A 121,896-nucleotide genomic window follows, 5' to 3' on the forward strand; every position below is an offset into this window, starting at 1 on the left:
CAGAGAGGGTTGTAAGTAATCCGGTAGTGTACATATGAAATATTGAATAAACATCAACATAAAAACCCATCTAACCATCTTCTATGCTGCTTTATCCAATGCAGGGTGGAACAATGGGGAAGGCATTGAACAAGTCAGACATTCAGTCAGAAAAAACACAGAGAGATAACTCACAGCTGTGGGAAATATATTTTTGCCAATTAACCTCCGATGCACGTTTTTGGACTGTGGAAGAAATCCGGAGCACCGGGAGGAAAACTGTTCACACAAGATAAGGACAATCAAACACTGTACAGAAAGGCCTGGACACCCTGAGTCAAACCAATGATGTCCTTGCTATGTGTATCCACTGTGCGGCCACTCATCAAATAACATGGAGAGTCCAATATAACACAATACCTGCATTTCCACTGCTGCATTATTTCACTGGTTGTTTTGATACAGTTTTTGTATTTGTGATGTCTGCATAACGGGACCTTGTACTGCCTTGCTGTTTTCGGTAGGTTCTACACAGTGTGTAGGATGGAAGCGGTGTCTGCCATGTTGATGTTTGTCTGCCTGATGGTTGCTAGTTGAAAGATGGCTTGAGATTGTAAAAGGGCCTTGATCGCAAACATTCATAATCTCCAGAGGTTAAACCCCATTATTTTTCACCACTTCCCCCAAAAGAGGAGATTAGCGTTTGTTGCTCCGTTCTGTCAGACTTTCCATGTCCAGCCACTGTGAAGTCAAAAACTTCAAGTCACCCGAAGCAAACGTAATGACATTTCCACCAGACTCAGGTGGTTTGATGTTTACTGCAAACATGTGACTGTCAGTTTCACGCTTCATACTCCCAGCTTCAAACTCCCGAATTACCACTTTCTTCAGTGCCTCCTTGATCACATACACATTTTTCTCTGAATCGCTTCACTGGATTTGTCTTCACTTGTTCTTCTAATTGTTAACTGAGCTCCGACAGCACACCTCCAGAGTTTGAACTGAAGCTGAAAAACAAAAACTTCATTCGTTAAACAAGACTATTTACGGGCTATGCGGGGCAGTTTGCACAGCAACTGGAGGAGCAGGCGGAGTGGTAAAATGTGGTGAGAGAGGGGCGAGAGTCGCATGTGAAGCGTGAGTAACAGCCGTGGCAGATGAGGTGACCTGAGGCCTCCTCCGCTGAGCAACAGCAGCTTCAAATTACGCCGTGGAGCCGCATGAATGAAGGAAGTGACACCTGCACAGAGGGTCAAAGCTAAAGCTGCAGGACTTAAATGGGCAGAGTGGGTTTACTTCATCCTGTTATCTTCTGGTAAAATTTGAGATATGACCACCGTCTCTCGTGTTATTGTTGTAATGAAATACAGAATCCAAAGAGACTCACTTTAATATCGCATATATCTTTTGTGATATGTACCTGATTTATATGAATCCCTGCCGGAGAATAAGTGTTTTGCATTTGCAGTTTTCCATTCTTGTAAAGGATCCAAACGGAGACTCCACAAAGCTTAGTTTAATAGAAGTTAATTCAAGACTAAATATAAGTATATTTGTGGAATGAAAGCAAAAGGCAGCCTTCAAAACGTGTAGCACAGCAGACGTTGCCCTAAAAAAAAAAAAATATATATATATATATATATTATTGAGGATACAACCCCATAGTGATCGATGCTATTTCACCAGTAGAGCAGACAAAACAGAGACTATTAGAGCATTGTTTTCCACTTCCCACACAAGCAGAATGAAATCCACACCCATACAAAGTAGAATGCAGGACTTTCCTGACTTTTCACAGAAAAACATTTTGTTGTCAAAAGATGATCCATAGACAATAAATGGCATTTTCTCATGTGGGCTTGTGAAAACCACAGTAAATATCTGTTTACAGCCTGGAAGCGGTGCGTCTGCAACATTCATTATGGTCTGGTCCTGCATTTTATTTGTCCACATTACATTTATTACACACATTTTCACTAAATTATTAAGTCTAGAATGATGTGTTTTAATAAAAATGATATTGTTTTTGCCTTCCACTTATTGCTTTTGTATCAGACAGCCTAAGCTGCCATTGGGTTTCCACCCAACAGCTGTTTGGTTAAGTAAACACTACAAAGTCCTGATAGTAACAGCCGCAGTGCTCAATATGATGCAACGTTTTGATTATATGGTACATGGCCTTCACTTATATAATGCTTTTCCACTGATTTTACAGCTTCCAAAAGTCACATTCACCCATACATTCACACACATAAGGTGCTCAGTCATCCATTGGCAGCAATTTCGGCTTCAGTGCCTTGCTCACGGTCATTTCAATGTATGGACTGATGGGAGATTGAACCTGCAACCTACCGATTAAACTGAGATCAGAATAGTCCTAACAGTTCACAAAACACGAATGGAAACCTCAATAGAAATGTATTCAAACAAGATCTTAGGACAAATAAGCTAGACCTTGTTTTGTTCCATTATTTTCGTTCTTTTGGCACAACTGCTCAATCCCTTCCTGCCCTCAGAGCTTCCACAGAGACCTGGGGTCAGATGTGTGAGATGACGTTATTTTTCATCAACACGGTTCCCCTTAATAAAACTATTCGAAGAAAAAAAAAAAATCCCATTTGCCTTTTTGAATTCACATTTGTGACCTTGAGTGGGTTCGTATCCAGTGGGCTCATTATCTGACGCTCCCACTTTCCTGATGGGATTGTGACCCTATTGCTTTTAAAACTGTGGCAAGCGAGTGGGCTCGTGAAAGTGTCATCGTTCTGCTGCATTGCATATGTGTAGGAAGAGGGAGCGAAACCTGCAGTGACTGATTATAATGCTGCAGATAGCTCCAAATGATCCGTTCTGTGGCTGTATTACATTATGATCTATGGAGGCTTCTGACAGCGGAACAATTACTTCCTCTGCCTCGGAGGATTCCTCACCCCGACTTATGAGAAAACTTTAAACAGTGAAGAAAAATGAGCCTGAAATTGAAATAAAGTCCTTCTCTTTGCACATGGTACCAAGAGCCGAAAGCCTGAGGGGAACCGCTTAAGTTTCTTGTTTTTTGTGATCAAGACTTATCATAGCTCCACTGTCTCTATTTAGTCTGTCAACCATAAGAGGCAAAACTCCCAAAGAAATATATTTTTTCTGACAAGCACAGAACTGTTTGTATTAGTAATAGTATTGTATTAGTGTTTTGTATATATCATGGGTTTTCAAATTATGGGAAGATGGTCCCGCTCACAGAGCTTGAAGCACATTGTGAACCACTCCAGGTCTGCACCAGAAGAAACCTCAAATAGCGTTAAAAGTAATTGTTATTGCTTCGTCCTTCAATTTCACAGCTATGTTTTTGTTTACTTTGACTGATTCAAAATCTCTTGGCGCTTCACAAATGTATGTACTTTGTATCAATGATTCCCGTCCTGCTGTTTTCACTCAGAGTTTGATGCAAGTGAATCCAGAAAGTCATGGCCACCATCATTTTGAAGCACCTCCGTGTCCAGATGCAGATTAAAAACATTGTAATAAATCAGTGCAGATGGAGAAGCTGGCGCTCTGCGAGACCTTCTGTAAACTAACTGATGATGAGCGAAGGTCAATGTCATGCACAAGAATTAATTGTGCTGCACTGTGGATAACAGATGAGTGTATCACTGTACATTAATAATCATTATTTTGATTAACATGAAATGAGCATGCAGTCATTAACATACAGAGCGAGGCTGTGAGTCAGCTGCCTGTGTCTGCAGCCTCCCACTCTGCCTGCAGGCCCCTGACCTCCTGCTACCTCTGATCAGCACTGCGAGGAAACCCTCCTCCGTCTGAAAAGCTCCGCACACCCCTGACCTCCGCGTCCACACACAAACAAATACAACATCTTACAGCAAAGGATCAACGTGAACATCCTCTCCAGCCCCTCTGAGTGATATTTGTTGTTGCATGTGTTGCTACATCAGCCTTCACCCCGTAGGACCCCGGTCCGTCCTGGCGGGGCGGTCAGTTTATTCTCTCGGTGTTTATGTTAAGTGACACAGTATTTATTCAGGTGGGCGACTATAGAAGAAACAGGGAAAGTCTGCTTTTGCTGAGAAGCCTCCAGCTGTCTCTGCTTGTATCCGTTATTGTGTTTAGAAATGTAACAGTAGTTTCAGCGCAAACGCTCAGATGACCCAAAGCTTGAATGTGAAACATGTGAATGTTAAGGGTTTAGCCACATTTGTTCTCAAGTTTGAATGATTTACATTGAATGGTGTGACCGCACGATAGTGTGGAGTAAAGAGACGCCGTGTCTTAAACCTCAATTTCTTTATAAATTTAAGGTTGGTGTGGGGATATGCACAAGTCGTGAAAGTGACTGCATGGCCGTTTTCAAATATATATGCAGTTAAATGGTGCCACTGTTATTCTCAGTAGTGAGTACACAATCTCTCACAAGAGACCAGTCAGACAATGATTGAATTTAGAGAGCTTCTTGATCTAGAAATAGTCCAAATTGTTTGACTTTAGTCAGTAGAATGGGCTTCAACACATTTTATTGCACTTGCCTTTAGCCTCATGAATGCTAAACTTGGAGTCAGAATGTCAAACTCACTCATTTGCATCCATCCAAGCTTGTCAGCTGACCATGAGTGAATGCAGGGTACACCCTGGACAACTCCCACGTGAAAGAACTGTTGGAGTAAAGTGTAGTACCTGGACTAGACCCACACATGCACAGGTAGAACATTCAAGTCCCACAGGAAGGCCCCCATGCCCAGAAACGAAGCGGCATCTTCTCGCTGTGAGAGAAAGTGCTAACCACTACACCAGAGGAGCCCTGTCATCACCGCTTTACAGACGTTTTATCAAAGTGGTTGAAAAGCCCCTGCAGGATTATATTCACTTAAAAACATCTGTCCCATTAACACTTGAGTCACCAATGCCTGTTATTGTACCTTTAAATGTCTTGCTGAACCAAGTCACAAAGGCTGTTACCCAGCATGTGCATAAATCTTCCCTCCGCCGTTCCCACTTCCCTTCTTCACCTGATCGCCATAATCACCTGAACACCTGCTCTGGTTCTCTCTCTGCTCCCTCAGCAGGCTTTACGTCTGTCTGCTCACATTCCCTTTTGTGCTTCGTAGCTATTGTGCCTGAACCTGCTTTCCCAAAGCCAGGTTTTAGATTTTTACCTCGCTGCTGATCTTCTTTGGTGCTGTCGTCTGCTTGCCTCTTGCTGACCTGCATCCTTCCTGTTGACAAAGCCTTTAAACCCTGCTTTTCATCCGCTCTGATTGTTGGTTTCAGTTGAAGGAGGTGAGTAAAGTCACAGCAGCTCCTGTTCGCAGAAGTTCAAGTGCGAGCTGCTGGCAATCATACATTATTGTGTTCGTCTATATATATCGTGTATAAATAAATCCACTGGGATCTGTATTGTCCCTGAAATGTTTTGTTTCTTTTCTTCTCTGTGTTGTATAGCAACAAAAGCATAATTCCTGCAGCTCAAAACACAGTATGGACAATCAATGGTTTGCTGAATCTGAGGATAAAAACCACACATTTCCAAGCCTCTGTTTACCACTCGCCATATGTTTTTAGTTTGTCTGCGTATTGCTGACATGCTGAGAGCCATATCTGAGACCACCCGGTGATGATGTAATTATCCAAGACAGGATGTGCAGTGGAGGAGATCGGAGCCCAGGGGACGCTCCCCCCGTGCAGTAATGTAATCACCTGACTGAAGCCATCAGCGTGAGCTATAACTACACTCACTGTCTCGGGATACATCGAAATACGTCCTCCAAATACATTCTGATCTATTTGCCTTGTGTTTCTTTGTGTTTTGTTTTTAACAAACTTCTAATTCTTCCTAAAACTGAGTAGTTTTTGCCAAAACTTACAAAACAAAGTGAAAACAGCCAACATATTAATAATAACATATAATTCTGGCATAATCATTTGCGAGGCTAGGACATGTTGATATTTCATTTTAATCAGTGTGATAGTCACACACTATCCAAGCACTGTGTGTGCAATGTTTGGTATGCTGCAGTGACCTTGAAAGGCTTTCATCCTGACTCACAACCTGTTTTTCAGGAGAAACTTGACAAGATGTGACTGGCACGAGGTGTAAATCTATCTTGTGTGGAGGAGCTGTGAAGACAGACTAAATAGTAGGTTTAAGAATAACTTAAAGGGGAAGGTTGTCAATTTTAAGTTATGCTTTGTTGTACATTGAATGGCAGTGCAAAGTCATTTCAGCATCCGTCCATCCTTTGCTGGGCTTTCAGAGTTTTGGCTCTTTGGTGATGTGGTCCGGATTTAGGTGAAAATGTTTACGTTTTTCAAGGCATCATGGTTCAAACTTGCCTCACCAAGCCAAACTCCAACACTGGTTTGAAGTGACTTCTGTGTTTTTGCCTCCCATTATTGTATCATTAAGAAGCAGACAAGTCAAATCGATTTTTAATGAAAGAAATGTTACACTATGTGAGAAGTCAGTAATGTTAGAATTCTTCTACGGTTGCACCACTGAAGCTTAACTGCTATAAAAACAAATATTGAGGTTAACAATATAACCAAATGGAGACTACAAAACAAACTAATTGAACAATTCATCAACCGTATTTTTTTTCTTTCTTTCTTTGCTTGGTACTCAGACCTCAGTGAACTCTTGAACTAAATATTAGATTGTAGAAAATATTATGACATTGATAACAATACTTTTAATTTGTCACTTCCACCCCTGACACAAATGCAGCAATGTGACGTTAGATATGAAAGAGGCTTGTTGTGAAGCAGTGACTTGACTCCTGCTCCATCCAGGGGGACGGGGTGCCTCCAGGGGCCCCTCTGGCTTTAACAGGCAGTCTGTTCCTTTTAGGTGACGGGGACTGTGTAACATGAGTCGGGATGAAAACGGCGCTCCGGATCCCGGCTCTCAGTCCAGATGCTGTTCGCCAAGGGGAGAGAGGAGGCGCACGATGGCTCCTGTCCCACTGCTGCTCATCCTGGTCGCGTCCCTGCCGTTCTCCCGGGCCGTGTACACGGGGCCCCTGCAGCCGGAGATCTCCAACGGCACCTTCCATCACTTCTTCGTCCCGGATGGAGATTACGACGCGACGGAGGACCCCGAGGAGTGTCAGATGCTGTTTAAGTTCTCGGACGTGTTTCCGTGCGGAGCCAACGAGGAGAGCGACTCGGTGGTGCGCGACGACTTCATCATCACGAAGCTGCAGGCGGAGGACGCCGCACGCCTGCTGGAGAGCATCGGCCGCACCGTGGCGCACGAGCTGGACGGAGAGGACAGCTACGGCAAGTTCCTCCAGCGGGAGGTAACCCAGATCGGCGAGGCCTTTTCCAGCGTGGACAAGTCGCTGCTGGAGCTGGAGGTGAAGTTTAAACAAAGTCAAGAGAGTGAGCAGAAAGAGGAGCAGCAGTTGAGCGGCTACGTGGTGAAACAAGTGAGCGACATCCGGGGCGCACTGAGGGAAACCACCGACATCTCCACGGGACTGAAGGATAAACACGAGCTGCTGTCTCTCATCATCCGCAGTCATGGCACCAGGCTGAGCCGCCTGAAGACTGAGTACCTTAATGCTGGCTCCTAGTGGATTTTGATGTCTACACAAAGATTGGGGAGCCTCCAGTTGACTGAACAACTGGGAAGTTTATTGTGGCTTATAAATATCTGTTTCAAGTACTTCAAATCCCTGAACCTTCACTTATCCCCCTTCCTTGGGAGCTCTAACAAAAACATCAACTCATTCCTCTCAGTCAGGAAGGAAAAGGGAAATGTGAGCATAAATTATGTCTTCAACGAACCCCCTGTGTCACCCCAGAGGAGGATTTAATTCAGAGGGGAGAGGAGTGTAAAAATAAAATCCCTCTAATTGTTTTCAAGATGAGCAATAAACTGTCAGTCAGCGTGATTCAAACGTTGTTTGCAGTTTCAGGTTATTCTAACGCAAATAAATATTTATGACATATCCGTAGTTACCTTTTTTCTTTCAAGTAAGTCAGTGTATTTCTCACTTCTGTCATCAATTCAATCAAACATTTCAGTTTGGTTATTTCTTTTTTTTGGGGGGGGGGGGGGGGGGGGGGGGTGTTGTTTTTGTTTTTGTTTTTGTTTTTTTGTTTTTTTTTATAAATTCATGACTTTTCTTGTCCTGGGGCACACAGCTAGGCCAATGCCATCCAGTGTTGCGTAGTTAAAAAAGAAAAAAAAAAGCACCCTTTGAAGTTTGAGACTTGCATAAACAGGAAAAACCTTAGAAATGTAAATTTTGGATTCCTGGCAGTGGTCCTCTATGTCTTTACGTCACATTGTTTTCTCCTGGCACTACAAGTGGCAGACTTGACCATTCCTTAAGTGATCCTGTTTAATGGGTGTCTGAAGTTTGTCAATGCCTCCCACTTCCATCTGGAAGTCATCTACTCATGTATGAAATACTCTTCGTTTGAAGGCTGCGACTGTTATTATCTACTCCTTTGTCTGTCACATATTCAGAGCTCTCATTTGAGATGTCTATGTGTACAACTCTGGAGGGGTTCCAGTTTAGGTCATTTTGCTTAAAATAGAATGGACGCCCAGCTTGGCCATGTCTATTAAAATGTTTCTGTGTTGCTCTTCAGCTGTGCTGAAAAGCAACATCTTATTCCTCAAGCACTGTTTATCGGTGGGAAGTTGCTTTGAATTCTTTATAGAAGCATTAACAGTGGCCCAGGGGTCTCACACACACAAAGCGATATGTCAGATTGTTTCAATTTGCAGAGCTTTGTGTTTTATATGTCTTTGGTAGTAATGAGTGTATTTTTATGTTTTAAATTGTCATGTAAAAGGCTATTGTTTTACCCAATGTTTGCAACTACCACGAAATAACAGCCATAAGCGTGCCCACTTTTTTTTTTTTAACAGAGATAGTGTCTGTGCAGATGTGAGGGAGCCAGATGGGCTGCCATGGGCGCAACTGGGTGTGATTTCCTCTGTCTGGTTTTCCTCACAGTCCAGCTTCCCCTGAGGGACCCCCTTTTAAAAACAGCTCTCACACAGCAGCTCAGCACAGTGCAGACCAACCCTGTCAAATCCCCGGCGCTCCGTGAGCACAGAAACCCTATACATGTCTATAAGGCTCCTAATTTCAGGGGGGGTGCACAGGACTTGCAAAATTTGATTAAAAGATCTGGTTGAAATTTCCACTGTGTGAGTAAAGGTGGAGCAGACCACCGCTACCCACCCTGCTCAATTAATTTGTCCTTTTTGGCTCAGCCTAATAATTCCACCTATAGAGAAATATTTTTCTTACGGATTAAATTCAAGCCACTGACATTTAAAAGCACGGAAAGCTGAGCCTTTAGCATGCAGCTCAAAGAATGTACTCTGCTCACTGACATATTTTAAGGACAAACAAAGAAAGGTCAGGAATGTAGACCAGTGGTGACCTAAGAAAACTCTGACTTCTTTGTGTGCTGAGCACCAAACAACATACCTTTGTAGTGTTATTATTGGAAAGAGGGCAGCTGTTAAATCGGCTGCTAGTCCTACTGTTATTATCACTGCAGTGAATGCTACCTCTACGACCAGCAAGGCTATTATTCAGCTTTACCTGACAGACTTCTTTGTTAGGTTGGGGGGGAAAGGGAGACTGGCAACCTTCAGCTCAATGACAGCTGGGATTTTTGAGGAGTTTCCAAACACATGACTCCATATAAAGTAAGAAAACTGCCTTCTGAGGCAGGCCCTGAGATGTGATCCACACCTGAAAAAAACATGTTGCGTGAGAAACGTGGCATTTGCCACATTTGTCATTTGTCAACGCGCTCGGCTGCAGGCCCAAAAACTATTATCACACTCAAGTGTCAGCAGTGCCATACGGCAAGATATCTAAAACAAAAACATGTTTCAGAACTGTACAGGTGAAAGCTCTGCATAATTCACAATATTGCTGAATTGTTGTAATTGATGTGAAAGTGTAAGTACAATAAACTTTACTACAACTACTTTATATATTGTTCAGTTCTTTATAAGATTTTTTTTGTTTTGTCCTGTTTTTCTTAATCTGCAGCATTAATTTGTTGAATATTTGTAAATCTGTTCAAAAAATTACAGTTGAGTAAAAAAAAATATATATAAATAATCGCCCCTTAAGTGTTGCAAAACTGTAAAACATCTTTAAATTGAATTGCTAGAAGAATAAAACAACAAGTTCCTGGAAACTGTACATTAAGTACAGTTTTATTAAGGGTGCCGTCTGCTTGCTTTCAGGGGTGTGCCCAAATGTATATACTATACTACATTTATTTAACTGAGAAGCAGGAAATTTATAGAATGAGGTTTTGCATTCAGACTATATTCTGAAGTCATCACATATAATTCACTTTTACAGCATGAACTGGGCGCTAGAATATCTACAATAATCAGACCACCTGCTATTCTCAATGGCTCTTTAACGACATGAGGCCATATGGAGATGTAGAACTTTGCTCTCATTAAACACACATGACATGTTTTGTATCATCGTTAGCAAACGCCGGGACGCAACAAGAGAAGTCTTTCTTTTACTGCAGCTTGGCTATACGTGAAACTATCTTCAAAAGAAATGCCATCATTTACTAACGCATTGTATTGATTGAAATGTCTGAAGTGTCATAAAGAAAGAAAACTTCTTATCACGAGCGAGTCATCAATGAATTACCAGTCCACTAAATGACAAACGTGATTCTTTTAGTTTTCCATCTCTGTGCTCATCAGAGCGTACTGATAATCTTACAACAGGATATGTCGCATAGCTGGTTAGTTTCTCTCTGCCAAGGGTGGCATCGTCCATCTATGAAGCTCAGCATCCCTGAAAGGTTTCTTTATGTTTCTTTTTGTTTTTTTGTCTGTTTAGTTTTTTTTAATGATTAGGGCTACCTCTCCAGTTTCCTCATGCAGATTGTACTAATCCTTTTATAACTTCAAAAAAATAGGATCGGGTTTATTTTTTGGGTCATTTATTATTTTTTTACACTTTCCTATCTCTGTTTCTCTTTCGTTTGAATTACTTTCACGCTGAGTATGAGTCTATCCCAGCTCACATTATGTGAAATGCAGGTGAAAGAACGATCCAGTCCATCACACAGAAAGAGAGAAAGACAGAGAGAGACACTGCAGTACTCCATATGAGGGTTTACACACATTTATACAATGCATTCCGAACAACCATTCAGAATTCCTACCCTTCATGTAACCTTGACTCAAGACCAGGGGTCCTCAATTCCAGGCCTCCAGCGCCGGTGTCCTGCAGGTTTCAGCTCCTCCCAGCTTCACCACACCTCAACTGGATGTTGATGTCATCATCAAGCTTGTAAAAAGCCAAGTAACCAACGCCTTATTGCATTCAGGTGTTTTGCAACTGGGAGAAACCTAAAACATGCAGGACACTGGCCCTGGGGGCCTGGAATCGAGGACCCCTGCTCTAAACGTTTCCCCTGAAAAATATGCAAACCTACCCAGGGCCTAAAAATTCTGTTCTCCACAATGTAGGCTGGACCCCACAAGTGCAGTGTGTTCTAAAGTTTCAGGCTTCATAAATAGAGAAACATACACACACACACACACATACACACACACACACACACACACACACACACACACACACACACACACACACACACACACACACACACACACACACACACACACACACACACACACACACACACACACACACAGTTTTCATGACTTACATTCGGCTTAAATTCAGCTCCTTGTCTAACTCTACTCTTCATTTATCCTTAAGTAAAATGTAAAAACTATCACCACTGTCCAATTTGTTTGGGACTTCTTTCTTGACCTCAGCTGGATATCGACTCAGCCGTAAGAATGGCATGCCATCAAGGAGGTGGGGGAACAATAAATAAGCCAGAATTTAAAAGCTTATCAAGATAATTGCTCTGGAAGGTTTTCATAACAGTTCACAGTTGTTAAATCCTTTTGATGCAAAAGTCAATTTGTCCCATTTTCACCATGTCTGGCTCTCGTTTCCTGTTTATGTTGTTGAACTTTATAAAAACACATTCTATGCATGAAAAAAAAGGCTTCTTTTGGGGTGTTTTCTTTTATTTGTACTGATTTATTTTTGTCAGCTTCGTCAGTCACTTTCGGTCATGGACTTGTATTTCGCCAATGAGGTTTGCATGTTTAAGTTTTCAGAAGTGGTTGCATAAAACAGTGAATAGCAAACAGTTCCTCGTAACACTTGAGGAAATATATTCAGCTGCTGTTTTAAAATAATGTTGTCATGGTTTCCACTCATTTAGCAGGCCTCATTGTCTGCTGACATATCCAGTGAACACACGTCATCAACATAAAAACACAACATAGGCGGTCATGTCTGCTCATCACGTTACGGGAGAAAATGGTTTTGCATGGCTGTTTTATTTTTCAAAAATATTTCGATGGGGAGTCAGACCTCAAGAACAACAAAATATTTCCCTCAAACACAGTTTGCTGTTAATGCTCATATTTTTCCTTGATAAACACAAATGCATCTGCATACATACAATTCAAAAAGTACATGTACATATCTTGTTTTGAATGAGTACATAATGATACACAGTTGCCCTTCGAAATGTGACGGTACACATCCATAGTTTGATCTTGAATACAGATTTCAGAGTTGTGCTGTTGATCTTCTTCCACAGTTTCTTTTTCTCTTTTTTTTATTTTCTTTCAGACGAGCAGATTTTACAGGAAGAAACTATTATATTCTCCTCTTAAAGAACAAGCAATGACACTGAACGGTTCATTCATGAAGAGGGACAGAAAAAAGCACCAGAGGAACTGAAATCGTCTTCAGTCAAATGTCACCTCTTCATCAGTTTCACATGAGCTAGAGCCAGTGTCCTGCGCTTTCTTTGTGCCAAGATGCGTGCAGGCTCTCTCTGCTCTGAGTCCCTGGGTAAAATTGTCTCTGGGACAGGGCTCGTCACTGTTTCAGGATGAGACAGGTGTCTGTTAGATGTGCACCGGCATGTCACACACAGCCGTTCTCCTGTCGGGGCTTGTGCACCACAGGGGTTTGTGGAGGGTAGAGAGAAGGAGCAAGTGTACACAGAAAGCCAGCCAGCAACGTCAGGCCCAGTCCTCCCCATGCACAAAACATGGACCAGCCATAACCGTGACTGATGTCCTCCGGTATTCCAAACATGTATCGTGGATAACGGGACAGTTCAAAGTTGATCCCAGCCACACACGTACAAAGGGAGATTATGCAGCATGTCCCTGGCAGGGAGCAAGAACAAAAACAAGTCAGACACGACAGCAGCCCATTTTCATCCCTTCTGATGCATCGTTACAGCACTCTCATTAACAACGACCACACTGCCCCTCTGTGGCGAGTCGGGGCAGTGCTCTTTATGTAAAGTGGATCTTACCTCCCATGAGGAAGAGAAGTCCAGCGACATACTGCATCAGATCATGCTCCTGACAGCAGCCCAGCACGCCTATGATCCAGCCGAACAGAATGATGGCTATGGCCATGCCTATGAAACTGGCAGTCATCCTTTTGAGGTCTGCAAAGCGCACAACAGATGTGACAGTGTTTGTTGAGCCCACGAGGAGCTTCGTCTCACATTAAATCACCAGAATTGGAAAAAAAAAGAAAGAAAGAAAGAAAAAAAGGGAAAAAAAATCTTTTTGGCAACTCACGAAGCGCGTGCCACTCATCCTGCCTTATAGTCTTGGTCAGGTTGATTGGCAGATTTCTGGGGAGGACTGATGATGAGTAGTAGTATTTTATTGATGTGCAGCGCGGAACCAATCCTGTGGATGTAAACAACACAAAGAGGATGTCTCACATGAAGAGGATATCACAAGGCTCTCTGCTGCCACCCACTCCCAAAAAAGAGCACCCCCCTCCCCCTCTCACCACCCACCCACCCACACCATCGGTGGTGCTTATTGTACACATCTCGAGGCTTCCGTTACTACAGCTCGCCCTTTCGTGCTGGATAAAGACACACACACACACACACACACACACACACACACACACACACACACACACACACACACACACACACACACACACACACACACACACACACACACACACACACGCAATGCACTGTACTCCGTGTTATACCGCGGAGGCCTCGAGGGTCTATGCGCAGCATCAGCACCTTGGATAACGCATCGCGCGCACAAGTATTTACCGACAGCGCCTCTCTCACGCGCCACAGAATAAATGTCCAAAGCGAGCACATTTCAATACAAAACCTCAAAGCCAAACCTTTAAAGATCAGATCCTCTGTCTCTAAGTCGAATCCCTCCCGGTGGCACTTTCTCCACAGTCCGGTGATGGTGGAGTTGAATTGCCGACTGCAGAGAGACTCCATGGCCGGGGCAGGAGGCAATAAGTGCCGCTTTGCGCGCAGCAGCATTTCTCCGCTGCTGATGCTGCCGGAGTCCTTCCTGATCACATTTCTCTCTTTTGGCAGCATGCGGAGCGGGAGGTTGTTGTTTGAGATGTATATGTAGCCAGGGTCGTTCCTTTTGTTGGAATAATTCTTGCAGCGTTCCCGGTGCCTCCTGGCATCAGTCTCGTACCAGTTGTTAGTGCTGATCGCCACCGCTATCAGTCCCAACGCGCAAAACGCCAAAAACAGTCCCGCCACGGTTAAAGTCCTCATAGCAGCCATGTTTCCATGCGTATCTCGCCTCGGTGCCGTGATAAATCCACGGGACAGCAGGACTCCGCTCCTGGCCGCCGCCGCCGCCGCCGCTGCTGCTGCTCCTGTCAGTGTCTAAGGTGTGGAGGCAATTCAGCAAGATGTGGAAATATGAAATGCTGATCAGTCACTGAAGCCCCCATTTTCTCGATGTGTCAGTCATCTCCTAAAAGAGTGAAATTATGGGGTTGAGGATTCATGAATTTGGGCCTCCATACGCTATTTTGATTGTCTCCTCTCTGCCTCTGAACTCAGTCTAGCCCAGATACTGGTCAAGCCAACACTTCTTTCCAGTAGATGGAGACAGAGCAAATATTTCCGAAAAGAAACCCCAGACCTGCACTTACAGTCCTGAAAAAAACAGTAATTTGTACAAGAAAACCCTCAGAGTCACATTGCAAGGACTCTGCCTTTATTATCATGAGCTGGAGCTTTTAGTTGTGCATCACCAAAAGACAGACCACCTCGTACAAAGAGCCCCATTTTCTCCATGTGGCTATATGTCAGGAAACAGTTGCATCACATCCAAAATGATTGCTTCAAGCATGATTGTGTAAAGTTAGTTTCTGTCCCAACAGTCCTGTAATCAGTTTCCTCGTGTCATCACAAGAACAAAAAGGCGAACGAGTTTATAACTGAAAAACAATGTCAAAAAGTAATTGCAATAATCTCTTCAAGTATGCATGTGTTTTTGAGAAGCATTAACACAGTGCCTCTGGACATTTCAGTCAGGTTTTCACTGGTTTCATGGTCAGTACTTCCTCAAATGAAGCCATAATGCCAAACAAAAGAGGAACAAGTCCTATTCCTAACTTCACTTTTGGTTTCGGCTCGGACTATTTAAAAAAAAAATAAAAAATCCTACATGAATAAATCATACTGTGAATGAGAGTGTGATATCGAAGCCAGTAAATCAGTTTGGCTTTTTTTTCCTGCAAAGAGATTTCAGAAAACTCACCAGAGTACAGAAAACCTACCTGTTTCCAACTCCAGTATGAAGTGCAACTTAAAATAACAGTAAATATGTACGTACTCTGTGTTAGTAAGGACTGAGTGCGACATTAAAGTCAATAACCACATCACCTCACCTGATACGAGCTCATTTTAAAACACAAAAAGCAAAGCTGTGTATGTTGAATAAAAACCACCAACAGAGACTCAAGTTTGATATTGCCACCATTTCCACAAATGTCTTTCGACATCTTATGTGCGTATTTTTGCACGGGAGACCTCAGAGAGTCATGGGAAATTAATGTGAATGCAACACTTGGCCATAAGGAACTGGCTGATTCGATAAGTGGATGACATGAATACAAACTGCATTCAGTCCAGCTCTTTTGTTTCACTTCCCATTAGTCTGTTGAAGTCAGTGCTGATGGGCAACACTGCGTGTTTGTGAAGCAATAAGAAAAAGTTCATTTTCATCACAACCTTCGACAAACAAAGAATCTCATGCTGGCTTGTTTACATGATGGATGGCTTTGTCATATCACCTGTAAGTGTTCTTATTTTATTAACTGTGTTTTTAATTAGGGGAACATGTCTTTTGACCTTGGTGGAAACTTTTTTATAGTTTCTTTGAGTTTTGTACACGTATGTGTAAGATAGATCAAATTGAGAACTTATCTTGATGACCAAAGTTTGGGAAATATTATCTATTTTTTTGTGCTGATCTAGTAAGTGAGGTTTTCAATATACTTTATTGATGCTATGATATTGATATTTATTCTCTTTTTAATAAGTTATTTTAATTGAACATGTCAGATTTCTAAAGAAATGTTTGAAGATCGTATTTGACTTCATGTTGGCAATGTGAAGAGAATCAAACATTTACTTTCTCAATTAAAATTTCTAACGTTTAACTCCTAAAGGCTTCAGAAGGAATTCCCAACGAGCCTGAGACTTTTAGACCACTAGCAGAGCTGTATCCATATTTGAGCAGTGTGGGGGAGATTTATGAAGGTGAGACTAATGCTTTTACTTTTAATTTGACACAAAGGTCAATATAACATGGTCAGGCACTTAAACTGATTTGATTTATCAGATCATAGATGGACCTTCCACACTGAGCAGGTTCAGCCATCAGACTTTGAGAATTCCCCCATGAATCGTCTCATAGACCTTCAGCCTATGTCCCCACAACAACTGGTCCCACCTTACCGATACGGTACGGAGTCCCTGCCCCTTCACCGGGACCCTACACTCCTTCCTCTCGCTGTCTCACCACAGGTAAGCTTATGCTGTCTCTGGAATGGAAGACTCTTTAGGAGAGGAGAAATAGACCCTCCAGTGATACTTTCTTACAAGCAAATGTGACTGTGAGCTCACACTGAGCATACAGCAGCGGAGGAACAAAAACATGCAAGTTGTTAACCACATAATGTGACTCACACCAGCCTGATTGCTCATTGTATTTCATTATTTGCGGAGAAATATAATCACTACACTTGAATTTACAAAAGTGTTACATTCTCAAGGACAACATCATATCAATAATTATGCAAATTCTCTTCAGACGAGCTTGGGAACAGTTTGACAAAGCTTTGTGTTGTTGAATATTATTGCAAATCATCTGAGTGAAGGGTAAATTCTTCATGATGGTTGATTTTGTCATTGATTAATGTTTCTTTTACTTTGCTTGTCAATTCTTAAAGCAGTATCGTGTCAAAAAGCTAAAAGGTGAAACCGGAGAAAATTGAAAAAAAATGTGTTGAAGGAAAATACATTTCTGTTGTTTAAACTGTTGACTCAGATGTAAACGTGTAAATCTGTGCATTTCAATTCTCCAGAATATGGTTTGGTTTGTTTCTTCTGTGATCATTTCAATCCTACCACTAGAATAAAAACACTCTCTTAAACCTTTACATTTATGTTGCCCAACAAAGCCATTCTCCAGCACAAATAAAACATTGCTATTTACTGTGTGTGTTTTTTCTCATGAAATGTCATCCACAATGCTTAGTAATGCTGAGCTCAGAATTTTATTACAGCAGAACAACTTCCCGTTTCAGCGCTGAGAAAACATTTAGATGAAAATGTCAAATTCGTGAATAATTGCAACACAAACAATTTTGGTCAGTTGAATGTACAAACCTCAAATGTTGACATGCTCTGAATGTTCCCTACAGATCCCATATTACACATCCTCACTGTGTTACCAGTACCCACAGCCAGCCTCACCTGGACATTACTACTCCGGTGAGGAGCAAAAAGAAATCAGTCCTCTGTTCGAGGTATCAGAGGGGGAGGATGAATTTGACGACTACAAACATTCTTCTTTCAGAAAAGATACGAGTACGTATTCCCATAACAAATCTTCCACCAGCATCAAAATCCTACAATCTTTTAAAAAAAAGTTAAATAAAAGGCTTTAAACTTCTCCCAGCAGATAACAAGAAGAAGATCCGCCTGTACCAGTTCCTCCTGGACTTGCTACGAAACGGTGACATGAGCGATAGCATCTGGTGGGTGGACCAGGACAAGGGCATCTTTCAGTTCTCCACAAAACACAAGGAAGCCTTGGCAAGCCACTGGGGTATCCAGAAAGGAAACCGCAAGAAAATGACCTACCAAAAAATGGCTCGAGCTCTGAGGAACTACGGCAAAACTGGAGAGATTAAAAAAGTAAAGAAGAAGCTAACCTACCAGTTCAGTGAGGAAGTGCTGAGAAACCTCTATTTGTGTCAGTATGCTCACTGATGAGGGAATAGAGGCTGTAAAATGTCTCTCAAATCACCAAACAAGCCAAAATGTCTTTTGCCTGTAGATGTGCAGTTTAACTTTTCTTTTCTTTGATTCTTTTGTTTTAATTTATTTGTAATGTTGATGTATTTGTCTTGTAGCATTGCCTCATTTCTATATTTGAACCTTCCTCTTAAATGAACTTGAGTGTTTAGTGTACATCACATGATTAGCTAAAGACAAGTATAGTTTTCTCTTCACAAGACCTTTCTGTGCCTATCTGAATATGTGTGAATACTATTCTGAATTACAGTGTTTCTGTTTAAAAAGTCTTTTGTTCTTTTTTTTGAGTGGCAAAGTTGGGGGACATACGATCAAAATATCCTACTGAGAGTAAAAGCAAAAGGCCAAGTACATACAGCTATACCATACACATAACCAGGGATTAAAAAAAAGAAGACCAGTATAATGAACTGAATTATAGTATTTCAAGAGGAGAAAAGTGATGAGAAAATGTGCTCACTTTGGGCATTTATTGTGTGTGTGTGTGTGTGTGTGTGTGTGTGTGTGTGTGTGTGTGTGTGTGTGTGTGTGTGTGTGTGCGTGTGTGTCATTGGATTATGACTGGAAGAATTATTACGAATTGATTAATCAGAATTTGAAAACCTGGTTCATCACATATGCCGCTGAGTCAGCGGACGGATGCTTCCACAATGTGTGCCATCGACTGTCAAACATGGATGAGGAAGTGTGACGGTCTGGGGCTTTTTTGCTGGATCCAGGGTTGGTGGCTTGTACAGAGTGAGAGGCGCCATGAACTAAAACGGCTACCACAGCATTTTGCAGCACCATGCAATACCGTCTGGTACACAGTTGGTCAGGGGCACATCCTACAGCAGACCCAAAATATAAGTCCAAGCTATGCCAGGATGTGATCAATGATCAGCACAGTCTCCAGAATTAAAACCCATCAACCTGGTTTGGGGTGAACTGGACAGAATAGTGAAAGCAGAGTAAACGACAAGGGCCACGCATTAATTAATTCTCGTTAAGAATAATGTGTTTTTAAGAATAAAAAAAGTGTGTTGTGTTCAGATCCTATATCTGCTAAAGGTGGCTACTTTGATGAGTCGCAAGTGGAGAATGAACTTTGGTTTATTAATTGATTTTGTGATGATTATCTTTGTTAACTGAAATTGTTTATGTGTTCTATGCTTTTATGTCAGAGTGCAATGAGACATTAAACTGAATAATTGTCAATAAAAACTGGGACGTTTTAAAACTTTTGACAATAGTGTGTATGTGCCTTTAAGTGACCTATTACCAGCAACCGTTTTCCTTTGTACTGTAATACATTTCTAAACCTGTACTTTTTCTTTTCACTTAAGCTTTTTTTCCACAAGTACAGTATATGTACTTCAACTTGAAAAATATAATATAATATGATATATGGGCGTGATCTGCCGCCCAGTCCCCGGAATATTCCCACAGTGACGTCAGTGAAACTGTCCAATCAGAGACCAGAATTTGTTTTTCAGCAGATTTGAAATACAGTCGACAAACTGAACCAGCCACCGGACGACGGCATCCGCGGCAGCACCCAGCCTGCTCCGTGTTTCTGTTTGGAAAATCCGCTTCACACGTTAGAGAAGATCGTTTTTAAAACACACCGGTTGTCTGCGACTGCGACATGAGAGTGAGGTTAGTGTGTACCAGACGTACTGTGTATAACTCGTATTTTCTTTCCCCTGATCCAACTGCTGATTTGAATTGAGGCTAGCTATTAGCTGTTACGTTTACAAGTGGTGTCGCGGGTGTAGGGTAGCCGCTTATCTTCGCTTAAACTGTTTTTTATTTGCTAAGCCAAACATTTGAAGTTACCAAACCGTCCGTCTGCAATTAGCAAATATTAGTTAATAGGTCGCAGGTGCGACGTTAGTGTTTCGGATTAACTGGTTTCCATGTTAACCGGTGACAGACTTCCTCTAGTGTCCAGTGTTGCCGCTAGTAAAAGCAGTTGTTTAAAAAAAAAAAAAAAAAAAGACAGGAATCCTTACCTCTCCTCACAGACGCCGATTAAATACATAAATAATAAAGTGTCGTACCTTTTTGTGACCCTCGTTCAAAAACCTGCTGTTATTATCAACAACGACGGTTGCTGAAAGAAGTCGGTCAACAGTTAACAAGGAAACTGTATTATCCGAAACACTGATTTTAAACCTGGCAGAATGGACGCCAACCAAATGTGATAAAGATATTAACCCACTCGTTCTTCCTCCAGCGAAGTCCACGCAGCAGAGTCTGTGGCCTACCTCAACAGAGCTCTGATCAGGCTGCAGGACATTTGGGAGGAAATTGGAATCCCTGAGGAGCAGCGTGTCCAGAGAACCAACGATGTTAACAAGCATATCAAAGTGAGGGCCACACTCATGTAAAAGACACCAGTTTTCTACAAAGCTATTCTAACCGCACCTTTATGTCTGTCTCACCTGCAGGGTCTGCTGGACCTGATGATTGCTGAAGAAGAGGAGCTCAAGAAGCGATTGTTGAAAAGCATTGAGTCTGGCCGCCAGGAACTGAATAATCTGTGCAGTGAACTTCAGTTGCCTCATTTCGAGGTATAGTCGTACCTTAATCAATATGTTGTCGTTTCCTTTTATAGGAATACAAAAATTCCTTCCTAATCACCTTGGGTTTCTTCACAGGAGGAGGCTGGGTGTACCATGCTGCAGATGGAGAAAAACAGCCGTACACGTCTGGAGGTGATGAAGCAGCACAAGAGGCAGAGGCTGCAGGAGCTTGAGAGTCTCTCTGTCAAAGACCACGAGCTGTGCAATATCATGTGCACCACGCCCTTCGACATTGACTTGACAACTGTCCCTTCACTGAAGCAACTAGAAGGCTACAAAAACTACCTTGATAATCTGACCAAAGAGAAGGTGAGACAAATGTTCTCTTGCGTCTTTTCTCCTCCATATTTCTGGATACATTTGTAACCTATCCTAACTCTCCAGGACCATCGTCACGATGAATTCGTGAGCATCAAAAAGGAGATTATCGTCTGCATGGATGACCTGGAGCAGCTCCCCGAGACCAGTTTTGAGACCAATGTGATGTATGAGGATGAGGAAGCATTTTGTTTGTCAAATGACAACATTTCTGCTCTCAAACTTCTGCTCAGTAAGGTTTGTGATCGTTGCAACAATTTCTCACATAAACCTCAAGAAGCAGCAAATTATTCCACCAGCATTTTCTGGATATTGATGTTGGGGGTGTCTTTTGTAACAACTTTCTAGTTACAAGAGCGCAAGACGGAGAGGGAACTACGTTGTTCGAGTTTCCGCGCAAAGATCCTGGAACTGTGGGATCGGCTCCAGACTCCACAAGAGGACAGGGAAGCATTCTCAGATCATATGGTTCAGTCCAAGAAGAAGAACTTTGAAGCAGTAAGAAATGGTCATTTTCTCTGTATGATACAGCAGTGTATTGTTTCACTAGTAAAAAGTTGTAATGGTGTTTTTGTTTCCAGCTCCAGGCAGAGGTCCAGCGTCTTGAGCTGTTGAAAATGCAGAGTCTGAAAAGCTTCACTGAGACCATCAGAGCGGAGATTGACGTTTTGTGGGGAAAGTGTTTTTACAGCCAAGAACAACGGAAAGCTTTTATTGCCTACCATGATGGTAATGATCTTTTCAGTAAACTGTCTTAAAAATACTGCAGACTGAAGGGAAAAACTCACTCTCTCCACATTTGGTTTTCTAAAGACGACTTTACAGAAGAGCTTCTTGCCCTCCACGAGTCTGAGGTTGGGATGCTGAAGAAATATTATGAGGACCACAAGGAGCTGTTCGAGGGAGTCACAAAGTGGCAGAGCAACTGGACCTTGTTTTTGGAACTTGACGTGAGTGCAGCACTACGTTAGTATAAGCTTTCAAAGCAAACTTGTTTTAGGATAGTTTGATGTGAACGTGTGTCCTCTCCTCCTCAGAGGAAGGCTAATGACCCGTCGAGGTTCAACAACCGAGGAGGGAACCTGCTGAAAGAAGAAAAGCAGAGAAGCGGCCTGCTGATAAGTTTGCCTAAGGTGAGAAAACATTTAGTTTGTATTCTGAGGTTATTGAAGGCCAATGTTGTTTAATTTGAATGAAGTTGGTGGTATGGCACAAAAGTCACATTCAGGTTTTGTTGTTGTTGACCATCACGATATGATTGTATTGTTTGCATACAAATTATTTAACGTGGCGACCAATCACCGCCTCTGCTGACTGCTTCTCTTTAGAGTCCATGTCAGGCAAACATAACACATTTGCCTCAAGAAGTATCCTCACCTATGGCCAAGTAGTTCTTGAGTATGAAATATTGCAGCACTATCATCAGATATTAAATTAGAATGTGTTCAGTTATCAAGTTCAGCCCTCATTCAAGCAGTTCGGACCACATCGTGCTGTAAGAAACTCCAGTGACTTCTCGCCACCACTCCACACGGAGCCGTGGCTCCGTCTAAGACTTACATAGTTCACCTTTTAATATTGCAGCTGGAGAAGACTCTGAAAGTGAAGATTGATGCCTGGGAGCAGGAACATGACAAATCGTTCCTGGTTAATGGACAGAAGTTTCTGGAGTATGTGCAGCAGCAGTGGGATCACCACCACGCTGAGAAGGAGAAAGAGAAGCTGGAAAGGGTTTGTTATATTTGCTGTGATTTGAAAGGTTTCACAAAAGTATTTCCAAAATTAATGACACTGTTTTGTTTGATGTTGAAAGCAATTAAAGAAAACTAAGCAGACCCAGGAAGAGATGCTTTATGGAACAGCAGTAAGGACGCCATCAAAGAGGCGGCTGGCGGGAACTCCTACACCCGGAAAACTGAGAAAGGTAAGACGCTGGGCCAGTTGTCTTTTTACTGATTGTACAGCGACGATTACATTGCAAAAATGACCCGTTCTATTTTATTCCCTCTCTCCTCTAAGTTGAATGGCACCTGCACGGTCTCCACTCCCAACAGCTTTCTTAGTTCTGGGTTGGGTGGAACCATGTGTTTGTCCTCCAATCAGAAACCACTGTCTGCCAGCAAGGTGTGCCCACTGCCGCCCTCCTCCGTCACGCCGTCACACTTTATCTGATAAACCGCGGTTACAATTCCGGTCCTGGGATCAGGCCAATGGATATTAGCTTCATTTGTTTTAACTTGCATGTTGGTGACTTGTCGGTTAAACGGTATTTTCTATGGACGGGTGCATCTAAAGCATGAGAACATGATTGAATTTTATTTCCCCACATAACTTAGTTCAAACAGTAACACTTTGGTATACTTAAGGTTTTATTTGCACAAGTAAAAGGTGTTCTTCTTTTTATAAATCATGAATAAAAATCTGGATTAGATGTGATCCTTTTCCTTCTCATATTTTCATCTATATCAAAATCAACATTTTGCTGCCCTTCGTTACACGTGTGGGATTAACTGACAAAACTATTGACTTTTCGACAATATTTAGATGTTTTATTTAGATGCACCGGCACATAGATGTGGTTATATTTTCTGTGCTGCACGTCTCAAACACGGGACGTTAAAACTACTTCACCAATGAGATTAAAAACAATCCCCAGAGATTTAATGTTTTAATCGGTAATATTACTAATTCTGACTGTCCAGTGTCTTGAAATCCAACCAATAAAGTGTTTTCTTTATTTTCTAAATCTCTTGTCAAAGGGTTTGGGTTTGCGGACACCCGGACATGGACGGACCCCGAGAGCACTAGACCGAAACAAGGAAAACCTCTCCCAGCTTAGAAATACTCCGAGTGGCGCATTAAGGTCTCAGGATACTCAAGATCACACCTTCACCTTTAATTCAATTGCTGCCACCTATTCGGAATTTGCGGTAAATTTGTTTTTGCATCTGTTTCATTACAAAGTTCAAACAGGATGGGCTCATTTAACTTTTATTTACAAAAAAAATCATGAGACATGAGAATATTAAAGGCGACACTCGTGTACAGGGGTACAACTCTGATTATTTCTGTCGTATATCTTGAAAACAGAATTTTACACGTTTGACATAAAATGTGCAAAAAAAATTTTTTTGATAAATCTGAAGAAGAAAAATCCAATTTGAAAATCTGCTGTTAAACAAAATAACATTTTAACTACATGATGTTGATCTTCAGTGTGTAACTGATCACTCTCCTCCACAGTAATGACCTTTTTAATCCTCTAACATCAGATCCTAATACAGTAAACCTTATTGATCACCTCATAGATGCACCGATATGGAAACATTTACAACACTTTGAAAAAAGTATGTACATGTTATATCAATCTTTAACATACCAATTCTTTTATCTGTAATCAGGAAATGCAATAAATAATTTAGCTTAAGTCTCGTCTACCTTGTTTTGAATTAATTTAAATGATTAAGTTTGATTAGTTATAGCATGTCTCTCCTCCAGGCTTTATTACAGCTACGGCTTTACCAGGAATCTCAACTTTAGAAAGAGTGCATGTCCTAGAAAAGTGTTAATTTTATTCAAACCATATTTTTGAAAACATCAGTATAAATAAAATGAAGCCAAATGAGTTAACTGATTAGAAATGGTTCTGTAGAGAAGGTGACGGGTCAACCTGAGGGGAGGAACTTCAGCTCAACTTAAAAACTGAATGAGTTTCTAACAGAAAACCTTCTTTGACTAAGTTGGTAATTGAATAAGAATTTTGAACATGAAGTATGAAATGTAAAGATGCAAAAAATAAATAAAAACTTTGATGCATGTCGTATCAACAAAGATGTAATTTACTGACAAATGTTTTAAAGTTTAGTCCTCCAAGTGTAATTGATTGAAAACATTGTTCTTTGCAGAGGGACCTCTCGAAATCTGCTAAGTCGACTGGAAAGCCTGGGATCCTGAACTCCACCGTCACTCACCAGTGATCAGAAGGATTTCCACCGAGAGTCGATCAGCTCATCCTGGGATGATTTTTCATTGTTGTGGACAAGAGGTGACTTCAGTGTGAACTCCTGACAAAAAAAATGTAAATATTTGAATCTGAGTCCTGTCTTGTGCCTTCGGGGGGGTCACTGCTGTTGGGGTTTGCTTTTATCGGTGCTGCTGTCTTTCATTTGCATTTTAAAATTTTGGGGGGGGGGGGGTTGGAACCTTTTAAATACTGTTTACCATATCTACAGTACTATCTTGTTTTATTACTCTAGCAGAAAGTCGGTGCACCGTGATTTTGTCTTTCCAGCTGGCATGACAGCTACATTTTATTTTTCTGCAGAAAACTGCTTTTTTAATTAAAGTTTTTTTCTTTTTAATGTCATTTGAGTCCATTTATTTTCCTGTTTTGCCTTGCATCACAAGCATCCACGTCAGAGTTGCATCCGAGTGTTGATTATAGATCCACTCGAGAAGATGAGCTGTTTCACGCCATGCGTGTCATGAGTTCTTCGAGGGCCTTCTCGCGGTGATTCTCATGAACAAGGAGCACTTCCTTGATGGCGCTCTGCTGGAAGCCCATCTCATTGAACTGAGTCAGAAGGTGCAGGAACTCTGCAGCCTGAAATGAAAGTGGTGTCGTTCAGATGTTTAAGATTTATCGCCGATTCCTTGTGTGGAGAAGCCGTGTTTACCTTGCTCTCACAGTTCTGAAACATCTCCAAGGCTTCCTCCACCTGTGCTTCATCATAACCAAGATCACACAGACGGTCACTGGCAACCAAGTATTTCAGGACCTGTTGGGAACGAGGGAATCATGAGAAGACTGACGAGCAGTTAAAGTGGTTGGCGCTCACATTGTCTCACATCAAGCAAGAATTTCTGCTTGGAAACTAGGATTCCTGCCTTGTTTGGTATTTTAGAAACGTTAAAAGTGGCCGTCACAACTTTAATCTGGTAAAACCTAAAATATAGTCTGTCGGCTCTTCAAACCGTTTTGGACTAAAGCTTGTTTTGATTTCATCTACAATAAATTCTGGCCTACAGTGTATGGTTTAGGAAAAGAAACCGTTCAATAATCAAGGTAAATCAAAATGATCAACAGTTTATAATTGTGGATTTTTTTTTTTTTTAATGGAAAATATCAGGGTTTGTTTCAATGCCCACCTTTTCTGGACTCCTGTAGCCGGTCTTCTGCAGAGCCAGAATGGCTGTGCGCAGCGGGTATCCCTTCTCTGTGATGGTCTCCAGAAGCTCCCTCTCCTCCTGGCTGAGTGCAGACAGAAGTTCAGCAGCAGAGTCAAAGAAAACCCCGCGGTTGGCAGCAGTTGTCAGGACCTGATGGGAAGGGGAGAAAAAAAAAAAAAGGATTTTCAACATGAAAAGTGCACGGTGTGAAATTTGAGTCATGCCGCTTTTGTTTCGTGAGAAAATTGAGTCATGCTGTTTGTTTTTAGTCCAGCTTTTTTGAAGTTCAGATTTTTACCAAGAAGCTTCATCCTCTGTTGTCTTCTCTGTTTGGTTTCTCCTTTTCCCATTGGGCTTAATAGATTTTAAGAGTGGACAAGTTGGGGCTTGGTCGCCTGCCAAATTCCATGTCCATGCCGAACAGCACAACACAGAAGTCAACTAAATGACATGATTTACTTATTTTCTTAATCACGATTTCTGCTCAGAAATCTCTCCTCGTCCCCAACATCCCCAGCAGGAGGGTCGGCTGACTCTACTTCCAGGTTTGATATCTGACGCTGTCGGAGAAACTGACCTTCCTGTGGTTTTTGACCACCGGGCCTGCAGATGAAGGTCGCTGCTGCACCCTGGACGGAGGAGGACCAGCAGGTGGTGTGTTCTGGGAGAACTTCCTGCTCACGAAGGCCGGCGAGCGCTGCCTCTTCTTCTGGCCTGGAAGCAGGGGGCTGACCTGCTGCTGCCGGTGCTGGTCCAGTGTTCGAAGAGGCTCTCTGCAGTCTGACAAAGAAGGAGACGGGTCTCTGTTGCCTCTGAGGGTCTGAGGCGAGCCGGCCTTACAGTGGTGAGTGGAAGGACCCAGGTGCTGGTCTTTCACTCTGAAGATGGGGGCTTTGGGTGCGGCGCTCCGGGGCCGCTCCCTGCTCTTGATGCGGCGGGGCGCATCTTCAGTGGAGGACCCCTCGTTGTCCTCAGAGTAACCGTCCTCCTCGCCAGAGTCCGATACGCGAAACGAGACGGTGCGATAATTCATCCAGCGAGTGTCTGCAGAGTTCAGGCTGTAGCTGCGAGGCCGAGGGTTCAGGGGCCACGGATCGCTGCTCCTGCGTCCCATCCTGCGGCTCTCCAGAGGGCTGCTGAACATCAGCTGGTAAGGAGGGCAGGACGGAGCCTGGCAGGCTGCTGGCTGGCCGCTTAAAATCCACCTCTCCAGGTTGAAATCATACTGAAGGAGCAGAAATACAGGCGACATTCACAAACAGTGATGAGTTAATGTAATGCTGCAGACAAAGGCGCCCCGAAACCACAGAAGCTCAATCTAATCCAGTCCTTCCTTCCCTTTTTGATCATTTATCAAACCTGTTTATTATCTTCTGGGCCCTCAGTGTTTCGGTCCAGGTTGTGATTGGGGGCGTGTTGCTCTTAGAAATGCTGCTGAAATGTCTGTTTCAACATCATGGAGTCGCATCGAAAACTTGTGGAACGTTGTTAAAACCTCCAGGACTTCATGCAACACAGATGTGAGGCAGTTCACAGGAACAGTAAATATAATTTTAAAGATTCTCGGGAATACTATATCCTAAAGGTTTTTATTTGTTTATACAGTAAATATTTGAGTTTGTAAGTTTGTGGACTTAGTGACGACTTAAAATTGTGTCAAACTTTGTTGTGCTTCAAAAAGAAACATTGAAATGTAAAATGTTTCATTTCATTAACCTTTATTTAGCCAGGAGAACCACATTGAGATTAATGATAATAATGTGTCCTGGACAAAAGATTTAATGGTTACAATGAAAAATGAAATCAGAACTAATTAAAAAGAATAACTTGGAGTAAGTTTTAGTTTTTATCTTCTTTTGTATTACTTCTGTTTCACTTTTTTCCACTGGTGTCCTGGGTAACTTTACGGATTTTTAAGGGATTGGCAAAAAATAAAAGCCTTGGCTTCAGACTATGAACATTTCGGCTACAGGAATTGGGCAAAAAAAAAAAAATGTGCGAGTGAACTTTTAAGCACTATAAATTGAATGCACAAAATACAATTTTGCACTGTAGCTGTAACCAAAATAAACTATTCATTCAGTTTTTCATTCATTAAGAAAAATGCAGACACTGCTAACATACATTTTTCTTAATTTTTTTTATTTATTTGTAGAATGTGCAGCGTGCCCAATGCATGGAGTTGAAAACTATTATGAGGATTTTGAGCTTTACTTGTGTTTTTAAACACACAGCCAGTCATTTGAACTCAACTGTAGAAACAGACACTCAGATCTGCTCACTCATTTACCAACACATTAAGTTTTTGTTTTTTTGCCCCTGACCTGTTATCAGAGTTGCTCTTATAATCTCGTCCCTCCTATTCCACTCCTAATCTTTCATAGTTTTTGTCTTGCGATTGTTGCTGTTTATTTTATGGATATCCACAACCATTTTTTTTTTTTTTTAAATCGTGGGCCTGTGGGGGCCACATCATCAGTTCCAGGACCCCTTGTTCTTCATTACACTGAAAGTAAGTCTCAGGCTGTGTGTTTTCCTCACCTCCAGAGTAAATTTAGAGCCAATAGACACCTTCCTGCCAGCATTACATAATGGAAAGTGCTATCATATTAAACCAGCATTAAAATTCTACACAGTACTTTATATAAATTAAAAACAAAAAAAAAAAACCAGCTGATTTCAAGAAAACACCCCCGTTTAGAAAAGTGCGTTTGTGTACACTTGTGTATGAGACCTTGGTGTCCTGCATTATCTGGTGGCAGTCTGGTACGGTGATGTTTGGAGCTTCCGGAGGATGCACCTCCTCCACCAACGGACCCAGCAGGGTCTGAAACAGGACGTCCTCCAGAACGTTCATCTACACCAAAGTGCCCTCACAAGCAATCTGCATTGAGACAATCCCCCCAGAAAATCCTGAACATAGATGTACAGGCCATATTTAGTATTTTTGTTGCATTTTCAAAAATAAGATCTTACCTTTCTTTTGTCTTTTCTTCCACGTCTTCAGTGCTCTGAATCAGTAGCAGGTGTTTACAGACATCAGTGTGTGATAAACCTCTTCATCACTAAGCCTCTGACATCAATAATACCGCAGACGCCTGCAATAATCCAGCCTGTGAAGGACTACTACAAGTGATGGGGGGGGGGGGGGGGGTTTACACACGTACACAAGTAATTTGATTACAAATAAAGCTACAACGCCAAGAGGGGAAAGCTCTTGATATGTTGAGAATTTTTCACTCTGACAATTTGCACACTCCCGCACACGACCACCGCACAATGATTGATTATGCATTTTATAATTGTTTTAAGGGGATTGTGGCCTTTTTTAGACTCTGTAATCAAAGACACATTAAAGACAGTTTAATTCCCTTTTGGAGTCGAAGAGATGAGATTAGAGAAATGCTGAGTTACCGGGAAACAAAAGAACGGCGCAATACTTTCCAGAGATTAGCCGATTACATAATGCTGACAGCTCAACACGGCAGTGTGGTATCTACTTTATTTGTCTGAGTGGTTTGTCACGTGTCGTGAATCATCTTATCGGAGCGATGAAGCACGCGCACACTCCAGCTGGGAGGCAAAGAACACTTTGGTTTTTGTACAGATATACGTTTTATTTTTGCATCTTGAATAATCACAATTTAGGTTTCACAAACTTTGGGGGGGGTTTTACAGGTTCTGTAACAGACCTCTGAAGAAAGAAAAGCAGCTCGAACACTTTGCTAAAAGAAAACAAAACAGAAAAGTGAAGGGAGATCAATTCTAGCTTCAAACGAGAGCACACAAAGTATGTGAAGTATTTTAGTACAGCAGCATGGTTCAGTCAGGGTGTTAAGGTGGAGACTTGAACTGAGTACCATTTAGTAACAGGTTACATCACTAAACAGCTGGGCACACACGAGGAAAATGTTTTTGCTTTGGAGAAAGCCGGCCAGTTGGGAGAGGGTTAATTTAGCTACTTTCAACTGTGATATTTAAGTAGTGGAATATCTGGTGTGATTCAGTCAGGAATATCGACAGGTCGCTAATACACAACAAACCTTCATCAACACTTCAAAGTTACCCGGCTGACCTGCTTCTCTTGTTACTGTAAAGCAGTGTTCTGATCCAGTCCTGCCACACGGACGTCAAGGAGTAAAGCACATATACGTCTCCTAAAGAGAGTTGGGCTCGATGAAAAGAAACGGAAGCAAAACACTGAAAAATAACCATTCTGGCTGTTTAAAGGTCTTCACTGTCTCCAACCTGTATTGATTAGTGTGCTGGTGCGGCCTACTTTACAATGTGCTCTCAGAGCGAGAGGTCAGGTCGTACAAACTGCTTACAAACGCTATCTAAGCGGTGCAGCGAAGCATTTACAGCCCGTTTCATTGTGAGCACCATTATTACAATGGTGGTAAAGAAGAAAAACATCAAAATACTGATGTGCTCATGGAATATCATGCCCTTATGAAGTAAGGCATTACTTGACATGGTTACGTCACATCTACACTTTCTCAACACCCCATGTTTTCAAGTGTACAGTATGATCCCGACATTTCCATTTGCTTCCCTTGCCATTAACAGCCCTTCACCACAAAGAGAAAACAAAAGAAACTAGCTACAAAAACTTTTGTGAATAAAATTGCATTATCTTTATATAGATAAAATGTTAACAATCCCTAGAGATTGAAGAATCTTATAAAGGTCGTCCCTGGGCGTGCACCACTACTGGATTAACATCTGATGCACAGGACCAAAGGTTGTTACACTCTCTTCAACATGTTCATCGTGAAAACCTCCCCAGCGATGTCCACAGTTTATTTGTCAGGGGCTATAATAAAAGAGGTGGTACCAAACGCGGTATCCAAAAAGTTCATAGTAATCTAATGATTTCAGACGGCACGGTCTTCAGTTGAAATGAGTCAGGCATGATTCAGTTGTTAGCGGCGTCAGCCTGCCGAGGCCAGTTCTCCTCCTCGATGCCGGAGTCGTACTCCTCTTCTGCTGAATCCTTGGCTGGAGCTCTGAAATACAAATGGAAGCCAAAGTTCAAGTTTCACACCGAGTTAGAGATTCGGCAAACGACGCTGCAGGAATCTGAGCTCCTCTGACCTGATGTATCTCGGCTGAGATTTTCCCAGAACAACCTCTTTGTCCATCTCCACAGCCATGATGTCAGAGTGCGGCACCTCAAACATCGGCTCCAGAAGGAGCTTTTCCTGGAGGGGGTAGAGATTTAATTTTACAACAGCAACACAAAAACTTTAAACATTGTTAACACAAGCTTTGGTGATAAAACTAGTCACACACCATGATGGATCGGAGTCCACGAGCACCAGTCTTCCTCTCCAAAGCCATCCTGGCGATGGCCCTCAGAGCATCGGGAGTCACATTGAGCTCACACTGGAACCAAAAGATGGAGATTATTCATTTTGGGGGGACTAAACATTTTGTACAAACATATAAAGCATGAAGTTAAAAAGCATCAAGTGATGAATGTGTTTGTACCCAGTCTGCTTATGCTTGTTTCCTGAGGTCAGTTTTACCTTTTAAGCTGCTTTTCTTTTGCCTCTTTTGTTCAGGTTGAAACAGTAAAGCACCGGCTCGCCTGGACCTTTTAACTACATCATTTTCACTTGTTAAATGAAACCAATGTGAAAATATATTTAAAACTAAATACTAAAGTGATAAAATAAGAAACGGTGCTGAATCGAGTGCAGACAATATACAGATTTTCCAGATATTCCAAGTCAAAACATCCGAGCACCACAAGAAAACCTTTTATTCTTAATACCTATGTATCCCAAAGTATTAGCGAGCCGAGGCGGAGCGAGTGAAGCTCAGTGAAAAGCGATATTTTCCTCCAGATATAGGAACACTAATGGTTTGCTCAGGTAAAAGTGAGTCGACGGTTCAGCTTATCATTTGTCACGTCTCTCCTGAGGGGAAGAGAAGCGACTCGGTCACAAACCTGACAGGAATGAAGACTTGCAGGTATTTTAGTAAATGAAGCTGCAGAGAATGCTCTGCCTTGTGATCCCTGCTTCATATAGAGGAGTCGACTGTTGACTGAACCAAAGTAAAACACGGCACTATTACAAGAGTTACACTTACTTTGTCCATGCTGAACAGAGCCTGGTACTGAGGCACCACAGCGTTACGAGGTTCAGTCAAGATCCGGACGAGTGTTTCTTCATCCAAGCTGTGAAGAGGAACGACAACGGGGAGGCGGCCAACGAACTCTGGGATCATGCCGAACTCGATCAGGTCCCTGGCTTCCACATGCTTCAGCAGCCGGTCCTTCTCCTCGATCTCTGCCACCGTGTCCGTCTCGCCGCTGGTGTTAGCCAAGTCGGCTGCGGCCGCCGCACGGCGCCCTTTACCCAAGTTAGAGGGAGTCCCAAAACCCAAGTACTGAAGAGACACACCAGACTCAAATTAGAGACTCGAGTGACAAGAGGCAGGAGCCGGAGCTGCAGAGACGCGTCACGGTCTGTTGAAGAGATACCTTTTCATTCTTTCTCCGGCTGATGATTCTGTCGAGTCCATTGAAGGCACCGGAAGCAACAAACAGGATGTTTGTGGTGTCGACCTGCACCGTCTCTCCTCTCAGCTTCCTGGAGTTCTTCTCAGGAACATTGACAATGGTGCCCTCCAGCAGTTTAAGCAAACCCTGACAGAAAGGAAGAGGCCACGAAATCAAGACAAGCAACACAAATAAACTCAGTAAAAAAAAACAAAAAAAACTCTTATGTCATCGTTAAAATGCGTTTTGAAGAATGAAACTATCAGAGTATCATTTTTAATGGTCATAAGAAGTCATTTGTTGTATTAAAAGACATTTTAGAATTTAAATTGAGGACTCAGTATGAAGACTTATATGACCATCAGTACATCGATACAGTAACTGTTAAGTACAGTAACTAAGTACTACCAGTGGTATGCAAAATCTTAGTGGACATGAATGGAAGCCAAATTTTTTTGTTGAAAAAAAAAATAGATAAAGCAGCAAAAGCTCCTGTCCTACATGTGCAGGTTGGAATCATCGCACTTGTAGGTCACAGAGGTATAATATGATTGCACTTCAGTGAGCACAGAAGTTTAGGACTATTATCTAATGTGTGGAAACATTCCAAACTAAAAGTAACAAAACAACAAAACCTGGTGACTGATGATCAAATTAGAAATGGACATCCTGACGCTGTGGCTGATTACTGACCTGCTGAACTCCTTCACCACCGACGTCTCGCAGCTGGTGGATTCCAGGTACGCTGCCGATCTTGTCGACCTCGTCCAAGAACACGATACCTGCAGGTGAAACATGAGACCAGTCAGTGTGGTGCAGGTTTAACTCCGTAGCAACGCTCTCTGAGACAAACAGGAACTGGTCACAAACACACTTTGTCTGCATGAATGTTCAGTGTTTACTTCAGTTTTTGACTTAAAGCAGCCACACAAAACTCCACAAGAATCAAACATGTAGAACAAATATTGTCTGTGCGACCAGGAAAACTCCAAATGATACTTCGAGTGCACATTTACGTCAAGTAAAGAGTTGATATGAACAGGCAGATTAAGCTACAAAGTAAAAGCCTCAAAAGTCTCAAATATTTCACTCTCCTTTGATAAAAACTACATTGATGAGGCCTGGATTCTTTTACATTTTCTGGCTGTAGAAATATCAAACAAGCCGATTGAGCGACAGTTTGACAGATGTTTAAGGTTATCTTGGAAGAAAAAAAAAAAAGCACAGCTTTTCAATACTGCAGTTTTTTCCGTACATGTTAAGTCGCAGCAATAAAAGCTACTGTACAAGCAAAAAAGTTCCTGCTGCACTTAAAATTTCCAAGGAATTAAAAATGCTCTGGGAGTTATTTTAATCCAGATATTGTGTCAGCAGTGAGAGGATGAGAAGAAGAGGGTTCCTTTGGTTTGATGGTGAGATTTGATCCCCGTTACAGACCGGGGCTTGTTTGTGAAACAGTCAGATATTTATTTAGAAAACACATGGAAAGGTTTCGACATCGACTCCGCACTGCTGTTACACAAAGAACCTCTGCCCACCTTGTTGCGCTTTCTCCACTGAGTAGTTGGCATCCTGCAGAAGTTTGGCGATGACGGACTCGATGTCTTCTCCCACGTATCCCGCTTGAGTCAGTGTGGTACAATCACAGATAGCGAAGGGAACATCCAGACAACGGGCCAGCGTCTGCGCCAACAATGTTTTGCCTGGAAGAGATGAACGAAGTCCATCAGGAAGTTACCCTTAGCGGGACGCATGCGGAGCAGCCCTAAACAACGCGGACGAAACACGAACCTGAACCAGTTGGGCCTAGAAGTATAATATTGCTCTTCTCCAGTTTAATGTCAGCGTGCGTGGAGTCCAGGACCTCGCCTCCCCTCCTCTCCTGAGGCGCCTGCTGGCTCGCCTGCTGCTGCATGGACGCCCCGAGAGCGTTTCCGTGAGGACTGATCCCTGCGATCTGCAGCAGCTCTGCAACAACAAGCCATACAAACCCGTTACCGCTGTGACTTTGAAGAAAAACCGACGTCTTCCACAGAAGCACTGCAAACGACGCAAATTAGCCCGTTCATATGAATCCCTGCTGTGCAAAAAGAAAATCAGTGCGTGCAGACGTTTGTGCAATTTTTTTCCACGACGGGCCAAAAATATATACGTGCTCTGATCGGTGACAGTGTGGAGTTACTACATGAGGAGGGCGACACTTAAAATAGCTGAAGTCTGAATGTAGGTCACAGGGCTATCTTATCATTGGTGGCGTCAGTCAGATGAACTGCATCGCTTCGGTTCTGCACAAGTTGCAAACTAGCGAGGAAACTGTTCTACAGTGGATCATAGGGTCTGCAATAAGCACATGGAAAAGCTTTAATAGGTCCAATAACAAGTTCTACTGTGGGAAATCACTCACCGCAAAAGGAGAAATAAATAAATCACTGTACGTTTTGGCATTTGTGCAACTCAAAACAGAAAACTGCTGATTAAGTGTCGTGACTTTAAATGTCAGATTGGATGAAGCATGACAGTAAGGTGGACCAGTCACTTACTTGTGAATCTGTATTCATCCTCTCGTCTTCTCATCTCTAGCTCTACAGGGAGAGGACGAAAGTACTTACAATCAATATTAGCACTTAACATTACCATTACGACATTAGCAGTACAGTCTATGAAAGACAGTTTGTGCGACTGTGCGGAGTAAACATTGAACAAATGCCAAATAATACAGATTTGGATCTAAGCTGGAGCTCAGCTGCAACCGCTTATCAGCTGCTTGTGTAAAGATTATGAAACTCTCAGTTTATAGTCTGTGGTAAACATTGTGTGCCTTATGGATGGATATAGTCAGGGGTGGGGGGTGGGGGGTGGGGGGTGGGGGGTGGGGGGGTGAGGGGTTCAATTAGCTTTAGACATGCGGTTACTTGATTCAGGTTAGGGTAACGACACCAGAGTAAATTGAAGGCGCTTTTGAAATTATTTTAATCTCACTGAAAAGAACACAACATGTAACATAAAAACACAATAAAAGAACAGAATGAAAAAATTCTTGAAATGTTTCATTTCATATTTAATGGATCTAAACTAACTGGAGGTTTTCACGATTTTAATTCAATTATAAGAAAAAAAGAGCATATCAACTGTATTTTTTTTTTTTAATCGACACCTGTACCTGTGTTGCAGCTTTGGTTTTTTACTCTAATAAGACAAACTAATACAGCTCAAATAAAGCAAGAAATCAGTAGTAACTGATACTGATAGAATAGAGAATAACTATTGTCTGTATTATTCTAACGCTTGTTGGCTTTAACAATGTTTCTTTGTTGATGGTGAAATAAATGCAATTGAATCAATAACAGACTTGTGTACTAATCGCTCTTTTCTTTAAATATCAGTTGTTGAGATGCACCAAGGCCGAGTTAAAGCTCAACACAGCATTCACTCATTCATTACGTGCTTCTGCTGTTCCATTGTTCTGTATAGTGAATGTATTTTCATTCACGATCTAGACTACAACAGAGAAAGAAAGAAATACTTTAAATTATATGTACAAAAGACTTGAGCCTAAATGAAAGTTATTTGTCATCTGATGCATCGTCTCTGTTGCTGCTGTAAAACTGAAACATTCAGCTCAGTTTGGTCAAAGTTTGGATGTGATTCAAATTGATTTGCACAATATGGACTTTGCTTTTTTTTCTGCACTGTACTATGGTACACATCAGAGTACAAAGGATATCTGGTGTGAATGCATGTTAAATTAAAAAGTTTTTAAATGCTGTAAACAGTGTCTCCCAGGTGCAGAACAGTAATACTGACCACGTGGTGTTAAAGATGGTTGTTTTTCCACCTCCACCTGCTGCCGGCTCCCAGCAGGAATGTTGTTGTAGATGCGCTTGTAGTGATTGTACACTGCGACGGCCAACACCTTCTTTGCATAAGACTGGCCAACGACATACTTGTCCAAATAAGCGTATATCTAAAAGACAAAAAACCCAAAGCCATTTAATCTCTACAGTTCACTTCATGATGGCAAACTTTCTTTTTTTCCTGATAAGTTAGTTAGTGGTTATGACCTTCTTCGGGGGAGGTGGAGGTTTCTGTGCGAACGCCAGTTTCACGGCCTCTGCCGCCGACTCTGGCTCCTTGTTCAGCCCTTTCTTGGAGTCCGTCTCAGAGAGGACCACAAAGAAGTGATGGCACTTCTCACATTTCACAAATCGTGTCGATGCTACAAAGGAACAATGTACAAAACAATCGGCACTAAATATGGAGGAAAACAACCTGTTATAGACACTTAGAACATAATCCTGCCAGGCTTCAGGTCCAGATGATGAAACCCAAAGTATAATCCAACACGTGTGATGTTACAGTGTGAAAACTGAATGGTTTTGTTTACCTTTAACTAAGGCAATAGAATTTTATTGATTACATTCAAATCTTAAATTCTAACAGTGTTTTAAAGCACTGTTGGTGGGCAGTACCATAAATAAGAATAAAAACTGCCTGAACGTGCTGTTCTGATCCGCCTCTGATGAGATGAATTTGCTTTTAAAATGTTCAAGTGGTTTACTCTCATTACCTTGCAGATATAGGCGAGACATTCTGCTCATCTAATAAACATGTTACAACCAAAACACATTAGGACCTTGTTGGCATCAGATAAAGAAAATTGGCTTTTTTTTGTTTGGAAAAGATCGGAAACCATTTGTAACTTGATAAAATACAAATTCCGCAGATTAAAGGAAATTGTACTTATAGTATTGATAACTGATAACATGCTGTGTAATCCTATCTCTATATATCTTCATTAGATTAAAGATTTGTAGCATTTACTGGGTCAATAAAAATTAACGCACTGTCAAAGTTTTATGTCCAAAACGAATAAAAACAGATGCGCCTTTGAAATTTCCTTTTCAAGGATTGTTAAAAAAAGAAAAAAGAAAGTCCACCAACTTTAATTCTCTCAATGTATTTTGTGACATTTTCAATTTGGAAAAATTTAATTGGTTCCATATATGGTGACTTGAACGATAAACATTTAAGTGACAAAGGGTTATAATAGATGAAACGGTACATGTCTGGTTCTTTAAAAGCTACGAGGAAAGCTTCTCCAAAACTTTGTAAATAGAATGCAGTAGATGAGAAAATGTCAGGGAGACGGCGGCGTCTTTTTTTAGTAACTGATTATATAAATGTCACCTCACAACACGAAGCTCACAAAACTAAATTATGCAGAAATCTGTTTGCCTAAGAGTTTTTTTATTTATTTTTTTACACTATCAATCTAAATAACTTTAATTAGATTATAAATGTGCAGCAGCCAAAGAATGATAAGTTCCAATACACAAGAGTAAATTTCTGCTCATTTGCACACATTGTTTTATGAACTGTCCCACAAAACTGCTAATGGATGCGGTTTGTGGCGAACCGTTTTGACACAACTGTCAATAGTTATTTCTGTTCGGGCTGGTGTAACATTTCAATCAAGGATAAACAAATCATTTGTCTCTTCGGCTTCACTCTTCGTCTCATGCAGAAGCCATCAGGATTTTTCCAGCAGTGATAATCAGGGCTGCACTTTATCAATCAAACACACAAAATGACCTGTGGTGAACTAAACACTTAAGATGTTGATGTCTTTTTCTTTGGGGATTTATTCTTCCACTTAGCAGTGCTCTCTCTTGTTTCTCTCTCTCTCTCTTTTTTTTTTGAATCGCATGAATTCAAGGCAAAAGTGAAAATAGTTGTTCACTGTCGTCTTTATTCTGTGGTTCTAACTCCTGGCTTGTTGGGGATGATAAAGTCACCTGAAACCTGTGAGTATCTTGTACTTACATACAAAGGTCTCTACATGTGTGCAGGGGTCTCCACATTTAGGGCAGCGTAATTGGCTTCCACCCTTGCCTGAACCTCCAGATCCTGACAGTCTCTTCCCCTCGCTGATGTTTTTCTGTGTAAATACGACGACATTAACATGTGTACAAAACACGGTTTTAACTTGCCATCCATTTACAAGTTGGTGTGAATTAATGAAATAAGGTATTTTATTTCAAAGTTTACCTTTCCAGTATCACTTCCGCCGTCTTTTGTTGTTCCATCTTTCGCGGCGTAACAGACAGCGGCCTCTGAAAACGACCTCACACGTACCCGGGAAGGTAAATGAGCTTCCCGAAAGCCCTGACGACTCAGAGAAAACAGCTGAATCCTGGAGCATGACAGTCCTGAAACAACAACAACACACAATAATGATTATGATCGGAGGTCTCAAAATAATAAAACTCTGAATCATTTTTTTGAGTGATTGTAACAATTCCTAGAATTATTTTTCTAATGTCTTGATTCATCTCTCACTCACCAACAACGTTAGGTAATTTGATATTTTACACTCACTTAATTTTCATTTAAAGAACTAATCATTTTGTGTAAATGTGCTAATAACTGTCAACAATTTGACTGATTGAGGTTCTTATTTAAAAAATCTAATCGGGTAAATATTCAGCAAACGGACTTAAAATTGCTCTTTTGGTGCCGCAGAATGCATCAGTGAAAAGAACTCAATTTCAAAACATAGTAAACCTTCAACATAATCTGTGCTTTCTGGACTTAATGGACAGGAGGTACACAGTGATCCACTTAAGTATAGGTACTATTATCGTTTCTAAATTTACTTACTCAGAAATACTTAATTCATTGATTTTAAGTTGAAAGTACAGGCTCAAAAACACAGGTCATCAACTTTTTGAAAGTGAGAACCTTTACAAGGGTACCGAGTCATACCAAGGGCTACTGGCTTCACTTTATTTGAATAATTGGTTAAACATTTCTTCTCACACTGTCCTGGCAGGTTACCGAGTGTCTGTGGACACATTGTTTGCGACTTTTGACGTAATCTCGTCAGGCCAGAAGTCACATATGTCATCCTTTGTCTTCCACTCATGTTGTGAGGACACCACTTCCATTTCCTACGATTTTCTTTTGTTGTACACATGTGCAGATTTTAAAAACAAATGTAATCAGATCGATTGTGTGTATATAAACAGGTTCAGTGCTATTTGGGTCAATTCAATTAAACTTTATTTATATAGCACCAAATAGAACACAGTAATTTCTAATTGCTTTTTACAGAGAGAAACAGACAAGTTCAGACAAGTTGCTCAAGTTTATCAGGTCACAACAATATTCAACAGGTTCTTTTTTTTCTGTGATCTCTTCTACATTCTTGTCTGTTACATGGTTTTTTACCCTCTTGTGACATTGTAATTTTATAGCTGTAAAAATTTTAAAAAATTGCATAATAATCGAGTGCCTCTGAACCTTTACACACTTTTCCAACTTTCATTATTTGTTAGTTAGTGAGCATTATTGTGGGGTTTCAATGGCACGTATTTATAAATGTAAATCTGAAATCGATACTGCAGATGTCCAGAGAGCTACTAACGATTAGATTTTAAAAAGTAAAATAAATGAACAGTTTAGAATATGAAGATTATGCATGTCAACATACATCAGCTTCAAAATGTTTGCTTTGAGTGTCAGAAAAAGAAAAAGTAATTCCATTGACAACTTCACTTAAATACAGTGACATTGTCAGGGGCTGCATCTTATAATCAGGGGCAACATGTATGAAAACATGTGCTGTAGTATTGTTTGTGCCTGAGCCTTGTTTTGTGAAGGGCTCCGGGTGGAAAGTTGTTGCAACGGGTTAGCTAAACTACATAATTCCTACTTGTGTCTTTATCTAACGGACTAAAGGACTTCTCCAACAGACCGCACAAACGCCACAGCGATACATTATGAAACGCTGATGTGATGCAACAGCCCCGAGCCTAACTATAGCTGCTGGTCTCAGCTATAACGCTGCAATGACTTCTCCACCTGCTGTTGACAATGTCTGCGTGTCTGTCATAACACACAGTAATCTGGGTTAGCTGGAGACCCAGTTCACAGTCACACCGAGCAATGTCACGCAGATTCACACCGCGAGCACTCGGCGTACTTTCCCTTTCATACCTCTGTGGGCAGTGTTCAGCAACACCCGGGCAGCAGAGGTGCACGGACAGGACATCGTTTCGTCTGTCTCTCGATTCTGAAAGCAAAACACAGAGTTTTAGCGTTGCGCTGAGTTGATGACATTATCGGCCGCAGTGGCTGTCAGCGGGCTGAATAACAGGAGAGGCCGGCCAGCGCTTCAACGTAACTGTTAGCATTAGCAGGTCACTACCTAATCAAGGTAGCGCGAACAACTCTGCGATTAACTCTTGAATAAATATAGACAAAACGACCCGTCACGGTTGCACAGTCCTTGTTACAGCTGTAATGACACAGGATAATCAGCCTGGCTGATTAGCGTTCATGTCCAGGTGGCTATTAGCCGCTTGAGCAAGGCCCGAGTCAGAGCCACCTAGCGTCTGTAGCAGGCTCCGAGCAATGCAGACAGACGGACAGCGTTACATATGGTTACGCAGAGGTTAAGCGGGCCGTCCTCACACTGCTGCATTAGTGGGGCAGCGGTGGATTCGGTTGTTTCCACTGCAACGACGCAACATGCGGCGGGCGGACAACGTGTGAGCAGGCTAATTCATACTCACGGTGCACGGTGAAAACAGTCGCTTCTTGACAGCTAAACCACGCAAACACAAATTCGCTAAGTCACTACAGCTCTGGCTCTCTCGTCGTAGCTTGACAGGTCAGTGTGTCATGCTAGAGGCACAGTGCCTGTTACATGAATCAGGAGGAGTTTACTGCTCCGGGTCGTTATTTCCCAGGTGGGACGCGACCCAAAGTGATGTAACGCCTGCTGTTATGAACTAGGTCGGATGTTCTGCGAGCTAACTAGCCTGAGCCTCCCCCCTTTGGGTAACCGTGGTTAGCAGAAAAGCTTTAGCAGGTGTGGAGTGTATTATTAACATGGCTGCCCCGTTCATGGTGACGCAGCGCAGTACCATCCAGATCGTTACAGATCTGTGGAGACTCAGGCTACTGCTGCTGCTGCATTCAAGCTACCCCGTAAAGTTCAATGCTAGAAAAAGAATTGTGAATTGTTGTGTTGCATTCAGGTGATCCTTGTAAATATTCGTAAGGGTTTTTCTTACAATATCGATACAAATCATCAGCAATGATTGCAAATGGTTGTATTATAGTTTGTAATACTATTGAAATACATAAGTGTACTTGGATACGACCCAGATTCCCCGACAGTTAGGACATTGTATAACATGTATATTTAAAAAAGAAACAAAAAAACAGCAGATTCAGTGTTTATTAAGTTTGAAAATGGTCATAATTTTTCCATTTCTCATTGTCGAATCATTTTGGAATTGGGATTTTAGTTGTATAATAGAAAATAATAGAACAGATTTCAACAGAATACAAAATACTTTGTGGATCCCAGGAGGAATACTTAGTTGTGTTGCTGCACAGAGAGTAATATTTCACAGTATTATACAATCTAAAAAAAATACAGTACATGGCCCTCAATATCAAATCTATTAAAGAAGATTGTGGAGGTCACAGTGACATGAGTTTAAGTCACCCAAGATAACAATTGAGACACTAGGATGTTGATTCTAGTGATCCCCAGGCTGTTGTGCAGAGAATGATGGTACAGACAAATGTGGAGTTCATGGTAAAAGATTGAGAAATGCATATAACATTTACATGTATTATTTGAACAACATAACCTGTATATTAAAAGTGTCTCATACCATTTTGTCTAAGTCATACTCTAAATATGTTCAACTGTAAATACAATGTAGTGGTTATAACAGCTAATTGAGACTGCTGGACAATCAGACAATTCAGCACATGAGGAGTAACACTATTGGTTAAAAACAAGTGCAATGAAAAAGATTCGGTTTCAGAGCACTGTAACCAACTGTCTGATTGACATTTCTGTCTGGAACCTGCTGGATATGAGCCATTGCTTTGTGCTTTGAATAGCAGTGCATAGCTGAAAGAAAGTTAAACTCCCTGAATAGTAGTATTGTGCTTTCTTAAAATGAATACTATGACAAGAAATTCAAAGCTCTTCTGTCAGTTTCTCAGTTGCCTATAGGATCAAACATGTTGATATATGAAAGGTTTCAGGAAGAAGACAAACAAAAAGTCTTTTCTGCTTCAAAAAGAGGTTGTGACTTCCTTGGTGCTGTGTGATCAAAGTGGTGACGTTACTGAATAACACAAACGACTTGCCCTACTTGGAACAACATTAGAGAGGTGAATGTCCATGACCGAGTCATTCATCAAAGTTGCACCATGACTAATGAAATCACAGTGTTACTTCTGTTTATGTGGGCCATCTAGCGCAGTGTGTTTAAAGTATTCACTGAACATTTACAGACTTTTTTTTTTACATTTAGTTTCCAGACTCAGGGAGGAAAGATGACTCCTGCTTTTGTCAACTGTTAAACAGAGGTACATTTTTGGAGTAATATTTTTCTCATACCTGTATCTTCCTTCCTCACACCTCATCACCTGTATGTTCGCCTTTCCTCTACATGGATATCATCACATGAGCTGCCCATGTACTCTTTCCTAATCCTGTAAACTCTCTTTCACACTGTCTATTGTTTCGGACGGTTGACTGATTTCCTGCATCCTCACTGTTTCATGGTCCTCATCTTAAGTGATAGAAATTACTGTTGATAATGCGAGGCTTTTTATGTGTTCTCTTCTTGGAAAATGTCTCATCAGTCTGCTATGATTTGATAAAAATGTGTCCTTCACTTGGTATAATCAACAATTGAATTCAGTTCCCTCTGTTGTTCTTTGTTCTCTGTGTTTTTGCAATATATTAATGTTTTTCACCAATTTCTTCTTTGTCGAGTTTTTACAATGTTTATGTTGATTGTATACTGAACCACTGAATATCAAATACAGTTCATCAACTTTACATTTCTGTTTTATTAATAGATTTGTTTTAGTTGCGCCACGTAACTTCTGCAGCACTCCATAGTGGCCCGAGAAAACTTACAAAACAAAACAATCCACTTACTGTGTCAAAATATAATGAAGTCACACATCAAATAATCTAGGATTAATTCAGTTACAAAAATAAATTTTTACAGATTCCAAACACAGCTACAACGCTAACCAGATTAAGTACCAGTGCTGTGCTCCTTAATGCCACACACACAAACTATAGAGTAGGCTAAAGCACGGAGGCCACAGACTAATGGAATATTCTGCTGAACAATTTTCAAGCAAAAATAGAAAAAAATAGGTTTGGTTTCGAAGAGTTAACTTTCTCTCTGCCTTGTGCTCAATCAGGTCGGTACTGGACTAGAAAAAAAAAACCTTGAATTCGGTTTTATATTCTTGGAATTTGTCTTAGGTGCACATAAATGTTGTGCGTTCAAGACACAAGTAAACGCAATCACACAACATGTACAAAACAAATGATGAACAGATGCATAGAAACAAGTTGTATGTCAGAGAATTGAAAAAAATACAATAATAAATAAAATACTGTCCTTTGCAGATCACTGTATGCACTGTGTTTGCAATGTACACAGCACACCACATCGGTATGAATAAAAACAGTTTATTGTTTATAAAGGTATGAGTTTTTGTCTTTAGGTTTGCCGGAGCTTAACTCTGCAGATATTCACGCCACTGTTCTGCCACATGTACAAAAGCTGCTTGTTTGGATAGTACGACACCATAGCCAAGATGCCATTAGCTGATCTTAAATCAAAAGCTGCATCCAGAGGAGTCTCCGTCTTTAAATCGAAGGCATATGTCACCCTCCTGTCTGTGTTATCTGTGAAATACACCACGCCACACACAATGAAAGCATTCCCAGCTTTAGCTGTCGGGTAGCCAGTGTTGATGACAGACAACACAGAGAAATTGTCAGGATTCAGCTCGGCAACCATCGTGTTGTCATCTGTTGTTGAGGCGAAGACGACCCACAGTCCGTTTTCATCGAGAGCGAACTTGAAATACGTCTTTGAATTGCGGAACAGGTAAGTCAGGCTGTTGTACCTGCTGTTTGGCATGTTGAGTGAATTTGTTCTCCCGGTGTTCAAATCAAGTCTGGAAAAGAAAACAGTGCTTATGACCAACAAGCTGAGTAGGAAAGCCTCACAGAAAATATAATAAAATAAAATAAAACTAGACCTTCTTACTTTATTTTATCTTGTGTACAAGAGGTAATTGTTTATTTATCTCTTGATTGGTGCCAAATAATTGACCCAGAAAAGTATTATTGGAGTAATTGGCACCGAGTGGGAATGTTCTGTGTTTTGTGAATTATCCAAAGTTGAAATTAAATAAGCAACATCTGGCCATTTATTCAGCATCCTGGAAATGTTCATTTAATCCTCAGTTAAAGACCAGTGTTCCTCGTATATCCTAACATGTTTTCAAGCGAAGGGCAGAATTACTAAACCGTTCTGGATCAGCAGACAGATGGAAATTTAATGTGCACTTATGTTCGATTCACTGGCAGTTGTCTTTTAAGCACGAGGTTTTTTGCACTTTTGTTCATTGCTTATTTATGTTTATGTTTGGTTTTACATTCAAAATTGTATCCAGTTCTCCATTTCAACCTTGGTTTATTATTTTCTTGATTACTATTTCTTCTCCAATTTTTTTTTTCATAGAATGCGAAACATCAGATGCTGGACACAGCTTCGATATCTCTCGCCCACTTTAGCTCAGCACAATTAAAAAGAAAAAAAAAAGTTGATGCCACTGCCTGGAGTATCTCAGTATATGATCCTACACTAAAGGGCGTCCAACAATTCAGCATCCAATCAATTTAAACAAAGAGCATAATGGCTCACATGCTCAAAAATGTCAATCAAATCTGTGAAACATAGAAATATATCAGTCCAGCAAGTTCATGTTACACTTAATACACAAGTTTGTCGTTGTTGCAGAATCAGTTTCATTTCTGTTGGCTGTGAGTCTGCCGAAATATATATGATGGGGTAAGAAGAAGATCTGTGAAGCAAAGAGCAAGTTGTTTATCACTTACTTCACCAGTCTGTTTGTTCCTGCATTGTGGAAGTAAAGGGCGCCTTTAAAAATAAGGTGACCACAGCCCTGGTAGAACATCCTGACGTCTATAGTTTTCTGGTTGTGGTTGTGAAATGATGAAATGTTCCTGGACTCCACCAAAGTGCGACCTGGGGCACAAACACACTCGAGTTGACGTTTAAAAAGCTCTGCCGTGATGTGGGGATTCCAGGACGAGTGAGTGAATCACCTGAGAAATGCTCAGCAAACCAGAATCGACCGTCATCGTGTTGAGAGGCGTCAGACATCCAAGCTCCGAAGGTGCTTTGCATTTTGATGGACTTCACCGAACATTTGATGGTTTTAATGGAGCAATCTATAAGTGGGGGAACTCATAAGTGAATACCACAACAGAAACAAGGGTAGACACTGACAATACACATGTAAATAAAGTTTTTGAAACAATGTTCTCACTACTTTTTATCCATCTCTCACTGGCTGTCGAATTGGCTCCGTTAAACGTAGAGTCTAAAAAAATACAAGAATAGGATATTTTCATAGATTTTCTCTGACGTGTGATTACCTGTATTGTTGGTCAACATGAAAAGCATCAGATCTTTATCAAACGACTGGAAATTACTAAAGCAAATATATTCAGTGTCACCACTGATAGAAACAAAATCAACACAAAACTTTTGAAAGGTGTAGTAGCAATTATAAGTGGAAAAATAAAGAAATATGATCAAATAATGGATGTATGACTCACCACTTTTCATGGGTTTGTCACCATTGTTTTCACTGATATTGACCGGATTTCTCTTTTGATCCAGATTTACAGAAATAGATGCTGTGCAGGGAGAACATACACAAGTACATAGAAATAATGGCTGTCAACGCAGAATTAGATAGAAACAAAACGAAACAATGAACTTTTACTGTTCCTCGTACATATAATTGAGGACAGAGTTTCCCACCTGCTGATATTGTGATTGGCGCTTTGGTAGGGTTTTCAGTAAAGTTCAAGGTGTCGTCTTCATGTGTTGATCTCGACTCTAATAAACAGAAGAAGAGTCATGCTTCACGTGTTTCTGTTGCGATCACGTTTTCACAAAGTCTAAGGTTGAGTGGTTTGTTTTCACCAGGTTTGGTTTCGATGTCTTCTAGTGATTCAGGAGCACCCGGTGTGTTTTCAGCTGGCCGCTCCGTCGCTGATTCTACAGAGAGATTTGATTTAGCCTGAAGAGCTGCCGTCTGCATAGAATGTGTCTACGATACTTCAATAACTAACTGTTGTTTATTACAATAACACGTGTCGTTTGATTATATTTTGCTGTTTAAAAAAATAAAAATAAAAGAAATGTCAGTGTTGGATTTCCTACCTGGCAACAGTCTGACCGGCCCCTCTGTCACATGTTCCATGTGATCATCAGTCATGGAGTCGTCCGGATGAGATGATGCTGGCTCTAGAGAACAAATAAAGTATTGATTTTAACAGTGTTTTCTGTTATTTGTGGTACAAATTGAATTTATGTTGAGTACTGATGATTGACCAGCTTTTGCTTTCTTGTCATTTCCTGAGTGGGAAGCAACAAACTCATCTGTGCCGTTTTCAGCTGGACGAGGAGTTTGTGAATCTACAGAAGACAGGGTGGAATTTAGAGCTGATGAATGCATTCAAATGGTATGCTTATTATACATTTAGATATATAATTATTGTGAGAAATGTTCAAGAGTTGTTCTTAATTAGCTGGTTGCGTTTCCAAAACACTGACTATTGAAGCAAAACATTTCACATGCAGCTCTTTTATTTTGGAATCATTAAAGCTGTGGAGGAATTTTCCAACTGAACCTGAGAACTGAAAAAAATCTCCAAAGTGCGATGACACCTTATTTAGATTAAAAACAGGATGATGGAATTTTACCACTTTTCATGTTTGTTTTAATAAAATCTCTGTTGTCGTCGATATCGTCACCATTTTGTCCTTCATGGGGTGTGACTGTAGAGTGAAATAACACATTAAACGTCACATTTAGGCCTTTGTAATGTGGATACAAGCGACAACAACTGGCAATTTGATATTAAGGATTCAAAGTATTGGACATCCGACCTGGGAGCAATCTTTCTGGCCTCTCTGTAACACCTTCTCTGTCAGTCATTGCGCCGTCTGGATGAGATGATGCAGAATCTACAGAACAATTTGAATATTAAGCCTAAAATATTTGTATTAATTTATGAGAGATACATTTGTGTGCAGTTTTGATGATTTACCAGATTTAGCTCTTTCATCATTTCTTGAGTGGGAAGCGACAGACCCATTCCCAGCTGGACGGGGAGTCTGTGAATCTACACAAAGATGGGATTCAGTTCGAAGAGACGGCCGGTGTGTTACATTTGTTAGACGTTAACATGTTGGAGGCATCATTCTGACTTTCTTTTCTGCTCTGTTTTGTGCCTGTCGCTGGAAATATCAAACCAAATATATTTCAATATACATCAACTGAGCCTGAGAAATGTAAAAAATATTTCAATCATGATTTCATTTCTGTTTGATGATAGATTTTTACCATTTTTCATGGTTGTTTTTATGACATTTCTGTTGTCATTGATGTCTTCACTGCCTTGGACTGCATCAGGTTTCACTGTTGAATCAAATTAAAACATTTTAACTGTTGCAGTCTGAATACAAGTGACAGAAGCTGGATGTTTTATGTCAATAATTTAGAAAGGATCTCCTACCTGGAAACGGCTTCACTGGCCCGTCTGTAACATTTTCAGTCTTGCTGTCATGGTCATTATCTGGATGAGATGATGCTGGATCTAGAAAACAGATGAGTCTTAAATGCTTGCTTAATATATAGTTCAATAAAGTTCTGTCTTCTTTTGTATTAGGGAGTCACCAGGTTTAGTGCTTTTGTCATTTCTGGCCTTGGAGCTGGCGATGCCATTCCTGCTGTTTTCAGCCGGGCGTGTTGTTGACGATTCTGCGAATATAAAATAAAGAATTAGCCTCAACAACTGAAGCTGTCATATAGCTGCATATAAATATGATATTAATATTGGTCCCTTTAAAACTCTCTCTGAGTCACTATTCTTGGTTTCTCTCATATTGTCTGTATTTTGTGTTGATGAATTACCAGTTTCCTTTTTGTTGAGTTCCTCAGTGCGGGTCCCAGTAAAAGTGTCTCCTGTGTTTTCAGCTGGACGACTTGTTGGTGAATCTGCACAATGAAAAGAGGCATTTAAACCACAGGTAGTTGTATTTACTATATGAGATGTGTTTCGTTGTAAAGTTTCACACACTGATGTACTCAGGACTGATTTAAAAAATAAATAAATCATGGGATTTCTGACTTTGTAATTAATTGAATGAGCTCTCTTTAACTTTTTAAAAATTGGTGTTCAAATTGTCTGAGTGTCAAACTGAGTAAAACATCAATTGTAGAATAAATGAAATGAAAGTCTGTCATTAACTGAGAAGCATCTTTTTGATACCCTGTTGTACTTGTGGTGGAGCTCAGTTTACAGAAAGATAAATACAATTTGATTGAGGTAAACTGGTATACAAGATAAACATGTAATATATCACAGCTACATACTGCAGTGTAATAAAAATCATTAAAAGTACAGGTAAAATATGGACTATGGACTGTATGTACTGACTTGACTTCTTCACTTATGTCACATTGGAAAGGTGTTTTAATTTAAGCCCGAAAGTTAAAAAAAAAAAAATTTCAAATCAATTTGAAGTCTTTTTTTGGTGGTGGATGTGTCATGCATGCACACGCGCACATGCAGACGCGCAGAGGAGCTGATGGTTAATGGTGTTTATAAGCAAGAATTTCACCGCAGATATTAAACTTTAGATGGTCGTTTCTCTCTTTAAACACCCATTTTTAGAAAGTATGTGATAATCCTAACTCTAGAAAAACAAAAAGGTGTGTTAATGTTTATTTGTTTTGTAAGGATTTGTGTTATTCCGAAGTCTAGGTTTGAGTGATTTGTGCGTTGATGATTGACCTTTTTTCTTGTTTACTTCTCTTTCAGAGTCAGAAGCAATAAATACAACTGCCGTGGGTTCAGCTGGACGAGATGTCTGTGAATCTGCAGAAAGAAAGATATGGTCCAATTCAAAAAGTCTTTTCACTCATATGTAGGTTAAAACATCTCTAATCATTTAAGCATTATTTGTAACAATGAGATGCTTCAGAGTCGTGTTCAATCTGTCCAGGCGTCTGCAGCCTTACAGTTAAAATGAAGATGAAGTTTGTTTTTATAATAAGAAACATCTAGAAATGTGAAACACTGACTTTTTATGAACACCGTTTAGCTGTTTTAACTCTTGTTTGATGACATTACCAACAATACATTTGATTGAAGTTACAGAGAGAAAGCTAAGAGCCACACAGTGAGACACCAGAACAGCAGGTGACAGAACAACTCTGGATTTTAAATTCTACCTGAAACTACAAACTAAAGGCTCATTTGACTAAACTGAAGCTGAGAATGTCCACAAATTCCTGAATATATTTCATTCAGAGGCAAAATGACATATCCTACCCTCTTTTCTGGCTGTTTTCACATTTCTGGCCTCATTGAAGTCCTCAGCGTTTTGGTCTGAATGAAGTTTCACTGCAGAATAAAACCACAGATTAAATGTTGCTGCATAACAATTTTTTATTCCATTTTAATTCAGGTGACTAAAACTGTTTTAAAGTTAGCAATGGAATTCCCTACCAGTCAATGATTTCAGTGATTCCTCTGTAACATTCACTGTGCCGGTGTCGTTCGAGGTCTCATTGTGAGCGTTAACAGGTCGGGCCTCTGGAGGTGAAGGTGTTCGCTCTGGAAATCAAAGTCAATATAATATTGAATATGTTTTGTATTGTTTGTGGTACTTCGCGTCTCAGAGTTGATTGTAACATTGACTTTTGTGGGATTGATGATTTACCAGGATTCATCGTTTTGTTTTTGTTGAGGTCTGTAGTAGTGAAACTGCCTGTGGGGATTTCCTCTGGGCTTGACGTTGATGACTCAGCTGAGAGATGCAAATGTTTCTGTTACGGTATTTGTGTGAATAATATTTCAATGATTCACTGATTTGATATGAAGTTACCTGGTTTGATGGAAGTTTTGGTAACATTTCTGCTGTCATCAAAGCCATCACCTTGTTGTACGTCCGATGGGGCTGCGAAGAGAAATGATAATTAATAGTTACAATCATGACAACAAAACCGAGTCTTGTACTCTTGTAGTCATTTCAACCACTGGAATTTCTACCTTGTAATATTGTTACTGGTCTCCCTGTGACTTCTTTAACATCTGTATCGGTATCACTCGAGGTGTCATCTCCACATGAAAAGTAATGAAGTTTTATTTAGTCACACAGTTGTGGTCAAATAAGTCTTTAGTTTAGCTGATTTACCGGGTTTCTTTTGGTTCTTTTTTGCAGAATCAGAAGAAACAAAAGCGTCTCTGTTGTGGTCGGCCAGGCTGATGGTTGTTGACTCTACAGAGAGAAAGTTTAGAGTCATATAGAAAAACAAAAAACAAAACTCAAATGCATAAAAATAAAAGTTGCTGTAATCATTAATATTGGGTATTTTGACCTTATAAGGTTTTTTTTTTCACGTACGTAATATTTTGTTATTTATAATATTTACACCAATCAACTGCACAGTTTTGAAAAACAGAAGTACGTCTTTATATCCTGTTAATCAGTTTTTTTGTAGACAATATGTTTTTTCTTTAACTTTGCTTTATATTTCATTTGTTTGTAAAAGAAATTGCCATGGTGTAATTCTTATGCAGTTTGATACGTTTGCTTCAAACATAAATAGATTCTATTATGCAGTTATATTGAATCGAAAGCCTGGTATTGACAAATAATTAAATGCTATTAAGCCGTATTTCATAACTTGAGTAGTTTTTGCATTGTACAGTACTTTCAATTCTCAAATACAATATTTTCACTTGCAATTGCACTCAAGGAGTTTTACTTGTGTACACATCTTTCCACCTCTGACTAACTGTGGTGAAGTGCTTAAATCCATGAGCTTCTTTACCAGTTTTCCTGGTTGTTTTGGTGGCGGCTCCCCGGTCTTCACTGTTCTGGTCCACATCAGCTGGGACTGTAGGGAGAAATCAAACATTCATTACATATTATGTATTAACTGTTTACATTTATACTTGACGGAATCCTTACCTGGCACTAATTTTAATGGCCCATCTGTTGTGCTTTCGGTTTCACCTGAAGAGTTGTGGTGGTCATCTTGACGTCCACTAACCTTATCTAAGAGAAGGACACAATTGTTGAACTTTTGAATTTTCTTTTACTGAATATGTATATATGTTTTGGTGGTTTACCTGATGCTTTTTGATGGTTTTCAGAGACAGTAACATTCAAAACATCGCCACCTATTTCCCTTGGATATGTGTTTTCTTCTGCAAGAAGAAAGATGTGATTAGAACAAAAGAGGTAGAATCATTACAACATTACATCCGAAAATGCCACGACTGAACACACCAACTCATTCTATTATAATTACCTTTCTTTCATATGATTCTCTATAACAGGCTTAAAGACACAGGATTGATTTATCAGGTTTTGTATTTCTCTCACGGTCATTAAAAGGTCAGGAGGTCAGGAAAGAGTTTCAAAGTCTCTTTTCCCTGAAAGTTGCCTGAGATCTCCAGAGGCCAAAGCAAGGAAACTAAAAAATGCATTACTCCATTAAAACAAAATGAGCTAAAAATTACTTGATAAACACAGTTCTGAAGTGAAACTTAGCATTTTGAAAAACTGGATTTTTATGACCTTTAAAAATTAATATATACTTTTTAATTGCATCAAGAGAGTTAACCATCAACTACTTTTTTTCTTTCTGCCACACGAATATGTGCTTACCAGCATTCATGTGTCTCTGTGGATGTTTACTAAATTCAGTAACATTCAAAACGTTTCTGGTATCGTGGGCTGGATCTGGAGTTGCTAACACTGTAGGATTAAAAAATGAAATTAATTAAATAAGCACGATTTTATTTTTATTTAAAAGAAATCTGTGTGGGCAATTATGTCATGAATTTGTCATTTTATTAACCTTTTGTTGATTTATTTGGTCCTTCTGTTACAGTTTCTGGTCTGGTTTCACTCCAGGTGTCTTGTTTGTTCTGAGGACGAGGTGACACCAACTCTGTAGGAAAACAAACGTGACGGGGAGAGAGATAGTAAGTTCATATGGAAAAACAGGACAGTGTGTGACCGTACAGTGATACCGCACACTGCCAGTGTTGCTCTTAGTATTTAAGATCTGATTGAAGGAAGGTTCCACAGACATGCTGTCTCAAACATCAAAATATGTCCGTCTTGATTTGTGTTTTAAGTTGTTCCAAACATTGTTGATGTTAAGTATTTGCGTCACAGAAATATAGAATCTCACCCATTGTGATTGTACTATCAGTAACGTTTGTACTCCCACTGACACCATCACTGTGTCCGCCAAAGTCTGCAGGAAGCAGGGCTGCAAAGTAAAACCAGATGTTACAAAAATACGAGTGCTTCCATTGTGTAAGAGACAATTGTAGTCACAATTACAGAAAACAGGAAAAGAGTTTCTCGCCTGTCGATAACGTGACTGGTTTTTCCGTGGTCGTGTCTCTGTTGGTGTCGGTCGGGGTTTTGTTGCTGTAGTTCACATGAAAAGATGTTGCCTCTAGAACATAAAAGGTATTGAGTTAAGGTAATTTCCATGATGTAATGTGCAAAACAAGTCTTTCTATAAACGCAAAGCATTTACTAACCCGTGTTTGTAATTTTGAGCCTCTCTCCGGTAACATCCAAAACGTTTCTGGTGTCTTCTGCCGGAGCAGCCGTTTGTGGCTCTGTGACGTGAAAGAGACACATGACAAAGAAATTAGCATCAACAATCCGCATCCCTCTACATAAAAAAGCAACATGTGCAATTAAAATCTATTAAACTCACAGCCTATTTTAATGACTGTATTTCATCACATGTGTATTGTTGGTTCCATGTATTTATTTATTTATTTGTTTGTTTGTTTATTTGGGGGGTGATGCAGGATAACAAATTATGAAACGGATATTTATCCATTAATCCATCCATCTTGTTCCAATGAAGGATTTTCACTCTCAGTTTTGTTTCTGGAAGTGTGGGTATACGTCCACAATCGTCATATTTAGTGAAAAAGTGCAGAAAATATTACTGAAGTGGGGGGAAAACACAAACTCCATATGAACGAATTCTATTACTATTATTAAAACTATTACTGTCCTACAGGTGAAGCCAGAATAGAAAATAGAGTTTGTAATTTGCATTTGCTCTATTATTTAATGGAATAATAATGACAGTACAAACATCCTTCCAAGGGAACGTTACCTTCCTCTATTGGCACAGAGAGTTTCAATCTGAATGGGTATGGCCTGTAATCTGTTATACAGGAAGTTGAAGCCACGTGGAAAACATCCTACCCATCAACATCTTTGTTGGATGGTCTCGCTCGCTGGTGGTTTTGTTCTTCACTTCACTGGAGCAGCAGGCAGCACAGGACAGACCGGGAGCACCACGTGGACCTTCATACAGATCATTGAAAGTCAGCGATTAATCTCACATGCATGTCATTGGGCTGTGGGAGGAAACGAGAGTACAGAAGTAATTTTCTTTAATTCCATTTCTCCTGTTTTACTCATTTTCAAATTGCTGACTCCAACATTATCCAGCATCTTCCTCCAACTGGCTGACGGAAGCTTGGCTGAACTTAATGAGTGATTCAGTCATTAGTCTGACCCACACAACGGCTCATTTTGTGTGTCACAACAACACAGCGATGATAAAGCATGTAATCGCAGTAGTATTGCAGACGGTAAACCCCGGAGGGAGCAGCACTGCCAACCGACACTGCAGTAAACATCTTTGATTCAGCTGGAGACGGAGCCTCATGTAGACATGAGTGGGATGCTGGAATTATGTAATCACAGCTGAACAATGAGAGACTGTTTGAAACATGACAACGACTTCTGTTTCTCAGTTTATTTGTTGGCTCTGATCTTCTCCTTTGGCTCTGTGCGGGTGGCTGATTGGATTTGAAAGATTATTTGATAGAGCTGTCACCTTTTCTTCCTTGTCTCCCCTCTGGCCCCGGCGGTCCCGTCAGCCCCGGTGGCCCTCGGAAACCGGGTTTACCAGGCACACCTAATGCAGAGAGCGTTTTTCTTTTCACACGGCAACAGGTTTAAACAGGCGATGTAGTGAAACTAAAGTGTCGCCTTTTACCTGGAGGGCCTGGTGGACCTGAAAAACAGTCAACATTTCTCTCAATAAGCAAACAGCAGAAACACCAAAATCACACACTTTTTCTTCCTGTGTTGAGAATGTGTCAATCACCTGGCATGCAAATTCCACTGGGGCTGTTACACAGCTCAGAGAAGACCTTGACCTGGAATTCAGACAAAAACAGAATGACGGTGAAACAAAATGCTAATTATGCTATCAGAAATACAAACAGACAAACGAATCAGTTACAAACTGTAATGGGCTGTTTTTATTATATTTTATTGTAAGGAATTGCCACAAATTCACTTGAATTAATATTTTTCAGGCCGGAGTTTGCAGACTTTGCTCGTTCTGAGATTTTTTAAATGGAATTTGCAATATTTCAAAGAAAACCAGAATAAAAGACTTTCTTGAATCTAGAGGAGACCTGGGAAACTGAAGGTGTGTAGGTTGGTTCAAGTGGGCGTGTGAACCAGCTCTCGGCTTTGTTGTCATTTTTAGCAAAATCAAAGATCAGCGGGATCTTGCAGCGTTTCCTGGAAATAATCTGGAGGACTGACGTCAGGGAATTTAAATTCCCACTGCTGTTGATTATTTGAGTTCTTTTCACACTGTATGCTGGCCCTTCTGAGAAAATATCAGCTCTATGGGCTCGTTAATACATTTTGGGGAAGAGCTTGCAACTCTATCCTCCAGGAAAATCTCAAACACAAGTCTTGCTAAGACGCTGAACCAGACCTCTGAATTCTTTGCATTACAACGTGCTTCCGATCCCAAAAGAGAAAACAAGAATCAATGATTCTGTCAAAGAATGCAATTGACCTTTGCCCCGTTTTCTGCTTCTTTTTTTCTGTCATAGAACAGAACATGTAACCTTTAAAAAAATTTATTAATTTAAGAAGCAAGACTCAAAATAACAAAGAAGAAAGTGAATTCAAGCGTTGTGGTGACTTACAGGGACCATGGAGTATGTCATCAGCATCAGCATGTCCTCCTCTTGGCCTTGCGTCGGCTCTTCCTCGTGGTTCCTCCTGGTGCGCTGGAGCTTCCTCAGCTCTCCGGCTTCTCGCAGGTCATGTGGCAGGATTTGTGCATGCAGTTTGCAGCTCTGAGACAGCTCCTGCATCTCAGAGTTCAGCCCCACCAGCTCTCCTGCCAGCTCCTGCTGCCGAACCAGCAGGTAAACAAAACCTGCTGAAATCAGGAGCAGAAGCAAGCACATCCCCACCAAAAGCATTTGAAAAACTTTGTTGCCCTCCTTCATGTTTGGCGCCCTCTTCTCTGGTCCTCCTCTGCAGAGTGATCTGGACTCTGACATTCACAAGCGCATACAGCACATATCTAACCACCTGCCAGCAGATGAGACGTCACAGGGAAACCACGCTCGAGCTGCTCGAGAGGGATAAACATGTCAAAATCTGTCCGTAGCTACAGGGAGAACCACATGACGCATTGCGCAACCAAATGCATCTGGGAAACAGTTAAAATCTGTAGGCTTGCCCGATTTAGGAGCCGCTAATCGACATATTTCCAGAATGACATGTCTCGCATTGCACTGCTGTGCTTCTTGTCATTGTGGAACTCTTTTCTCTGGACATTATCCCCGGCTCACCCCACTCAAAATGACATGAAAGTGGAATAAATGAGTTGTGAACAAGAGAGACGTTGTGTGAATCTACAAAGAAGCTCTCAGAGCATTTTCAGTCAGCGACTTCAAGACTGTGGATGCAGATGGACACATGGGTGTGTAAATATCCTTCATATAACAAGTGCTTTCATTCATCTTAACACGCATTTCCAAAAAAAAATAAAATAAAATGGTAATGTTGCACATTTCCCCCAATTTGATTGATTTATAAGAACTTTAAAATATATATATATATATTTATTTTATTGTTTTTGGAAAAAATAATTTTCTTTTGCAAGGAAGAATTCAGGCTACAAGCCAACACACCAACTCCAAACTACAAGACATGTATTTTTAATCCACCAGCTAAACACAGGTAGTGAGTTTGAAAGACAGCTCATTAGGTACTGAAGCTTTTCAAAACTGTGTTTTTTGAATGTTGCATGCAAATGTGAATTTCCACAGAACGAACAAAATACAGTCTCATCTATATGAAGCACATTTCCATATACACTTCTTACAGTTGAGCTTCTAAAAACATGAAAATGTGTTTATTTGTTTCTTTGTTTTTTTATAGCTAATTTCCATGTTTCTTCTTTTGAACTTGTTGGTGAATCCCGCTCCCTTTGACACGGGTCAGTCTGACCCAGCTAATTAATTTCCCCTTGAAAAGCCTTCCAGGTTCATGAATAGGGCTGGGGCTGGGGGGGGGGGGGGGGGGGGGGGGGGTGCTTTCTTCACAGCAAAGCTAAATGTGAAGTAATCCCATCTGAAATAAATAAGGCAGTGCAGAACCAATGAAAGACCTGGGTTTTTTACATTCTTATAAAAAAAAAAAAAACACTTTTCTTTGCTTCTTCTTCTTTTTAGAAGCTGCTTTGAGGATAAAACCTGCTCTGGTTTTCCCTTCTCAGCATCTTGCATGCAGTGGTACTTGTGACCCCAAAGAGGCCGAGTTCCCAAGCAACTAGCAAAGTGAAGGCTGGGCAGAGGATTTATAAACACTTGAGTCACTGTGATTTTTTTTGGGATTTTTTTTTTTTTGGGGCGGAAGAATGTTAAAAAGAGTGGAGAAAGCCCTGCACCTTGTCAAACTGTACTACAACCTGTCAAACGTGGGACGACATATAAAGGCGCTGTAAGTGTCATAATTTTATTCCTTTTAACTAAGAAATGAAAATCTAGGTTTTTAAAGCTCATGATGTGAGGAATGTAATTTTCTTACATTCCTCAAAATTGTCACTTTTTTTTCAATGATCCAAAATGTGTAATATGGGAATATTTGACTTGTTATCAAGACACTAACTGTTGCAGTTAGAAAAATGGATTCAAATTCCATTTCTATTCATATGTAATGATTGAGAATTGTAAGAATTTTGCAAAGTTATCATGCGTTTTACACAGGAAGTAAGGGGATGATTTTTAATAAACCATCAATGATTAATGAAACTGGTTCTTTTTAACCAATTTGACATAAATTGCTTCCATAACTCCCGTGTGACTCTGATGGCATAGCAATATATTTTCTTGTTTATTAGAATATTTTTTTTCCCAACTCATCACAATGCTCTGTATCTCTGTAAAATCTGTTGTACTTGTTTGAAGTGACTTTATGTAAATGATCAAAACACTGAGCTATAACAACATAGTTAAAATCCATTGTGACAACTCGGATGATCTTCTAATAACAAAACGACTGAAAATATATATATATTAAAAAATCAAATACTTAAAAAGATCAAATCTGAATGATGCGAATGATACAAGTGAGACTGTATATCTGATAGAAACATCATCCCTCACTGCAAACCTGAATGAGAGTGTGTTTGTGTGCAAGTACTGTGTCCAGACCTGCACTAAGGGAGGAGGAGAGGGATGTTAAGCCGAGGTTCTTCTCTTATGTTTCCCAAATAAATCCGCAGGTTCTGACTGGTGGTTACCAGACAAAGGGCTTTACAAAGTAGGCATCAAACCCAGTCTGCAGGCAGCACAGGGACACACTGAGCTGAGGACATGAAGGAGACACTGCAGGTGGAGACCCTGACCTTTGGTCCTGTGATGGTGGACACGGCGTCGACAGTCACCGTCCTGCTGCTTTTTCTTCTGCTGCTGCTGCTTCTCAACATCTGGGGCCAAAAACACCATTCAGACATTCCAGGTGAAAGATTTAATCTTCTGCTATTTTAAACAATTTTTTATTCTTTTTTTAACTATTGTACAATTCTGTCAGCAACATATATCTTGACTAACATAACAAATTTCCTGAAGAAACTTTAATGCGGCAGTGCAGCTCATAATGCCATTTTTTTATTTGTTATGACAATGGGATGTCCAGGGGAACTGATTCACAAACAAATGTTGATCTTGTATTTTCACAGCAGGCATCGACAGAGGATGACAACGTATATATTCAATGATCAATGTCACTACTTTTGTAGAGAATTTCAGCCTCGACCCTCCAGTCGGAGGTATGCAGTCCCATAGTGTCGAACAAAGCATTTCAGAAACAGCTTTTCTCTGGCTGTTATTGTTCAGGTGGATGAGATGCTGCACATTTTGCACAGCTTTCTATTTATTTGTTGGACTATCTGTCTATTCTGGTATGCTTGTGTTATTAAAAAAAGTTAGATTCATCTTTTCTGATTTCAATTTTTTAAAATTACTTAAGGCTTTTATTGTCTACTTGGAGGAGCTGTGGTTGAGTGTGCACAAGGCACTTTGATTATTTCTTGGTGTGTCAGTGTGAATATTGAATGTTCAGCGAATTATTCATGTCAGGTACAATAAGTAGCGGTTTCGAATAAATAAAAATACTGGTGATGATCTGGTTGCATTTATTTTAACCCTTAATTGTCTGTGTTAGTTAACGTATGCAGGAGGGGGTGCAGTAGATGCCAAAGTTGCTATGAAGAAAACTTGGAGGAACTCAGATATTAGATTTGTCACAATATTTAGCCATCAACCTATATTATTCACATTAATACTCAAATTTACAGAATTTAATCAGTGGGAATAGTTGTGTCTTTGAAGCTTCCCATAATGAAACATCCAAATGAAAACAAAATTAGGAATTATTCATATTATTAGATTTACTACTATTTTGATATTTAAATATTATTATTATTTGTCTTTTTACTGTGGATTACCAGTCAGTGTAGAGTAACACTGTAAGGTATTCTTCACTCGTATTAATACAGTATTTATTTTCTTGACTATTCTATTCTAGAAGATACTGTTTTTATAAATGTATTTTGTATCACATTGAAATGAATTTCCCAATCTGAAAGGTGCTATAAAGAAACACTTGAATGATGTGTAAAGTAAGAAATGAACTAAAGTCTCTAATGTCTTGCGACATGACCTGCTGGTCTCCATCAGGTCCTCCCTTCTTGGCGGGACTCGGTCCGATTCTCACCTACAGCAGGTTCATGTGGTCTGGGATCGGAACAGCCTGCAACTACTACAACAAGAAGTACGGCAGCATTACCAGGGTGTGGATCAACGGGGAGGAGACCATCATCATGAGCAGGTAAACGCTCTGTGCTCTCAGTTAATGTGTGATGAGACCAAGACCAAGCCTGGTTTCCTCTGCAGGTCCTCTGCAGTGTATCACGTTCTGAGGAGCGACCAGTACACGTCAAGATTCGGCAGCACAAAAGGACTTGAGTGCGTTGGGATGGAGGGGAGGGGTATTATCTTTAACAACAACATCCCCCTCTGGAGAAAAGTCAGAGCATATTTTACGAAAGGTAAATATGATTTGAATCAGATAGCGTGAAGTCGTCAATAAATAACTTCAAATGTGTTCGGTTGTGAATGAAAGTACTGTCTTTAAGAGGACTATAAATAAAACTGCATCAATGTACTTTTCTCAAAAACTACTCCTAGGTACTTATTAACATGATCTGTCACTTCGTCACACTTTCTTATGTTGTGAGTGACGGGCGTTGTTGCATTAGACTCCTGCTTGATGCCGTTTTCCAGCTCTGAGCGGGCCGGGCCTGCAGAGGACAGTGGGGATCTGTGTGAGCTCCACATCCAGACACCTGGACAGCCTGCAGGATATGACGGACTCCTCCGGACATGTGGACGCTCTGAACCTCCTGAGAGCCATTGTGGTGGACATCTCCAACAAGCTGTTCCTCAGGGTGCAACTCAACGGTCAGCTGCACGTTCACTGTCCACACGCCAAATTGTTTTTATGACTGGCAGTGAAAGCGAACCATGCTATGAACTGTGAAACTGTAATCTGCTTTTTGTTCTTTCTCCCGACACCACAGAAAAGGACTTGCTGTTGAAAATCCACAAATATTTTGAGACCTGGCAAACGGTCCTCATAAAACCGGATATATTCTTTAAGATGGGATGGCTGTACAACAAGCACCAGAGAGCAGCGTAAGATGCTAGAAACATCGTGGTAATTCAATGTTTGATTCAAATGTTTATTTGAAGTGATATTTGTGTCGCAAATAGCCAAGAACTCCAAGATGTGATGGAAAGCCTCCTTGAAATCAAAAGAAAGATCATTAACGAAGCGGAGAAGCTGGACGGGGAGCTCGACTTTGCTACAGAGCTCATCTTTGCTCAGGTGGGTCTCCCGTGTGGAATCGGTGCCACTTTTGACCCAAAGTCACAGTTGTGTGGTCACGTCAGCATCCGCTCTGTTTAACAGAACCACGGAGAGCTTTCGGGAGACGACGTCAGGCAGTGCGTGCTTGAGATGGTGATCGCAGCTCCCGACACGCTCTCCATCAGCCTGTTCTTCATGCTCATGTTGCTGAAGCAGAACCCAGACGTGGAGCTGCAGATAGTGGAGGAGATGAACAGCTTCCTGAGTCAGAGCACAATCCCATCCGCTCCACCAACCGCAGATTGACACCGACATGTAAAGCTTTCCAACTCATCCTTTTACTTGCAGGTGACGAGGCGGCAGAAAACATGGATTATCAGAGTCTGAAAGTGCTGGAGAGTTTCATCAATGAGTCTATGAGGTTTCATCCTGTGGTCGATTTCACGATGCGGAAAGCTCTGGAAGATGATGACATCGAAGGCACGAGGATAAAGAAAGGGACCAACATCATTCTCAACATTGGCCTCATGCATAAGACTGAATTCTTCCCCAAATCCAAAGAGTTCAGCCTCATGAACTTTGAGAAAAATGTAAGTACGCTTAATGCTGTGAAATGTGGAGAAAACAAAACCCCAAAGAGAGTCACGTTTACTTTCTCTGTCTGGCAGGTGCCCAACCGATACTTCCAGCCCTTTGGCTGCGGGCCTCGATCTTGTGTTGGTAAATACATCGCCATGGTGATGATGAAGGCCATCTTAGTCACGCTGCTGTCTCGCTACACGGTGTGTCCTCGCCAAGGCTGCACGCTCAGCAGCATCAGACAGACCAACAACCTGTCACAGCAGCCTGTGGAGGACGAGCACGGCCTGGCCATGCGCTTCATCCCTCGAGCACAAAAGCTTCAGCTCTAAGGACCCAGAATGCACCTTGGACACAATTGGTGTCAAACAAACATGTTGAAATGCGTTTGTAAAACTGGTTACTCTCCAAATAGTTCATACCCAAGATGAAAAAAACAAAACAATCCCGGAGGTGCAGACTAACTGAAGTTGTGTCTTGAGTTAGTGACACTTTTTTAACTTTGACTCGGATTGGATTGTTATTTTGTCATGGAAATGTTGAACAAACTCCCAACAAAGTTTGAGTCAAAAATTGAGGAGCTCAAGTGCATGTCACTATTCTCACTCAACCTTAGCCAGATACAAATAAGGGTTTTTCACCACTATGTCTTGCAACAGACAGATGACAATCATGTGAAACTATGAATTGAGGGTTTGAGGCATCAGCAACAACTATGAAGGTTGGGGAAGATGTTCAAATTCAATTTAAACAATAGGAATGAAAAGAAATTGTGAACCCCTGCAAATATTTAAAGATATTTGGAAATTGTAGCCAATTCTGCTAACTATTCATCTCAGCCCAAGCAAGACAGCTGATTTTGACAATTGACAAATAAATAGATCAGGCCTGTTTCACCATACAGAATAGTTTCATTCTATATAAGACAGAAACCCTTTAGTCAAGATATCACGTTGTGTATCTGTTGTTTATCTTGGAGGTATTTTTCTCATAATGATTTGTTTCGTTCAAGAACAGGTGTTATGAAAAGTTGTGCGTGACTGCTTAAAATTGCATCCCCTTCGTGGGAGTGTGTGCGAAAACACATTAGACTGACAACGTGTACGTTTTTAACACTTTTCAGACAGTTAAAAGTTAAAAGTTTCTTATCCAAATAACTCCACTACTTTATGAAGAATTAACTAACTAATCACATACAAACTTGTTAGAACTTGCACAACACTGCCAACACTAGCAAAAGTAACTCAGAGCTGCACAATAATGACGAGTCACATGGATTTAACATTTTTTTACTGTACAGTTCGAGTTTGCTTTAGTATTAACTTGAAATCAGAAGTTTTGAAACATGTGTTTTTAGAATTTGTGTTAACCACGCTGAAGAATGTAGAAGTTTAGTCATCAGGTTGAGGGATTTGTTTTGTATTTATAGGCTTTTATGATTGTCATATAAAACAGTGATCAGTGTTTATTCACCTTCATCGTGGCTTAAAATAAAGCTGATTCAATGAAAGTTTTTCAATTCACGGGACGTGATAAATACATCAGTCTTGTAAGAAACCTTATTCATGTATCATATCCAGCGTTTGTTACTGAACACCTCTACGTTGGGTAGATGAATCACCAGAGCGGGTTCGTTTACACATGCTGATTTTATTCGTACTTTAGCAAATTGTATTGACAGGCACTCTTACAAAGATTTTCCAATGTACCACAGGCACAAATCAGACACGCCGTCCCGGCATTCAAACATAAGGCGTTGGGTTAAAGTTGAGACACTGTAAGCTGTGCTTTCAGATCAGGGCATTAATGGAGTAAAACCAAACAACAAAACAAATCAAAAAGGCTGTGACGTCCACAAAAAATCAAGTCTGGCATCAAACAGAAAGTGAAGCTCGATGACTCTTCTTTCTGTGATGTGAATACAAAACATTATAAGAATATAAAGTCAATAAATATGTTTTTAATACTAGATTGATACAAAAATAGAACGATCCGAGAGCACTAACATCCGCCCAAAACCAAACCGGAAACATCAGTGCATAGATAATCCTCTCACACAGAAGGCAACATCTGTAAATCTCCAGCGAAATGACAAACGGTGACATGACTACTGCAATATTTAAGACAAAATGCTGGATGCTCAAGGTTGATATAAAAAAAAAACCAAATAAGACATTAATGACAGTAGCTTTTAGTCGCAGAAGAATGTAAACCTGATTTTGCCGAGTTGAAACCTCAGCAGCTTGAAGCTTTTATATTTGTTTATTTTCAAGACAGGTTGATCATTTTAAAGTGTGATTTAAGACAGCCAAGTATAAGAACATTTGAATAATTTATAAAAGGCCGCATGTAGCTGACACCTTTGTTTTTGTTCCACAACAAAGAGGATCGACGAGCACAGCAACATCTGTGATTCAAAATGTTAACCAAGGCCAAACAAGGTCTGAGTGACATTGAGAAATCTTTAAAAAAAAATTGTCATTGAGGGAATTTAACTACGTATGGCTTAAAATATCAAATGTAAATTTTATGAGGTGAGAGTCCAACCATTAAACCTCTGCATATGCTCAAAAACAGGGCTCTTGATTATTGCCCATCAACCATCTCAGCATTTAACTCCACATTAACTCTGTAGTGACTGATTTAGGCTTAGAAACAAGTTACAGCTGAGAGAGTCAAACAAAAAGTATTCTGGAGAAACTTTGTTTTTGGAGATCAGTAAAAAGCAAACCAAGTGGGGAAACCATCAGAAACAATGCTGCGGTCATTAAGAGCCCTGTCTTAGTTTTAAGACAATAAAGTTTCTCTAAAACACCCACGGAAAAACAAACTCTTGGCCCTGAGCTGATTACCTGTTACGACTTTCGACAAACTGTCATTGAGAGATGCAATCTGCCATCTTGTGTACAGAATCCAACTGAAAACATGATAAAAGTGAACCCAACAAATAAATTACAGTGGAAGAGAAAACTAGGCAGTAAATACTGTCATGTATCGATGTGACCTTACTGCATCAGACGTGCACCTTCTGCTCTGAGCACTTTCCTGCTCAGTGGTGTCAGCGCTCCCCGCTCAGCGTCAGTGTAAAGCTCTCTGACAGTGGTACATCAGGCAGTCGGGCAGGTCGGGGATCGGCGAGCGCAGCCACACGGCCAGAGCACCAGCGTGCACGCGGCAGTGCATCAGACACGGCTGATCCTGGAGGAGGCGGCAGGCAACAATACCCTCCATACCTGCGGAGGAAAAAAAAGGTGCAGATTACTCAGCGGTACACAGACAAGTAGTCATCCTTATTAAATAACGTAATGTAACTTCTGTTTGTGTATTGATGATCTTTTAGCTCTTTTCCTAGAACAAACACAAACAATTAAATAAGATATATTTTACACGATGTTCATGACTTCTGGAACATCTAAAAGCAGGATGATGATTCAGTATATAAAAATGTGTCTGTGTTTCCTCTTTAGTGTCTCCAAATCCATACCAGTCAAGTCATTTTTACTGTTTATGCATATTACATTTTTTTGGCTTCAAATCACTGGCAATTTTTTTTCTTGCCCTTTATCTTTAAATCAAATGTGCTGTCAGTTGTTGCATACAAGTAAAACAAAGTTTATGTAGTATAATCCTTCACTGGAACATAATAAATAACCACCAAAGTTAGAAACAACCTTCTTATTCCAGCTGATAACTCCTCAATGGCAGTTCTGCTTCCTTTTACATCCTCAATCCTGCAGATAGACAGCTAAACTCATTCTGAGCACATATCTATTCACCTATAATTTCCACCACATGAAGCTGTAGTTTCTTCTTTAGTACATTCAGAGTGGCTGCCAGAGCTTCTTCGCCGTCTCTGTGAATCAGCTTCAAGTTCTGCTTCGTGTCATTAGCGAAGGCCAACCACATCGTCCCATACTCCTCTGTGGACACCGTCAAAGGCCTGCAAGAAGCAGGAAACTCAAACCAATTGCCTTATAATCACACTGCGGCTCCGCGTTCAGAACCAACGCTTATGACTCACCTGATGAAGCTGGTTAGAGGGAGTTTGTACGAGAACTGCACTTCCTGAGGCATCTCAACAGGAGAGTGGAAGGAGAGCGTCCCCGACAGTTCAACGTGAACGTCAGGACGCTTCACAGTCAGGGAATACTGATACACAGCTAAACTGTGGCCTCCCACCTCCTCCAAATGACTGTCACACATATCACATACCTGAAAAAAAAAAAGACAAAGAAAATATAACACTCTCTCGGACTGACAGAGTAATGGACAAAATGTTTCTTAATTTAGCATTGAGGGATTACCTCGAGGTGTTCAGAGTCGACTCTCAGTAGAGTCTGTTGAATGGCAGAGTCAGAGGAGTTTGTGATAAAGACAACAAACTCTAAGGAATCCTCTTTCTGCACATGACAGGCTGAGAGATCCACACTTTGGGTGGTGCACAGAATAATGATTTCTGAGTGAGGGCGTCCACAAAGTTCTGCAGGAAGATGAGAAGCAAGGCACCAGTCTTTAGGTTTGTCTGGCTCTTCAGGTGAAGCGGAATCAGCAGCTACTGCGAGACTGTCCCCGATAAGATCAGGGGGATTTCCCTTTATGTCAATATCTGTAAAGTCAGTCTCTGGATCACAGGTGCCGTTGACAGTGGAAGTGTGGCCTTGAGGGAGCCCAGACGTCTCTTCAGGTGACGAGGCGATCAATTTTGAGGTGACACTGGAGTCCAGGAGGTTGTCGCAGAGTGAGTTATCCACGGTGCTGGGAGGAGAGGAGAGGGAGTCCGACACCTGCTCACAGGTGCTTGAGGGCGTGCTCCGACCTTTATCTTTTTTTCTGAATCGCTGCGGCGGTGCATCAGATTTACCCATCTGTTAGAGGGAAATCACACATTTTTCAGACAATTCTCCAGCCATAAAATCAAGAATAAAGCCTAAAAGTCCCAAAAGTCATTTCAGGATGAGATGGTGTCTCTGATCTGGACAAAAGACACGCAAAGACTTCAAGCAACTTAAATATCTTGGCCTGTCTTAAATAGCTTATCATAAAATGACTTGATTATGGAGTTTGCTTTTAAAATGGCAATTTGTTTCAACAGAGGGTTTTAAGGCGAATAAACTTTGATGACAAGTTAGCTTTAACTGCAGCAAGGCAACCAAAAATGTTTGAAGTATGACAGCAGCAGTAAAGGAGTCTAATGATATCTTTGGAGATTTTCATGCATTACGTCAATGCAAAGACTCCCAAAAGGCCCTAAAATATTTATTTAACATTGTTTTGTAGTTATTTTTCCATCCATCTGGAAACAAATGCATCTAAATCACAAAGAGAAGCAATACCAAACTCACCAGGCACACAGAGCTTTGGGAAGCCAGCCCAACAAAAAGTGAGGAGGCCAGCTGCTGCTTCTCCTGTTCACACTCGGGGGTCGGAGTTGGCGTGTGAGTGTGCGAGCTGTCACCTTCGCCCTGCCGGCTGGGGGACCGGAGGGGGCTGGGAACCTCAACCTGAGCTGCTTCCTCTGCCGTTTCCTTCTGGGCCAGATAGCCGTCCCGACCCCACACCCTCTTCACACCCTCCAGCTTCAAAGTGGTGGAGCTGAAACAAACAGCGGATTGCTGATGTGAGTTCAAAGCGACACACAGGACACCTCATTCAGCCGGCAGGTGTTCAGTCCACATCACATACCCTCCTTTGTGTGACAGATCAGTGCTATCGCCGGACAGACCAGAGCTCATGGACAGCAGTGTGGGAGACTGTCTGTCAGCGATGCTGCAGGAGGACATGCTGATGGGCAGGGACAGGCCGTAGGGCTCCAGGCTCGGAGCTGGGAAACACAACAGAGTCAGAACGAATCCCAACAAGACGACGGACTCGCTGCCAGAATGTGTCGCACCTTTTGCTCGCGCCAACTCCTCCTGCCTTTGATGGGGAGGCTTGTATGGCGCCGCGCCAGCGGCCAACGCCTCCGACACAAATGCATCCAGAAAGGACAGAGAGGAATCCACCTGAAAGAAGCAGCATTATCAGTCAAGTCAAACCTCACCTTCACTGGGAAAGTACCACAAGAATCATTTGCTTTTAGATTAGTTTTTTTTTAACCGACTAACGTTTAGTGTAATAATGAGAGCAGCTCCAAAAACAACCCTGCATAAACATCTGTGCTAATGATTCCCTGTCTTGTGATAAACAGTCACATTAGGCACATAAAAGGATAAAGAGCAAGTGTATGCATGTTTTTACAATAGTCTGCTAACAGCAGTGCATTCTAAGTTTGAATCATGAGTAGCCAACACAGCGCCAGCTGTGGGAGGAGCACTGATTACCACCAAGATATAAATTATATTTGTGTTGCTGTTCTTTGTTGAACAATGACACTTGCTGCAGGTATATTTCTATTTAATGACAGTATTGAATTTAAACAATATAAAACAGGATTTTGCTTATACAGTTGCATGCCATATAGTTTGAACACCATTAAAAAGTGCATCGCTTAATCAGTTATTTCTACATTCATGGCATATTAACTAAAAAGCTCCAAGCATTTTTTAAATTTTAATGCCGATAATTACAGCCACCAGAAAAATATCCAATTTTATGAAACAGCCTGAGACGTGAAAGCTAAAATGATATCAGAATTGGATAAAGGCTTGAAATATTTCAGTCAGTGTCTAATAAATGTAGAATATATGGAAGTTTAATTGTTTGAATTAAATTATGAGATAAATGTAACTTTTTTTTAAAAATAAGCTGTTAAATAAGCTTTCAACTGAAAAATAACTGATGATTCCGGTTTAAATGGTTTCAGAAAACTACCGTTTCTGTAGTGGTGCAATACTCGGGACTGAAACTAGTCCTTTCATCAAATCCGTTTATATACACAACATGGCAACCACATCACTCTATACACTGTAACAGGACTGCAATCCTGCAGTCTTAAATGCAAGTTACCTCCACGGGCTCCAGACCCGCACCCCTGGGCAACACCTTGGCTCGTAGTTCAGAGTCCTGGCTGAGGTACTGCAGCTCCTGCGCTCTCTGTCTCAGCACGGTGTCCAGCGAGCTGCTGTAGGCTTCACAAACCTCCTGAACCACAGAAACATCAGCACCACCCTCACACAGCTTGGTCATCGCCATGAAGACCCAGCTCTTAGTTTCACTGCTGCTGCTCTTCATGTCCAGCAGGCTGGCCAGCAGTCGCAGGACTGTAGCTGGTTCAAGGTCGGTCTTTAAGTGGGAGTATTCCCCGAGGACCTAGAAACAGCAAGAAGCAGTTAAAAAAATGTAACTGCTTCTTGGATTTCTTTTAACATGCAACGCCACACAGAAAAGCCTGCAATAGCTCTAAATATTACGACACTATGCAGCCCAACCAAAAAAGTAAAAAGGACGATTCACTATGCACAACCATAAAACAAAAAATTTTAAATATATATTTTTAATGACAAAAGGTATGTTTAAGTATAATTCAAGAAGGCTGTTAACCTGTTATGAGTTGTGTATTTTCACATAAGGATGAAAATATTCACTTTGCTCGTTTGGCTCACAGCACTCACCCAACTGATGACTTGGAGGAAGCACTGTGGCAGTTTGCCCGGCTCTCCTCGCAGCAGAGAAACATACGAATCCACAGCAAAGAGCCTCAACTTCCTGTCCTCCTCCACACTGTCAAAACCTGGATATTGAGAAGAAATGCCGTCATGTTGGGCAGCAATGTAGAGTAGGCAGAATATCACAGGAGAACCAATTGAGTGTGTGGTTATCGCACCCTCTGCCAGCAATTTGAGGAAATTGTTTGGGATGTCCGCTTGCATCTTGTCTCCACCAAGAGAAAACACTGTGTTCATTGTCTCAATGAACCACTCACTGTCTGGTGCATACGTATAATGGTATATAGGAAATAAAACACAGAAATACACAAGGTTTCACAAACAGACCAGATTGTTTTTTGCAGTTCACTTCAAAGGAAATTGGGACATTGAGCTACAGGAGACTTTCCTCTGAAGACAATGAAATTTACCAGCAGAATAAATCTCAGTTCTTATTTTATTATGTGAATGGATTTTAGTCCATTTTACGAAGTTACTTGGAGAGCGTTTATGAGATAACTCAGCTGTGTGTTTCAGTAGTATTGAGAGGCTCGTGTTATGAATGTGTGACACTCTGGTGAACCTTATCCGTCATCTTCATTTCACCATAATGACGAGCAAAAGAAAAGAGAAGCTACATTTCTGGTAGTCTTTTCTGTCTGTGAGGAACGCAAAAAAAATATGTATACCAAGTTATGTTCGTGGTGACAGGATAGGACTTAAAAAGTTAATTAACAGAAAAAAAATCGGTTAATATTTAAAAAAAAAAAAGGAAAAGATGTTTTTTGGTTTGTGCAGTGGTGCAGTCTGCTTTGTAAATGGTCATTATTTGAAGATCAATAAGAGTATGAACTCTGTTTCTGTGGTTTTTCTCTACATGTTTACAAGGTGAGGACACTGAATGAGCATGATCACGCATTTAAATCTGAGCACTGTCACACAAAGGATATTTCTCTGCCAGCTCCGCCACCTTGCCCACCAAGTCAATAGTGGTGTGGTCGTCTTTACTGATGCGCAGAAAGTCCAGCATCTTCTCAACAATGACCGTCACATTCTGGCCATTAGTGATCCGAAAGAGCAGCTCCAGAGTCTAAAGGAAACACAATGAAGCCTCGCATAAATCTACAGCATCACATTAAAAAATTAAGAAATAAAAAAAACTACACAGGCATCCGCCTCACCTCCCGTTTGATAATGAGGTCGGAGTGATCCAGACACTCTATGATGGTCATCTGATGCTGCAGAGCCAGTTTGGGATCCTGCTGGACCACGTAAGTGAGAGCCCTCAGGCCTGCAGACAACACCAGACACAAAACGTTATTTTCATTTTCAGTAGCAGAAACCGTTTGTGTCGACTGATGCTTTGTGTGGCTCTTACCTAGGTATTTTAGATTTATCTTGGGTGAAAGTACAAAGTTGCCAATGCACTTTGCAGCTTTTTCCAAAAGGTCAGACTTTGGATAAATTGTGTAAATACATTTTACACACTCGTACAAAATTGCTGGAAAGGAAAAGGAACAAATACAAGAGTCATGAAAATGACCTCAAACAAATGTGCAAAAATAAACAATTTTAAATTACCATAGGTGATGTTATGGTTCATCTCTGCTCTCCGTAAAGACTCGTCGAGAACCTCATACATGATCTCGCTTGAACTGCGAAGACGGGGAGGATGCATATCATCTACTTGCAATCGCCGTCACATGAGATGACATAAATATCCAGCTCCTCATCTGAGGGACGAACAATTACCTCTGGTCATTTTTCCCAAGTAAGGAGAGTATTCTCAGCAGCTGGATCTGAAGCCACGGAGCCGGAACACTGTGATAGTTAAAATCCATGGGCAGCTTTCCTCCCACCACCTGCTTCAAGATGGTCACAAAACTTGGTGTCAGGTCCTTGTAACCCTCTGGATTCTCCTGTAAGAAAACAATATGATGTCATTGTAGGAAATTTGTATCATTTTTGACAAGAACTTTTCCAGAATCCAGAAATGAGAAGTTACTTGGATCATCTGCAGGTAGATGTGCAGTGACGCTGTCATCACGCCGGGATCCTTGTCGCACAGTGCTTTACGAAACTTGTTGTGGATGTGTTGAACTTGATTTGGTGCTATTAGGTAAAATTTATAAAGCGCCAGGACAGCTTTTCGTCGAATGATTTCCCTGATTGAAGATATTTTAATTAAATAAAACATTCAGGCAGAAATCAAACTTAACAACAAACACTAGGATAAAAAAAAAAATTTAAAAAAAGGATTTCTTACTTTGGGTGATTAAGCTTTTCCTCCACCAGAGGGAGGATTGCAGGTATCATATCTTTGGGGAAAATCTGGCTGACAACAGTTAGCGCCATGCACACTTCAATCAGGTTTGTGCTCTGAAGATCCTGGAAATACAAAATACATAAATACATCAACATCCTGGTTCAAACACAGGTGAGCTCGGCTCATTATGTTAGTGCTTAATACACTGAATGAGTGAAAAATGATTACGTTCCCAGGTTTTTTTTTATATTTCTTTTGATTTATTTTATAACATACAATGCAAAGGAATTTTTATTTTTTTTAAATAGTGTCCCATTCTACCCAAATCCAGGTACACAAAGTAAGATCAAGTTTACAAGATGGGGAAACATAGCAGCAAACATAATCTGGTGTTATTGTGAATCGTCTGCTGCTCCCCAATGGAGATAAGGTTTGAGTGGTTGTGTGAGCAGGTTTGTATTGTACTGCCAACGTCTTGTACGCAGCAGAAACCATTAACAAGAATACAAATAAAATCTGGTCAAGTGAGCATCAGCCTTTCTGCATTCGGCCAATCCTTTAACTCGTCCACATGATTCACAAATATGAAGTCAACCTAAATGTTGACAATTAAAAGATAATTATTATTCAATAAGAAATTAGAAAAGTCAATGTCTGAGGCCAAATGAGCTTTTCAGTTGTGGATTTTAAAATGTGTTTTATTGGAATTGCCTTTTCAGGCAGTCACCTCCTCAGGTTTTTAGTAAATGATTTTCTCCTCTTTTTGTCTCTCCTCTCTTCTGCGTTGAGACGCTGGATCACAAGATTGCTTTTCGTCTGAATAGTTATAAAGCCTCCTCCAAACACGACACATTACAATATTACAACACATTGCTTCTGTGTACAACTACTGCAAATGAAAAGACTTTGTGGGTTGCAACCTATCAGTCATTTTAAAAGCATAATGACAAGTAAAATGAAAACATCCCTCTACTTTTCACAACCTGTTTTACAAGCAGATCATTTGCTTCTCATATCTTTCAAACACTACATGAATAAAGCTTCAAAAACTGGACACCAACCTTTAACACTGTGTTTACCAGGAGAAGCAACAGCTCGTGACTTTCATTCAGAAACAAGGAAACAGCAAGGTAACCTGAAAACCACAATCAGACATACTTGAATGCTCAAAGTATCCAAGCTGATTCACCTTGTAGTACAATGTTCATAAATAATGCAAAATATTTGACTGACATAAAAAAAAATGTAATCCAGTCAATCTACTAGTGAAAGTGTTAAGGAGCTTGAGAAAATTGTTTTAGTAACATTAAAGCACAGTCTTTCATTCATTTTGTGATTTTATTTGCATTTTTATAGATGACCTTGGCCAATTCTGATTTAATTCTCAAACTCTGTTTTTAGGGAAACTCTATAACATGTAACAAATGAAAAATACCCTCCTGGTGAACTCTGGCACATCACTAGCAAATGAATAAAAATATCAATAGGGAGGCGCTGAGATTTCCAAAATTGCATTTAATATTCCTTGCTTGATGCTCAGTAAACGCCAGAGGCTCTCTACCCCCCTCTACTTGCTGCTTGTGACAGAACCCATATGAAAAGTTGTAAAACAAGTCCATTTCTAGCAAACAACATACCGACTCTTTTCTCCAAAACAGTTCCTTGTTGAGCCAGTTTAATGGCATGAATGTAGCTGAATGACGCCTCATAGCCCAACATTTCACAGTAGATCGCTCTCACCATGAGCTCTTTCATCTGCCTCTGAGTAAAGTGAGGACGGAAAGAGAGTGAGAGCGCGAGAGACAGAGACAGACAGCAGTCATGTCAGAGTTAACTTGACTCGTCTAACAAAAATGTAGTCTATTGTGCAAGACTAAGAGCAAAATCCAAAAGGAGCTTACCATGGTGGTGTTCGGGGAGGAAACCTGTTCTTTGATTGATATTAGTTCACGTTGGATGAGTTTCTCTTCTTCCTGCAAGAGACGAGGACAACGCGATCAAAAACTGAACCTGAGGTAAGATATAGCTTAAGCTGCTTGCTGTCACTGATCATGTTCAGTGAAAAGATCATTTGCAATGATTCATCAACATTTACTGAATAGGATTCTTATTAAAATGTATGATAGCTTAATAATATGACATCCTTATGGTTTCATATCTGTGCAACGTGGAGCTGCTGTGATTACGGAATTGGGATGAACGAAGCGTAATGTTATTTGTGATATGCTTGAATATAGAGCCATATTTTTGGTTTTCATAAAGGGACTGTCTTCGATTTTTAATTAATATAGTACACCTACAAGTGTTTTCAATGAAACCTTCCACATTGTCTGGAACAAAAATACTTGCCTACATTTTGACTCCTCGGTCCTTATCTTAATGTAATCAACACTAAATGACCGCTGCACCAAATGAGCGCCCCACAAATACCTGAACGTATTTCACACTGTTTTTCACTTGTTTCATTAGCAGATGAAAAGCTGTCTGCACATTAATCTTTACCTCAGTGAAGTGAAGTACAGAGTAATCCCTGAGTTACAACCTGCATTATGAGTTAGCACAGGCACCGCAGCAGGCTAACGTTACACAGGCTTGAGACATGTTGTGGTTCACTCCACCGGTGGTGTCTTAGGGACAGACTCACATGTTTAGACGTCAGCTCAGTGATTCCTCTGATGAGGTTTCCTAGTTTTGAGGTGGAGGAGAGTTTTGCGGAGCCGGGTTGAGAGTCAAAAGACAGGAGGCTCGGCAGAGCTGTCAGCGTCTTCTCCACAACATCGCTCATTTTGGAGACTAAAAGCTGCCTTCACGGCTGGTTTCTATCCCACAAAATACATTCACTTAATCACAGTTCCATCGCAACAACGCATGTCCTACACAGAGGTGATACAAGCTCTCTGTGAAACATTTAAAACGACTTCAGTGGTGAAAAGCTGGATGTCAGGTCGGCCATTGTTTTGAATCAGCAGACCCACCAAAGCTAACATCTACGTCACTTCCGCCCAAACTTTATTTAAAATTTGCTTTAAACACAGCATTATATTATTCTTATTCTTATTCTTATTCTTATTCTTATTCTTATTCTTATTCTTATTCTTATTCTTATTCTTATTCTTATTCTTATTCTGTTGTTGTTGTTGTATAAATACCAACATTAGCATCTTGACATTAAAATATATATTGTATCTGTTATTAGATTATTGTCAAAATAGATTTTTTTTGTTACAGCTCTTATTCATCAGTGTGCAAACCTGATATATATTTTTAGAAATATATCGACAGTGGGAAGGTCATAGGTTCAAACACCGGCCGGGGCTTTTTGTGTGGAGTTTGCATGTTCTCTCTCTGTGTGTGTAGGATCCCTCCGGATACTGTGGTTTCCTCCCAGAGTCCAAAAACATGCCTGCCCCTAGATTCCCCCTAGGTGTGTGTGGTTGTCTGTCTCCATGTGTGTGCCCTGTAAAGGACTGGTGACTCAGTTGTATCCTACCCTTGGCCATAGTGAGCGGGCGACCCTGTAGGATAAAGCAGTATAGAAGATGGACAAATGGATCTTACCTAGTAATGAGGCTAGATAGGATAGATTTCTAACAATAACAGTAGCAGTAAAAACAAACAACAATGACACAATGATGATAATCAAAACTCAGTTTATTATGTTTGTAATATTTGATTAACAGTCCCTTTAATATCTGTACACTAAACTACATTAAATTAATTACAGCAATAATGCAATTACAGTCATTGGACAACTGCATGGAAAGGACTACATTCCAGTTGATATTGTTTTCTTATGTATCTGTTTTCAGATAGTAGCTTGTGGGAAGAGCGGGGCCACAGGTTGAGGTGATGTGCACATTGTGTATTGAGTGATTTTCACTGCTGGAAACAAACAGAAATGAGAGGTAAACTATATTTCAAGATCACAGGGATGGAAAAGTAACATTGTGGTTTTCAGGTATATCTGTAAATGTGCTTTTATCATAATATTGGCAGGTGAGTTGCTGTTGAGACTAGAGAAGTAGTTGTTGGGTGAACACGGCATTGATTATATCCATAAATATCTTTTCATATTTAATACATTTCAGGTTTAGACTTTTCTTTGTAATTATAATATCCCATTGCCCCTTCACAACTTATGTTATTGTCAAGAAGCTGCAGATTGAAAGATATTGACTGATCTCTAACAAGTCTAATCACCACAATATTGTCAAGTGAAGTCCTTATTTAAACTCTACTGCTTCTAGTTTTTCTTTCCCAGGCTGCACCTTTGGAGTATTTCTTTGTGTAAAAAAACAAATAAACAAACAAGCAATATCCTTTATGTGGACACATACAACACATCACTATATTGTGTCACTTCTATCCTAGACGGATGCATGTCACTATCAATAATATTTTCTGAAATACATTTTTTACATCTGCAGTTAAACCATGGGTACGTTTGTGCAAGTTTTTTCAATCATATTGTAATACAAGCGTGCCGTTTGGTTTAGTTGTTGTAATTCTACCCTGACCAATAGACTGGAGTATATACAATGCTATCAATATGCCTATGTACAACCAAAACCGAGCCTCTATGTCTGTGATTGTGATATAGCTAACAGAAACAGCTGTGTCTTCAGTAGTCTTCAGTACGCCTGTCTTCTAGTTGATCTTTGATGCTTAAGCCCAGATCTGAAAGGGGAAAAAAAGTGCCAAAAGTGGTGACATGATATCATCAGAAAACATGACAGAATTCTGCAAAATCGTCAAATTGAAGCATTTTAACAAACGTTGCCTACCCGGAGAGTGTGGTCCCAGGAACCTGTGCAGAAGGCCGTCCCGTCTGGGGACACACGCAACGTGCTGACACGGTTTTCATGTCCAAACAAGATGGACACTCGTGTTCCTTTGAGAACATCCCAAACATTTATGGTGTAATCGTTGTAGCCACCGAACAGTAGCCGACCTAAAACGACAAAAAAATAAATAAATAGGCATGTCTGTTATTATATCCAAGCTCTAGGGGGAATTCTAGGAGTGAGTGTATCTATGTTACCACTGAGTGAGAAATCGACACTGGAGACCCCAAATATGATGCTCTCTTTGGAATAAATGGCCACTTCTCTGTCGGCTCTTAAGTCAAACAGGCGGCACTGTAACAAAGAGTAAGTATTTGTCTGGAATGTTTCAAAACATTTAAGCACATTTCGGACAGAATTATATTACATACTGTATATGTAACATTTTAGGGTTAAAAAAATAAATCTGAATACTTACTGTAGCATCATCTGACCCAGATGCAAAAGCATCTCCACTGGGATAGTACCTATCAATAAAAAAATAAAAAAAACACATACTGTTGGAAACAATTGCAAACTGCTCTGTTGAATCCCTCATAAGCATACAGGTGCAACTAAAAATGGATAGCATGGAAACTTTATTTGTTTTAGGAGTTATGTTATCAAGACATATACATTCCATTTATTTATCAGGTTTTCAAAAAACAATTTGCATTATTAGATATAAGTTAGACTATAAACTATGAATCACTTGAGCCAATTTGTCTCAGTCACTTACCGCACGCTATTTATGTCTGATTCATGAGTTTCAAAGGACTGAATGCATTGTCCTGAACGCATGTCCCACACATTCGCCTTCTTATCACAACCCTGCAGAGACAAAAATGTACTTCAACTTTAAATAGTCACAGTAATCAGAAATAAAAAATCGGGAATGAAATCCGTGTCCTCACTCCTGAAACAAATGTGTTTCCAGTCTCAGATGGGGCCAGGTCCAGACAGAGCACGTCTGCCGCGTGTCCATGGAAACTCTGCAACAGCTGCCCGCTCTCAACATCCCACAACGCACACGTCCCATCCCCACTGGACGTCAGTATCTTTAACACGAGCACACCACAAGGAGGAAAAGTAAAGACCGAGCCTTGTTATTGTCTAACATCCAGCTATAAATGGACTGTCTTTGCTGTGTGAAGCATCATGTGACCGCCACATCAAACCAGGAGAAACTGGCTTCTGTAAATTATTAATAAAGAGTGGAGGCTCTGTTCACTGGGGAGTGGAGAGCAGCGATTTCTGATTGTTAATGACAGAAATATAGACGTGTGAGTAAAACATCAGGAGAGATTTAACGCACCACTACCAATGATGGCTGTGTGTGTGTGTGTGTGTGTGTGTGTGTGTGTGTGTGTGTGTGTGTGTGTGTGTGTGTGTGTGTGTGTGTGTGTGTGCGCGCGTGGGTGCGTGTGTGTGTGTGTGTGTGTGTGTGTGTGTGTGTGTGTGTGTGTGTGTGTGTGTGTGTGTGTGTGTGTGTGTGTGTGTGTGTGTGTGTGTGCGTGGGTGCGTGTGTGTCTCCTCACCTGCATGTCTGAGTTGGTGAAACTACAAGCAGACAAGTAGTTTGTGTGCATGGCCACTGACTTTTTCTTTGCTGCCAAATTCTCATTCTTGTCCAGAGACAGAGGATACACTGAACATTTGTTATCCAGGCCCCTAAAACAGGAAAAAAAAAAACAGTTTACCATTAGGATAAACTGCGACACCCCCCTCCCACCCATAAAAAAAACAAAACAAACACAAACAAAAACAAAAAAACAACACAGCAGAGTTTGGACCATGTCAACACACTCACCCACAAGCTACAGCACAGCCAGAGGGGGCGTAGGCGCAGGCCATCACCCAGGTGCAGGGCATTGTCACTGCATGCTCCTAATGAACATCAAAAGACAAAGCTGCATAATTTGCACCATGACAATGAGAATTCATCAGACCAATTGTTTAATTTTTAGTTGAATGCCAGACTTCCTAATGTTTTGGCGTTTTTTTACATTATGAAATCTGATTGTTATCAGCTGTTGGGATTCATTGTCTATTAAAAGCATAGCTCTTCTTGATTTTTCATACGTATGAATATCTGGTCATTATTCATACATCGTTAGTCTGCGACTGTCTCAACGCTGATGTTACAAGCTCATTTCATGATTTGTGTTAATCTCCATTACACTTAAAGTAGGTTCTATTCCAATAAATGTTTGTTTCATTTTTTTTTTAACTATCAGCTTCACCCTCTTCTTATTTCTTATTATCACAATTTCTTCTCGTGAATTTAAAAGAGAAAAATCATGGTGGGAAAAGGTTTCCATTAGACTCACGTTGCTGGTGGATCCAGTTGGATGCTCACCTCACACTTTGATAACTTCAGTTTTAGACCAGGCAACACACCATCTTTGTTGAATACATGATTTCATCATGTTTTTAACTTTTATTACATATTATTTTGATATATAATCCACTGACAATTTAAAAAGAAAATCCTACTTTGTGAGGTGCATGCTGTCCTTTTCAGGTATCAGGTGAGATATGATTTTCATCTGTTACATTTTGGATTTTGCATTCAAGATTTTGTGATTATTTTATTTAATTTCTACAAACAGTTCAAATAAATTATTTTCTAAAAATTTGTGTTTCATTTCGATCTGTCCTATTAAATCTTTCAAAAACAACTTCTTTTTTTCTAGCATTTTTCATAAACAACTATTCTGTTCTAATCTAATGTTTTATATTGAGTTTCTTTTGTTGCTTTAGGATTACTCGTGAAAATTTGTAGTGGGTTTGAACTTCATAAAATTTGGGGGGGAAATGAGGAATTACCTTGTTCGTGGTGAAAGCATCCCAGACAATCACTTTGCCATCCTGCAAAAAGAACATAAAGATTGTGTTATAAAACACATCCATCAAACAAAAACAATGAACAGGTATTGGAGTACAACACGTGGTTTTGAAAAACCCTGGAGTGGCCTGAAATGTATGACCTGTGAGGAGCTGACTATTCTCCTCTTGTCCTTGCACCAGTCCATGCACAGGACTTTGTTTCCATGTCCCTTCAAGGTCCTCCGGGTCTTCATGATAAACTGACCCAGACCCTCCACCTTCTCCGCCACCTGATGGACTGCATGGACACACACACACACACACACACACACACACACACACACACACACACACACACACACACACACACACACACACACACACACACACACACCCACACACACACACACACACACACACAGGTTAAAACATTGTACTCAAGTACAACTAGTAGTGCATTGCTCAAACTGTACTCATTTCTGATTAACAGCACTGTACATCTAAAAAAAAAAACACAACTACTCATAATATTGCTAACTTTGAATTATTTGATGTTTAATTGTTGGCATGGGATTCAAGTCATACCTGTGTAAAACACATATGTTCAAAGCTTATTTGTCAGATAAATTAAACAAAAATATTGGGTTAAAAAATGCAAATGAAAACATTTGAATACTAATTGAAATTGTGAATGTATTTGGGAACAACTTGTGATTTTAAAAGCAAGTTGTAAATTGTATTCAAGTATGAGCAAAACAAAACTACCCTAAGAACAAGACACACTGGGGTATATTTAATTTGCTGCTTCCAATCGTGGTTCTTACTCAATGTGGTTTTAATTGTTGACAGATAAAACATTTGCTGGATCAAATAGCTGAAAATAGCTAAATGTATTCCACAACTGGAAATAATACAGTACGCTATATTGTATAGCACATTATAGTAGATAGAAATCGCACAATAATGATTTTTTTTAAGGTCCATTATAAAATGGGAGTTCTCACTTTCAGAATAATAAACAAATTGGGCAAAAACTAAAAAAGTATGATCACTGGTAAACACATGAGACATTACAGTGAGGCTCCCACTGTACAGCGGTGAGGATTAAACTACAGCAGGCTCATAGTAAATGGAGGAAAATATTGAATTAATCTTCGCTTAATCTCTCACGTCCACAAATAGCCCGAATCCTATAAAACACACTGTTAAAACAGCCTTTCCTGACGTATTTTACACGTTTTAACATCGCATCCCTGCTGATGTCAGATCACTGAGCGCTGGAAGCGGCTCAGATCCGGACTGGAGCTTTCAGAAATGGGGAGCAAACTGCAAACATCCTGCTCGATCTGTGTGATCTGAGCCGGCAGGTCACAGCTCAGCCCCCCCCCCCCCCCCAAACCCCGGCATCGCATCTCCGGCATAGGCGGAGGATGATGCTCCAACGCCGGGGCATCTGCCTGCTGTTTGCCCCGTCTGAGGGTGAATCGCGGCCCTCTCCATTTTCTGCCCGCACTCACGCTCGACGTCGTGCAGCTTGGCTCTCTCCTCCTCCAGCTTCGACTTCAGCGTCTCCGACTCCGTCTTGAGGTGGGCCAGAGTCTCGTTCAGCTGTACCTCCTGTGTCGCCATTTCAGGGATTAGAGGGGATCTCATATATTTCCTTTGTGAAGGAAGCGATCGGCGGCGAAAAGGCTTAAAGCGGAGCTAACAGCTGATGCTGCTGTCATGACGTCAGAGGGAGAAGATGCTCCTCCAGTAGGAGGAGGAGGAGGAGGAGGACCTGCATCCATCCCCGTGATGCTGCACACAGCCTGCATCCTCAGCAGCATCCAGCCTCAGAAATGTTCACATCACAACACGGTGCATTTTGATCGGAGAGAAATACAGCAAATACATAAAGCAAATAAGACAATTAAAACATAAAGGTTTTTTTTAAAAATGCCTATTTAAGAATAGCTATCAGCTGTTTGATAATTGAGTGGTTATATTTTTCCGTAATAGCATCTTTAATTTGGTTTAAAGTAGTCCTCAAAGTGTGCAGTTGGCCCCAGACCAGAGATCTTTTTTTAAATTATGATGATATGTTTATTATACAAACAACTGTGACAGTCTCATATTGTTACATCGATTAGGAAATCTGGTATACAATTCACAGGCAACCATAAGGAAAGACATGAAAACTCCAAAGGGTGGGTTTTTGTTTTGTTTTTCAGCATGTTTCACCCTTTCTTTTTTTTTTACTCCTTTTGTGGGCCTGTTTCTTGTATTATCTTTTGTCAATCACATGTTTCAGAATCGATCAAAATAAAAACTGTGTGAGTGATTTTTATCACCCCCACACGTTGAGAACCCCTGCACCACTCAATAAAATGAATAAAAAGCACCCGGCTAATGTCGTCTGACGTTATTCAAGAATTATAGCATTTTTGTCAAAAACCATTGTTGGTTTACACTTTACAGTCTACATTTTATAGCAAACTAAGGCACACACACATCTGCATTTTAAAGTCATTTAGTCACAGATGCATGTTTTTGGACTGCAGGAAGAAACCAAAGCACCCTTAGAAAACCCACATGTAGACTCTGCACTGAGCGGCAGCCAGGCTCAACTCAGGAGCCTTTTCACTGTGAGCTGACAGTTCAAACCACTACAACACCATTAAAAAGGGAAGAATAATAGACTACAGAGAAAGGCCAGAAAGCCATTTGAGGCCAGTGTGTTTGTCCAATGAGGAACTGGCAATGTCCTTCACTCAGTCACCTGCGAACAAGTCCAACCACTGGCAAGTTGGAGAATGCTGTGTAGAAGATTAATGGATAATAACAATAGGAAATTATTAATTCACAAACTAGGGAAATACTTGGTAGCAACTTGTTTTTAAAAGTATTTAATTCAATAACATGGCAGCTATTCATCAACATCTTTTTCCTTCAATTGCTGACAGATAAAATCGTTGCTTTGAGCAATTATATCTTGAAAATGTTTCATCCCAGCTTCTATCTTGATGCCATAAAAAGTATTTTTTAATCACTACAATAATTATATAATTAGGGTGACTTTTATGTTTCAATATATTTTGTCACACATTTTAATATCTTTATATTCCTAAATATATCTTCCTATAAAACAATGCAATCCTTCAAGTGTTAAGCCAATTGCTTTAGGTTGAGATCTTTTGATTGAACAAATGACTAAAACCAATTGACATAAAATTTTAATTGATTTATTGAAAATATTTTAAAATATACACACGACTCAATAAAATATATGTTAATTTGATTATCTGTGATCATTCTAGAATGCATAAACATTTCAGGTTGTTTGGTCCTTCAGAATCCGGCTTTAAACTCTTGCAGCATATGGTTTACAGAACACGTTCACATATTTCAAGCTACTATGCAATGCAGCCAAAAGGTTTTGCTGTGCTTTAAATCAGTCACGGTGGATGGAGGGGTGGAAGCTGGCCGTGTCAGATCCTGGTGAGGAAGTCCAGATGAAGGCTGTTTGGGACCTGCAGCAGCTCCAGAGCCTGCGACGACGAGCGGAAAGGAAACATGACCTGGAAACGATAATCTGTGTCCAGCATCAGCTGCGTGGAGCCTTCGTGGTCTTGTAGTAGTGACTGCGACAAAAACCCGGTTAACATATGGAAGAAAAGGGAAAATCCAATAAGAAGAGGTTTGTGAACTTGAACATGTGGTGCTCACCTGAACTTTACGGACAAACGAAGAGGAAACCCTTTTCTCAAAGTCATCGATGGGCGTGTATGAATTCAAAATCTTGATGATCTGCAAATTTAAATGTAAGTTGTTATAAAGGGACATCGATTAGTCATATCATAAACATGTTAGATGTCTGAATGAAATAAAAGACCTGAACAGGGTGGAGTTCGATGCACTTTTCAACGATCTCCTTGGCGTCTTCATCAGTGGACTTGTTGACTTGCAGCAGCCAGGCAGCCTGAGCCAGAGGCTTCAGAGTATCCATAGCATTCGAGCTCTGCAGCTCCTTTTCCTTCAGCCATTCTTCCAGGTAACTGATGTTACATCTAAAAAAATGTTTTTTTTTTAAATAAGACACAGAATTTCCATAAAACCAAATGATATCTTTTCTGATTCACCACCATACAGACCTGATCTGCATTCCCTTCCTGCAGGAACACATGTCTTTGCGAAGCATGATGTTGTTGAGGGTGGCTGCGCCCACGAGGAAGAACAGCTGTTTGACAGCTTGTTTCACGAGGCCCTGGTCCATGCTGTGGTGGGTCATGGTGGAGTAAAAGCCCGTGAGCTGCTGGAGGATGGAGGAGATGGTGTAGGTCTCCGTGTCCTCGTATATGCTGTTGGATCGCTTCCTGAAACCTGTCGGCTTCATGCTGGAAATCCCCTGCAAGCTCTCGTGCTCCAACATACCAGGCACTGTCAACAGAACGAACAAAGCACTTTTAAAGTTTATGACAAGTGAGTTCAGAGCTATACCTGCTTCTTATAAGGACCTATGTTCTCAAATACCAATAGCAGGAGCAAGAGCCTTCTCCATGACTGAGATGAACTGATGGTAGATGTGGATGGCCAAATCGCTAAGAATCTGCCTGTATTCGGACAAATCGAAGTTCTGCAAGCAGTTCTTCTTCTGTCGAGGAGTACTTTGCTTCAGAAACTCCTGGTAAGAACAGAAAAAAAAACAAATACATGTCAACAATATGTCTGCTCACCAACTTCAGGTCAACCTTTTAATTTTAAAAGATAATATATGTTTATAAATGCCAAGTGGTTAACAATGTAAGATTGTATGTTGTGTCGTTCTGTATTTTTTTATTCCTAGAAATGCTGTGGTGTGTGGCATTGACTCATGCTACATACTTGTCCTTACACAAACAAACGTTCAAATAAAAAAATTATTAAATAAAAACATACTTAATCAGGATCAAGCATTGCTGCTTTATACTTGTATTGTTACAACTCAAACTAGATTGGGTGTCAAAATATTGGATGGTTTTACACCCCCACATTTAACTGAGGAGGGTCAACAATTGCACAACCCCCCCCCCCCCCCCAGACCTGATGCCTGTCCATGAAACCATCCACAAACATAAACCAAGAGATGATGAAGCCACAAATGCAGAGAATTCATACTTCCTCTCCACTGTATTGCTTCAGGCAGTTGATCAGCTGGTAGGTGTTGGAGAGCCAGAAGGACAGCAGCTCAAACTCTTTGACGTAACTCTGAAACAGAAACGCATGCTCACATCAAAAACATTTCAAAGTCAGATTACTAATTATAGTCAAGCTGCTGCAAACATAATCCTTATTCTGTATACACTGCTCATTCAACACAGTATAGTAAACATTTATGGCTCACAGGTGAAAAGTAAACCTCACCATAATGACCTTCTTGATGCCACCAATGACGGCATTCATAAGAGATTTGAGCTTGACCTCGTCGTTCAGGTAGTCAGCATGACGAACACACATGAAGAGCAGGTAAGATGGCAGGTTTGGGATCATGCTGACCACAACGCCTTTGGGCTTCAAATCTGAGGGAAAATTAAAGGGGTGATATTATGCAAAATTCACTTTCTAATAGTTTTCCAACAGTAATAAAGATCCCAATACCAGGAACCCTAACCCTATATATAGCGTCATCAGGGGGTTTAGCCAATCCCAATCAAGGTAGGCCGTTTTACCCTCCCACAATTAGGCAGCTCTGCTCTGGCACATGGCACCACGAGAGGAAGTACTTCTTCCTCTTCCCAAGATGGGCATGTGTGGGCGGAGCCAGTCCAGCTCACACTGATTGAATGCAGCTCATATTAACTAATACTCAAATGGGTGGAAATCAAAGAAAAGCTGGATTTGGGGAAGATAACTTTATGTTTAACTTTTTTGTTTTCAACCATTTCTATTACATGTCTTCACTGCTCATAAAAGTTGTGGGGAAAAAGGGCATCGAGAGTGGAAATAAATGGTTTTGATATGGCTTTATGACAAAGTAAAAAGGACCGATACCCAGAATGATGTTTTGGATTAGCCGGGGTTCATCCTCTTTCTTGTACTCTAACATTCCCAGGTAATCCTTTGGAAGGACAGATGTCTGTTTCACTGTGAAAGAAGGAAAAGAAAGTGAGAAATAGGCTGAAAACACAAAAATCAAAAACGTATGACGTGTGGCCATGACTTTACCTTTGTGTGAGGCTTCAATGCTCTTTATTTGATTCTGGAGTTTCTTTATCAATCTGTTTTTCTGGTCAAGCAGCTCCTCAAAGTCCTGCCATTTTTGAAATAAGAGAGTTGAAATAGGAGAGAAACAAAACACAATCCGAGCATTATACACACACACACACACACACACACACACACGCGCACACACACACGCGCACACACACACGCGCACACACACACGCGCACACACACACGCGCACACACACACGCGCACACAAACGCGCACACACACGCGCACACGTACACACGCACGCCCACGCCCACGCACGCACCATATTCTCAGCAGTTAACTGCGACGCCTCCTGTCTGAGTTTCCTCTTGATTTCAATCTCCATCAGCTGCTGTCTCTTCAAGTGGTCAATCTCCTCCTCCAGCTCCTTCATTTGGCCTTCAAGCTCCCTGTTAGACTCCTCGAGAACTTCAGCTTTCCCCTCAAGGAGTCTAAAAGACATCACAAATCCCAATGATTCATAAATGAGCAGCTCTCCTTCAATCAGGAGACCGTCTCCACTGTGATGTACCTGCGTTGTGTGCTCTCTTCTGCGATTCTGCTCTGAAGAGTGGTGGTGATCTCCTTGTTGTTTTCTGTCAGATGACCAAAACAAAAGACCAGTTGTAATGCTAATCTGCATAGCAACTTCCTGATGGGGAAAGGCAGAGGTACCTGTTATCTCTCTCTCCTGTTGCTCTATGTTGCTCTCAAGCTCTTGCTTTTGTCTCTGCAACTCTGAAACCTGAAGTTTCAGCTCCGGGATGACCTGAGAGTCACATTAAAGCAAATATCTTTATATTATGTTGTAAATGTCATGTGTATTAACTAGCATGTGAACATTGCAACAACATACTGAGTTTTCACTACTGAGCCTCGCCACTTCCAGTCGAATACTTTCATTGACGTTACTTTTCTCCTGGAAGAGGTTTTGCAGCTTGCTGTTCTCGTTTTGGAGGTGGTCAGCTTTCAGTTTCAAACCCTCCACCTGCAACTCATGGCTTTCCTTCCGTTCCTTCTGGTTGCTTTCCAGAATCCTGCCAACACACAATAGAAAACGGATTTTGGCGTACGTAGGCTTGCCTCAAATTCAGACCGCTCTGAGGCAGCGAGCGCGCAGACCTGGCGGCTTTCTGCAGGCCTTCGAAAGCCGTCAGCAGGTCTTCAGGTTCATCCATCTTGTCAGAGTCATCTTGAGTCAGCCTTTAAAGAAAGAATGCTTGAGATTACCCCCCAAAAAAAGCGTAGTGATAAAGAAATGACACATATTATAGTTGGTTTACCCCAAAAGAACCTCCTTTTCAACAACGCCGCCGAGAAGCCGTGTCACAAGCTCCACCATCTTAGCTGGAGAAAATGTTCAGAAACTGTGAGAAAAATCTTTCACTTGTATAACACTCATTTTTTACAACTGCCATTTTAGTAGTTTGCACTTTGTACATTTCGCCTGCTCCGTCTGTTGCTTGATCTTCCGGTCCAGGGTATTCCTCTGATTTTCCAGGTTGCTCAGATCTCTGCGCAGCTCGGGAATGACCTTGACGTGTTTGGTGAGCTGCACGTTCTGCTCCTGCAGGTCAGAGTTTAACTGCTCCCCCTCCTCTAGCTTTCCCTGCAGAGTGGCCTTCTCTTCTTTCAATCTTTTTATCTCCTCTTTGAGAGTTGCCACCTCGTTCTCGTGGTCCTCTCTCTGAATATCAATGTTGTTTTCTGCAATCCTGCCGAGAAACAGCTCATCAACCAACTGACGATAGTGTGAAAGATTTACAATTTTTTTTTAAATAATTTCTTTTATGATTCAAATAATAAGTTACACTTTTTAAGTACTTACTTTCTAAGCCTTGCTTCATTTTCTTTTTCTTCCAGAAGACTCCTTTTAATTTGATCAAAGCCCTCTGTAATATTGTAAATGCATCCAAAGATATATTAGTGTGCAGACAGTGCAGTAAATAAAGTAGTAAACAGTAAAGCAAAATGAAGATTCGTGTTACCTTTTGTGTCCCGGGCGGACGCTTTAAACTGTGTGTCCATGTTCTGCTTTTCAAGGTTTACAGCATCTATTTTCTTTTGAAGCTCTGCAATTGTCTGAGAGTGAATATATTTAAGTGGAAATAAAAATGTTTAAAAAGCACTTAAGCAAAACAAACGACTCATCAAATTCTTGACTTAAGCTTCAATACTGACCAGACCAGTATCTTCTTTTGCTTTCTTCTCTCTTGCCTCCAAAGACGCCCTCTGGTTGGTAGATTTTTCCAGCTGGGCCTCCATCACCTGAAGTTTGTCCACAGTTTGAGAATGGGAGTTGGCCAAGCTCGTCAGTCTTTCCATCAATCCACGGTTCTCTTTGTTCTGTTCAGAAACAGCGGACTCAGTTTAGTTGTTTTCAACAAAGTTCAGAATCTGAGACACGTTGCGTGCATCGTTACCTGCTCTTCTATCTTCTTTCTGAGCTGCTGCACCCTGAAGGAGAGCTGAACATTTAGCACCAGCCGGCGCATAGTTTGAAAGCGCCGTCGTGCCAGCCATGCCCGGGCATACTTTTGTATAACCAACGCTTTGTGCTCTTTCATCATCTGTTGAGTAACAAAGACATGTTTGCACAAAGTGCAAACATCATCTGGTTACACGTAATCTTTTCATTAATATTCCGGTCCAATAAATCCTCCAAACGATGGATTAATACATCTTCAATCACAGACCTTCTTGTACCGTTTACGGGCTAACCAGCCTCGTGTGAAGGATTGGATAGTAATGGAGGCCAGACGGACGACTTGGTAGATCTGCCTCGTGCGGTAGCCTCTCCAGTGTCTCTGGATCACGAGTGATGCCCAGCCCTGTTTCAGTGTTTGGGCGCTCACTGTTTTACTGGAGATTCACAAAACAAAACAAGCAATTTAACACGTTAACGGATTCAGTTGAGGATGCAGGCCCAGAACACTCACCGAACTGTCCTCTGTCCACGGATGTACTGTTGCAGGATGATTGCTGCTGCTTTCATGGCCAGAAACTTCCTCCTCTGGCTCCAACCTCGCACGTGTTTCTGGATAGTTACGCAGGCTCCCCGGAGTCGGTCCAGACGCAGCTTCTCCAGATAAGCTACCTGACCAGCTCGGAAGAAGATTTTTGTCCGGCCAAACTTGTACTGGTTGGAGTCCTGGAGAGCCGAGCCATGAAGACAAAGGCATAAACACGCAAAGTACTGCTTATATTTGGGGATGCCGGTAAAATTCAGCTGACCTGAATTAACCTCTGAAGCACAGTCTTGCATGTCTGTTTCTTGTCCCTGAGGTCTGCCTCCACATGCGTCATAAGAATACTGTATCGGCTGTAAAACTCAATGTACGTCCACCTGCAAATAACAGCCATGTTAACAAATATCTCGTGGGAATTCTTCAAGTTGGGAAATTATGTGTGCATGCGTATATTTCTAGAAGATCACCTGGAGGGATAGCTCTGTGCACTGATCCGGATGGTTTCAAGGACTCCACAGGCTCGCAACTGCTGCACTACTCTCCCGGAGTCGTACCTGAAAACACAATTAAGCAAAAAGCGAAATACTGTCAAGTGCTATTAAATAGAACGAGTAACTTTTTTTGAATCCAAATACATTTGAACTCACTCAAATGGGAGCTTGTCATCGTTGGGCTTAATGCAACGCACATAGTGAGGCGTGGTGGCGTTCAGTGTTTCCATCAGTAAGGAGAGAGAGCTGCGAAACTACATGGAACCACAATGTTCATTCAAAAAAAATTTAAAAGACAGGAGACATAATACTCTACTAACTTCTGACACATGGATGAATTCAGGCAATTATGGAAATTTTATGGAGAACACACTCCAGAGTGAGTAGAGAAAGTCAGAATGCTCACTTTATTTCCAACGGAGGCTCTGAGCTGTTTATTGGTCGGTTTCAATGAAGGCCTGGCAGGCCTGACTTTGACACCCTTATTGTTCACCGTGTTTTGCTCCTCCTCTTGGAAAAAGTTGGCCAGAAAAGTGAACTGAGAATAGTCACAAGTCGAACACATTAGGCATATAAAATGTTTTACATGAAATATATTCAGTTTTTGTTAGTAAAACACTGATTACCTGACTGACTCTCATCGTGTCCACCAACTCCTCATAAAGAGCATCCCGGTTTTTCTCCAAAAACCCTCTGCACTGATACTCCACCTGCCAAGGGAAAGAGCCAAAACTCATAGTCCTGGTAACATAAATGCAATGCTGAAGTGCTGACGTTTTTGGCTGGAGTGAAATAATGCTTCTTCAAACCAGCCTGAAAACTTTGCACTGTACTATAGTTCGCCACAGCAGGATTTATTCCAGTGTGAGTGATAGAAAATGTGAGATTCTTTGTATTGCTTTGAGTGGACTTCACCTTGTCCGCAAAGTGCTGAATCACAAATGCCTCGCTTGATAACCTGGGCTTCTCGTACAGAGGGTTCCCATGCAAGTAGTTGTGCAGCTTCTGCAGCCAGCTGTGATCAGTACCTTGAGGGAACTGTGAAGTAAAAAAAAACACAAATAAATCTGAAAAAATCATAAGAAGTTTGTAAAAAATAAATGAATTAATTAAGCAAATATAGCCCAAATTCCAACGATCAAACTTACTAAACATTCTTCATCAAGTAAATCAAGGATCCCCATCTTTGCTTCAATCAGGTCGATGACCGGCTGATTGTCATAGAAATCTATCAGCGTCCACGGGATGTCCTCTTTCATGTACTCCTCTTGCTCAAGTTTGAACACGTGCTGAAAGTCAGAAAGGGAGGAGAGTCGGTCTGAGCTGATGCTCAGCGACACGCAGTGAATTCAGACAGTAGAGTTTCTTACCAAGTTAAACTGCTGCTGAAGTTTTTCGTTCGCATAGTTGATACAAAACTGTTCAAAGCTGTTGATGTTGAACGTCTCAAAGCTGAGGACAACAAGCAAAACGTTTGAAGCAAGGAAAAGATGCATTTTTTAGGTATTTTTGTTTACTCCAACAGCCAAGGAAAACAAATGATTCCGACTTGTATTACCCGTAAATATCCAGAACTCCTATGAACGCATGCTGCTTTCCTGGAGCCTGTAGCGCCGTGTTGATCCTGTTTATGATGCAGTCAAACAGATGAGCATAGATCTGCTTGGCGAGAGCGTCTCTGGCGTTTAGCGCCCTCTTTCTGGGCAGCGGCTTCACAACGGTCTCAGCCACCAGAACGATCCTCCGATGGCTCAACCAGCGGACCAACTCGTCTGCATTCACACCAAGCAGCTCACAGAAGACCGCCAGGTGAGGATCGTTTGGCTGAAAGATAAACAAATCCTAGTTTTATATTTAACTTGGTTAATGTTTGCAGATCTGTCGCATACTTTTTCCATTAGTGTTGTAGCTACCTACTGAAAGCACATTTACCGGTACCAGGACTCTTAAAACATGTGTTAGGATCTTTAGTCTTGACCTTTTATATATATATATATATATATATATATATATACAGTGGGGCAAAAAAGTATTTAGTCAGCCACCGATTGTGCAAGTTCTCCCACTTAAAATGATGACAGAGGTCTGTAATTTTCATCATAGGTACACTTCAACTGTGAAAGACAGAATGTGAAAAAAAAATCCAGGAATTCACATTGTAGGAATTTTAAGGAATTTATTTGTAAATTATGGTGGAAAATAAGTATTTGGTCAATAACAAAAATTCAACTCAATACTTTGGAATATAACCTTTGTTGGCAATAACAGAGGTCAAACGATTACTATAGGTCTTTACCAGGTTTGCACACACAGTAGCTGGTATTTTGGCCCATTCCTCCAGGCAGATCTTCTCGAGAGCAGTGATGTTTTGGGGCTGTCGCCGAGCAACACGGACTTTCAACTCCCTCCACAGATTTTCTATGGGGTTGAGGTCTGGAGACTGGCTAGGCCACTCCAGGACTTTCAAATGCTTCTTACGGAGCCACTCCTTCGTTGCCCGGGCGGTGTGTTTGGGATCATTGTCATGCTGGAAGACCCAGCCACGTTTCATCTTCAAAGCTCTCACTGATGGAAGGAGGTTTTGGCTCAAAATCTCACGATACATGGCCCCATTCATTCTTTCCTTAACACGGATCAGTCGTCCTGTCCCCTTAGCAGAAAAACAGCCCCAAAGCATGATGTTTCCACCCCCATGCTTCACAGTAGGTATGGTGTTCTTGGGATGCAACTCAGTATTCTTCTTCCTCCAAACACGACGAGTTGTGTTTATACCAAAAAGTTCTATTTTGGTTTCATCTGACCACATGACATTCTCCCAATCCTCTGCTGTATCATCCATGTGCTCCATGGCAAACTTCAGACGAGCCTGGACATGCACTGGCTTAAGCAGGGGGACACGTCTGGCACTGCAGGATTTGATTCCCTGTCGGCGTAGTGTGTTACTGATGGTAACCTTTGTTACTTTGGTCCCAGCTCTCTGCAGGTCATTCACCAGGTCCCCCCGTGTGGTTCTGGGATTTTTGCTCACCGTTCTCATGATCATTTTGACCCCACGGGATGAGATCTTGCGTGGAGCCCCAGATCGAGGGAGATTATCAGTGGTCTTGTATGTCTTCCATTTTCTGATAATTGCTCCCACAGTTGATTTTTTCACACCAAGCTGCTTGCCTATTGTAGATTCACTCTTCCCAGTCTGGTGCAGGTCTACAATTCTTTTCCTGGTGTCCTTCGACAGCTCTTTGGTCTTGGCCATAGTGGAGTTTGGAGTCTGACTGTTTGAGGTTGTGGACAGGTGTCTTTTATACAGATAACGAGTTCAAACAGGAGCCATTAATACAGGTAACGAGTGGAGGACAGAAGAGCTTCTTAAAGAAGAAGTTACAGGTCTGTGAGAGCCAGAGATCTTTCTTGTTTGAAGTGACCAAATACTTATTTTCCACCATAATTTACAAATAAATTCCTTAAAATTCCTACAATGTGAATTCCTGGATTTTTTTTTCACATTCTGTCTCTCACAGTTGAAGTGTACCTATGATGAAAATTACAGACCTCTGTCATCATTTTAAGTGGGAGAACTTGCACAATCGGTGGCTGACTAAATACTTTTTTGCCTCACTGTATATATATATATATATATATATATATATATATATAAAACTATCTCTACATTATTGTGAAGCTCTGCTTCAAGATAACTGGAGTACAGAAAGTAGATTTATCATATGGGAGAGGCAGGTGTCCACAAAGTACAGGAAATAGTTTAAAACAGGGACCACATCCTTTTCTTCAAATTCACTAACAGCCTCAGTTTGACAATTCTTTTCAGCACCACAAAATAAGACAAATCCTCTTAGGTCCTTCATTTCTTTGGGAGCTGTGCAGTGGACATGTCATGTATTTGTCTCTGTGTGCTTTACTACTTTGAATGTTGATTACGTTCATGCACTGATCACTCAAGTTGGATGAATGTTGTAATTCATGTTTATTCATTTGCTTTTCTTGCCTATGCTGGTGAGATTGATGAATTAAAATCAATAAAGTTTTAATTCCGCTCAATTCAACTTTATTCCTATAGAACCAAAAGCAACACAGTCATTTCTCAGCATTTTTTTTACAGAGAAACACTCAACAATTCAACATGAGCAAGCATAAGCGACTGCGGAAAGGTTCAGCGGTGGCTCCTGATATTTTCACGATATTAAGAAAATAATAAAATGATAAATCCAGAAAACTCACAGGAACCGACGACTTCTCATCTCCAACATGTCTGATCTCGACATTCCCCAAATGCAGAATAGCTGCCAGGACTTTAAAAACATCTGACTGGAAATTGTCCTTAAGTCCTGGAGAAGCAAAAGAAAAAGAAATTAAAGATGAAAATGTAATTATTTGTGCATTCTTTTGTAAGGAGAGTTAAAGTCGGCTGAGGCACTCTTTACCCAACAGAGTGAAAGTCCGTTGAGTCTCTTCCATGTCCTTCTTGTCATCTACACCTTCGATGGACGTGCTGCCACCCATGCAAGTGTACCTGAACTCATCAGCACTCACTGCAGATGAAGAACATTTTACTGAGGCTGCTCACAATAGCATCATCTCAATACATCAATGTATATCTTTACAGTTTGCTGTAAGTTTGTACATTTGATTGAACACAAACACTACGCAAAAAGATTCAGCTCTGCATCAAATTTGCATAAGAAACCCTCAATGCAAACACTCACACAGTCTCAGCGTCTTAAATTCTGGCAGATGTGCACAAGAACACATCTGGTAGAAAATGTGATAGTTACGCTCGTTGTCTGCCTGAAAAAAATAAATAAAATCATTGTCAGATAATAGTTGCAATAAAAATTCTAATTACAACAGCATGGTTTTCCATATTGTGCATTACCTGAAAAACGACCCTGGATTTCTCCAGCAGGTAGGTCCTCATGTTGGCTCCAGTGATACAGTACTTCTTGTCAAAGCTGATCTCTGTGTATTTCCCAAATCGGCTGCTGTTGTCATTCCTGGTGGTCTTTGCATTCCCTATTGCCTGAGATAAAAACATGTCCTGTGTGACTTTCTGTACGTTAAATATGGCGGCTGGACACAGAAACCTTTTATGGTGCTAAAACAATGTTTTTCCAGTTGCATGGTTTAAACATCCTGAATTAAATCATACCTCTGTTACTGGATTTGATGCCAGAACTTTGTCCTCAACCCGGGTCTTACTACCAGATTTGCTCACCACAGCAAAGTATCTCATCGCATATCGAGCAGACACTGTTTTTCCAGCTCCAGATTCACCACTGACGATGATGGACTGGTTCTTGTGGTTTCTAGAAAAGAAAAGAGGCCTATAACACTGATATAAAACATTTTATTTCCTGTGTAAATGAACTATTGTTCACCTGGCCATTTGTTTGTAAGCCTCCTCTGCCACTGCAAATATATGTGGATCCATGTCTCCCATGTTCTGGCCTGAATAGGCATTAATGATTGCATCTCCATAGATATGGAGTTGTTTATAGGGATTTACAGCCACGAGTATAATGCCTGAAAATGAGGAAACAGTCAAAAGCTCAACATGCTGAAAGCCCCCGCCTCAGTACCAATATATCATCCGGAAATGAAAAGTTTCCTGCAACTGTACCACAGTAGGTGTAGATGATCCGAGACTCCACAAATCGCACTTTGAGATTGTGCAGGACCGCAGGTTCATGAAGATAACTGAGAGCTGTGAGGTCGTTCTCCCCCACCAAGATGTCCGGGTTTCGGAGAGGGGGGAGTTGTGGTTTTGAGGGGTCAACGGGGTAGTAGTGTTCCTGTCCAGACAAGTGTTTTGCAAAAAGAATGGTTCAGGTGATGATTGTCACCATCATAAACCCACAACTCTTTTTATGAGTCACAGTTTGCTTACAGAGCCATCTTCAAGGAGCAGTTCCAGGACCTTATCTCCTGAGTGGAAGTCTCTCATAATCTCTGCTGACTTCCACACATGATCTGCATCTGGTATCCACACTCTGTTGTACTGAGGGAAATGATTACAACGACAGCAGTTCAATATCTATGTTATTTATTAATGCCAAACTTTGCATATATATTAAAAAAAAACTATTACTGTCAGTCAATGTTAGATTTTCATTCATTTTATTAATTCACTGTTGCTATACAACATTTCTGAAAAAAAGCCATGAAATCACCGTGAATAACCTTTTAAAGACACGAATAAAGTAAATAGCGGAGTATTTATATCTAAAATTACCAAAGTAATAACTTGTCAAAGCAGTGGGAAAGTTTCCATATGTCTCTGTAAAGTTGCAAAACTCCAAATCTGCTGAAAGTTGAACATATTTGATGGAAAACACAGCGAGACTCAGTGTTACCTCGGTGTACAGTTCCAACAGAGCCATGGTGTTGCATTATTGTCGAAGCCCCTCTTGTCCGTCTTTGTTTACCACCTGCAGACGATCAACGAATTTCCTCCCTGGACAACACGGCTTTGCCCCAAAGCAGCTGTCAAGGTGGAATAACTACCCCCGTCTGTCACACACAGCTTTCAAAGTAAAGGGTGCACTGAAACGATGAACGAATTTGAACGCGTTTCAAACAACCGCTATTATGTGACAATAATGTTTGTCCAGCATGTTATTCACTGACGTTCACGGTTCATTTGTGATTGAGAATTATCCAGGAGTCGTCAGCATACCTTCTGTAAAATATCTTCTTGTGACAGATGTTTCTTGTCCAGTCTGAAATGATTTCCAATGGAAGAGCTTTATAAAAGAGCTGCATGTAGAGGAACATCTCATGTTGCAACGTTTAAAGCGTTCTTTTTAATTGTGATGTTTATGACTTATTGTTGAAATAAAATATATACACTGAAAATCTGAAATGAATATATATATATATATACCCCTTCTAAATAATTATATATTGTATACAATATACACACACTTATCTAGACATACATATATATCCACTCATAAGCCACAATTATGAAAAAGAAAAAAAATTGTGAAACGAAATGAATAAAAATAGTTTGGGAATTCGAATGAACCGTTCCATAGTCATTGACCCTTTTTTAGATGTGCTTTTATTGTGAAAGAACCAGTAGCCACATCCAGGTGAGTTTTCCGGTATCACTCTCACCTGCTGAGGACTTTTGTCAGTCTGACTCCGCCCCCTTGTCTTGTGACAGTAAGTATGACTGAGTGGGTGTGCTCGTTTGATCAAGGATTTCCCCCACAAAAGAATCCGGATGCAGACCTCTTCTTCCTCCTCCTCTTCCTCCTCCTCTTCTTCCTCCTCCTCCTCTTCTTCCTCCTCACACATAACATGACCTCATTTCAGCCACTGCCCCGACCTGCGGGGAGCGGGGTATTTGACCGACCTTACTGGGGCAATTAAAGTCTGGGAGATCAGTGGGCCTTCACAAAGAAACTTGTGAAACACTTGAGAAACTTTAAAATGTGTATGTTAAGCGTATGCAAATCCACAGCACTGATGATTTAAAAAAAACATGTCTATTATCTTTAATATTACATATTTTGTCCCAAAACATCTAGAGATGTGTCACAAAAAATTTATTCTTCCCATAATGTGGTGCAAATAGTGAATCTCCCATATATTTTACACTTATTGAGAACTAACCTAATCTTTTCTTCTTTGTTTACAATTTTAGATTTCAAGTGCTGAATATAAAAAATACTGTATCTCAAAATGTTATATTTTATAAGATCATAGAATAAAAATTATTTAGTAATCCCAGGGGGAAATTCCTTAATGTTCCCCGAACACAAAAATGCTTCAAGCATTTATGTATAATTAAACATGTTTTTTAAAATAATTTTCTAACTTTTTAAAACACACCTATACATTTCAAATATGACAGTTTACACCTTCTCTATACTCTAACATTTGTTTTTAATCTACTGCTGAATACAATATGGGTTCAAAACAAATAGGTATGTAGATTACAGCTACAAAACCCGGAGGCAGACCGTTTGACCAGAATTACATTAAGATTTATTCCAAATTCAGTGAAAACTACATAAACATGAGGAGATTTAACAAATCTGAGGGAAGATTATTAACTACTTACATGAAAGATTTTGAGTTTGGTCATTATTCCAGCCTGTATCACTCACCTGTCTACAGCAATAACCAATGTGTCACTTTAAAAGTAAAAATAGGAATCAGGACAGATTTGTTTTACTCTCTGATGTGAGAGTTCGCCTCCTGAAGAAGTGAAGCTCTCGTATGTTAAAGCCCACAGGACCACCGTTCTGAAAAGCCAGCCTTTTATTTGACCGACAGCATTAGAAGACTTGTTAAATACATACATTCTTGAATTCTTTTCTGTCGTTTCACCTTGTCCGTCCATAAATACTAGTGAGCTGATATTAATAGTTACAGGAATGTAAAGTCACAGAAACGGAACAGTGCGTTTGAAGTTCATGCAAAGCAATTTTACATTTAAATGAGACACTACAGCAGTTCAACATTGCTCATAAATATTACTTCTTTTTTTTTTTTTTTTTTAGGATATCTCCACGGAAACAGTCCAGTTCATAGATCCAAAAACATTTGTATATCTGACACTTTAAATATGTGACATTTGCCAAAGTAAACACACATTTCCAGAGTCAATATTAAAACACAATCTTACCTGTGAATATGAGAATGACCCAGTGTGTTTACAGGTGAGTCTACAATATGACCATGTGAAAAGAGAAAGGTTCTACAAGAGTTTATTCCCGGTTTCTCTTTGGCTTAAGCACTACAAACATGTAAACAGCCTGCTATAGTGTTTTGGATTCTTGCTGCCAAAGCTGGACAGGAAAACACTTCTACAGGGAGGAATTTTGGTGTAAATCCGTCTTTGGTGTTTTTTCTCGCAGTGAACAGAAGTCAGAGGTGCAAGTTACCAGATGTTACTCCGTCAGATTCGACTGAGGAAGCCCAGATTAAGGCTGGCGGGGATCTGAATGGTCTCCAGAGCCACACAGGATGGAGTGAACTGGAGGGTGACCGAGAAGATTTTCTTGGTGTCCATCATTAAGGTGGAGGGCTCAACTCGGTCTTTCAAAAGGGTCTGAAGTGAGCAAGAGGCAGAGAGGATTATGAATCACATCACTGACGAAGAGACTGACAATAAACAAGCTTGAAATTCGACTCACTTTAATGGTTGTGATGAAACTGGTGGGCACCCGTTCCTCAAACTCCATCACCGGGGTGTACAAGGTCAACACTTTAACAATCTGCAAAGAAAACCACACGACACTCAGAAGACGAGTGAAACGCCGCGCGTGCACGTGTTGCTGCGAGCCTCTGCTGATGCTGCACCTGAGCTGTGGTGAGGGCAGTGCACATGGTGCAGATGGCTTGTGCGTCAGCTTCCGTCTTCTTCTTGATCTGCAGAAGCTGTGCGACCTGTCTGAGCGGCTCCAGAGTGTCCGCAGCTCCGCAGTCCGTCAGTTCCCGCTCCGTCAGCCATTCCTCCAACTGCCAAACGTTGAACCTGAAGCCAGACGAGCGTTGGGGGTAAAACACAAACAGCACAAATTAAACTTGTGCACGTTGTGGACAAACACAATGTGAGAAATGCTGCAGCCGTTTTCCACTTTGAAATCCCAACTTGCTGTAATACACAAGTCAGCTTAAAATGTGGAGATGAAAATTTGTGTGGTTTTTATATGATTGCACTTCAAATGGTTATATTACATTTTTCTGATGCAGTTAAACTCTCACTCAAATCACAACTTTTTTTTTTGAAATTCTTAGGTAGAATATGTATCTTCGTCACTGGAGACCATCTTTGGTCAAGTTTAGTGTCCTCAAAAACATTATGTTTGTAAACTGGAAAATTACACTCTGACACATTCAACTGAGCACTGCTCAGCCTCAATCATTTTAACATTGTATTTCAAGGATGAAATGCAGACAAAATCTCTTTTTTGTGTGTGTGTGTGTGTAACTCGATCAATAAAAACATTAGGATCTTATATTTTTTCCATAAACTTTAAAAGGTGCCATAAGCAACTTTTTTTCATTTGAAATAGATATTTTTTAATTACAAAATCAGAGCGAAAAGCAGTCATATGGTTGTTTTACCAACTGTGACATAATTCCACTGATATAAACAACAATACCACTTTCTACCACACGATGGAGTCGTGGGTCACTATAGTGTCTGACACACTTCATAAATATAAGAGATGATCACTAAAGATTTTAGAAACCACAAGAGTAAATTTTATAAAAGAAATCTCTGCACTGACAAGACATTAAAATAACTAATCAACCACATACACAAAAGTGGAATAAGACTGCCTTGCTTAAAGAACAGACATGATTGTGCAATAGAAACTATTGCATGGTAGCTGGAAGAACCGAAGTTGGTTTCTCTTGTGTTTCACGGCTCATTCAAAAAAGAAAATTGTGGTCAAATGAATGTAAATGTTAAATCTTTTTCTTTTTTTAAAGGAAACCACTTTCCAATTCCCTGCATTCGTCACAGCAGCTCAGCTTCACAGAGTGAACTGACCTGCTTGCACTCATGGGAAAAGTCTGACACATTATAAAAGAGAAACTCCCACAAAGTAAATCCAAGACTATCGAGGTGGCGAAATCCTACATGACACAAGAATAATGCAACATTCCTCTCTGGACCCTCCAATATACTGACTACCTGCATGCGGTTAGTAGAAGAGGGGAAACACCACAAATGTTAAATGTGGACTTGTTCTTTCTACATTATAATATAAAGAAAAGATGGGTTGAAAAGTTTTGCTGTGAGCTTTCGGAGTGGTACCTGATCTGCAGGCCTTTGCCCCAGGAGCACATGTCCTTCCTCAGCAGCAGGTTGTTGAGCGTGACTGCACAGACGATGTAATACTGCTGCCTGACCACCTGCTTGATGAGCTCTGGGTCCATGCCATGCTGACTCATGATGCTGTGGAAGAGGCTGAGGCGCTGCAGGAGGACCTCCACCGTAACGGCGTCCTCTTCGGACACACTGCTGCGTTTCTTCCTCAGGCCTGTGGGTATCGAACCCAACACGCCCTGCACGTTGTTGTGCTCCAGCATGCTTGCCACTAGAAATAAAAGACACAGGCTTCACATTGGTCACGAATGTGACATCAGTTATCATGCTGGGTGGAATGACGCTCGCTCACCTATGACGGGCTGCAGGATGTCCTCCAAGCATTTGATTAGCTGGCGGTAAATCTGGATTGCCAGGTCACCGAAAACCTGCTGATACTCCGAGAGCTCGAAGTTGCTCAGGCACTGCTCATTCTGCTTCGCGGTGTTGTGTTTCATGTAGACCTGCAGTCCGTTACCGAGACGTTGTGGGTTAATTATCTTGGCACATTTAACTGTGAGCATGAACATTGTTAGAAGCTCACCTCATCGCCGCTGTACTGCTTCAGACAGTGCATCAGCCGGCACATGTTGGCCAGCCAGAAAGACACCACGTCAAAGTCATTTCCTTTCCTCTACAAGAAATATTATACGGGGGGGGGAGGATAAATTCAAAAAAAGAAGCAATAACTTAGATTATTTAGATGGTTTGGATTCATATACTGCACCTTAATGACTCCCTTGATGCTGCTGATGGTTGAATTAAGCAGATCGCTGACTCTCTGATCGTTGTTGACGCTGTCTGCATATCGGAGGCACATGAAGATGATGTAGGCTGGAAGTCCCGGCGTGAAGCTGACGGCGACGCCACGAGGCTTCAGATCTGGAAAAGAATAATGAAATTTAACAGCGAGACACGACACACAGCGGAGAAACCTGCATGCACAACTTGAGTTTGGAGTTACCTGTGACCAGATTCTTCAGCAGGCGGTTTTCCTCTCCCTGTTTGTATTTCAACATGCCTTGATACTCCTTCTCCTTGCGGGTGATCTGGACTGTTCTGACCGGAGTGTCCATCATCGAGGCAGTATACCTTTGCTGAAGGCTCGCTACAGACAACAAGACAATGTCAGAAAATAAATAGTAATAATGTGAGGCTGAATCCGGCCAGGAAACATGTCCCATGTGATTACCTTCATAATCTTCTACTTTTTTCTGGTAAAATTTAAGTTGTTTTTTCAACTTCCGTATGGTTTTGTCTTGACTTTCCCCATCCTCCAGGAGTTCCTAAAAGAAACGCAAGATGTTGATGAATGGCAGAGACAAGTGGATGTTGCAAGAAGAAAAAAAAAAAAAACATCAGGCCGACATGACTAACATTTATTTTGGCAGAGCGCTGCTTTGTGAAATCAACAACACAGTGACTGATAAATGGATGAGTAAAACCTCTTCGGGGTGTGGACGGCAGGCAGACTCACCAGGTTCTCCTTGGTGAGACGCGTGATCTCGTGTTCAAGGCTCGCCTCAATCCGGGCGTCTTCCGGTAAGAGGAGGTTCTGAGCGAAAAGCTTTTGCTGCTGCTCTTTTTCATCCTTTAACTTGTTCACCTCCTCGGAGAGCTTCTTCAACTTCTCACTGTGAGTGTGTTCCTGCTCCCGCATCTGGCACTCCAGAATCCTTCACAATGGGCAGAGAGAGATTAAAATTTAATTGTTAGCGTATACGTAATCGTTTACATAAAAAAAAGGTTTTCAGCTCTCGTTAAGTTTAATTTGAGTGATTACCTGTTGGTCTCTTTCAAGCCTTCATAAGCGAGCCAGAGCTCTCCATCTTCATTCAGAGTGTGAATGTCTGTGGATCTGAGGATGACGATCAACACGGATTAATCTGGGACTACATGCAAGTCAAAGTTTGATGTTATGATGGTAAAACAGGAGGAGAGTCCTTCAAAATACACAGTATAGGAATGTTAAGTCCTGTGTCAACTTAAGAATAATTTGTCATGTTTAAGGTGTGATTAAGAGTAAAAAAGTAAAATAAAAAATGCATGAGGTGCTTTGGTGCTGTAACACTTTGAGAAGTTAATTCAATCTGAAGAATTCAGGGATAATCCCCATGATCTTACCTGTTAACATCTTGAAACGAGGGAATTTCACTGAGATCTAAACTCACGACTTCTCCGAGAGCAGAGTCCTGGCAGTCAGGAAACAAAAGAAGAAAAAACACTGAAACCTCTTGACAAATGTCAAAGCAGATTATAATCCATGCAAAATGTGGTTTCCCACCTTGTGTTTCAGAGCCTCTTGGCGGACCATGTGCGAGCGAAGGAGCAGCACCTCCTCTTTTCGCATCTCCAGCTCTTCGTTTGAGGAGCTGAGCTGGTCCAGCAGTATGCTGTAGGGCTGAGAGCCAGGCGTAGGGGGCGCTGCATCACTATTCTCACTGGTCAGAGACTTTCGCAGCTTATTCAGGTCCTGCTTCAGTTTCTTGTTCTCATTCTCAAGTTCCTGTCGCTGCATGAAAATGTTTCCAGAAATTACAGAAATCATAATTTTATCCACAAAAGGTCAACTACTTTCTAAATTCTCAATGAATATTGGAATTAATGCTGAATATTAAAACCTTCAGTGTTTCCAGGTCCAGTTCCACTCTGCCAACAGAGTTCTGCTTTTCCACCTCCTTTGGAAAAAAAACACATTGTAAACATCGAGTATGCAACTAAAACAAACAATCATTCGATAATACGACGCAGCTTCTTTCCTATTTCTGGAGAAAAAAAAAATTCATTTTTCATTTATTCAACAAAGCAGCTTTTCATACTTTTGCCTTTTCTTGCTGAGCCTCCTCTTTGTTATCCAGCTGCTCCAACAGCGACTGTTTGTCCTGCTCCAGCTCCGTCACTCTTCTCTGGAGCTTCAAAAGGATTGGCAGGTCCACGGCAGCCTTGGTCTCATCCTAAAAACAAATACCGCAGGCAGTGGCGATCAGTCCCTTCCACAAACTAACTAGAACGCTGCACTAATAGGATTAAACCTCAGACGGAGCCAGAAAACCGTTTTCCCACAGCTCTTCATTGGAACAAACAGAAATTTCTGAAAGTCACAATCTGACCTAAAGCATCTTAAATGAATGTTTTCAAACTGTGGGAGGAAACCAGACTCCAAAATCCACACCCAAACTGGGAGAACATGCAAACTTCACAAATTTGACTATAATTTCATAAACAAACATTATGTGAAGAATTTCACATCAGCTGTATACGTTTGAAACACTACTCTGTATTTTCTGTGCCGATAATGAAATCAACCCCGCAGACGGTGAGCGATTCTCTTCTGTACCTCTGGTGGAGGCGAAATGTCTTCATCTCCCGTGGAGCACAGACTCTCACTGAACTCTGATGAATTGCTGCTGTAGTTGGAGTCTGTCCTCTTGTGACTGAGCTTCCGTGAACTCTGAGAAGGACGACAAGGCAGGATTCATAATGACATTAAAACATCAGTTATACTGACGATTTAATGAAGATTAAACAATGCTTAGTGCATTAATCACACATTAAAAAAGGTACAGATTGACTATCCAATCTGGCAAGGCAGATGGAGTGCTGGATTTAGAAGACAGACCAAGCTGGATGAAGCTGCATAGCTTGCTACCTTCAGTACCTTTACGTACAGCATAACACATGACTGTGTTTTATTAACTGTGTTTTCAAGTTGTAAACTGTCTTTCTGAAGTAATCCTGCTTTATGTGATCAGATACTGAAATTCCACTTCTTTTATTACAAAAGATCAAACAAACTATTGTTACCAAACATTGACATAGTGAATAAAAACTAATCAAGTTCCTCACAACACTGAAATCCATTTCCTCCTTCAGGTCTTTGTGTCTCTCCTCCAGATGCAGATGTTCACTCAGCAGACTTTGGTAACGAGAACGCTCCTCGGCCAAGTTCTTCTCCAGCTGTTTGGTGTTCTCATTGTTGGTTTTGATGTCTGCGACAGAGTTTAGGTAATAATTCATTTTATATTCAGTCATTAGAAGTGATTCTTGAAGGTGTTCAAAGTTCAGTACCTGTCAGCTGCTGGTCCTGTTCTAGGATTTGCTGGTTCAGTTCATCTATGTTGCTCTTCAGCGTGTTATTCTTCATATTAAGCTCATCTACCACCTGTTGAGAATCCATTATCATGTGTTTTCAGTAAATATTTCCGTTAATTATACTTTTAATGATCACAAACACACTGCTAGTTATATAGCGCCAATGAAAACAAAGTTTCTGAAGTGCTTTGACCAAAAAGAAGCAACAATAATGGACATTAAAGCCCTGCTTTGGAAACAGAAAAGAATTAGGCCCTGAATATAAATCACGCTAGACTCAAGTACTTTCTCCCCAGACATTAACTGAAACATAAACTAACATTATTGCAATATAAAAGGTTCAGTTTCCCACCCGACCGGCCTACCTGCTGCGTCTGCTCCTTGTATTTATTCGTCTGCTCCTCCAGGTCGTCTTTCTCCTTGCGGGTGACTTCCAGTTCGTGCTGAAGGAAGGTGAGCTGCTCCAGCAGCGAGGGAAGTTTCTCCACTTTGGTTCTGGCCTCTTGTTCCAATTTCCGAATATTTTCAATCTCTCTGTACTGTTTGTCTCTGTCCGTAGTCAGAGTCTTCGTCACAGCACTCATCCTCTCACTGAGCTCTCTGTTTTCTCTGTGCTGCAGGGCGAAGAGTCGCACACACACATGCTCATCATGTGATATGAAAACCCCCAATGACCTAATGGTTCATGAGCATTCTTCTTATTGCCAGAATTCTAAGTAAACAAGTATGGACCACACATGTGATTCTACATTAAAGGCTCACAAGCTGCTTACCTGCTCATTGATCTTGTGCTGTAACTGCAGGATCTTGTTCTCCATGCCGACATTGAGTTTCTTGAAGTGCTCCACCGAGCGCGCGTCCACCTTCAGCTTCTTCAGCTCCACCCTGGCCCTCATGCGACGCACACAGCTCTGCAGCAAGACGACGGCAGCCAGCACACGTCTGCAACGCCGCCTGGCCAGCCAACCTCTCACCCACTTCTGAATGACCACCGTCCTTTTCTCAAACATCATCTGTTAACACAAAAGCATTTATTAAGATTTTATTTTGGAAGTAGAATATCAGCTAAAAAGATGTGCAAGTCATTGTGTGGAAAGGTTTAGCATTTGTATATACAAACACAAACTCTGACACTCTCCGTTATCTGAATGCAAGTTTCATTAATAGTGTTTGTGAGGTTGGAACGTTGGAAAGATGAAGACATTTCAGCTCTGAGACTTTCGGGGAAAAGAGGAGCAGCATCACATGATGAGCAGGTCAGCTTGTGTTTGTATCATGAATTCTGACAGTGAGGCTTCGTCAATTAAAAATAAAGTTCAAACTATTGTCCCTTATAGACTTTGAGCATTAAAAATTCTTAAAAAAAAAAAAAGTATTTATTGTTGGAGGTGTTAGATTGATTATACATCGATATATGTGTGTTCATGTTCTAAAATCATTAGAAATGTAATTAGACTAATATAAAAATGAAATTGATCGTATTATATTGATACTATGACCCAATCTATTTTAAATTCCAAGATGTACAACTTTAAAAGCATGTGGTTATGATCAGTTAGGTTGCATGTGAGAGTTAATACTACTATAATGCCATGATGTGGATCTTGACATGGAAATAGGACATGTTTGATTCTCAAAGTAGTTTTTTAAATAAAAAAATGACCTTATAGTATTTCTCTCTGGCCACATAGGTCCTCCAGAGGGACTGAATAGCGATGGCGGCAGAGCGCTGCTGCTGGTATCGTCTCCTTTGTGCCCACATTCGCACGTTACGCTGAATAATGACAGCTGCACTGGTTTGCCGCAGAAACTTGACGTAACTGTCAAAAGGAACACATTTGAGGAACATAGTTGAGACACGTGAATCGATTAAAAGCTGCTTTTGCGTTGCTGTTGCTCAGTGTCTCGACTCACCAGCGTGCCTGGTGACCTCGGACGTGTTTCTGAATGATGATGGCAGACTCTCGCATCCTCAGATATTTTTTGCGAGCCAAAAAACAGCGGATGGTTTTCTGGATGCGGACGCAAGCCATACGCAGCTTGTCAGAACGCAGCTTCTCCAAATAGGCCACTTGGCCGGCCCTGAAGAAGATTTTGTTCTTGCCAAACTGGTACTTCTCCTCGTCCTTGGAATAAAGCGCAAGGCACAAAAACATAGGTATTGAGGTTTTCTTGGTTGTGAAAGTTATGTCGATTTAATCATTGTCATTATTGGAGTGCTTTTATGCAAATTAAACAAACCTGGATGAGCTTTTCCAGAAGGTTTTTGCACGTTTGTTTTCTATCAGGAAGAGCATCTTTCTGCTTCATGAGGACCCGGTAACGATTAAAGAATTCCTGATAGGTCCACCTGAAAAACAAATATCATCACATTATTCTACAGCATTGTACAAAAGTTAAAAAGATAAATATTTACATTTTCACTCTTTTCACTTTTGCACAGTACCATACATGAGTCAAGTTGTATGTAGGTTTATGTATAAACTGAATCATGCTGCTGAGGCGTCACCTAGATGGGAATCCTGCTGCTGAGATCCGGATTGTCTCGAGGATACCACAGGCTCGAAGCTGCTGCACTGCTCTCACAGGATCTAGCCTTCACAGAAAAAAAAAATAAAAATAAAACAATCTCAAACATCTTTTCATGTCTATTTGTTGTTTTTTTTCCAGTGGCTGAATGACATCAGCATGAAAGTGTAAGAAATCCTGCTCACGTGAATGGAGCTTTGTGATCATTGGGTTTGATGCAGCGTACATAGTGAGGGGTCGTAGCGTTCAGTGTTCCCATCAGCAAATGTAGAGACTGTCGAAACTAAACAAAGACATAATGATTAATCGCGGTTAATGGAAAAATGTAACTAAATGAACTAGCGGAGTTAAATTATAATATTAACCGTCTATTTTGACTGTTGTTAGGTGTATATAGATCAAAAAGTAACAAAAACACTTACCAGCTGGAATAAAATCATAAATGCATTTACAAATTGTCACATTAATGATTCATCTTCAGGGTTTTTGAGGGAGTAGAATATGCAACTCTTCCACAAAGAGCGAAAGCTCCTTGTAATGTCCTCACCTGCAGTCCAACAGTCTTCCTGTTATCCTTCTGAGTGGGCCCCACTCTTCCACTGGTGCCAGTTTTTTTCTTTGGGGAAGTGGATGTTTTGTCATCGTCCTCAAACAGCTTGAGCAGCAAATTAAACTGAAAATAGATTTTTTTTTTTTTTTTTTGCGCAACAAAACACAAAGTGAAAACTGAACAGCAGGTGGCAGTGTTTTCAATCCAACGTTCATAGGTGGTGTACTTCCTCCAATAGTTATGGCTGAACAATTCCAGGGATTGTCGCCCATGAACTTCCAGCACAACACTATGGTTAATAGGTGCTTGCTTCGGGCTTTTCTGGCAGCGGAAAAGCTCCTGACATGCGAGTCTTTTTCCGAGTAAGACTCATATGTCAGGTGAGACGAGACCAACAGAAGAATGCACATTAGTTTACCTTGCTCTTTTTCAGCACGTTTATCTGCTCCTCATTGACTGTGTCCTTGTTTTTCTCCAGGAAGCCCACACACTGGTACTCCACCTAGATATATAAAAAAAAAGAAAAGACCAGATCAGACAGGGCTCTTTGGATAAAAGAGTAAAGACTATAATAACCCAGAGGATGAAGTAGGATGCCGGCAGTGGTTTAACATTTCTAAATAATCATCACACATTGCTGCTATTGGCATGGATAGCATAGCTTAACATTCATATCAGTGTCACAGTTTTCACGCTTAGTTAGTATAGATCAGTCAGTTATTCGTCTATTTGTTTAGTTCAGGCTCAGGGGAGCTGGCACCCATTCCAGCACACACAGGATACACAGGGTGAGTTTTTTCCTCGGAGTAGTCACACAAACTGAGCAAAAGTCGTGGACATACACACTCGTGTGCAACAACTGAAAACACAGTGATCCAGACTGAACCATTGTTTGTATCAGAGGGGGGAAAGAAAAGAAAAAAAAGCCTTTAACACTCTGTTAACAAATTCCTTCAACACCCATGAATGACTTTTTATTGAGCTGTGCTAACCACTGGGGCCTTGGTGTCTCACCTTGTCAGCAAAGTGGTGGATGATGAAAGCTGCATTGGATAATCTGGGTTTATCGAAGTGAGCGTTCTGCTTCAAGAGGGTGTTGTACAGTTTCTGTGCCCATGTGTCGTCAGAGCCTTTGGGCATCTGTGGAAAGAGGAAATGCTGACACATCACTTAGTCATGGCATTACTCACAACCTCCAAACATGGTGTGGTGGAGGCTCCAGAACGTAACAAAAAAACTCTTTCAGAAAGTAGAAAATAGAAACAACACTAAACCTTGCACTCCTCATCCAGGAGGTCCAGGACGCCGAGCTTGGCCTCGATGAGGTTGATGCACGGCTGGTTGTCGTAGAAGTCAATGAGCGTCCAGGGGATCTCTTCTTTCATGTACTCCTCTTGCTCCAGTTTAAAGACATGCTGGCGGGAGAAGTAGCGGTATTCAGTTGTCCCATGTACTCCCACCAGCAAAATGTAGGACTACCATCATTATTTAAAAGTCTCCATTTGTGAGTTTCCATTACAGCTTACTTGACGGTATGTTTTGTTTTAAAGAATATTATAATAATACAAAGAAATTCACTGTATACCTCTTTTAGAAAGATTCATTCAAAAAAACATTAGGATTGCTTGGAAAAGAAACCTCATCCAGACACGTCTCTCAGTCTTAAGTCACACTGCTTACCAGCATTGTGTGATGACAAAACTGAAAACAAATATGTTGAACAGAGAAAGAAACTAAACAAATACCATGTTGAACTGCTGCTGGAGCTTCTCGTTGGCATAATTGATGCAGAACTGTTCAAAGCTGTTGATCTCAAACGTTTCAAACCTGAAGAAACAATCAAACATTTAAGTTCAAACGATCCCACTCAGTGGCAAATAAACAGGAGGAGCAAAAAGTGACCATAACACACCCATAAATGTCGAGCACACCGATGAAGGAGCGCTGCTTCACTGTGGATTTTAAGGCCACGTTGACGCTGTCCACAATCCAGCTGAAGAGTCTGGCGTAAACGTGTTTGGCGAGGGCATCTCGACCGTTGAGCGCATTCATTTTGGACATGGGCTTGACGTAGGTCTCGGTGGTTGTCTTGAGTTTTTTGTGACATAACCAGTGAGCCATGTCTTCACGAGACACCCCCATCAGCTCAGAGAAAACCAGCAAGTGAACATTATCTGGCTGGAAACACATCAACATTAATGGCGATGACACAGACCAAGTCCTGCTCGCACCTCAGACATAAAACGAGGTCAACAAGGTAAAACATTTCGGATGTAGATCAGTGTTTACCACGATGCTGCATCTGTCTGCCGTCTGTTCTTTCACCTCCACGTTGCTGAGGTGGAGAATCGCTGAAAGAATCTGGTAAATCTCCATTTGGTCACCGTCACCAACTCCTACAGCGAAGTGAAGCAAACATGGAAATTATTTTTGATAAACTAATTAACTTAACAATGATTCAAGATGTGCAGGTGCGTCGCAAAAACTTCACAAATTTCAAATTGTGCATTAATTGTTAAAGAGAATTTCTCCTTCAGCTCAGAAGTCGTGAGGATCGAAAATACATAATCTCAAAATATAATCAAATTTATATTTTATGAGATCAGATTTAGTTTTTTCATACACGTTTATAACTTTAACTTTTGTCATACTATTCTTTGAAGATGCACCAATGGTGAAATGCACTGGACTCTCACCCAATAAAGAAAAAGCCTTCCTGGTGTTACACATCTCTTTGGCATCATCTACTCCATCGATGACTGGGCTCTGGCCCTGGTTAGTGTAGTGAAAGTCTTCTGCACAGCCTTCAAACAGTCGTCATTTCATTTCTACATTAATCTTAGACATCTGTTTGCACTTATATGACACTTATTTTGCTGCAATCGTTGAGGAGTACATACCTAACTTGAAGGTTTTAAACTCTGGTAAGTGTGAAGAGGCACACAGCTGGTAGAATATATGATAGTTCCTTTCACTTTGAGCCTAAAAGAAGTGTGGAAAACATGTAAGATGGTAAGAGCAATTTCAGAAAAGCACTTTCATTCTAAACTCACATTCACTGACAGCATTGATCTGTACATTAAAATATCTTATAGATGCTTCAGAAAGGTGTCAGGAGTCCAAGGCCAGACAAGCTTGAGTGTTTAGGTTGTTTGCGTCTCCGCTGCTAAGAGGCACATGTTAAACATGACAAGAACATGAGAGTGTTTCAAATCAATCTAGCGTGAAGAAAAATGCAGAATATAGAAGGATCAGAAGGGCCACACTCAGACACTGAAGGCAGTCACCTAAAGGCACGCGTGTAAAATCAATCAAGATGAAATTTACCTGAAACACAACTCTAGACTTTTCCAGTAAGTAGGTTCTCATGTTCGCCCCAATTATGCAGTGCTTCTTGTCAAATCCAATCTCAATGTATTTCCCAAAGCGACTGCTGTTGTCGTTTCTTGTCGTCTTGGCATTTCCAAGAGCCTAAACAAAATACACAAACAGGCATGTACCTCAGTGACATCGATTAATAATGTGACTCTGTCTCACGTCTCTGCCGTGTGGAATACTACCTCCATTATGGGATTGGAAGCAAGGACTCGCTCCTCGACGTTGGCCTCCCCCGAGGAGCAGCTGACCGTGGCAAAGTAACGCATTGCGTACTTAGCAGAGACCGTCTTTCCGGCACCAGACTCCCCGCTCACTATGATGGACTGATTCCTCTCATCCCTGCATGAGCATGAGACGGCATACTGACCAAGCGTCCAGAAGAAAAGCGACTCCAACAAAAGGAACGATTACTAAACCCGCTGTAAAAATTCAGAAGGAATGTATTTTAGAGTTTTAAAACCTGGCCATCTGCTTGTATGCCTCCTCTGCAACAGCGAAGATATGGGGGTCCATATCCCCCATGTTTTGGCCACTGTAGGCATTAATGATGTCAGCTTCATAGATGGGCAGGCTCTCATAAGGATTGATGGCAACCAGAACGATTCCTGGAGTCCACAAGGAGATTAAAAAGTCACATAAAACATCATAAAAAACCTCCGTTATCCGAATAACTTAATCAACACTGAATATTCAATGTAGCAATCATCAGTCCATTATTCTGAATGCATGTTCTATATTTATCGTTGTCTTCCTTTAAAAGCAGCCTGCTGTACAATAAACTGCATAATGAACGATGATAGCGTGTACAGCGAAGCTCCAAAGTCTACGGTGACAGCGATAGTGTGAGTCAAAGGAGAGCTTTACCACAGTACGTGTAAATCAGCTTGGAGTCGATAAAGCGCACTTTAAGGTTGTGCAGCACTGCTGGCTCATGGAGGTAGCTGAGAGCGGTGAGGTCATTTTCCCCCACCAGGATATTGGGGTTTCTTAATGGCAGCAGGTCGTTGGTTTTAGGGTCTATTTTGTGCTCCACTTTCTGGAAAGAGTCAAAGAGGATGATCATTTCATTTCTACATTCACAGGGACAGCACCCAGGTCACTCAAAAGGAGCCAGGATTTGGACAAACAGAACGGATAACAGACGAGCCACATACAAAAAAATTATAGCTTAGCTCGCCAGCACATTCCCATCAGACATATATAAATGAACAAACTTAAAAAAGAACGCAAAAGGCTCAAATGAAAGCAAAACTTTTAAGAGTTTAACAGAAGAAAAGCTGAACAAGCAAAGCTTCTAAATTCCTTTGAATCCATTAGCGTCAGAGTGTGTTCTCCTTTTTTGCCTATTAGGATATAATTTTGAAACACTGGAGAAAAACTGAAGAGAATACTTTACGGATCTGGAAAAAAAATGCCTGAGCTATTATTGACCCATAGAAAAGTCTGAGGACTCTGGTAGAGGTACTGAGGTACTGTGAGGCATGTGTTCATGTGTACACGGGAATACTGCGGAATTAGAAAGTAACACGTTGGAATTAAAGACTTGTGCTTTTGTGTATAAATGTGTGGTGAGGGCGATGTTTTATAATTGCTTGACACTATTCTGGGATAACACAAGGGATACGTCAACTCTGTTTAAAGGCGTCTTTACTTCTGTTGTCAAAAGATTGCAAGTAAAAACCTTGTGGCAAACGTGATGGAATAATTGTGAAATACAGAGACCTGGAAAAAAAGATTTTTTTAAAAAGAAAAGAAGAAAATATCAGTTGTTTCTCCGTTTGAAGCCAACAACCAGCCCCTGGGCTCAGTCTGTTCATGTTCACTGGTGATAATTTACTGACCTTATTTCCATACCTGCCGTGCATGCCCTAACTCAACATCACAGCTGCAGGAGGACTGAAGGAAAACTTCTCAGGCACCTTTCGGAGAAGATACGTCAGCCTTTCCAAACCACACACAAGCTGCTCGCCTTGCCAGAGAATTCGTGTGCAAACAACACAGCTGCCTTGAATAATCCTTCACACAAGCCCATTGGGGGGAATTTACGGAGCTCTGTTGTCTGTGCAGAGAGGTGTGTGTGTGTGTGTGTGTGTGTGTGTGTGTGTGTGTGTGTGTGTGTGTGTGTGTGTGTGTGTGTGTGTGTGTGTGTGTGTGTGTGTGTGTGTGTGTGTGTGTGTGTGACAGACATTCCCAGCTCTGTGTGACTGTGTCAGAGAGACAGAGGGGGGGTGTGATGAGGACTTTGAGGGTCTCACCGTTCCGTCCTCCAGCTGCAGACACAACGTCAGGTCGCCAGGACTGTAATCTTTGAGCAGCTCTGCTGGCTTCCACACTTCTTCTGCATGTGGCAGCCATACACGGGCATGCTGATGGACATGAGAGAGACAGGGTCAGATCCGTTCAACCAGCACCGTTAAAACAGAACCACTGCACCCTGGAAAAGTACAGAGGAGTGACATGTACTCTGGACACCATGAAGTCCGTTTTTTTTTTTTAATAAGCAGGTAAACATTTGAAACTGGTAGACATAAGACACTCGGTAATGTTCATCACTAGTTTGAATATCTAACTTTAGCTTACCACCGCTGTAAAACCAAGACAACTCAGTTTTTTTGAAGTTGTACTACCTTGGAGTAAAGTTCCGAGGTTGCCATGTCTTCCAGCTTCTTCTCTGAGCGTCTTCAGAGAGCCGCTCCGCCCGCAGACGCCAACATTTATTCGTTTTTCTGAGAAAACAAAAAGTTTTCAGGGCTCCTCAGCTGAGCTCCGTGCGCTTTCAGGTCCGATTCAAACTGTTGCCAGGCGGCTGGCGGCTGCGCCTGCCCGGACACGCTGCGTGCGCTCTGCGCTCTGCGCTCTGCGCCCCGTCGTGCGCCTCGCGTGCCTCCCAGCGGCCAACGCGCTCGTGGCACCAAAGGCTGCGTTCCAATCCGCAGAGGACACAAACACCCCGCTCCCTATTCCCTATACTCCTCACTCCCTACTCCAGGGGTCTGCAACCTTTAACACCAAAAGAGCCATTTTTACCACATCCCACCAAATCACTTTTAACTGGAGCCGCAAAACACATTTGACCTTTTAAAAGGAGGTTGACACCGCTTCTAATGTTCCAATCTATAAATAGAAACTATATCTTATGTTGCATTTATGGAGTTTAGATTATAGTTGAGGATGGGAAACTTTTCATTACATTTTTCACTGTTTTGGACCTGATTTTAGAGTTTTCAGTCTTCTTTTTCAGCATTATTATTATTATTATTATTTGTCTTTGTAGATGGTTAAATCTGGGCTCTTTTGTGAGTTCTGTGTGTTTACCTCCCATTTTTAAGCCTTTTCTCTGTTAGAAATCCTTCTTATTTTAGTTTTAGTTTTTTTAAAGCTGTTTTAGCAGCTTTTTTCCCCAATTTCTTGTAGTTTTAGCTTTTTACACCCACTTCTTTGTCCCTTTTTAGCCAAGACAAATGACTTTGTGCATAAAGCAAAAAAAGACAAAATATTTAAGGTATTTTTGATATATATATAAATTCAGTGAGCCACTATTGAAAGGCCAAGAGCTTGCAGACCCCTGTCCTCGTCTCTTCTCATCACCCTCTGTCCTATGTACGCTCCATCTCAGCCTCACCTTTTCTGCATCACGTCATGATGGGTGTGACTCAGTCTTTCATTTTCATTTAGTCTCTCCCAATCTAACCACGTGCCAATCTGCACATTTCTATCCCTGCATTCATTCAAGATTTCTGCTTTAAAACAATGCTATAATGAAGTGTATCACAAATGGCTTTTATTACAAAAGAAATTACACAAATATTGATAGACATTTTGTTAAAATTTCAATTATGCAGAAAACTACTTCCACAGGCTTGATTCATTGATGTTCGCCACAAATCAAAAGTAAGAGCGCAAAACAAACTGCAGTCAGGTTGAACCAGTGAACAAGTGTTGCTATTTGAAGTGACAGTAGTATAACATTTGAATAGTACATAACTGAAGGCCAGTTAAGATTGAGCCTCACTCAGAGTACTCTTTGCACACTGATATTTGATGGTAGACTGGCTCTGAAATGCAGGAAATAGTATTTGACGATGATTCAGATGCAGCAAATAGATAATCCATGCAAACCTGAGCTTGAAGGCCTTTCTGTGTTGGGTTTGCATGTTCTCCCTATGCATGTGCAGCAGGGGGTTCAAGGTAGCTTTACATCAAACGTGAACATTGAAGACACAATGACACAAGTGGAAGATATTATGCAAAACTATTTTATTTACATAACAAATGGCACAGTGTGAGTGCACAGTGAATGCACACGCACACTCCAGACATGTCAAAGGAACTTCTTTCCATAAAATCCTAAGTGATTCCAGTCAGACAGTGAAAGACATTTCAGGCAAGATTCACAACAATGATTCTCACTGAGGGAGCAAATATTGCTCAAGAGGAACGGCGGTTCATTACTTTTAAGGCCATTTTAAAGGTCAGGATGAAACGAGGACCAGCAGCAGGTCATCGCATACCAATGTTACTAATATGAGTAAAACGCAACTGGCTGCTACAAAGCGTGTGCGGTCTCAGTTTTCAGTACTTTTGACGGGTCAGAATCAAATAGTGTCACACAGAGAGGAAAAGACACAAACGGTTAAAGATTAGAAGAAAAGAGCATTTCACTTTTTAAACAGACATGCCTCCTTCGCACATGCACTGATGCAGACTGGTGCTATGCGCCGTCTAGTTCTTCATCAGAAACACAGATGAACAAGATTCCTTCAGATCCTTAAAAACTGCAATTCTGCAGCTGTTAGACAAACCGTATGGAGGCATATATCCTTAAAAGTGAAGATTTTCTGTTAAAAAAAAGATTACATTATAATCTGCTGATATTTTTCAGGTGTGACATCGTGCGCAGAAATCCATGGGGGTTCAAGTCTTTTTTTTTTTTTTTAAGATCTTGAGGAACATTTTCAGCTACTACTATGCTGGAATTATCACAACGACACTTCAGTGTCTAAAGGTTTCCAATTGTTCTCAAGTATTTGGCTTGGTACATACTTTGTTCGTGGAGAATATACATACAAAAGGAAACCAAGAAGACAAAACGTAAACAGCAGGTAGATATAAAGTGGGTGTTGGAATGGGAGCAAAACAGTAAACGCAAAAGCATCAACCGGCGAGTTTGCTGGCCACGATGGAAGTCTTTCTTTGAGGCAGGTCCTGAGGCGTTGGGATGTGATCCCCTGTGATCTCAGTCTTCTCCGTCGGGGCCGACGGCAGCTGTTTATTCTTCATCTTGGCCTTGGCCATGTTGTAGTCACCAGAGTCAAAATACTTTTGCTGGATGGAGAAGAAGCCACAGAGTAGCAGTGAGGTTTGTGGAGCATGACAACGTGTACGGGGATTCTCAGTTATTCCGCCGATGTTAAATGTAATTTAATCACTTGACTTGCTTGAAGTTCTGGTGAAACACTTATTGATTTGCTTTATTTCACTGACAAACACTAAACACTAATACAGACAAATGAATCATACAGTTTAACAAATTTTGCAAAGAAAAAGCAGCAATTTAAACAATTTACAAAAGAGAAGGGAAAAAGAATTGGAAAATACTGAATATCCATCTAAACCAAATAATTGGATCTTGTGAAACTGTAACCAACTATTTGTATAGAAACCAACACATGTACATGACATGACAGACTGTATTGCTTTGTGAATAATATAAACTTTGACTTAGCTTCAAAACATTGTATAGAACTTTTTTTTTATTTTCTATATGTATAGTATTGTTTATCTAATTTCATTGACAATACAAACATTATTTTTGAAAATTAAATTTACTTTAGAAAAAGTGTCAAGATGTTTTTAGTTGAGCAATCCCCAGGAGGGAAAACAATCTGATTCTATAATCGGCCCTCTGGTGTTGTTAACAAGTCAGTAATGACGCTTCTGATAGATACATGTGATTTGTTATGACAGGATGGAGAAAAGGCCGGGGACAGGTGAACCAAGAAAGATCTGATCAGATCATTATTTATTTGCACTACTTCAGATCTTTTAATAAAAACCCTTTAATGTGATTTTATATATTTTACCATGTGTGATATTAACGGGCCGCATGGTGGCGCAGTAGTGAAAGCGAATGCAAAGTCCCCACCACTATCTTTCAACTTTATATAAATGTCAGTGTTGAAATGTGCCGCTTGTCGATCAGATACTGACCCCCTTCTGAAGTCTTTTCCTGAGGAAGTCTGAGCCCACGGGCTTGGGTCCCAGGTTGGGATACCTGGCCTTCAGCTTGGCCTCTTCTGCTTTTTCTGGGCTGATCACTTTGTCCTCCATTTCCTGTTGGGAGAGTACAGAGTGCATGGGTGGGAAGGTTCCAATCTGATACTTTCCCACGAGCAAAACGTTTCCCTGGAGGAGCACACGTCTTCCTCTTTAATAAACAACAGTAAATAAGCTGCCAACATGATTTTGTGGAGAATTTCTCCTCCACCCATGAGGCAAACGGATGTTTGCATTAGCGTCAATCTTTCCCTTTAACTCTGTGCTCCGAAATTGATTAGCGGACCTCGTGGTTTAGGTCAGCCCTTGCTGTGTCCTCGGACACACTGCTTAACTTTACCAGGAAAGGCTGATTGGAAGTTCGATAATTACTCTCAGCGGATGAATCAGGATTAGCTCCATGCTAACTAGCAGGGTGCTAGCCGCCTGCTAACGCGCGAGCAGCGGAATCTAACCGCCGGTCGCGTTGCTCCGCACGTTCTCCGGTCACCTCCTACCTGCTGCTCGTCCAGTGGCCTCGTGTCTTCCACTTCCTCGGACATGGTTGGTGAAATCTGGCCTCAGCTCGGAGATATTCGTGTGAAAGTAGCAGCACAGCTCGCCTCTTGTGGAGGATGAAAGACAAGCGGTAGCAGGCCGAAGAGTCGATGGTAGAGCGCGAGATGGGCGCGAGGCTCAGACCAAAGCAATCAACACTGCGACAGGTGGCTCCAAAAACCACCTTATTCAAGAAGGAACAGAAAAACACCTTCAAATTAAAGTTGGACAAATCAAAGTAGTCTCTCATTAATTAAATAATTGATATAAGATTAAACTAGAGTGAGATGAGCAAAAGAAGAAATTAAAATTTTAAAGAATTTTGAATAATTTTAGTTCAGGCCCATTCAATCCAGAGCCGGATTATTAAAGTGAGCAAAACCTTTGGATACAAATAATAGACGATTTAAAAATGTTCTTTGTTTTAGTGCAGAAAAGTATAATTCCTTCATGAAAAAGTCTACATAGAATTCAACCTGAGTTTGTTTTATTTTATTTTGTGAATGAAAAGAGCCCCATGGTGGAGTAGTGGTTAGTTCTCACTTCACAGTGACAATGTCGCTGTCAGTGAGTTTCCTCCCAGTGTAAAAACATGCATGAGGTTAATTAGTGGTGTGAGTGTGAGTAGTTTCCTGTCTTTGTGTGTTTGCCTGGGACCGGTCCTGGGATTGGCTCCAGTGCCCTGCGACCCTGAACAGGATTCATTGGTAGGAGATGGGTGGAGGTAAAATAAGAGTAAAATGTCAGCATGACGCCATCATTAACAATACTTCCTCATGCTGATGATACTTCACAATCACTGTATCACTGATCTCATTGTAGTGTTTTGTCCACTACTCTTATAAAACACCGAGTTTCCAGCATATAAATTAAAAACATCAGCCACTTTAAAAAGCTATCCTGCTGGCTGAATTACACTGGACGCACGCGAGCTCCACCTGGTGGCATATGGAGGAATGTCACACATATTGAAAGTGATAAATTCGATCTAAACACTTTTAATAAAACTATGTAAAGCACAAATACAATACCTAAATATTTATTCTTTGCAGTATTTGTATCTGAAAATCAGTTTGAATGTTCATTCTTAATGTTTTTGAGAGATTCTGCCCATTCTTTTGTTTTCTATATGGAAAACATGTCACTTGGCTTTAAAATTAATCACAAATGTTTGATGTTTTGCTACATTGATTGAAAATAAAATGTAAGCTTGGATATGAATGGAGCATTTATTCTTATAATTTTCACTCATTTTCATCAACACTTCAATAATCAGTCTCCAATACGTTTATGACACTTTTTTCCGGCTGTTAAAACAGCAATAAGGAAAACTAGTTAAAAGTTCCAACTTTTATACGATACAGGATTCTTGAATGAGCGATATGAAAATGGACATGAGCCTATTTATTTGAAGCATAAAAAAATCAATATTGTGCTGTTATACATTTTAACTTCTAAAACATAATCAAGGTGTTAATAAAAAGAACCAACAAATGTGTTTTCTTTTTAAAATGCAGCTTTAGTTGTATTCGTCTTTAATAAATGGCATTAATGTCACATAAGATTGATAAGACTAAACAGATCCCAAATATTTATTTTAACATTTAATACATCAAGTAATGCAACTGTTGAGTGTATTTACAGCCGAACCATCACTAAATAAAAAAAGGAGTAAGCAGTAAACTGCAGCTGTTTAAGTCGATGCTTTCAGTCTTCTAATGGCAAATTAAAACTCTTTATATGCATCAGCTGATATTTGGAAACTTTAATTCCAAACAGAAGTACAATATAAATGAAGGTTTTCATCACACAAAAAGAACGACTGCTCTGGTATGAGATTAAATCTCTTCTTCGCCCATTTCCACATCTTCTTGTAACTTCTGCACCATTTTGTCCTCCATCTTTTTGGCCTTTCCTGGAAAAACAAAGTGTGTTGAAATCACATTCTTTTTCAGTTTCCAATTTATCTTTCACAAATGTGTACCATAAATAAAATGATGAAATACAAACTTTATTGACTTGTCCTCCATGAGAGAGAGAGACAGATGATAAAGCACTGGTGTGTAAGTTGACAATGTGCTGATGTTTATATCTTTACCTGCGTGTGGCGCTTTGATAAGGTGAATATTCTTCTTGACTTCGTTGATGGCCTGCTCTTTCTCCAACTCCTTGCCCTTCTTTAACCTACACAGTGGAGAACAAAAACAGATGTAAAGACTCTTCAAATCATCATTTCCTTCTATTTTATAGAGGCCAAAAATGGGATGAATGAACGACCATATAAAACAAACTGCTCACCTGTTCATGATAAATCTTGCCTGTCGTTTCTGTTTGATTTCCTCCACCCGCTTCATCGCTTCCACTGTTGAGACATGAACAAGTCAGTGAACAAATGAGCTGAAATTTCTCCAAAGAAATGCTTCAAAGAATAAAACGTGTATGTTACCTGTCTTTTCCCACATCTGTCTGTTGTACTTGACGGGAATATTCCGGCGTTTTTCAAACTCCAAGGCGTTATCCTGAAAGACAGAAAGCTTGTTTAATAAGGCTGAGTAAAAAAAAAAAATCAATAAATAATGCAACACACAAAAAGACAACCAGCTCACCACTGTCAACTCTTTTCCTGAAGACTTTCTGAAGGCTTTGGTCCATCTGGTTTTTCTTGGGTTTCGCTTCTTCTTGAAGTTCTTGTGGCATTTTGATCGGCAGAATCTGAAGGACTGCGTTCATTAAGAAAGGAAGGAGAAGAAAATTAGAGCTTTACCTCAACACAACACTATAAGTCAGTGTTGGGAGGAAATTCAACAACATTTGCATATTTTTCAGATTAAAGTCTATCCACCAGAGGAAACAAAGAGCGTTTATAAGTATTTTAACAAATTCAAATTTGACATTACATTCCTATACGTCTTTAAAGACATGATACAGCACGACCAAATCTGTGATGATCTCATCAATTCAAATACAAGATATTGTGATTCACTGAAATACATGCAGTAAATTCAATCTCACATTATGTCCAAACATTCTTACAGAAGGATCTTTACTTTATGAATGAATGTGTCACACAAAGCTCACAGTGCAAGTCAACGACTATAAATGCCACAAATAGGAAAGGATGTAATCTAAGAAATGCTCACGCTAATGATTCATTACTGCCTTTTCTTAAAAACACACAGGAGTGAAAAAATGCACGTATTCTATGTACCAATATGACAACACAGTCAGATCTCAAAATACAAACATGTTCATTTCCAACTACTCTTCAAAAATTGACAATTGAAATCCTTTACAAATCGAGACAAGGTCATGGATGATATGGTCAGCAACAACAGAACTTCACAGAGCTCCTCTGAGCATCAGAGCAACAAAAGAAAAGTTCCGTGGCAACACATTGCATTCTGTAAAAGCTAATAACCCACTCATTGCACGAACCATTTTGGAAGAGAGGCTGTAATTTGATGCAAAATATAAAAACAAGCTACATTCGTGATCATCAGCATAAAATCCACGTTGGAAAGAAACTGTGATAATAGTTATTACTTTGTATTCAACTGCTGTTCCTGTTACTACCACCAGAGGGCGCCAATACACCACCAGGACACAACGAGGCCCGATGGATAAAAATCCTCACTTTCACCACCTAACTCTAATAAAGAATATCAAATATGAGCTACATGCTTAACCTATACGAAGGACAAAGAGAACATTGTCTGCTCAGATCACCCTTTTGTTTAAATTTTACTATTTTCTGTACGACAGTCTACATCCCACGTGAGTGAATCCAGCACGTTATGTTAGCATAAGCATTAGCCGGACTGCTAACGAGTCAAACACGAGATCTGTTCGGATATTACAAAGTTTTTCAGGCACAATAACGACACCGTACCTTACAGTCGTTCCGTACAAACATCACCCCGTGTCCGGGGTAAACGGGTCCGGAGCAAAAATAGCATTTTTCAATGCGCATTTTTACAGCGGAAACGCTGCGTGTCGCAGCGGACAACAACAAGACCGAGCCGAGTCTTCTTCTGCTGATTAATACTCGAGAGCTCCAGATGCTGTGGGAGTCTGCTGCCCCCTGCTGGAATATCCGGTACCACCAACTCTACATGAAGCACTTTATGTTCAACCCTATGGAGGAGAAAGAAAACAAACAAATGTACAGTGGAACTTTATCATTGTACAGAAGAATTATGTGGGGTTTTTCTAGAAGGGGTTCAGGTATTTTCCTAATAGCTGTAACTCGATATTACAGCTATTTTCCTAATAGCTGTAATATCGAGTTACATAACTCGACTGAGCCTCACATTTTTCCCTTAGGATTGTATATAGAGGTTAAAGTTAGAAAATAACGTACAACCAGCACAGTATAACCACTATTTATGCATTGTAAATTGAACAATCCATAGTGGAATATTCATATCCAGGAATACACAAACCATACAAAAAGTTCTTTTTTTATAATAGTTTCTTTTCTTCACCTATGGGTTTTGTTTTAACACTTTATCTGAGAGAA

The 121,896-nt window shown here is 40.8% G+C and overlaps 14 protein-coding genes across 21 annotated transcripts; 4 read left to right on the forward strand and 10 right to left on the reverse strand.

Annotated features, from left to right (window-relative positions):
• Positions 1–6,903: 6,903 nt before the first annotated feature.
• Positions 6,904–8,246, forward strand: fibina (fin bud initiation factor a). Its single transcript, XM_080474461.1, has one exon. It carries the CDS (start codon positions 6,939–6,941, stop codon positions 7,563–7,565), a length of 627 nt encoding a protein of 208 aa, XP_080330587.1. The 5' UTR covers positions 6,904–6,938; the 3' UTR covers positions 7,566–8,246.
• Positions 8,247–12,044: 3,798 nt separating this feature from the next.
• tmem276a (transmembrane protein 276a) lies at positions 12,045–15,243 on the reverse strand. Its single transcript, XM_080476039.1, has 4 exons — positions 14,232–15,243; positions 13,649–13,762; positions 13,375–13,512; positions 12,045–13,222 (listed from the first exon to the last, which is right to left on the reverse strand). Exons 1-4 carry the CDS (start codon positions 14,638–14,640, stop codon positions 12,975–12,977), a joined length of 909 nt encoding a protein of 302 aa, XP_080332165.1. The 5' UTR covers positions 14,641–15,243; the 3' UTR covers positions 12,045–12,974.
• Positions 15,244–15,957: 714 nt separating this feature from the next.
• Positions 15,958–19,637, forward strand: spi1a (Spi-1 proto-oncogene a). 2 transcript variants are annotated; one of them, XM_080475635.1, is made up of 5 exons: positions 15,958–16,165; positions 16,542–16,632; positions 16,715–16,899; positions 17,799–17,964; positions 18,056–19,637. In XM_080475635.1, exons 1-5 carry the CDS (start codon positions 16,139–16,141, stop codon positions 18,367–18,369), a joined length of 783 nt encoding a protein of 260 aa, XP_080331761.1. In that variant the 5' UTR covers positions 15,958–16,138; the 3' UTR covers positions 18,370–19,637. The 2 variants fall into 2 exon arrangements, with proteins under 2 accessions (XP_080331761.1, XP_080331762.1); XM_080475636.1 differs by having other exon boundaries at positions 18,059–19,637.
• A 253-nt stretch (positions 19,638–19,890) lies between these two features.
• On the forward strand, positions 19,891–25,665 carry LOC308116257 (protein regulator of cytokinesis 1-like). Of its 2 annotated transcripts, none has more exons than XM_080474336.1 (14): positions 19,891–20,052; positions 20,633–20,765; positions 20,847–20,969; positions 21,057–21,290; positions 21,366–21,536; positions 21,648–21,797; positions 21,881–22,028; positions 22,113–22,249; positions 22,337–22,432; positions 22,884–23,030; positions 23,113–23,223; positions 23,319–23,423; positions 24,059–24,162; positions 25,205–25,665. In XM_080474336.1, the coding sequence occupies exons 1-14, from the start codon at positions 20,042–20,044 to the stop codon at positions 25,251–25,253; spliced, it is 1,719 nt and encodes a 572-aa protein (XP_080330462.1). In that variant the 5' UTR covers positions 19,891–20,041; the 3' UTR covers positions 25,254–25,665. The 2 variants fall into 2 exon arrangements, with proteins under 2 accessions (XP_080330462.1, XP_080330461.1); XM_080474335.1 differs by having other exon boundaries at positions 24,059–24,229; positions 25,205–25,664.
• LOC308116819 (uncharacterized protein) lies at positions 24,276–29,568 on the reverse strand. 2 transcript variants are annotated; one of them, XM_080475239.1, is made up of 6 exons: positions 29,445–29,568; positions 29,203–29,352; positions 27,046–27,693; positions 26,448–26,618; positions 25,976–26,077; positions 24,276–25,902 (listed from the first exon to the last, which is right to left on the reverse strand). In XM_080475239.1, exons 2-6 carry the CDS (start codon positions 29,323–29,325, stop codon positions 25,768–25,770), a joined length of 1,179 nt encoding a protein of 392 aa, XP_080331365.1. In that variant the 5' UTR covers positions 29,326–29,352; positions 29,445–29,568; the 3' UTR covers positions 24,276–25,767. The 2 variants fall into 2 exon arrangements, with proteins under 2 accessions (XP_080331365.1, XP_080331366.1); XM_080475240.1 differs by lacking the exon at positions 29,203–29,352 and having other exon boundaries at positions 29,445–29,558.
• Positions 29,569–29,951: 383 nt separating this feature from the next.
• Positions 29,952–41,825, reverse strand: clpxb (caseinolytic mitochondrial matrix peptidase chaperone subunit Xb). 2 transcript variants are annotated; one of them, XM_080474651.1, is made up of 15 exons: positions 41,556–41,825; positions 40,978–41,053; positions 39,028–39,188; positions 38,803–38,917; positions 37,041–37,195; positions 36,784–36,943; positions 35,520–35,561; positions 34,771–34,947; positions 34,518–34,682; positions 33,673–33,761; positions 32,962–33,126; positions 32,568–32,867; positions 31,764–31,856; positions 31,566–31,672; positions 29,952–31,477 (listed from the first exon to the last, which is right to left on the reverse strand). In XM_080474651.1, the coding sequence occupies exons 2-15, from the start codon at positions 41,030–41,032 to the stop codon at positions 31,387–31,389; spliced, it is 1,875 nt and encodes a 624-aa protein (XP_080330777.1). In that variant the 5' UTR covers positions 41,033–41,053; positions 41,556–41,825; the 3' UTR covers positions 29,952–31,386. The 2 variants fall into 2 exon arrangements, with proteins under 2 accessions (XP_080330777.1, XP_080330778.1); XM_080474652.1 differs by lacking the exon at positions 35,520–35,561.
• A 1,961-nt stretch (positions 41,826–43,786) lies between these two features.
• Positions 43,787–56,802, reverse strand: LOC308116454 (uncharacterized protein). Of its 2 annotated transcripts, none has more exons than XM_080474654.1 (36): positions 56,174–56,802; positions 55,330–55,381; positions 55,219–55,236; positions 55,057–55,137; positions 54,417–54,518; positions 53,729–53,809; positions 53,548–53,640; positions 53,368–53,448; positions 53,029–53,121; positions 52,836–52,925; positions 52,295–52,372; positions 52,134–52,220; positions 51,994–52,059; positions 51,354–51,437; positions 51,209–51,277; positions 51,045–51,116; positions 50,880–50,966; positions 50,666–50,773; positions 50,489–50,560; positions 49,949–50,032; positions 49,066–49,149; positions 48,829–48,912; positions 48,668–48,748; positions 48,496–48,570; positions 48,200–48,274; positions 48,039–48,116; positions 47,853–47,927; positions 47,481–47,564; positions 47,310–47,393; positions 47,070–47,144; positions 46,905–46,982; positions 46,697–46,777; positions 46,408–46,458; positions 46,181–46,306; positions 45,950–46,100; positions 43,787–45,003 (listed from the first exon to the last, which is right to left on the reverse strand). In XM_080474654.1, the coding sequence occupies exons 1-36, from the start codon at positions 56,534–56,536 to the stop codon at positions 44,541–44,543; spliced, it is 3,606 nt and encodes a 1,201-aa protein (XP_080330780.1). In that variant the 5' UTR covers positions 56,537–56,802; the 3' UTR covers positions 43,787–44,540. The 2 variants fall into 2 exon arrangements, with proteins under 2 accessions (XP_080330780.1, XP_080330779.1); XM_080474653.1 differs by having other exon boundaries at positions 43,795–45,003; positions 46,405–46,458.
• cyp19a1b (cytochrome P450, family 19, subfamily A, polypeptide 1b) lies at positions 56,728–63,507 on the forward strand. Its single transcript, XM_080474656.1, has 11 exons — positions 56,728–56,961; positions 57,716–57,983; positions 58,768–59,003; positions 60,224–60,374; positions 60,440–60,594; positions 60,830–61,006; positions 61,126–61,240; positions 61,319–61,433; positions 61,518–61,680; positions 61,764–62,005; positions 62,084–63,507. Exons 3-11 carry the CDS (start codon positions 58,859–58,861, stop codon positions 62,324–62,326), a joined length of 1,506 nt encoding a protein of 501 aa, XP_080330782.1. The 5' UTR covers positions 56,728–56,961; positions 57,716–57,983; positions 58,768–58,858; the 3' UTR covers positions 62,327–63,507.
• Positions 63,508–63,626: 119 nt separating this feature from the next.
• On the reverse strand, positions 63,627–74,825 carry ap4e1 (adaptor related protein complex 4 subunit epsilon 1). 2 transcript variants are annotated; one of them, XR_013935772.1, is made up of 23 exons: positions 74,488–74,825; positions 73,745–73,816; positions 73,481–73,604; positions 72,905–72,978; positions 71,844–71,965; positions 71,583–71,742; positions 71,330–71,496; positions 71,159–71,232; positions 70,956–71,078; positions 70,759–70,868; positions 70,528–70,667; positions 69,757–69,869; positions 69,545–69,663; positions 68,940–69,242; positions 67,885–67,996; positions 67,677–67,815; positions 67,337–67,586; positions 66,299–66,859; positions 66,016–66,206; positions 65,771–65,934; positions 65,004–65,227; positions 64,847–64,911; positions 63,627–63,902 (listed from the first exon to the last, which is right to left on the reverse strand). XR_013935772.1 is itself a non-coding variant. In XM_080474655.1 (21 exons), exons 1-21 carry the CDS (start codon positions 74,626–74,628, stop codon positions 65,073–65,075), a joined length of 3,414 nt encoding a protein of 1,137 aa, XP_080330781.1. In that variant the 5' UTR covers positions 74,629–74,825; the 3' UTR covers positions 63,627–65,072. The 2 variants fall into 2 exon arrangements, 1 of the variants encoding a protein (XP_080330781.1); XM_080474655.1 differs by having other exon boundaries at positions 63,627–65,227.
• A 652-nt stretch (positions 74,826–75,477) lies between these two features.
• On the reverse strand, positions 75,478–81,243 carry gnb5a (guanine nucleotide binding protein (G protein), beta 5a). Its single transcript, XM_080474657.1, has 11 exons — positions 81,013–81,243; positions 79,657–79,793; positions 79,496–79,537; positions 78,477–78,553; positions 78,205–78,337; positions 77,581–77,724; positions 77,406–77,497; positions 77,106–77,154; positions 76,885–76,981; positions 76,628–76,794; positions 75,478–76,520 (listed from the first exon to the last, which is right to left on the reverse strand). The coding sequence occupies exons 1-11, from the start codon at positions 81,146–81,148 to the stop codon at positions 76,509–76,511; spliced, it is 1,086 nt and encodes a 361-aa protein (XP_080330783.1). The 5' UTR covers positions 81,149–81,243; the 3' UTR covers positions 75,478–76,508.
• Positions 81,244–82,874: 1,631 nt separating this feature from the next.
• On the reverse strand, positions 82,875–95,657 carry myo5c (myosin VC). The gene is made up of 40 exons (XM_080474813.1): positions 95,535–95,657; positions 95,069–95,179; positions 94,802–94,973; positions 94,560–94,704; positions 94,331–94,487; positions 94,058–94,201; positions 93,888–93,969; positions 93,606–93,713; positions 93,403–93,509; positions 90,725–90,990; positions 90,537–90,618; positions 90,315–90,455; positions 90,082–90,204; positions 89,793–89,876; positions 89,573–89,704; positions 89,323–89,420; positions 89,143–89,229; positions 88,941–89,052; positions 88,646–88,857; positions 88,403–88,568; positions 88,130–88,276; positions 87,888–88,052; positions 87,695–87,788; positions 87,535–87,598; positions 87,147–87,421; positions 86,990–87,053; positions 86,829–86,909; positions 86,563–86,743; positions 86,382–86,475; positions 86,239–86,302; positions 85,990–86,158; positions 85,679–85,763; positions 85,505–85,597; positions 84,878–85,032; positions 84,632–84,721; positions 84,008–84,158; positions 83,629–83,914; positions 83,370–83,544; positions 83,204–83,284; positions 82,875–83,118 (listed from the first exon to the last, which is right to left on the reverse strand). Exons 1-40 carry the CDS (start codon positions 95,559–95,561, stop codon positions 82,966–82,968), a joined length of 5,223 nt encoding a protein of 1,740 aa, XP_080330939.1. The 5' UTR covers positions 95,562–95,657; the 3' UTR covers positions 82,875–82,965.
• A 2,006-nt stretch (positions 95,658–97,663) lies between these two features.
• On the reverse strand, positions 97,664–113,425 carry LOC308116713 (unconventional myosin-Va-like). Of its 2 annotated transcripts, none has more exons than XM_080475040.1 (40): positions 113,192–113,425; positions 112,820–112,930; positions 111,429–111,600; positions 111,025–111,169; positions 110,747–110,903; positions 110,514–110,657; positions 110,087–110,168; positions 109,883–109,990; positions 109,476–109,582; positions 109,099–109,364; positions 108,932–109,013; positions 108,461–108,601; positions 108,201–108,326; positions 107,605–107,688; positions 107,184–107,252; positions 106,822–106,919; positions 106,617–106,703; positions 106,349–106,457; positions 106,022–106,233; positions 105,771–105,927; positions 104,881–105,120; positions 104,473–104,721; positions 104,084–104,177; positions 103,862–104,004; positions 103,353–103,466; positions 102,835–102,969; positions 102,637–102,693; positions 102,300–102,527; positions 102,140–102,207; positions 101,799–101,873; positions 101,493–101,691; positions 101,208–101,301; positions 100,980–101,123; positions 100,743–100,897; positions 100,560–100,649; positions 100,329–100,479; positions 99,965–100,247; positions 98,497–98,671; positions 98,331–98,411; positions 97,664–98,245 (listed from the first exon to the last, which is right to left on the reverse strand). In XM_080475040.1, exons 1-40 carry the CDS (start codon positions 113,216–113,218, stop codon positions 98,093–98,095), a joined length of 5,412 nt encoding a protein of 1,803 aa, XP_080331166.1. In that variant the 5' UTR covers positions 113,219–113,425; the 3' UTR covers positions 97,664–98,092. The 2 variants fall into 2 exon arrangements, with proteins under 2 accessions (XP_080331166.1, XP_080331165.1); XM_080475039.1 differs by having other exon boundaries at positions 107,184–107,309.
• Positions 113,426–114,326: 901 nt separating this feature from the next.
• On the reverse strand, positions 114,327–117,537 carry LOC308117162 (cAMP-regulated phosphoprotein 19-like). The gene is made up of 3 exons (XM_080475861.1): positions 117,338–117,537; positions 116,775–116,897; positions 114,327–115,889 (listed from the first exon to the last, which is right to left on the reverse strand). Exons 1-3 carry the CDS (start codon positions 117,380–117,382, stop codon positions 115,719–115,721), a joined length of 339 nt encoding a protein of 112 aa, XP_080331987.1. The 5' UTR covers positions 117,383–117,537; the 3' UTR covers positions 114,327–115,718.
• A 1,590-nt stretch (positions 117,538–119,127) lies between these two features.
• On the reverse strand, positions 119,128–121,427 carry rsl24d1 (ribosomal L24 domain containing 1). The gene is made up of 6 exons (XM_080475623.1): positions 121,267–121,427; positions 119,984–120,097; positions 119,824–119,896; positions 119,676–119,739; positions 119,476–119,561; positions 119,128–119,292 (listed from the first exon to the last, which is right to left on the reverse strand). Exons 1-6 carry the CDS (start codon positions 121,345–121,347, stop codon positions 119,216–119,218), a joined length of 495 nt encoding a protein of 164 aa, XP_080331749.1. The 5' UTR covers positions 121,348–121,427; the 3' UTR covers positions 119,128–119,215.
• Between the last annotated feature and the right edge of the window lie 469 nt (positions 121,428–121,896).

This window comes from Lipophrys pholis (assembly GCF_963383615.2).
Source record: "Lipophrys pholis genome assembly, chromosome: 11".
Classification (NCBI taxonomy): Eukaryota; Metazoa; Chordata; class Actinopteri; order Blenniiformes; family Blenniidae; genus Lipophrys; species Lipophrys pholis.

Bases quoted from the DNA above. Each gene is read 5' to 3' on its own strand.
- fibina (XM_080474461.1), top strand. From the start codon at position 6,939: ATGGCTCCTGTCCCACTGCTGCTCATCCTGGTCGCGTCCCTGCCGTTC.
- tmem276a (XM_080476039.1), bottom strand. From the start codon at position 14,640: ATGGCTGCTATGAGGACTTTAACCGTGGCGGGACTGTTTTTGGCGTTT. The intron at 13,513-13,648 runs GTGAGTTGCCAA...TGCGCTTTGCAG, and splicing joins GGATGAGTGGCACGCGCTTC to ACCTCAAAAGGATGACTGCC. The intron at 13,223-13,374 runs GTAAGATCCACT...GCTCCCTGCCAG, and splicing joins ACTTCTCTTCCTCATGGGAG to GGACATGCTGCATAATCTCC.
- spi1a (XM_080475635.1), top strand. From the start codon at position 16,139: ATGATGGATGGCTTTGTCATATCACCT. The intron at 16,633-16,714 runs GTGAGACTAATG...TTGATTTATCAG, and splicing joins TGTGGGGGAGATTTATGAAG to ATCATAGATGGACCTTCCAC. The intron at 17,965-18,055 runs GTACGTATTCCC...AACTTCTCCCAG, and splicing joins TTCTTTCAGAAAAGATACGA to CAGATAACAAGAAGAAGATC.
- LOC308116257 (XM_080474335.1), top strand. The intron at 21,291-21,365 runs GTGAGACAAATG...CTAACTCTCCAG, and splicing joins ATAATCTGACCAAAGAGAAG to GACCATCGTCACGATGAATT. The intron at 21,798-21,880 runs GTAAGAAATGGT...TTTTGTTTCCAG, and splicing joins AGAAGAAGAACTTTGAAGCA to CTCCAGGCAGAGGTCCAGCG.
- LOC308116819 (XM_080475239.1), bottom strand. From the start codon at position 29,325: ATGAACGTTCTGGAGGACGTCCTGTTTCAGACCCTGCTGGGTCCGTTG. The intron at 27,694-29,202 runs GTCTCATACACA...CTGCTCCTTCAG, and splicing joins AGATAATGCAGGACACCAAG to TATGATTTCAACCTGGAGAG. The intron at 26,619-27,045 runs GTCAGTTTCTCC...CCTTCCCATCAG, and splicing joins TGGTCAAAAACCACAGGAAG to GTCCTGACAACTGCTGCCAA.
- clpxb (XM_080474651.1), bottom strand. From the start codon at position 41,032: ATGTCCTGTCCGTGCACCTCTGCTGCCCGGGTGTTGCTGAACACTGCC. The intron at 34,948-35,519 runs GTAAGTGACTGG...TTGTTGTTGCAG, and splicing joins GGATGAATACAGATTCACAA to AGCTGCTGCAGATCGCAGGG. The intron at 33,127-33,672 runs GTCAGTAATCAG...CCTTTCTGTCAG, and splicing joins GTGGTGAAGGAGTTCAGCAG to GGTTTGCTTAAACTGCTGGA.
- LOC308116454 (XM_080474653.1), bottom strand. From the start codon at position 56,536: ATGTCAGAGTCCAGATCACTCTGCAGAGGAGGACCAGAGAAGAGGGCG. The intron at 48,913-49,065 runs GTAATTCATCAA...TTATATTCGCAG, and splicing joins ACTCAACAAAAAGGAAACTG to AATCGTCAACAACACGCCCG. The intron at 48,117-48,199 runs GTAAATCATCAA...ATTGTTCTGTAG, and splicing joins TGATGAAAGAGCTAAATCTG to ATTCTGCATCATCTCATCCA.
- cyp19a1b (XM_080474656.1), top strand. From the start codon at position 58,859: ATGAAGGAGACACTGCAGGTGGAGACCCTGACCTTTGGTCCTGTGATG. The intron at 60,595-60,829 runs GTAAATATGATT...GCCGTTTTCCAG, and splicing joins CAGAGCATATTTTACGAAAG to CTCTGAGCGGGCCGGGCCTG. The intron at 62,006-62,083 runs GTAAGTACGCTT...TCTGTCTGGCAG, and splicing joins TCATGAACTTTGAGAAAAAT to GTGCCCAACCGATACTTCCA.
- ap4e1 (XM_080474655.1), bottom strand. From the start codon at position 74,628: ATGAGCGATGTTGTGGAGAAGACGCTGACAGCTCTGCCGAGCCTCCTG. The intron at 71,966-72,904 runs GTTGGTGTCCAG...TTGTATTTCCAG, and splicing joins TGGTAAACACAGTGTTAAAG to GATCTTCAGAGCACAAACCT. The intron at 71,079-71,158 runs GTAATTTAAAAT...TTTCCTTTCCAG, and splicing joins GAACCATAACATCACCTATG to CAATTTTGTACGAGTGTGTA.
- gnb5a (XM_080474657.1), bottom strand. From the start codon at position 81,148: ATGAGATCCCCTCTAATCCCTGAAATGGCGACACAGGAGGTACAGCTG. The intron at 77,725-78,204 runs GTGAGGAGACAC...CTCGTGTTAAAG, and splicing joins TCACCAACTCAGACATGCAG to ATACTGACGTCCAGTGGGGA. The intron at 77,498-77,580 runs GTGAGGACACGG...TTGTCTCTGCAG, and splicing joins GAAACACATTTGTTTCAGGA to GGTTGTGATAAGAAGGCGAA.
- myo5c (XM_080474813.1), bottom strand. From the start codon at position 95,561: ATGGCTCTGTTGGAACTGTACACCGAG. The intron at 90,619-90,724 runs GTAATACAAGTC...TGTTGTCCTCAG, and splicing joins GGAGTTCTGGATATTTACGG to CTTTGAGACGTTCAACATCA. The intron at 85,598-85,678 runs GTAAAGTCATGG...CTTCTTTCACAG, and splicing joins CATTGAAGCCTCACACAAAG to TGAAACAGACATCTGTCCTT.
- LOC308116713 (XM_080475039.1), bottom strand. From the start codon at position 113,218: ATGGCAACCTCGGAACTTTACTCCAAG. The intron at 108,602-108,931 runs GTATTTGTTTAG...TTCTCCCGCCAG, and splicing joins TCCAGCAGCAGTTCAACATG to CATGTCTTTAAACTGGAGCA. The intron at 103,467-103,861 runs GTGAGGAACTTG...CGTCCTTCTCAG, and splicing joins AGGAAATGGATTTCAGTGTT to AGTTCACGGAAGCTCAGTCA.
- LOC308117162 (XM_080475861.1), bottom strand. From the start codon at position 117,382: ATGTCCGAGGAAGTGGAAGACACGAGGCCACTGGACGAGCAGCAG. The intron at 116,898-117,337 runs GTAGGAGGTGAC...CTCTCCCAACAG, and splicing joins GGCCACTGGACGAGCAGCAG to GAAATGGAGGACAAAGTGAT. The intron at 115,890-116,774 runs GTCAGTATCTGA...TTCTCCATCCAG, and splicing joins GGAAAAGACTTCAGAAGGGG to CAAAAGTATTTTGACTCTGG.
- rsl24d1 (XM_080475623.1), bottom strand. From the start codon at position 121,347: ATGCGCATTGAAAAATGCTATTTTTGCTCCGGACCCGTTTACCCCGGA. The intron at 120,098-121,266 runs GTACGGTGTCGT...TAATGAACGCAG, and splicing joins TTGTACGGAACGACTGTAAG to TCCTTCAGATTCTGCCGATC. The intron at 119,562-119,675 runs GTGAGCAGTTTG...TCCACTGTGTAG, and splicing joins GCAAGATTTATCATGAACAG to GTTAAAGAAGGGCAAGGAGT.